The sequence below is a fragment of the Lytechinus variegatus genome, chromosome 18 (genome assembly GCF_018143015.1).
Source record: "Lytechinus variegatus isolate NC3 chromosome 18, Lvar_3.0, whole genome shotgun sequence".
Lineage (NCBI taxonomy): Eukaryota > Metazoa > Echinodermata > Echinoidea > Temnopleuroida > Toxopneustidae > Lytechinus > Lytechinus variegatus.
In genome coordinates, this window is record NC_054757.1 from 10,561,252 (window position 1) to 10,705,430 (window position 144,179).

At 35.9% G+C, this 144,179-nt stretch overlaps 4 protein-coding genes across 5 annotated transcripts in view; 1 reads left to right on the plus strand and 3 right to left on the minus strand.

The window, feature by feature from the left end:
* Positions 1 to 38,538: 38,538 nt before the first annotated feature.
* LOC121432018 lies at positions 38,539 to 50,205 on the minus strand. The gene is made up of 10 exons (XM_041629831.1): positions 50,039 to 50,205; positions 47,769 to 48,061; positions 46,598 to 46,872; positions 45,892 to 45,955; positions 44,881 to 45,153; positions 44,295 to 44,416; positions 42,884 to 43,028; positions 40,647 to 40,928; positions 39,593 to 39,850; positions 38,539 to 39,271 (listed from the first exon to the last, which is right to left on the minus strand). Exons 2-10 carry the CDS (start codon positions 47,977 to 47,979, stop codon positions 38,859 to 38,861), a joined length of 2,043 nt encoding a protein of 680 aa, XP_041485765.1. The 5' UTR covers positions 47,980 to 48,061; positions 50,039 to 50,205; the 3' UTR covers positions 38,539 to 38,858.
* A 7,834-nt stretch (positions 50,206 to 58,039) lies between these two features.
* On the minus strand, positions 58,040 to 75,026 carry LOC121432089. The gene is made up of 5 exons (XM_041629937.1): positions 74,321 to 75,026; positions 72,833 to 73,015; positions 66,385 to 66,557; positions 61,539 to 61,620; positions 58,040 to 59,109 (listed from the first exon to the last, which is right to left on the minus strand). Exons 1-5 carry the CDS (start codon positions 74,424 to 74,426, stop codon positions 58,250 to 58,252), a joined length of 1,404 nt encoding a protein of 467 aa, XP_041485871.1. The 5' UTR covers positions 74,427 to 75,026; the 3' UTR covers positions 58,040 to 58,249.
* Positions 75,027 to 87,213: 12,187 nt separating this feature from the next.
* On the plus strand, positions 87,214 to 102,015 carry LOC121431640 (caspase-6-like). The gene is made up of 6 exons (XM_041629238.1): positions 87,214 to 87,285; positions 89,771 to 90,106; positions 91,229 to 91,473; positions 92,406 to 92,581; positions 93,426 to 93,582; positions 95,091 to 102,015. Exons 2-6 carry the CDS (start codon positions 89,940 to 89,942, stop codon positions 95,324 to 95,326), a joined length of 981 nt encoding a protein of 326 aa, XP_041485172.1. The 5' UTR covers positions 87,214 to 87,285; positions 89,771 to 89,939; the 3' UTR covers positions 95,327 to 102,015.
* A 36,526-nt stretch (positions 102,016 to 138,541) lies between these two features.
* The window catches only part of LOC121431537, a 7,723-nt gene continuing 2,085 nt past the window's right edge, over positions 138,542 to 144,179 (minus strand). Inside the window, exons 1-2 of one of the 2 annotated variants that reach the window (XM_041629057.1) lie at positions 140,814 to 144,179; positions 138,542 to 140,666 (exon numbers count right to left, since the gene is read on the minus strand). The exon at positions 140,814 to 144,179 is cut by the window's right edge and continues 2,085 nt beyond it. In XM_041629057.1, coding sequence (XP_041484991.1) covers positions 139,770 to 140,666; positions 140,814 to 144,179 — 4,263 coding nt within the window. In that variant the 3' untranslated portion in view covers positions 138,542 to 139,769. The other variant, XM_041629056.1, reaches the window with a different exon arrangement.

The following is a 144,179-nucleotide window of genomic DNA, read 5'->3' on the forward strand; positions in this document are numbered from 1 at the left end:
AACAGAAAATTGGTGCACATGTACTTACGGACTTTGAATAAATCCAACATACTGAAGCCCCTCTGGATCCTTTGTTTGTAAGCAAAGATGATTTACATCATTAGCTTCATCACTAGTAGAAAATCCACGAGGATCTAAGTCTGCAGTTACTTTGTGCAAAGTCCATTGATTGCTGGTTTTTTGATGGCTGGAAGCTGCCTGCGGTTTCGATGTGTATATCAATAGATAAACCATTTTATCTAACGTTGCGAGGTGGGCGTGTCGTGGTTTCCATTCAAAAGGCTGAATATATTGCAAAGACAAAAGTTGAAAACCCTTGACAATCAGACATGAAAATGGAACATTCTAATAGTCAAGCAGAACCCCAACATGACCGTCAAGTTGGGTATGACTGCATTTTTTTTTTTTTTTTGCTGGAAGTTGTTGTATAGTGTGTCTACTCCAAGAATCCGACGGGTGCCACCTATAGCTATAGGCACCATTGGGCATTTCTTATTGACGTCATATGCCAGCCCACTTTCTCACGTTCCTCTTTAAATATGATTTGATTTTATATTTTACGGAATTTACATGTCATGTTTATTTTCAAATTAACTAAGCTCATGGGCGGAAATCTCTCCCAAAAGGTAGGGGGGACAAGGGTCTGGAAAATTTCACACAAAACAAAGGCTATTACCTAAAATTTAAGGTCATTTCGACGAAAAGATATTTGACAAGCCAAAAAAAAAAACAAGGTCATCTCGTTCGAAAACGCATGTTTTATTCACATTTTGAGTGATATATTTCTTAGCATCACTAAAGACCCAAAATAGTAGGGGGACATTTGATATTGTGTCCCCCCTACTATTTTCAGTAGGGGGGACACGTCCCCCCTGTCCCCCCTGGGATTTCCGCCCATGACTAAGCTTATGAAACATAAAATGCAAATATAATGAATCACTGGGCATTTAAATCATGCATAGGTCAATTTAAGCTCATTTAAGGTCATAAAAGGCCAAATTGCCTTACAATATATGTAAGACATAATTATAACGCGTAATAAACCATGCTTTAAATACAAACAAGTTAGGTATTATATGCATTTTTTGCAAAAGTTAAGTTTGAGATTGTGCATTGTGCATATTGTGCATATTTCTGACGTCATGAACCACACCAAGTTTCAGTTACATTCCTCCTAAATATGACTTTCTATTTATGTTTGAAATCACATTAAATAAAATGCAAAATAAAATCCACATAATATAAATTGCTACGCATTTAAGACGTGTCCATGGCAATTAAAGGTCATATAAGGTCATGAAAGGTCAAATTGGGTCACAAATGAAAGTAATATTACTTTAGCGTATGCTACAAATAATGTGGAATATATCGTATTTGGAGTACAAACAAGTTAGACATTATTTATGTAGGTCAATTTGGGGCTGAAAGTTATGTTGATGTGCAGATTAAGAATCTGACGAAGGCTACTTTGGCAAATTTTACGTTATAAACCACACCATCCTTTTTACCATACTACTGGGGGCAACCTTGATATAGTGTAAAAAATAAACATATCATGTTTGATATCAAATTAAATCTTATGGAAAATGGAATGCACATTTAAAGGTTAGACATAAATTAAGCACATGTGAAGGTGACTTTTAGTCATTTACACGCATGAAAGGTTAATGATTTTTACAGGACTTAAAACAAAACGTTAAGTTTTATCATTTTGTATCAAAACATTTCAGGGAATTCTAAGTATTCTACAGCAATTTAATATTTTACACCATGTCCTGTTATATTCCTCTCATAACTACCCTCTCTACCATACCTCTTCGACCAGATTCTCATAGGATCCCCATTCACCGACAATCTAAACCACATGCCTTTGCCAGATCTGTGTTACTTCTATTCACACTTGCAGTATGAACTATGAAATACACCATGGCGGATCCAGGGGGGGGGCACATGGGGCCCGTGCCCACCCCCCCCCCCCCTTGAGAAGCAAAATTAAAATTTGTAGTGTAAAAATGCCATTGAAACAGAGGTGTGCCCCCCCCCCCTCTTCTTTTGAAATTGAAGACCATTTTTTTTGCTTGTCAATTTTTTTTCGGGTACTAAATATCCTGAATTTGTGGTCGATTCCCCCCCCCCTTGGGAAAATCCTGGATCCGCCCCTAGAAATATATGATTTGACGGCTGACCAGCAACTACATTAATCCTTAAAAGAACAGGGTGACGCTGACTTGTATCAACAAGAAAGTTCTTTTAATTCCTCGGGAACAAGCACTGTGTCATGATACGGGTAGGCCCAATGTCCTGTTTCATGTACTATCAGCTATCTTCTGAAGATGTATTGCAGTAGAAGCATGTATAACTTTTCTCTGACGACACTGACATTTTGGTTGTACCAGTGTTATCATTTTGGGTTTACAAGTCTTTTGCATACTGATGATAAAGTAATTGACATCAAAGGTATGGCACTGAAGTTTGGAGAAAAGTGCTAGCTTTGCACAGATAAATCCTCATCAGGTTGTGATACCATGTTGTGTCAATTTGGCAAGTAAAGGGGAAGTTGTCCACTCTAAACTTGCTGCTCGAATATGATCTTAATCTATAGAGTCCGATGCTGAAGAAGTGGACTGGGTCAATTAAAGGAATAATATTTATACTTTTCATCTTTCTTAACTAATATAAAAATGTAATGGTCTCTCTAAAATTACTAAAATATTGTGAAGTATACTTCACAATATTTAGCAAGAAGACAGATGCTTTAAAGATCATGAGCCTACCCCAACTGACACGTCAGCATAAAAGCATGATTATCAAAGGTGCTCTTCCTCAGGAGCTTAATCTGGAGATCAACCGATCAGAATGAATCACCTGTAACTTGCCTCCCATGTATGGATAGGAATTATAAGTTAGGAGGGCACTCCTGTAGCTGTTCATAGCACAAGTCCCAAGGAATAATTATCAGAACTTGTCCCATGTGGATTTTAAATCGGAGCCACCATGCTATAGGGAAAGCATTTACCACTTATCGTGTATCGTATGTTAATATAATTATGTCATTCTGAATACAAGGAAAACTGAACATGCAGTTGAGACTAAAGGGGGGGGGGGGGTCAGTCTGGAAGATGAATGAGAGAACAAAATGTAGTGAAGTTAAGATGGTGTAAAATGTCAAAATTGTCTAATTGGATACTTGTCTAAAAATGTGAATTTGTTTTGTAGAAGTCATTTGCTTCCGTGGCCCCAACATGATTGATCTTAAACCGAAATATGTGTGTAATACATTATTTACTGTGTAGGACTCTGTCCTTGATTATGATTAATATGTTTTAAAGAAAACTAAAAAAAGCACTGTGCAGTTTTATTTCATGTAGGAAAATTGATGATATGATACTAAACTTATGTTACATGTTTTTATTAAAGTCTTGTTACATTGCCTGACATCATTTTGACCTACCATTAACATTATTGCACTTTATGTGATATTGTCATGTATTCTCTTGTAATTTTTATAAGTGCATTTTACTTGCCACAAGGTTAAATTAGTTACCAAACATGATGGCCCGAATTTACAAACAAGTGGAATGCCTCTGGCCGTCTCATCTGCATCACGCGATTCAACATAGCAGCAGTGCTGACTTTGAAAACTACTATAACTCGCACAAGATGTTCAGTGATACTTGGTTACTCTTATTTCCACGTTTTATGAACTAGACCAATACACTTACAGAGATAGGATGGTAATTCAACAAATACCCCCAATGTGGCCAAAGTTCATTGACCTCATATGACCTTTGACCTTGATCATGTGACCTGAAACTTGCACAGGATATTTAGTGATACTTGATTACTCTTATGTCCAAGTTTCAAAGGTCAGATCAATAAACTTGCAAAGTTATGATGGTAATTCAACAGATACCCCCATTATGGCCAAAGTTAATTGACCTTTGACCTTGGTCATGTGACCTAAAATGCGCACAGGATGTTCAGTGATACTTGATTACTCTTATGTCCAAGTTTTATGAACTAGACCAACATACTTTCAAAGTTATGATGGTAATTCAACAAATACCCCCCAATGGCCAAAGTTCATTGACCCTAAATGACCTTTGACCTTGATCATGTGACCTGAACTTGCACAGGATGTTCAGTGATACTTGATTACTATTATGTTTAAGTTTCATGAATGAGATCCAAAAACTTTAGAAGTTTTGATTGTAATTCAACAGATACCCCCAAATCGGCCAAAGTTCATTGACCCTAAATGACCTTTGACCTTGATCATGTGACCTAAAATGCGCACAGGATGTTCAGTATAGATACTTGATTACTCTTATGTCCAAGTTTTATGAACTAGACGAACATACTTTCAAAGTTATGATGGTAATTCAACAAATACCCCCCATTTGGCCAAAGTTCATTGACCCTAAATGACCTTTGACCTTGATCATGTGACCTGAACTTGCACAGGATGTTCAGTGATACTTGATTACTATTATGTTTAAGTTTCATGAATGAGACCCAAAAACTTTAGAAGTTTTGATTGTAATTCAACAAATAGCCCCTAATCGGCCAAAGTTCATTGACCCTAAATGACCTTTGACCTTGATCATGTGACGTGAAACTCATCCAGGATGTGTTGTGATACTTGATCAACCTTATGGCCAAGTTTCATGAACTAGGTCCATATACTTTCTAATGATGTCATTTCAAATACTTAACCTCAGGTTAAGATTTGATGTTGACGCCGCCGCCGTCGGAAAAGCGGCGCATATAGTCTCACTCTGCTATGCAGGTGAGACAAAAACCTAGTTCCCAGTTATTGTCTCACCTGCATAGCAAAGTGAGACTATAGGCGCCGCTTTTCCGACGGCGGCGGCGAAGGCGGCGTCAACATCAAATCTTAACCTGAGGTTAAGTATATGGACCTAGTACATGAAACTTGGCCATAAGGTTAATCAAGTATTACTGAACACCCTATTAGAATTTCATGTCACATGATTAAGGTCAAAGGTCATTTAGGGTCAATGAACTTAGACCATGTTGGAGGAATCAACTTCAAAATCTTAATCTGAGGTTAAGTTTATGAAATGACATAAAAACTTAGAAAGTATATGGACCTAGTACATGAAACTTGGACATAAGTTAATCAAGTATCACTGAACATCCTGCATGAGTTTTATGTCACATGACCAAGGTCAAAGGTCATTTAGGGTCAATGAACTTTGGCCGAATTGGGGGTATCTGTTGAATTCCTATCATAACTTTGAAAGTTTATGGATCTGATTCATGAAACTTGGACATAATAGTAATCAAGCATCACTGAACATTTTGTGCAAGTTTCAGGTCTCATGATTAAGGTCAAAGGTCATTTAGGGTCAATGAACTTTGGCCAAATTGGGGTATCTGTTGAATTACCATCATAACTTTGAAAGTTTATTGGTCTAGTTCATTAAACTTGGACATTAGAGTAATCAAGTATCACTGAACATCCTGTGCGCATTTCAGGTCACATGACCAAGGTCAAAGGTCAATGAACTTTTGAATTACCATCATAACTTTGAAAGTTTATGGATCTGATTCATGAAACTTGGACATAATAGTAATCAAGCATCACTAAACATTTTGTGCAAGTTTCAAGTCTCATGATTAAGGTTAAAGGTCATTTAGGGTCAATGAATTTTGGCCAAATTGGGGGTATCTGTTGAATTACCATCATAACTTTGAAAGTTTATTGGTCTAGTTCATTAAACTTGGACATTAGAGTATTCAAGTATAAATGAACATCCTGCGCGCATTTCAGGTCACATGACCAAGGTCAAAGGTCAATGAATTTTTGAATTACCATCATAACTTTGAAAGTTTATAGATCTGATTCATGAAACTTGGACATAATAGTAATCAAGCATCACTGAACATTTTGTGCAAGTTTCAGGTCTCATGATTAAGGTCAAATGTCATTTATGGTCAATGAACTTTGGCCAAATTGGGGGTATCTGTTGAATTACCATCATAACTTTGAAAGTTTATTGGTCTACTTCATTAAACTTTGACATTAGAGTAATCAAGTATCACTGAACATCCTGTGCGAGTTTCAGGTCACATGATCAAGGTCAAAGGTCATGTAAGGTCAATGAACATTGGCCATGTTTTTTTTGTTTAATAACCATCATTACTTTGTAAGTTCATTGGTCTAGTTCATAAAATGTGAACATAAGAGTAACCATTTATCACTGAACATCTTGTGCGAGTTAGAGTAGTTTTGAAATTCAGCACTGCTGCTTTATTGAACCGCATGATGCAGGTGAGACGGTCAGAGGCATTCCACTTGTTGGTGGTTTAAACCCCCTCCTGGTTTAAAGGAGACACTCGAAGAATCCAAAGTATTTTATAATGCCTTTTTGTGGTCATCATTGTAAAGGGGAAGTATTACTAATCAGATATATAACTTCACTTTTCAAAATAGTCATTAGAGTTTGCAGAAATCAGCTCTCAAAAATGATTTATTTTCATGCCATATTTCTGCCTTCCATCGGTCCTCTTGCGAGCTCCAGCTGAGTGACGTCACACAATGAGCGTGAGCATGCAGCTGAGCTGACAGCAGCCCATTGAAGACGATCTTTCCAATCAGCGTTTTTTTGCTCTTAGAATTGTTTATTCCTCACAAGATTGGTCTTGTTATATAGATAAAAGTTTGAATTTACTGAACAGTGAAATAAAGCGCACATTTAACGTATTTTGGTAACCGATATTTAGCTTAGAAAAAATGATTTTTTTTCAAGAAATATATTTGAATAAACAAAGCATATTTTCACTTAGAAATCACACTTGCGACAAATTGATATTATAATCAATATAAAGCATAGACATTCTTCGTCACGACTGAAAAAAAATTATGAAATTTCATTACGTAACAAAGTCAGGAACCACAAAATAACATGGCAATATCCATCGCGAAATGATTGAAATTGCAGTTGAATTGCCGAAACATGATTAGCCCACAGCGGCGAGCGGACTTTGTTTGATATATCTTAAAAGCACACCACAATGTAGGGAGTGGTCTGTGGCCAAACGTGATGGCCATCGTTTTGTCGTGTGCGAGGACCCTGGTTCAAAACTCGGATTATCTTGGTTTTTTTTTTATTCCTTCTCGTCCCTACCCAGCTTTTTTTTCTTGTGAAATCCCATTCAGACCTGTATTTATCAAATCTTATTTAATTGCTGCTTTTGATTTTCAAGTTCTTGATTAGATTCTACTCTTATTTGGGATGGGAGGGGTACAGGATGAGTTAAAAGTCAAGTCCACATCAACTAAAAATTATTTGAATAGAGTAATTTCCCTTGCTGTTTTTACTCAAAACAGTCACAAAACAATGATATGCAAATTAGTGTTGTCACATCACATTCGTTTCTAATTTTTTTGTGGCATTTTGTTTTTTAATTCTTTGCAGATTTGAGTATAGGAATTTCTTCATCCGAACACAATAGGTTACATTTACGGAACTGTAACTCTAAATGTTATTTGGAGGAATTAAAATCCCTCTGAAAATTTTTCAGAAAATAAATAGAAAATTAAATATCAAATCTACATGTCATGTAAATATATCAAACAACAAAATACAAAAGAACTTAGTGCGTGTGACATAACGGTTAGTGTAATTTGCACATCGACACAGATGAGCATATCATCGTTTTATAAATTATATAGGCAAAATTTCTCAATGTTAGAGTAGTAATTATATTAATTTGAATAAGTTTTTATGAAATTTCCTGCAATATCTTATTTTTCTTTAAATTCAAACGAATTTTTGATTGTGTGGACTTCTCCTTTACTCTTAATGTAGGGAATGCATAGCAATATTTATCCAGAAACAAAATTGTCTTAAAATATGCAAATCTGTAATTGGGCACATGTTCACTTTTCTTTCATCCAGGCCACTTCCTCACACCCACCAGGCTTACAGTCTTAGAACAAAACAAAATGATGAACCATCACACAACAGCACACAACATTCAGTGCTTCACAATAAATATTTCACTTCTGTTCATACATGTACATGCAATAAATATTGTGGAAAACAAATAAAAGGCGTACCCATATTCAAATACCGTTTAAAAGGACAAATATATTATACCTTTCGAGAAAAATCAGCACGTTAGATATCTGATAACAAAACACAAATATGGGGCACTGCAAGAAACTTATGTTCCATTGCAAATCAAGCGTAAGTCTTAAATTCAAATTCAAGCGTAATAAGGTTGAGTTGCAATAGCAGTTCAACTACATGTACATGTTTGTCTTTAATCAAAGGACTTACCCTTGATTTGGGACGTGTGATTGATTAGAAAATTTCTTGCAAAATGCCCTAATAACATTAAAATTGTTTTTTTCGTTTTAAGTTGTGTGTTCTTATTTTCGACAAGCTGTATTCCTGTCCAAGTAAATTTTTTTAGTTCTCTCCAAAACTGTGCTCAAAATCGTTTCCAAGATCGATAAAGATAAATTTTCTGTTGCATCATTATCAGTCCAAAACTTGCATCGTAGCTCCTGGAAAGAGTGAAAAAAAAATGGCTATATCCAAATCAGTAAGAAGACATGATGGAATCTCCCAGATTGAAGTAGCGAGCAGAGACCAGAAGTCACCAGAGTCAGCAAGTGTGCAGATCTGTGTGTAGAAGAGAGAAAAAATAAAGAAATAATTTAAATAATCAAATCAAAGTATGAATTTCATTATCTTGATGATTGACGACGTGCGGTGGCATGTAATTCCCGGTCAACAACAAATAATAGTAGGTTTAGACACCTGAAAAATTCCACTCAGAACACTGGTGCTCTACCTCAACGCTCAAGTGATGTTTGTGTAGGCCCCACTCTACTTACCACTTAGCGGTAGTGAATCACTTGAGGTACGGTACTCTGTGTCATTACAAAGAGTGCATTTATCTTCATTGTTTTATGTTGAAGGCACTACGCATTCATATGTAGAAGCACTCTAATCAGAAAGAAACACCAGACTCTAGTTTTGGCCAGGAATCAGCATGATCAGGGTAACCACTGCTGAAAATTTGTCTTGCTTCATGACATCGGCATTATGGTGATATAATTCTGTGTATCTGGATGTATACGATACAGGGCCCTCCTGAGCATAAACGCATTGGGTACTAGACCTGTGTATAATAAAAACTTAAACATTTGGCCTTATCGTGAAAACATTCGGCCTTATCGTGAAATTTGGTGTTTGTGCGCTCGTTGTGTACAAAGTCAATGGGAGTGGATCACCGCCGTTGACGAAATAAACGGCAGTGAATGGACTGGTGACAAAAACTACGATAATGCCAAACATTCCTCTGAAACAGCATATTTTCAGCCATGGTCCATGCCAGTGCTCCTAAATAATTTAATCGCCTGAGTCCTGACCAGTTTATTTAGAAATCTGACTGAAGTCTTTGTGAAGAAAAATCTGCTGGAATTGTGCAAAAACATTATTTCTAAAATAAAGACTTTTTAATTTTAATAGTAGTCATGCCAAAATGCATGATTCTAAAATTATATCAGATCTGTATCTGTCATCTGACCTGAATGCATCGTCAGAACAAGTACAGACTACAGTTTCCAAACATGCTTACCTTGACTTTTGACTGGATCAAACAGCGTAACCTGCATCGGCAGCAAGTGAATGGGACCGTACAGCTTGGAATCAGAGCAACACAACGAAGACTGTCGAGTGGACAAAATCGGTCTTTCCAGTTCATAATTCAATAAAAATTGACAAAGTAACACAGTTCTGGTTCTCTTATAGTCTGAAGATGTCGAAATCGGATATCACAACACATGAAGAAAACGGTAAATTCGAAGAAAAATAGAGACCAGGAAGGTGTATCAGTGTATTATGCACAGAGAGATAGTGTGTAGTCGATCATGTGACGTCATTATTCTCGACTGTTTTCGATCGCGTGAATGTCTGCCTGGGGGCGGCTGGGGGGCTGAGAAGGGTCTCTATTAATGTCATTTCTTGCATTTCCACAACATCTGTAAGACTTTTTAGTGACATATTTGTGTATAAAAAGACAAGACCTTTCCATTCATATATAATTTGTCTATAATCATCACTTTCGTGAATTTTCTTTGTGTGTATCCTTTAAACCCCGAGCTGGGATTTTCATTTGCGTTTCACGAAGGATGTTTAAACCCCGAGGGGGTTTAATTGTGTCATAAAACGTCATGAAACGTCATATTTTAGTCAGCTCTTAGATGTGGTTTAAACCATGGTTTAATTTCACGAGCATGCGCACTTGAGAATTTTGTGAAAAAATCTGTGAAGCAAAGATAATTTTTCTTGCGGTCTTGGACGTGTCAAGCGATCTTCATGTTCAGAAATTCGTAAGTATTCTTCTTTTAATTCGTAAAATAAATTACTGCTTTCCTTCTCTGGAATATTTTGATAAGATTTATGCAGTTATGTAAAATTGGTAGTGTTGTTTTTCATGATTGCAAACGGGGTTTTATTTCAAACCATGGACTAAAGAAACCATCGTTGGTGAAACAGAGAGGGGGTTTAAACCCCCTCGGGGTTTAAACCTTTGTGAATTCGGGCCGATAGGTTTATTCTACAGTGCGTATCAAAAAAAAGTTTACACTTTGAAAAAGCCATGGGAATTAAAAAATATACAACATGTGGGTAATTTTTTCACATATAATCTTGGGTTTGGGTCTCATCTATCTAATGAAAGTAAAAGTTTTGGCAGAATGTTACACTTGAGTGAGCACTGTCCATTTTTGTAAAGCTCGCAGAAATCTATTTGCGCAGAAATGCTCGTTTTCACGCTGTGTCAAAGGGAAAGGGCGAAATCAAACTTACCCTGCGAAACATTTCTCATACATTAGCCTTGCACTTTTAGTCGATTGAAATAAAACGCACACATTCCAGCATTTTGTAACAATTTTGCAACCAAAATTGAAATTTAAACACTGAGTAAGCATAACCTTTACCCTTTTGTGTGCCAGCTGGATCTGAGGACATAAAGTTCTGAATCTGAACAAGAGTTTATATCAGACATCTCCAGCTTTTTTCACTAAGTTTGTGTCATTAAAGTGGGTTTACATTTCATTTTTTATTTGATACTTGTTTCCTCCACACTTCCCAAGCTTGAAAATTATTAATAAAATGAAAATTAAGCCTTAGCCATTTCATGTAAATCACAGCTAAGTGTAAAGCAAATATCGTCAAGATGGCCTCGGTATGTGGGGGAGTGGGGTGGGCATAGGCGGCGGAAGCGGGGGGGACGTGTCCCCCCTAAATTTTAGGTGGGGGGACGGTCCCCCCCTAAAAAAAATTTTTGCTTAACTTTTTTTTTTTTTTTTTTTTTTTTGCTTGTCCAAAATTTTGGAACACTTGTCCAATTTTTTACATGTGTCCATTCCAAAATTTCAGGTAGACACCCCCAACATTGTTTTCCTTCCGCCGCCAATGGGGGTGGGGCGTAATGCACTCTTCGAAGTGTTTTGGGCAAGGGAACAAGTTAAAAAAGGGAAAAGATATCATCAAATCAATTTTAATAGCTAAATTCCACGTGTTCTTCATGATTAAGGTCTACTTTTATTCGCATAACTATTTCCAAGTTCTATACAAATCATTTTTCACTAACTTTTCAAAAGTAAGTGGTGCTCACTCAAGCGAAAATATTTTCCGACAGTTATATCGTGCTTTTATGGATCTGTACCAATGTTAACATGTGAAAAAACCTTCAGGATATTACACATATATAATTTTACAGGATTTTTTCTAAGTGTAAACTTTTTTTTTTGATACGCACTGTATGGGCCAAAAGTTTCGCATTCTGTCATAATTATAAATAGGCCATAATATATATGTAAAAAAGTGGGCGTGGTTTGTAAAGTCAGAAAAAAGAAATTGCCAAAGGGTGAGGAGGTAGAACCCGTCACATCCTTAATATACTCACCCTCAACCAAAAATGAGATATACTAGTACCACATTATATATTGCAATAATTACATTCGTGGCCCAGTTTGACCTTTTTTAACCATAAAATGACCTTTCATTGTCATGTAACAGTTTTAAATGCCTAGTGATTCATATATGTGTATTTTATTTTTAATTTGATTTAATTCGATATCAACATGAAATGTTTATTCCGCTAAATATGTTAGAGGAATTATGTCAGAAAGCTGGTGTTGTTTGTGTTGTTTATGACGTCACAAAAATATTCTTTTTTAAGATGCCAAAGTAGCCCCAGTCGGATTCCTCGGCTAAACATTTGCCAATAGATTCACATAATGTCCAACTTGTATATATTTAAAACATGATATGTTCCCCATCATATGTATTGCTTAATATATATGCAAGGCAATTTGAACTTTTATGAGGTTAAATGTTTTTTCCTGACCTAATTTACTGACCTGATTTAAATGTCCAGTCATCAACAAATTAACATTTTATTTTTCATTAGCTTTAATTTGATACCAAACATAAACATTTTTTATGTTTATTTTCTTAAAATATGAAATTCATGTTCAAAAGGTATGTGGAAAAGTGGGCGTGGCCTATGACGTCAATAAAAAAATTTGCCGATGGGGCAGGGTGCCCGTCGGATTCTTGGAGAAGACACCCCATACTACAACTTTCAGCAAAAAAATCGCAGTCATACCCAACTTGACGGTCATGCAATAATTTTTATCATAAAGCTGTTCGTAAAGTTACGCAAGACTTTATGCACGACTCGTGACCTTTTACTGTGTTACACTCTCCCTATGTAGCTCACTTTGCACCTAAGATCATGTTCCAGTCGTACGTAAAGTTGTGCGTAATTTACAGCTTTATACAGGAGTCTTATTTAGGCGTAATTGAACAAATAATAATGATAATGCGAGAGGAAATAAAAAGTATCATTTTGGGGAACGTTTATAGCTTCTCTGAACAAATAATGCAACCGAGAAGCCTCAACAGAAATATTTATACATGTATATACAGGGACGAATACACTCTTTTTGTTGTCTTGAAAATGATGTGTATAAAAGAGATACTCCAGCTAGGAAAATAATATGATTTTAACAGAGCAAATGCCTAGTTTTATCCATAGACGTTGGAATGGGGTACGGGAGAACACGCCCCCCCCCCCCTTTAAATTTCAGGCGAAGAGACAAGTCCCCCCCCCTAAAACAGAGGGAAAGCAAGAAAAAAAAAGAAAAAAAAACTATGTCGAATAACCAAAAAAGCAGCTTCACTAAGGAAATTTACACAGAAATTTAAAGGGGAATCCAGCCTTGGTCAAAAAATGTGTTGGAAAGGAATAAAAAACGGAATTATGAAAATTTGAAAGCAATTGGACAAGCAATAAGAAATGTATGGGTGCTTTAAAATTGAGATCCCTATAGACTAAGTAGGTTTCAAATTGGTAAGGGACAACGGTAAATTATGACAAGGGGCAAGTGTAGTGTCTTGCGATGTTTATATTTAGTGGACACATAATAAATCAGGTTCAATATATTCATATTTTAGCTTTCGCCGGATTTTTTTGAGAAATTGAAAACTATACATTTTTGGAAAGGTAGTTGTATAAGGATTCAGAATAACAATGTTTCGATTTGCACCCGTGACCAATATGGCCGCCATTTTGAATTTTTCAAAATGGCCGCCAAAGCAGGGTTTCTGACAATATCTCGGCTTCTAAGTAACCTAGAATCAAGATTTTGACACCTATACCATCATTTCTGAGGTTAAGGAATATATAACTATCAAAATAATAATTTTTATTCAAGAAAGAAAATGATTTCATATTTTTCTGTCCTTTTCGTTTTATCTTGTAAATTGATTTTTATTTAGATTTGAATTCACCGACTGAGGGCGCATTATTTTTTGTACAGTCATGGAAAGCACGTCGCTTGTCAGTTTAGACCTTGTTAATTTCCCTAATTTCGTGATACAAGCCCAATGACGTAAGTATTGTTTTTGTTTAATTTGAAGATTATTAGTTATATTCTCAGATAAGCCGAGTGGCATGCTGAAATATGGTGTAAGTTATTACGAATTAGTATTACCATTTATGTAGGCTGAATGTATTTGTTCTTATAAGAACGCCGTTTCCGTGTACATGCATGCATTATGCATTGTCTAATAGAAAGCGTACGTGGCGGTAGTTATGTTTGAATTTGGCGCCTTCGGGCACGTGATGTCTTCATTGTAATAAGCCATGCAAACATAAAGTAGTAAACAGATACGCATTTAAAGAAGTAGTTGATGTCTTTTATCATGAAAACAGTTTTACAGAAAAGGATGAATTTAGTGTACATTATATAATACTTGATATGTGACCTTGAAACTTGTCAAGGTCATTCTTAGTTATATAGTTATGTGTCATGACATGTCAATTTTAGCTTATACACGTATTGTTTATTTTGTTATTAGATTGCAGATTGAATCAGTCAGTCTCATCAACACTATAGTCTAGACTCGGTCTGATTCTTGGGTTTGTTTCGACGTATCACACGCCACAATACCTTTCAGTAAACTTGAAATCGTAAACAAGCTTACGTTTGGAAAGATCATCATAACTTAGAGAGGGTAAGGGTAATTACAGTATCACAGATCATCTTGAATGAGTTTCAAGGCACTTGATCAAGATCATAGGTCATTTAGGGTCAATACATTTTGACCATGTTGTGAGTTTACTATTCAATACTCACCCAAAGCTAAGATTTTGATTCTCAAGCTCGGCCGTTTATTTGATAATAAAGTTTATTGACTTAAAATTACCTTTGACCTTTACTTAGAAACATGCTTTTCTATTCATAAAATGTGTGATATACATTACCGATCTCATACATGTTTCATATTTACTGTTATCAAGTATTTTTTACACGTAAATAAACAGAATATACATTTTTATGCAAGTTAATTGATCTTAAATGACCTTTGACCTTGTACCTTTAACCTGAAATTATACTCATCTAATTTCTGATATCTTTTAACCCTTATATGCATTTTTATCCTGACTGATAATTTCAAAAATAATTACGTCTTCAAGATAGAATCCTAGCCTTATTTAAAACATGTCAATTGGTTTGACCCACGATTGGCCTTTGCCCTTTGCCTAGTAACCCGAAAGTCATTCATAAATTTGCTTATTTGATGATTATATTAAAACTTATCCTTGGTTAAGTTTTGTTTTGGTTAGTGACACCACAACATGGCAAATTGCATTAATTCGAAAGACCTTAATCATGTTACCTGAAACTCATGTAAGATGATCATTGATACTTTATTACCCAAATCCTCTATGGTTATGGTGAGATTTCAAACACTTAAGTTGAATTGATTAAGATTTCGAGTTGATACCCCGGCCAACATGGCCAAAGTTCATCGACCCTCAACCTATGACCTAATCATTTGACCTGAAATACTGATTAACAAAGTTGTGAATGAAACTTTGGTTTGACATTTCTCTAACTGAAGGGGTATGTATTGGTCACTAAATTTTCAACACTTAATTTGACCTCTAATGTCAGTTCTAGTCTGCAAAATTTGTAGAAAAAGACAAGAAATATTATGAAAATCGTTTTTCTCTCTTCGATAAAGTTTATTATTGTTATACCAATTGATTCCTTTTAATCGGAAATGGTGGTTAGGTGTCAAAATCAATATTCTAGGTCACTTGGAAGCCCGGGGGCCACTTACATTGACGAGTGGATACCATGCGCGACCAAAAAAAAAAAAGTAAAAGCTGTCTTTTTCACGATAGGGCACGTTATGTGATAAGGGTGTCAAAACACAAAAAATAATGAAGGGATATCTATTTCGCTAGGAAAATTACGTGTTTAGGGTCGAATTTGCGGGGATGATGAAGCAAAATTAAAAAGTTTTTTAAAGGATGTCCTTTTTGCCCCAACACTTCGTGTTTAGAGTCGATTTGCGCGAGGTGTAGAAGGTGGCCGGGGGTCGTACTACTAAGTAGACCAAATACGGTAAAGCCGACGACCGAAGGACCCGTAACAATAAAATATTCCTGTACTTGTTTGGGGTTCATTTTTCAGAGAATATTTGCCAAGAGTATCGTTTTGTTTCCAATACTTATTAAGGGTAGGGTTTCACACGCCAATACTTGTTAAGGGGTGCATTTTCAGAATATGGAAATTACATGTTTAGGGTGCTTTTCGAGACCCCACGGTCGCGCATGGTATCCACTTGTGAATGGAAGCGGCCCCCTGGGCTTAGAAGCCGAGATATTGTCGAAAACCATAGAGATGTATACTAATTACGCTATAAGTTTTATATCTATGTCGAAAACCCTGTTTTGGCGGCCATTTTGAAAAATCAAAGATGGTGGCCTATGGGTGCAAATTGAAACATTGTTATTCTGAATCCTTATTCAATTACCTTTCCTTTCCCAAAATGTATCATTTTCAATTTCTCCAAAATAAAATCCGGCGATTGCATAGCGAAACTGACTAATTGACAGAATCAGTCTGTGTTATGTAGTTTATTCACATGTGGTATTTAATCCGACATCATCGGTATCTCTCTTTGCTAAGTATACATCTTTCGCCACTAGAGGGCAGCAGAACACTTTCAAGATTGACTACGGTAAAGATACTTCATCCCTCGCTTTCTTTTGAACTTAGAAAACGTCATCAAAGAAATAAACATTAGCATTTGTATGGAAATGTAAACAATTTGCATATTCATTTCAATACCTTTCAGAGTTGAATTCAACTTCTTTTTTGGCATACAGCTATTTAAATGTAGTTTCATTAAATAAATGAATAACGCTAATGACATGTATCTGCGGAAATGGAATGAGTGACATTGTGTATAGTATGAATTACTATATGTATATTTTCAATATACATGTAGAGTTAGATAGTGCTAGTGTGAGGTTGTTTTCATGCAAAAAAGTTTATACACATATATCTCTAGTCAACAAAGAGTGTATTGTATAAGTTACAAATGGCCTACACATATTAAATATCAAAAGCATGAAACAACTTAAATTGAACCACATAAAATATTTGTGTAAACACTGACACTAATTTAGAATTGCAGTGATGTAACGAATGCGCTAATTTCGATTAAAAATACAACTCATGGTATTGACGTGTTACAGCTATACCCTGTTCGAACATTCTTTCATGAATATAATTGATCTGAAAAGCAACTTGTATTCATAACATTACAAATGTATATACTGGATGTATACAACATGTGTTTGTTTCTGATTTTCGGCTGGTAAATTGAAAATGAATGCCTGAAACATGTAACACATTTTTTTGAATACCCCACCATATTCTTCCCTCTCTTCTTCATGACAGAGAAGTAAATATGATGATACTTAATCTTCCTATCTCCTTTTTTTCTCTTTCTTTCCTATGTTTTGGGTTTTTTTTTATTATTATCACTAGAAAAAAAAGTCACCAAACAAATAATGAAAATGTGTCAAAAACAATATATCTCTGTTTGTGTAGGGTTTTTTCCACAAAAGAAAAAAAAGTCAAATGAAGAACCAACATTAATCCGGTCCCATCAACCAGCTGATATATATTAATCATAACCATGACACACTTATGCATCTGTTATGAATCTAAGAACGCATACAAGGGAAGTTATAAAAGAAATAAAATTTATGTCATTTATGTCTACACTCGGATATTCAATCGTGAAAACCAAAATAACACCAACAATAATTGAAACATGCAACGTTAAAGAAAAAATGCTTCTGGTTCATTATCATGCACACAGTCAATATCTGTCAATGTTGAGCTGAGGTTTCTTTTTCGTGTGCTGTTAAATGTTTTAGGTTCAGTCATGGGTGACGTCGCCCCTTAATTATGCACTGTTAGAAAGTTTAAAGAAGTACCTGCAGCATAGTCTCGAGAACACCTTTAATCTTACCAGATTGCGTAATCTTACATTATAAAATGTAAAATTACAGGAAATAGGTATTTAATGTATGGAACTTTACAGATTTCCCCTTTTTAAACAGACCTGATCTGTTAAATTGTAGAAAAAAATAATGTTTTATACATTTACAGAATGATTCTTAAATAAGACAAAGAACTGTAGCTGACAGACCAAAACGCGGCCAGGAGAAGTTCGCAACTCAAACACAGGGAGCTGCGTGTTTTGTGGCCGATCTAGGCATGATCGTGCCAAGTGCCCTGCTCGAGATGCAACATGTCACAAGTGCGGAAAATCTGGTCACTTTCGCTCAGTTTGCCGAAGTGGAGTAAGGAGGACCACGGTACATGAAGAAGAGGATTCTCTTGATGTGGAAACTGTTTTCTTGGGAGAAGGTCAAGACAACAAAAAGAATCATTGGAGTGCAGACGTTGATGTTGATAGAAACACAACGCATTTCAAACTGGACAGTGGTGCTGCGACCGGTGACTGTCAGATGAGCTCCAATGGTTTCATGGAAGAAAATTGAAACCTGCAAGCCGAAAGCTATGCGGACCAGGGAAAACAACACTAGATGTTCTGGAAAAGATGGAAGTAATTTTCCAACACAAAAGCAGAGAAGTGTCAGAAACTGTTTACATAGTCAGGAATCAAGATTGTTCATTGCTTAGCAAGAGAGCATGTGAAGAGCTGAATCTGTTGACAAAGGTGGAGACACTTGAACTGGACAAGGAAGGAAAGGTGGATTTCAGAGCTGATTTCCACAACTGTTCAGTGTACTGGGGAAACTAGAACAGGAGTATTATATTACACTGTCTCCAGGAGCAAAACCAGCATGTCTCTACACACCACGGAGGGTACCCCATCCCCTTTTGCCCAAAGTGAAGAAGGAAATTGACTCAATGTTAGAACAAGGGGTAATTTCTCCTGTCACTAAGCCTACCAAGTGGTGTCCTGGTGTGGTAACTGTTCCAAAACCTAGCGGGGAAATCAGGATTTGTGTTGATCTTACACAACTCAACAAAGCGGTCGAGCGTGAAGTCCATCCGATAGCATCAGTTTATTTATTTATTTAAAAATCTTTATACAGGATAAGCATGTTCAGATAATATATACACTGTTTTTCAACATGGTCCTGTAGACATAGTAAATATCTAACAATGTACAGAAAAGATGCATTAAACAATTCAAATTCAGACAGAGTAAATTATAGTAAAACAGAATTGAGTAACATAGGTATTAACAAACATGAATATATAAAAATAACAAAAGATATCATACATGTGCACTGGGTAATGAATACCAAACTGAAAGTTGAAAACACAAACCGGCATAAAGAGAGCGCCGGGAGAGAGTGTTACGAGAAGTATGTTTTCTTATATTTCCTTTTAAATGTATCAATTGAAGTTGCATTCTGGAGTTCCGAATCTAAATTATTCCATACATTTCCTCCTGCATATCTTAAGCTATTCTTAAAAAACTCAATGTTCGGTTTAGGTATAACTATACGTTGAGCGAATTGGCAAATCTTGTATTCATTGGATGCCTATCAAAAACCATATCAATAGAATTACATAAACGTATCGGAGCATATCCATAGACACAGTTATATATAATACATGCAAGGAAATAATTTCGTCTTTTTTCTAAAACCTGCCATTTCAACATGTTCAATCTCTTAATAATGTCAATACCATTATGAGTATAATCAAAATTCTTTTCAACTATTCTTGCTGCTCTTGTTTGTAATCTAAACAAAATTTTCCTATTACTGACAGAACAGTTCCCCCATACCGAACAAGAGTAATCCAGTATGGGTTGAATTGTACAATTATAAATTTTATTTAGAACATTCGTATTAGTGAAATTACTGACCTTTTTTCAAAGAAAATAACTTAAAATCTGAAGATTTACTTAGGTTCTTTACATGAAAATTCCACGAAAGATTCTCATCAATTTCGATTCCTAGATACCTAATATGTTTTACTTGTTTTATAATGCTATTATCCAGATGTATGTTTAATTCTTGAGAAGATTGTGTGTTTCGTTTTAATAACATACGTTTTGTCGACATTAACTTTTAATTCATTTCTCTTATACCACCTACTTAGGTTTTCAAGATCGGCCTGTAATTTGGAAGTAATGACTTCGGTACTTTTATCAGAAATATAAATAACAACATCAATCATCTGCATATTGCATGAGCATGATAATAAACATTCACTTAGGTCATTAATAAAAACAAGAAAAAGTAGGGGACCCAGGGCACTACCATGGGGAATTCCTACAGAAAGATTATTAAATTTAGACAATTTTCCATGACAATAAACAGTTTGTTTTCTACCTGATAAATAATTAGTAAACCATATCAACTCATTATTTTTAACACCATATCTTTCAATTTTTTCCAATAGGATATTATTATCAATACAGTCAAAACATTTAGATATGTCCAAAAAAACAAGTACCAACCATCTCACGTTCGTTGAAAGAATCATACCAATCATCTAATATCTTATGTAAACATGTAGTTGTCGAATGATTAGGTAAAAATGCATATTGGTCAATGTTTATGAAATTGTGTTCTTTAAGATAGGAAAGAAACTGACTTTGTACCTCTCTTTCAAGTAATTTCGCCAAATGGCATACAACAGATATTGGCCTGTAGTTAGTCATATCATCCAAATCCCCTTTACCTTTATAAATTGGAGTGGTTCGAGCGATCTTCGAGTCATCTGGTATAGATCCGCTAGACAGGCTTTCATTAAAGATTACCCTCAATGATGCACTTATAAAAGGAGCCGCTACACGTAATAGTTTGGTGATAGTTTAGTTGATGAAAGCCTTGCCAAACTAGGTAGAGGAACTATCTTTAAAAAACTGGATGCAAACTGCGAGTTTTGGCAGCTGCCTTTGAACGATGACTCAAAGCTCTTGACAACCTTCATCACGCCGTTTGGTAGGTTTTGCTTCAATAGCCTACCGTTTGGAATCACGTCTGCCCCTGTGATATTCCAACGCACGATGTCTGGTTTCCTGGGTTGGATGGAGTCATCTGCCACATGGATGATGTTTTTATTCATGGAGCTATATACGAAGGCAGAACATGACTCTCGAGTGAGGGCAGTATTGCAGCGATTTGTGAGGGCTGGACTGACGCTCAACAACAAGTGTGAATTCTCACAAGAGAAATTAAAGTTCCTTGGGCACATTGTGGAATCGACTGGAGCCATCCGAGAATTTCCACAACCGAGGACATTTACAGAACTTCAGAGGTTCATGGGTATGGTCAACCAAATTCCTGATGCTTCTGCTTCGGATCATATAAACGTTGGTTCGATCTGTTGGACTGCATTAAGGGATTGTGCGTTGTTCTTTTCAATCTCTCTTGCTTGTGCTTCTGATTGTTCAAGTATTACCTTCCCGTAATTACGATGCCACTCAACGTCTTGTCAGGTTCGCGGAGAGCTCTACGTCGCAGCCGTTGTGATACCTCTTGCTCAGGATCATGAGAGGAGCATGACTGCGCTAGACGATGTACTTCAGTTACGTAGGCTTTAAGAGATTGGCCCTTCGTTTGCACATGAGCGGAAGACATACCTCTCCATCTGAAGGTTGCGTTTGCGGGAGAAGTATTTTGTTGGGATTCCAATAGTCCCAGCATATTTCTTAGGATCATGGATACCTGAGGCAGTTGATGTTAAAGCGGGCCAGACTCGGCTCCCCAGCTGGCTTGGTTTCTCTGCGTAAAAATGTTGTGTACTCTTTCTCCATGCAGCATAGTGGAGAAGAAGCCTTGTTTGCGCTCATCGTGATATTGAGAGCAATCACCAAGTTCTCTAGACGGCATAACCACCTCTTCCATCTCGCTGAGACATCGGCGCAGTCGAGTTCTGGATCAAACGCCGGAAACAACGCGTATACCAACGCTTTCCATACTTCCAGTCACTGACGTGAAAATGCACAGGTTCCATGCACTCACGATCACCCGTTCACAATCCAGTTCATATTTATTTATTTATTTATTCAAATATATTTATTCAGGATGACAAGATCAGTTAAAAACTGTTTTACATCATGGTCCTGACATTAAAAACATAAATACATGTAAATCAATAATATATTATAGATGAGATGAAAATCAGAGTAATATCTAAAAGATTGTGTTTAAAATGATACAATGCAATACAAGAGCATTTACAATATGTTATACAAAGAAATAAAGTAAATGTAATTAAATTTAAATATTAAATACCCAAATAAGTACACGATTCATGGACGAAATGTATGAATTAATGATTATAGAACTATATAAAAATCGGTAAAACTCAGGCCAATAAAACATATTCACAAGTTGAACATTGATATGTAATAGGAATAAAAAAAAGTGGTATAATTTACATTAAAGTATGAGAATACATAACACATGTGTTCCATGTATTTATATGAAGCAAATTGAATTATAAAATATAAAAAAAAAGATAATACATAATAAATTGTAACGAATTACGACAAAGATATAGGTACTAAAAAAAGAAAACAATGTTTGAATCGAAGTGTATAGAAAAAAATAGTAGGTTAAAAGTACATGAAACTGCGGGTTTTGGGCTACAAATCCATTCCTTAATAATTAAAGCTCTCAGGTAATGTAGTACATATGAATTGCACATCAGGGTTTGGGAATTAATTTCTTGTATTTAAATTTAAAATTATCGAATGATGTTGCATTTTGGAGACTGGGTGGAAACTCGTTCCATACTTTAGCACCAGCATATTTAAATGATTGTTTGAATAATTCTAGCTTAGGTTTAGGTATTATTACATTTAAAGAATCTGCGTTTCTTGTGTTAAAACCATGGCGGTCACAATACATCTCAATTTCATTACATAATCTTCCAGGAGCTGTGCCATTAATGCATTTGTACATGAGTGTTGCAAGAAAGTAGTTGCATCTTTGTTCAATGTTTGGCCACGACAAGTCAGTCATTAACTTATTTCCATTGTATTTATCATAATCAAAGTTTTTCGTTACAATTCGTGCTGCTCTTTTTTGTATTCTCAACAATTTCTTTTTGTAAACCTCCGGGCAATTACCCCATACAGAACATGCGTAATCATAGCATGGTTGAATTGTGGATTTATACAATATATTCAATAAGTTAGAGTTAACAAATTTACTAAGTTTGGCAAGAATATGGACTTTGTATGCGACTGATTTACATAGAATATTAGTGTGAGCATTCCATTTCAACTTATCATCAATCATGAGTCCAAGATATTTTACGTTATCGACTTGCTCAATCTTGTGCCCTTCAGTATAAATGTTAAGTTCATTTAAGTATTTTGATTTTAATAGCATCACCTTAGTTTTATCTTTATTAATTCGAAGTCTGTTATTAACATACCATTTATTGATTTCAACCATGTTTGCCTGTAATTTTGCATTTGCATCACTATTATCTTTTCCACTAACATAAACAACCAAATCATCAGCGAATATATTACATGAACCATTTGTAACATATTCCGAAATATCATTAATAAAGATAAGGAGAAGGGTGGGGCCAAGGGCACTACCCTGGGGAATACCTATAGTAAGGTTCCTCATCTGTGATCGTTTACCTTGATGTTGTACAGTTTGCTTTCTATTAGCAATATAACTCTGAAACCATCCAAGCTGATTGCTACGTATTCCATATTTTTCTAATTTATAAATCAGTAAATCATAATCGATGCAATTAAAGCATTTGGAAATATCTAAGAAGCAAGCAGCTACCTTTTCACTCTCATTTATGGCTTCATAAAAATCTTCAAGTATACGATGTAGACTAGTAGAGGTAGAGTGATTAGGTAAAAAGGCCAACTGGTTGACATTGATCATGTCATGTTCATTTAAGTATTTCAATAGTTGGGATTGAACCTCTTTTTCGATGATCTTGGCAACATGGCTCACAACAGAAATAGGCCTGTAATTATTTTTATCTTTCTTTGATCCCTTGCCTTTATAAACCGGGGTTGTTCGTGCTATTTTCCAGTCGTCGGGTATTTCGCCAGAAGATAAACTTTTATTATAGATTAGGGTTAGAGAATCACATATGTATGGTGCTGCGATATTTAATAATTTTGTATCTAGGTCTAAAACATCATCCTTACTGCTTTTGTCAAGGTGAGTTAGATGTTTTAAAGTTTTGTTTATCTCAATATTTCTAAATTCAAAAGAATAAACACATTCAGGATGTTTCCATTCAAATTTTTTTTTCAGGTAAAGTGTTTGCTATCATTTGACCAATGTTTGCAAAATTATTGTTTATTTCATCACAGTCAACCTCACATGTGTTATTCTCATATTTATTGTTGCCTGTTAAAGCGTGTAACTCATTCCATAGTTTTTTTGGATCATTATTGTGTTCATGTGAAATATTATTGTAGTACTCTTTTTTCTTTTCCCTTATCATACAAGTAATTTTGTTTCTTATTCTCCGATATTCATTTAGAGTTTCTTGACATTTAGAAGTATCAAATTTACGTTTTAAATAATCTCTCCTATAAATTAGATTAACGATGTCTGGGGTTACCCAGGGATTAAATCACTTTTTCATTCTTGCTTCTTTCATTGGAGCAAATTCATTACTTATTTCTTATTTCATATGACAAAACGGCTCGGAATTACAGTTCATATGTAGCTAATAACAATATTAATGTGTTTTACGAGTGGATAAAATGTTTTATAAATTAAGGATGTACTTTTTGCCCAGTCAACACTGCGTGTTTAGAGTCCGATTTGCAGGAGATGTGGGATGTGGGGCCGTACTAAACCCAATGATGTAGGTAAAGTTAAAACCGACGACCGAAGTTCGTGACATATATCGCTGTACTTGTTAGGGGTTCAATTCAGAGAATACTTGCCAAGGGTATCGTTTTGCTTCCAATTATTACTTCTTAAGGGTAGGGTTTCACACGCCAATACTTGTTAGGGGTGCATTTTCAGAATATGGAAAATGCTTGTTTATGGTGCTTTTCGAGACCCCATGGTCGCGCATGGTATCCACTCGACATTGGAAGTGCCCCTCTCCCCCGGAGTGTCATACGGATGTCTACATTCACTGGACACATATTGACAGAATCAGTCTGTGTTACACGATTTATTCGTGTGGTAATGCAGTGGGGGTTTTTTATCCGATGTCATCGGTATCTCTCGTTGCTAAGCATATATCTCTCGCCACTAAAGGGCTGCAGAACATTTTCAAGATTGACTACATTCAAGATACTACAGTCATGTGGGTCGAAACTCAAGCAATGTCTAAGTTTCATGAACTAGATCCATAAACTTTTGAAGTTATGACGAAATTTCAAAAACTTAACCTTATTAGGTTAACATTTCGAAGTTGTCCCCCCCCCTCCCCCTATCCACTGACCCTAAATGATCTTTGACTTAAGTCATGTGACCTGAAACTAGGGCAGGATGTTTAGTAATAGTTGAATACCTTTATGTCCAAGTTTCATGAACTAAATCCATATACTTTCTAATTCATGATGACATTTAAGAAAAACTTAACCTTTGTTAAGATTTCATGTTAACGAAGCCGCCGTCGATCGCCGCCGCCGGCGGGAAAGCGGTGCCTATATTCTCGCTCTGCTATGCAGGCGAGACCAAAACTGCTTAGAGGAGAGATGTCTAAGTCAGGAAATGAGGAAACATGATTTAGATAAGATAAAATAAAATAAAGGAGAGAAAAAATTAGTGTTGGGGAAAAATTGTAACTTTTCCCCTCTCCTTTCATTTAAATTTATTTTGCCTTTCCTATTTTTATTCCTCAAATTCTTTTCTGATCTCCTGTTTTCCCCGTCCCTCTTTCCCCACCCTACTTCCACCATTTAGCCCCCCCCCCTGACAGGAACTTGCCTTTTTCTCCTCTTGAACATACAGCAGACCTTCCCAGAAGCATTTCCCTGCGCTGTGTATTTTCTCAGGCTTTGGGCGATTGTTCGAAGCCATGTCAATCCTTTATAAGGCAAAGCTGTTGGAAAATGCACGTTAAAATGACGTCACATAAGAGCCAATTTAACCTGAACCTTTTATCTTGGATTAAAATGTGCAAGACACTTTGGCATTTCTTGATAGACAGTAGTAATAACAACATGCAGCAATTACTATACCATACTAAGCTGTCTCACGTTGGAACGATTTCAAAATATGCTTACATCATTCTATCAAAACTTTACACATTACTTTCACTTATCTTCCCTCTAATTCAATATGTTTATTAATTTTGAATTTAGCAAAGTTGCAATATGCAATTTCCTTTTCAATTTTGACAATAGTTTTTAATTTTAGGAGTAACGTTCTTTCTATGATATGATTTTTTTTTATCATTTTGATTATTTCAAATCAGTGATAAAATGGGCGAGGAGTAACGCCGGTGATAGCAAAACGAAAGTATATAGGAGCCTGAATGGGGCATTTCAGTTTCAGTTTTTTAAAATCTAATTAAGAAAATAAAAACCCCGACCATAATTATTTGGCTTACATTCGTAATTCCAAAGGTTCGTTAATCCGAAAACGAAATAAGGTTCGTTTGTCCGAAACGAAATAGGGTTAGTTACAGTGTTGTAGTGCCTTGATGCTCGGCCTTGGCCTTAAGACGCCTTAAGGCCTATTTTTTCAAAGCCTTGGCCTTGAGAGAGCCTTGGCCTTGGCCTTGAGGATTTTGAGCCTTGAAATTTCAAGGCATTTTCAAGGCTTTTTCAAGGCATTTTGTATTTTGTACTTTTTTTTATTTTATATAAGACTAGACTAGTAATCATAAATGTTTCAATTGTTCTGTATATCTAATGACACTAAATACTACCAGTCAGCAGTAGCAGCAGCAGAAGCAGTAAGTGTACTTAGCAGTGCCATCAATTGCAATTATCATCACATAATTATGTAACAGAGAAGTGATGAAAATTAATATTATTTATTGGTAATATGATGTAATCATGACAAATAAGGATAATGACAATATCAATAATAATGATAATAATTATGATAAGGATTATAGTCAGTGGGGTAACTACAGGGGGGGGCATGGGGGCACGTGCCCCCCCCCATCGGCTGACTAAAAAAAGGAGGAAAAGAGGGAGAAAGGAAGAGAAACGTAGTGGGAAAGAAGACATTAATGTTCATTATAAAGTTATAATTATGTTATGTTACATTACATTACATTAGAAACATTTTTTCATATAAATGAAACATAATTTGCTCAGGGCATATGTATTCATTGTTCCTGGTGCTCCCATTGTCTGTTTACCGAGATATACATGTATAATCCTGTTATACTAAAACCTCCCGTTTACAAGTCAATATACACCAAACTACCAAATATATTTCCTCGCACTTCGAGTTATTCTTTTACATGTACAGTAGTATGCTTCTTTTTCATGAATACTTTAAGTGATTGTCCCATTTTAAGGTCTTAATATAAAACATTTCCTGTCCGTGCTTACGTTCGCAGTAGTGGATTGGTGAAAGATGTCTGCTCTCCATCAATTCCTAGAATGAGTCCTTAAAATGTCCCTTTTTCTGTTTTCTGATCTGAATATCAAAAATTTTCAGCTCGCGCTTCGCGCTCGCATCATTTGGTTAGTGAACTACGTAAGGTCTTCTTGAATTCCTACAAACAAGCCTTAAAATGCCCCTCTTCAGGTCTGAATTTCCTAAATTTTCAGCTCGCGCTTCGCGCTCGAAAGATTTGATTAGTAAGATGGGTATGTTAATCATGATTACAAGTGCTTTATGTGCATGTTTAGATGTGATTCTAACAAAATCAGCAAGCGCTTATTGGCACTCCCATTAGATGACTATGGTGAGATGTGTATAATCTTAATAGATAAAAGATTCCTAAAATATAGTCCTTAAAATCTTCCTGTTTGGGGTCAATATTTACAAAAATTTCAGTTCGCGCTTCGCGCTCGCATTATTTAGCGAGACAGGTACGTATCATGATTACAAAAGATTGATTGTAATGTCCCTTTTTAGGTTTGAATATCAAAAATTTTAAGCTCGCGCTTCGCGCTCGCATTATTTGACTAGTGAGATACATGTCCGTTTATTGGCACTGTCCTTATAAAAATATCTCTATTAGGTCAGTATACCTGGCAACTGGGCGCGCTTCGCGCGCTCACTAGGCAATTCCAAGTTTTTGCTGGTGCCCCCCCCCATGCCGTGACCCACGGTACGCCACTGATTATAGTGATTTTATGACAGGAATAATTCTGACAGATCTGACTGCAATTTTGACAACAATTTTCATACTTTAAAAATAGCTTACTCTAAAGAATGATAACAAGGTTGATTTCTATTCCATTAGGTTTTCCTTGCATTATTTTCTTTGACCAACAAGAATGTTTTTATATTCTGAAAAGATTCGGTAAACTTGAACACAAACTTCAATTTTGTCATTTCCAAATGGGCTATGGCATCAATGGCATGATGAGCCAAATATTTTGAGGGGCCAAGCATGGCATACAGAGCAAAATTTTAGGTTTCAAAATCAAAAATTTTGGATTGTACTTGCATAAATTATTGTTAAGTAATTAAGGTTCGCATTCAATTTACACCAAAAAAATGCTTAGAATGTCTAGTTTTTAGGTCGGAATATTACAAATTTTTGAGCTCGCACTTTGCGCTCGCATTATTTGATTGGTGAGTTATGTATCCTATTTATGAGTCACTAAATGCAGTCCAGAACAGCTTCCTTTTCTGGTCAGTAAAAATTTCAGCTTGTGTTCAACTTCTATCCGCCGTTTCATCTAAAGATTCAAGACACCATCATCAAGAACAAGAGAACTGTTTTGACCGACAACCGCGATTGCATGTAAGTGGCCACGAGAACTAACTTCCATTTCCCAACTAATCCCATCAACCCCTTTTTCCATTAAGATTTAGGCTTTAAGTGTAATATATATATTTTGATCTTGGTGATCGAGCTAGTGTTTGTAATTTTGGAAATGTGTTGTAATTAATGAGCAATAATGCACTTCTAGAGTTTGATTAAAAAGTACATGACACCGTAACTTTTAGTGTGTCCGAGCGCTTGTATTTATTTCGTATTTAATATTATTCACGTGGTCTTATGACTAACCCCCCCTTATCCGAGGTAGAACCTAAGCTGACAGACCATAAAACACTTGTTCATCCTCGGAACCCCCGAATCCACAGCCTTCGCCGTGGAAGACTGGGGAGTAGGCGGGTTAGATATGGAAAAAATTAGACAACAATTTATGCAAGCACAATCCAAATTTTTTTATTTTGAAACCTAAAATTTTGCTCTGTATGCCATGCTTGGCCCCTCAAAATATTTGGCTCATCATGCCATTGATGCCATAGCCCATTTGGAAATGACAAAATTGAAGTTTTGTGTTCAAGTTTACCGAATCTTTTCAGAATATCATTAAGACTTAAAACATTCTTGTTGGTCAAAAAAAATAATGCAAGGAAAACCTAATGGAATAGAAATCAACCTTGTTATCATTCTTTAGAGTAAGCTATTTTTAAAGTATGAAAATTGTTGTCAAAATTGCAGTCAGATCTGTCAGAATTATTCCTGTCATAAAATCACTATAATCAGTGGCGTACCGTGGGTCACGGCATGGGGGGGGCACCAGCAAAAACTTGGAATTGCCTAGTGAGCGCGCGAAGCGCGCCCAGTTGCCAGGTATACTGACCTAATAGAGATATTTTTATAAGGACAGTGCCAATAAACGGACATGTATCTCACTAGTCAAATAATGCGAGCGCGAAGCGCGAGCTTAAAATTTTTGATATTCAAACCTAAAAAGGGACATTACAATCAATCTTTTGTAATCATGATACGTACCTGTCTCGCTAAATAATGCGAGCGCGAAGCGCGAACTGAAATTTTTGTAAATATTGACCCCAAACAGGAAGATTTTAAGGACTATATTTTAGGAATCTTTTATCTATTAAGATTATACACATCTCACCATAGTCATCTAATGGGAGTGCCAATAAGCGCTTGCTGATTTTGTTAGAATCACATCTAAACATGCACATAAAGCACTTGTAATCATGATTAACATACCCATCTTACTAATCAAATCTTTCGAGCGCGAAGCGCGAGCTGAAAATTTAGGAAATTCAGACCTGAAGAGGGGCATTTTAAGGCTTGTTTGTAGGAATTCAAGAAGACCTTACGTAGTTCACTAACCAAATGATGCGAGCGCGAAGCGCGAGCTGAAAATTTTTGATATTCAGATCAGAAAACAGAAAAAGGGACATTTTAAGGACTCATTCTAGGAATTGATGGAGAGCAGACATCTTTCACCAATCCACTACTGCGAACGTAAGCACGGACAGGAAATGTTTTATATTAAGACCTTAAAATGGGACAATCACTTAAAGTATTCATGAAAAAGAAGCATACTATTGTACATGTAAAAGAATAACTCGAAGTGCGAGGAAATATATTTGGTAGTTTGGTGTATATTGACTTGAAAACGGGAGGTTTTAGTATAACAGGATTATACATGTATATCTCGGTAAACAGACAATGGGAGCACCAGGAACAATGAAGACATATGCCCTGAGCAAATTATGTTTCATTTATATGAAAAAAATGTTTCTAATGTAATGTAACATAACATAATTATAAAATTATAATGAACATTAATGTCTTCTTTCCCACTACGTTTCTCTTCCTTTCTCCCTCTTTTCCTCCTTTTTTTTAGTCAGCCGATGGGGGGGCCACGTGACCCCATGCCCCCCCTGTAGTTACGCCACTGACTATAATCCTTATCATAATTATTATCATTATTATTGATATTGTCATTATCCTTATTAGTCATGATTACATCATATTACCAATAAATAATATTAATTTTCATCACTTCTCTTTGTTACATAATTATGTGATGATAATTGCAATTGATGGCACTGCTAAGTACACTTACTGCTTCTGCTGCTGCTACTGCTGACTGGTAGTATTTAGTGTCATTAGATATACAGAACAATTGAAACTTTTATGATTACTTACATAAAATAAATAAAAGTACAAAATACAAAATGCCTTGAAAAAGCCATGAAAATGCCTTGAAATTTCAAGGCTCAAAATCCTCAAGGCCAAGGCCCTCCCAAGGCCAAGGCTTGAATGTTCAAGGCCAAGGCTTTGAAAAAATAGGCCTTAAGGCCAAGGCCGAGCATCAAGGCACTACAACACTGATGCCGCCTAAGCATTGTTGTCTAATTTTTTTTCCATATATTGTACAATTGAAATGCCTTGGCCTTGGACTTGAGGTTTTCAGGCCTTGGTCTTAGCCTTAGGTTTTCATGCCTTGGCCTCAGCCTTGGTTATTGAAGCCTTGGCCTTGGGTATTAAAGCCTTGGCCTTGGAGGTTTGAGCCTTGACTACAACACTGGTTAGTTAATCCGAAGGTTCGTTAGTCCGAAAACGAAATAGGGTTAGTAAATCCGAAGGTTCGTTAGTCCGAAAATGAAATAAGGTTCGTTAGTCCGAAAACGAAATAAGGTTAGTTAATCCGAAGGTTCGTCAGTCAGAAAATGAAATGAGGTTCGTTTTTCCGAAAATATTACTTTATTTCAGTAACAAAAACGGTGTTGTAATTCAAAAACAACGGGATATTATGCAATAATAGTTCCAACGGAGGATGTTACATGTGTATGTTGTGGCCAAATCATGTGTATTGCATCAAGAATTGGCGCTTGAATCAAGCATCTTAATTGTCATTTTCTTTTAGCAATTGCTGCCTGAGGGAATAAATTAATAATGATGGGGACTGTGTGTTGGTTATGGAAGCTTAAAAGTGCCACCGAGATGTTGAGATAATTATCTCGGGAAGTCGACATCTTGATAGCAAAATATAAGATGACGAGATCCTGGATCTCATCATGTTGACATCTTTTAGAAGAGATGATGAGATGACGAGATCCTGGATCTCATCATGTCAACATCTTTTAGAAGAGATGTTGAGATGACGAGATCCTGGATCTCATCATGTCAACATCTTTTAGAAGAGATGTTGAGATGACGAGATCCTGGATCTCATCATGTCGACATCTTTTAGAAGAGATGATGAGATGACAAGATCCTGGATCTCATCATGTCAACATCTTTTAGAACAGATGATGAGATGACAAGATCCCGGATCTCATCATGTCAACATCTTTTAGAAGAGATGATGAGATGACAAGATCCCGGATCTCATCATGTTGACATCTTGTAGAAAAGATGATGAGATGATGAGATGATCTTGTCATCTCAACATCCCTACTTAAGATGTTGACATGATGAGATCCAGGATCTTGTCATCTCATCATCTCTTCTACAAGATGTCAACATGATGAGATCCAGGATCTTGTCATCTCATCATCTCTTCCAAAAGATGTCAACATGATGAGATCCGGGATCTTGTCATCTCATCATCTCTTCTAAAAGATGTCAACATGATGAGATCCGGGATCTTGTCATCTCAACATCTCTTCTAAAAGATGTCAACATGATGAGATCCGGGATCTTGTCATCTCAACATCTCTTCTAAAAGATGTTGACATGATGAGATCCGGGATCTTGTCATCTCATCATCTCTTCTAAAAGATGTCGACATGATGAGATCCAGGATCTCGTCATCTTATCTTTTGCTATCAAGATGTCGACTTCCCGAGATAATTATCTCAACATCTCGGTGGCACTTTTAAGCTTCCATAGTTGGTCACATGTGAATAATCTCCAGAAAAGGGTTTTTCAGGGGAGGGGTGTCATTTTTTAGTTTCTGCTGGTTATGATAAAAAATAGAACTTCAGATTTGAATATTTTTCCAAACCTAAGCCTAAATATACAGTAGGGCCTACATCTTATAATAGAAATAATAAAAGTAATAATAATAACAATAATATTATAATAATCAGAAATCACTTCAAAATGGCTTTGCATACCTTAATTACTACAAAACACACAACGACAACCGATGATAATCTCATGGTGAATATATCACCAAAAGGCAAATTTTAACATGTAAGTGCCCCTTTTTGGCTTTGCCCCCAACGAAATTACGTTCCGCCGCGCCCCTTCCCATCCTCATAACAATTGAAAATGACACGGTGTTTCTACCCCACCCCTCCACCACGCTTGCCATTCCGGTTTTTCTGGCTTGGTCATAGATTATTTCATTTTCGGATTAATGAAGCTTATTTCATTTTCGAATTGATGAGCCTTCGGAATAACGCCACAAATGTTCGAATTAACGAACCCCTCTCGTTTTCGGATTAACGAACATCGAGGTATATACAACGTGTTTCGGAATTACAAACCTTCGGAATATTGACACTTCGGAATAACGAACCTTCGGGATTACGAAGTGTAACCAATATCCCCCTCTGTCACGACAAAGCAACACTTTTGAGGCCTCATCTCTGCATAAGTCGACTGACTTACTGTCATGCAACCGAGTGGTCCTATTTGTACATCAATCTCAGCATCAAAATGAAATCCTCCTTACAGTAGGTTTTTAATTATTTTCGCGACCCCAAACTGTGTCCCAATAGATAGTCTAATCCAAGCTAAAATTGCAGATAAAATATCCAATCAAGTTGAGTATCAAATTCAAACCAGAAACTATAAGCATCATTTCTCGCTATTCACAGTAATCGTTGTTGCCTTCTTCACTGTGTTTATATCATATTCGCAGTGCACGCCACGCCTACGTGTTGCCGGGATTTTTCCCTTTTTCCTTTACTATGTTGTAATACAATTTATAGAAATCACAAATGACAATAATATCATAATGTTCAGAAAACGAAAACGAACATATTAGTCTTATTGCAAAGCAAGTGCATTTTCACAAAAACTGAAATCTTTGCGCATTAATGTGGAGCGGTATTATTCAATGTGCATTAATAATATTTGAAGACTGGCTTAACCTTTCGCATGCATAAATTCACACTCTCCAATCTCATGTAGACCTTTATATAGTGGCATGAATTTTTTTTTTTTAATTTCATTTTCCATGTCGACCCTTCACCTTATTTCATTCACTCTTCTTCATCATCTTCTATTCTCTTGGCTTTCCCCTTCTTTTTCTTTTTTTTAAATGCCTCCCCCCCTTGTTTTTTTGCTCCGCCAATAGGGAGCCCCGGCCCCCTGGGCCCCCTGGATCTGCCTATGTAAATTTGACAAGCAAGAAAAAAAGGTTTCACTACAAAACGAAGCCCATTTTGATTCCAAGAAATTTGATAAGCCAAAAAAAAAGAGTTTCATCACAAGATGTTGGTCATTTTCCACACATTTCTCCTACGTGACCACGATGACACACCAACCAGAATTCCAGGGGTGCTGCCTATAGAAAATAATACACGCATGCACCACCCCTGGAAAAATCTTTGGGGTGCTTCAGCATCCCTAGCACCCCGCTTCCCAGGTCAATGAGAGGTACCCCTACCTCTCTGCATAAATATACACAACTTTCAGGCTCAGCGATTAAAGGACAAGTCTACCCCAAGAAAAACTTGATTCGAATCAAAAGAGAAAAATCAAACAAGCATAACACTGAAAATTTCATCAAAATTGGCTGAAAAATAAGAAAGTTATGACATTTTAAAGTTTCGTTTCATTTCACAAAACAGTTATATGCACATCCTGGTCGGGATGCAAATGAGGGGACTGATGACATCACCCACTCACTATTTCTTTTGTATTTTATTATATGAAATATAGAATATTTCTATTTTCTCCTCATTCTCATTGTCATGATAAGCAAAGTTTTTTTCCTCCCTGAAGATGTGGAATTACCATTGTTTTAACATATTGTGGTTCAACCAAGAGGGTCCTTATTGTCAAATCTGTGAAAATAGAAATATTGTATAATTCAAACAATAAAAAACAAAAGAAATAGTTAGTGAGTGACACCATCAACTCTCTCATTTGCATATCACTGAGTTGTGCATATAACTGTTTCGTGAAAAATAAGTGAAACTTTAAAATGTCATAACTTTCTTATTTTACATCCGATTTTGATGAATTTTATGTGTTATTCTTGTTTGATTTTTCTTTATTGATTCAAATCAACTTTCAACCTGGGGTGGACTTGTCCTTTAACTACTTGACTCTATAGAGTTTAGATTGTAATCACAGTTTCAGGACAATTTCCATTTATACAAGAGTGTTTCAAAGCTAATGTCTGTATGCTTTTCACTTGTTCAATTTTGTATAGGCCTACTGCTGGATTTCTGTAGGCTTCAAGGGATTTTCCAAAAATCTGCAATGGTGTTTGATTATTTGAGACCATTTTTTTCATGGCTCCCGAGTTGGCATCGGTTAGTAATGACATTCGAACTAGAAGTAGTAAAACTCTTCATCACCATTTACATTAAGCCTATTCAAGAAAAGATAATTACAATGATCACAATTGAAATAATGTAATAACAATACTACTGCACTGCTGATATTTTAACTACTAATAGTGATAGGAATAATCACAGTGATAAGTTAACAGAGGGGGTAACGAAATCAACGATATTTATATTGAGAATTATGGTCCGTCAAACACAACACTACAGGTACCAAACGGATTCCTAGTTTCATATTTTTAGCCCTTTTTAGTTTAACTGTCAAGCATGACAGACACAATGTAATGGAATGTATTCATCATTTTGATATCTAATCATGCTTTTGTCATGTAATCTGGGCTCCAGACGTTTACTACTTGCATTTTCTTTATCTCGGGATTTGGAATTATAATAATATTTTTTTTTACCCAAGGACAGGTATCTCGCTACTCTCCTCTCCAGCCACAATGTTCGGTATTGAGAATAATAGATGAACAATCAGTTTTGGGGGAGCTTTGTCCCTTAGAGAGGTTTCAGACGAGCACAGAATGCGTCATTAATGCTGAATGACGCTAAAATTATCTTTCGTTCACACGAGACACGACTAAGGAAAGTTCGCGAATTCGGTGGTTTTTCGTTTGGCACCGATAAGGACATAAAACGGGTCCTTCTCAGGTTAAAGAAGCACAGAACACGTTTGTGAGGGACAACTTTCTTGGGTATAAAGGGGCACTGATTCGAGAAAGGGCACTTTCTCACATATAAAACGGGTCCTTCTCAGGTGAAAGGGGCAAAGAAAACGTTCACGAGGGGGCATTTTCGGTAAAAATTGCCAATGATTCTAGAAATGGCACTTTCCAACACATAAAATTGGGGCCTTCTCAGGTGAGAGGGCCACAGAACACGATTGAGAAGGGGGCATTTTGTTTTCTTTTAAAAATGGCACTTGTGCGAGAAAGGGCATTTGGTAACACCTAAAACGGGTCCTCCTCAGATAAAAGGGGCACAGTACACGTTCGTGAGGGGGCATTTTCCTTGCGTAAAAAGGGCACTTTTCAGTGCTTCAAATAGTGGGGGCACTGTGCCCCCCCCCCCCGGTTCGCCGCCCATGTGAGCAAGATTTATTCAAGTCCTCTCGTGGCTGAATTCATATCCCTGCAAAATCTCGTGAATTGTGAGACTTTCTCAAAAAATGTTATCACTTTCGCCTCAAGTAAAATTGATTATTTTTGTACGATAGGAAATAATGAATGTTTCACTTTTATATTGGTAATTTCTATTGAATAAAATATTTTGATAAAATAAGTGAATTTCAGGCCTGAAAAGATGCTTCAAACGGATTTTTCTTATTCTGTTTTCTCTTGCAAATTGTGCTAAACTTTTTGTTTTGTGCCTCTTGATTTGTGGCAACTTTTAGATGCGTCAGCAGCCAGCTTTTCTCATCAAGATAAAAAAAAACGTGGTTTGGGTTGTGTGTGCGTGTCTATAGTGTGTGTGGATGTAAAGGTGGGTGTGTGCGCGGGCCCAGAGAATATTTTGCGTGTATGTGGGTGTTCCTGATTGTGAGGGTGTGTGGGTGTGTGTGTCATGCTGTATGATTATCAAGATCGCTTCCCTTCATTTTCCTCCTTCGAAACATTATCTTTCATAGCAAGTGCTGATATTTATATTGACATGGAAATTACGAAACGAAGTCCTGCCAAACTTTTTACAAAACCAAACAAATAGCGACACAAAATAAAAGGTCAATGATTTTGTGTTTTCGGTGTGTTAGTGTGCATTTATTGCCACAGCAATGGCCCAACATAAAATATGACGTAATGCAATTTATTGCACAAACAAACATAAATACTGACATGTCCATTGCATATTATAGAAGCACAGATAAAATATATTCAATAGCAAATATATTTACAAAATATGTTTTCACAGCATGAAAGAAAATATAGGCCTATGTAATCTCAAGGCTCCAGATTGGACGGAATCATAAATTTCTGTAAACATATAGCTGCCCATGCGTATGGGCCTCTTAGAGAGCTTTCCAAAAATGATTTAATCACAAATACGTAAATGAATGGAAATGATGACATAAATATGATCAACGTAACTGATAAACTACGTAAATGGTGGTTTGTTTGAAGGAAATAGAATGTACTGTGTAAATAAAACCTTAGGTGTTAAAACGAACACAAGTCGGTCGATGTTGTGAGCGGATCCTATCGAGCAGGTGTTAAACATACACCATGGAGTTTGAATATAACACCAACCAATGTGTTATAATAACACCAAAGGGTATTTAACTAATTCAAAAGATTAAACACCGGTGTAGAGTACTTGGTGTACTAGTCTCTCTCAACACTTGACATCTTAATTTTCACCAATTTGAAATCGATGAAATTAGAAGAGAGCAAAGGTATGCGGCAAAAACATGGCAGAAAGTTTAACCAACTAAAAAACATTATCATACAAACTGACGAACGCATACACATGGATTAATTTAACTCAAAACAATCATAACGTAAAACAATATTTTCCATAGATATATGATCAGGCGATTTCTTGGGGATTTTTTTTTTCAATTTTCAATCATACTTATGAATATTTACCTGTTATTCGTTTATTACAACTTCCGATACATTCAAAGCATTTACCGATTGATTGCATTGTGACACTTTGACGACATTCCTATATGTCTATCGGTGTGATGTATTTTCTTTCATTTTACTGATAATAATACTTTTATTGTATCAGCTGCGACAACCAGTTTATCACAAAAACTCAGCATGGCAACATTCTTTGGAAGACAAAATTCACACACAGTTTACATTATGGATGCGTATTCAGACATACACACTTCAAAAGCAGCAGCAAAAATTCTCGAAAAAATATATGTTTCATTCTTCAACAGCAAGAAATGTCTATATGCTTAAATTTGATAGCATTATGTTTTAAGCGTTTCAAGTTGAAAAAAAAACATTCCTCTTTTAACTCATTTTTTTAAAACATCATTGTATATTTCCACAGAATTCCACCATTTTGACTGAAAATGACGGCCGAAATCTTTTTTGTTTCTCACTCATGACCTATTTCTCTTTTGAATCATGGTAATACGTTATGAATCATCATAGAGCGTCAATGAATATACACTGTAAAAACTGCGGTGTTAAAACTGACACCAATTGGTGTTAATAGAGGACCACACCGTGAGGTGTTAAAATTACAACCTAGAGATTAAACATAACACCAAAGAGTGTAAATGTAACAAGAAAAGGTGTTGTAATAACACCTATAGGTGTAAAATTACCACCACCAATTTAACATTGGTGTAAAATAACTGGTGTGGTCCTCTATGTACACCGGTTAACACCACAGATTTTACTGTGTTCTACAACATAATCGGCGCCTCATAGATGCTTTATATTATTATTGTAATTATCATCATCATTGTTAGCATAATTATCATTACATTTATTAATGTTATTATTATTGGTATTACTATTATCATCGTCGTCGTCGTCGTCATTTATAACGAGACTTTTAATGTCCTTTTCGTAAAGGATAGGGCTAATGCCTCATACTTTTTGTTATCCATGTATGGTTGCTAAGCGACTTCATTCTCATTCTGCTTCTTCCTCGACCTCATGTCCCTCTTCCTCTTCTTCTGGATATTCGGACCCCACCCCTTCTATACCCCCGTAGGGCCCTTCGTCCAATCTTAGGGTCGTACAATAATACTGCGACCTCGACACATCGAGAAGAGTCAGCGCGGCGCTTTCGAACCCGCACGCGATGAGGCGATTGCAGAGCGCGCCCGTCGATGAAATTACCCGTCGATCGCGGCAGAGGACAAGGGCTCGGGAGAGCTGCTCCTGCGGGTCGCGGTATTCGCGTTTGATCTGGGCGACGGTCCGGTCATCGAGACCGTTGATGAGCTGGGATGGGATGTTCTGGACGATCGAAGGCCACTCGTGAGCTCGACTGACGTGAACCCACGAGCCGACATACCGTAGACAGAACTCACTCATTGCTCCTGGAAGTTAAATGGAGGAGAACAAGAGAGATACGGGTGAAAAGGGAACCTTGATAATTTATAATCACCAAACTTTTATCCAAGATCGTGACCGTTGTCCACATCAATGTCATTGAAAATTACCTTCATCATCATATTCACCACCACCTCTATAGGGATGATGCCATTACCAATTCGTCAGAGTCACGGCATTCATCACATCGGCCATCATTTCCGTAATCGTCATTATCACAGTCAATATTGTCATAATCGCCATTACAATCAATAACACCACCACCACCACCATCAACATCATCAGTGTCATCATCACTATCAATTTACCTTTTGAAATATCTACAGATCCCAAGCGATCGATGACGTCGACAGTGGATCCAAGCTCCGCCTTGTCGAGTGCGCTGATGAGCTCTGTGTGTGACGCGTACTTCCCTCGGGTTTCTTTCCAGCGCGAGAGCAGACGATAACCAAGAAGTGCAGATTCCTTTCCCGCGGGAATCTTCATTGGGGCCGTATCGACATGCAGTTCGTCAGCCAACGCTTGCATGCTATCGGTAGGGATGAGTGTTGCTATGTGCCGTAGACCTAAAGACGGAATTGATGATACAAATTATTAGCACGTTTCAAATGATACTTCTCTAAAAACACGACGACGTTCCAATGTTTTGTATCTAATCTTAACCGTTCTCACCTGACAAATTGAATTCGATGATTTTGTGTAGTATGGTTTTAATTTTAGAAAAAAAAAACATATCCGATATCGACGAATGCCTATTGGTATTTGCGTCGATCATCTTACGATCAACTACTCTACGATTAGACTGCGGGCTATATACGATTGGTATGATTTCATCATTTCCGCAAATTGAAAGTTTCCATGTGTTGACATACAGGGCTAAATAAAAATTAGAAAAAGGTATATGGCTACAGCAGAGGCCTTACAGGTATTGTGCAGATATCGTACGAAGCCCTTGCGCGCTGATCGTACAATACCCGTACATCGATCGTAAGATGACCCTGTGGTGATCGTATCACAATGCTTGTACATCGAACGATGTCCCACAATCATCTTAGGATGCCCCATTGCTGATCGAACGATACCCGTTCATTGTACAATGCCTATTTGCTGGTCGTAAGATACCTCTACCTCGTATGATGTCCCAGTGCTGAACTTACGATGCCCATAACCCATGCGATGCCCTTGGGCTGATCGTAAAATACCCGTATATTTGTACGATGCCCCTGCGCTGATATTACGATAGTATGATACCCGTACATTATTCTATGTTCCTAAAATTTGATAGATTGTGATAAAAATGAAGAAGACAGCAGAAAATTAAAAATACAGATTTAAAATGTATTTTACTATACTTATACTTACGTTTATCATCAATTAAGACCTCATCAAGGATGGCTGGGTTCTGTTCAAAACCTAGATCTTCCATGTGAGCCATCAGGTTCTCATAAGATGCCCTCGAGTCCTCATCACCGCCCTTCTCCTTCCACTTGACAAGGGCATTGAGCAGGTAGAGACGCTTGTTGAAATCGAGGCCGTACTCCCGCGTGATCTCCCGCTTTTCGTCGTCAGTGAGGCCGAAACGGTCGACGAGAGCGCAGATTTTCTCTCTGCTCATGTCTTTGGTGACTGTTCGTAGCATGACGACTAGGGGGATAGAAACACATGAAATGTTTATTGACGGTCCTTGGTACCGTTTCATAAAGAATTTGTTGTAACAAAAATAAACAATCTTTATAAACAAATCTTCTAGCAGCCAATCAGATTGAAAGATTTTAGTAGCTTTAAACTGTTATTTCATTTTATTTCAACAAGTTTTATGTCGCGGTTCCCTTGTACAGTTCATCATTTTTTCGTTTCTCTTCACTTGTTTGACTTCTTAGCTTTCATTTTCTATTCATTTTCCTCACTTTGTCTTCCAAATCAATCTTTATCCTTTGCTCTTCTCGATCATGACACCCCTCAAGTTTGCCATTGATTGTTATTTGCAGGGGCGCAAATCTCTCCCAAAAGGTAGGGGGACAAGGGTCTGGAAAATTTGACAAGCAAAAACATTTTAAGGTCATTTCGATGAAAATAAATTTTACAAGCAAAAAAGGTCACCTCGTCCCAAAACACACGTTTTTTTTCCCATTTTGAGTGATATATTTCTTTACATCACCAAAGACTAGAAATAGTCGGGGGACATTTGATATTGTGTCCCCCCCCCTATTTTGAGTAGGGGGGACACGTCCCCACTGGGATTTTCGCCCATGGTTATTTGAGTGCAGTTCCTACATTTCTTTTACTATACAATATACAGTGCGTATCAAAAAAAGTTTACACTTAGAAAAAATCCTGTAAAATTATACATTTGTAATATCCTGAAGATTTTCCCACATTTTATCATTGGTACAGATCCATTTAATCAAATGATGATATAACTGTCGAAAAATATTTCCGCTTGAGTGAGCACCACTTACTTTTGAAAAGCTGGTGAAAAATGATTTGCGCAGAACTTTGAAATAGTTATGCAAATAAAAGTAGCCCTTAATCATTAAGAACACGTGGAATTTATATAGAAAAATTGATTTGAAGATATCTTTAACCTTTTTTAACTTGTTTACTTTCCCGAAACCCTTCGAAGAGTGCATTGCGCCCCACCCCACTCCCCCATACACCGAGGCCATCGTGACAATATTTTCTTTACACTGAGCTGTGAATTACATGAAATAACTTAGGCTTGATTTTCATTGTGTTAATCATTTTCAAGCTTGGGAAAAGTGTGGAGAAACAAGTATTAAATGAAAAATGAAAATAATGTAAACCCACTTTAAAATGATAAAAACTTAGTGAAAAAATGCTGGAGATGTCTGATATTAACTTTTCTTCAGATTCAGTTATGTCCTCAGATCCAGCTGGCACAAAAAGTGTAAAGGTTGTGCTTACTAAGTGTTGAAATTTCAATTTGGGTGGAAAATTGTTACAAAATGGTTGAATGTATCTGTTTTATTTCAACTGACTGAAAGTGCAAGGGAAATGTATGAGAAATGTTTCGCAAGGTAAGTTTGATTTCGCCCTTTCCCCTTGACACAGCGTGAAAACAAGCATTTCTGCGCAAACAGATTTCTGCGAGCTTTACAAAAATGGACAGTGCTCACTCAAGTGTAACATTTTGTCAAAACTTTTAATTTCATTTGATAGATGAGACCCAAACCTAAGATTATATGTGAAAAAATTACCCACATGTTGTATGATTTTTAATTCCCAGAGCTTTTTCAAATTTTAAACTTTTTTTTGATACGCACTGTATATCTAACTCTATTTAATCAAATCATCGTTTGTATATTTTACATGTAAATTTTGACCCGGTTATCTTACATATCCTTCACATTCTTTTATTTTTGTTAAAACCTCCATCTCTTTCATTTTACTTGTAATTTGCGCCATGTAATAGAGCTCAATTAAAAACTTCAAAATTAACAACATCTCTGGGTTTATTTCGTCTCATTCAATCTGTCAATAATTTTGCTTATTCCTAAAATGTCTATACACACGCCACTATCCCATTTTATAGCCCCAACATCCATTTACCTTCTCCTTTTTGTCAAATGATTACTTACTATCTCTGACGTCGACTGACGTCATATCAGTGACCTCCTCGGCAACCTGTGGAAGGCTGATGTAGCGCAGTGCCCTCAAAAGTAAGGAATGGTTAGCTCGTCCTCGAAGCTTCTTATGTGTGTCTTCTCGCCATCGCCATATGATCTAGAACAAATTATTTTCGAAATTCGTGGTAGATAATTGAAGAGAGACAGATCTAAAAGGTTTATTCCATTCCTCGTCATTATGAAATTAGGCAATTCCATAAAATAATCAACCTTTTTGTACGTCCAGCCCTCCATTTTTCTCAAGTTTTACTTCACTTCATAAGCTGACCAAATCATGGTCATTAATTTTGAGAGTATTACAGACTGTCCAAAGATCAAGTAATCAGAGACAGGAAATTTCATGAAGGTCCCACATAATAGGGGATTGGAGGTACATATATTTTACGGATTTGCCAAATTGTTAAGATTATTTTAAAAGACCAAATACAGTTCGACCTCTCTTATCCGGCCTCCCCTTATCCGGATCTCTCTATTATCCGGACGCACACTTGCCGAGATTTTTTTTTTTTAAATCTAGTACAGGTACGTGAGGAAATGAGATTTCAATCTGAACTCAATCCTATACATAAACCCACTCTGATTACATATATTTCCCAACATAGTCACCCTACACCAAACATATTTTTCATGAAAATATCTCACCCAAATCACCAAAAGAACTTTAGGAATTATAATTTCCAGTAAATCAGGGTGCAGCGCAAACATTTCATCACGTTTCTCTTTTTGATTCGCGGGAAAATACGTCTTGCTAGCTAACTTTAGGCCTCAATACGGACAGCGCCATCTATCATGTTTGAGCCTACAGTCAGTGGAACAATGGCTGACATTGCGAAGCTGCGATACTCGCCGCGATGATCTAATTTTAAAACTTGGTTTGATCGAGTCATTCACTTTCTTTCGAAGTATGCTCGATGTATACCTCAGTCATTTTAGCAGGTAAATTATCCAAGAGTTTTGGCCATCGATCGATTTCATTTCAATAAAAAACACTGCCTATAATTTGCACAGGCTCTGCAGTGAATATTGTCTTTACCGTACGCCCACTACAATAGTGCAGTGTAGCTACCGCCGCCGGCCTGGGGAGGCAGCCGGCAGCGCAGCTGCGTGTATTTAATATTGGGTCTCCCAGATCCGGATAAATCCCTTATCCGGATTGGTGCTGGTCCCAACGTGTCCGGATAAGAGAGGTCGGACCTATCAGTGTATCTAATATGGCTTGACTTGCTACTTCATTTCCTCATATCATTTTCATTGTTCAACTATTCTTAGGGGGTCAATATATGCAAGTTGTCGTTCATTTTTCTTCTTCAATCATTAATGAGCATCCGCATAAACATAAGAAAAAACTTGATTGAAATCATACCTGGAATTTAAACTCGGCCATTTCGGTATAGAATTTTTCCTTGACCTCATCCAAGTTGACTTTCATAGCATCAGCAAGGGGTTGGCAGTCTCCAGGCAGATGTTTGGCTACTCTTCGAAGACCTAATCAGGAATAAGATGAATAAATATTACTTTTAATTTAAGAAAAACAATCTGTCAGGCAGACAGAGAAAAAATATCACCACAAAATTTCCAGACGTATCATGTGTCACTAACTATATATATGTCTTATCTTTATCTTATCCAATATTATCTTATTGTAATCTAAAACTTAGATTCTTTTATCCTGTTACTTTTCCCCATCTTCCCTTTTGTCATCATAAAACCTTGTATCATTTTTCTCATTAGATATATTTTACTGTCATCTCATCTAATAGTATCTTATCTTGCCTTATGGCGACTTTTTCATTTTATCTTAGCTTTTTCTTAGCTTAGCTTATCTTAATATGTTATCTCATATAGCGATATATTATCTTATCTCGACTTAGTCATACGTTACGCCTTGTCGACGCCTTTAAGGGGATACACCAAACGCTACGCCACCTTAAGCCACCATTCTAACTTACGTCCTTCCGTTAGTAGGTTCCTATTGAGTGTAGCTGCTGCTGATTTCATCTTGACGGCCTGGAAGGCTTCAATGAGCTTCCGAAAAGTGGCATTGTCCCCCTGCTCCCCCTTCCACTTGTCGAGGACACCGTACCGTTGTTCGTCGAAGTCGCGATGATGAGGGAGCATGCCGAGGTTGAGGACCTCGACTTCGCTTAGACCGAAGAGATGCATGCAGAGGGGGGTGACGAAATCCTTGGGGATGTTCTTAGAGATGGTGCGCAGAACGACATCTGAAAAGGAGAGTGAAAATCGTATAGATAGTGGAATAGTGGCGAACTCTTTATACTAAATATTTTTAATTTTTATGTTTCGGACCTGCCACAACCGGCTTTAAAGGGTACCCTAAACATTTTATGTAATGCTTGATGCAATTATGTTATATTTAATTTGCATGGTTGAATAAATTGAAATTGACCACAATATACCAGACTGCAATATACACAATAAATAGGTGATGGTGGTTGTTGCTTTTTTTGGATAAAGAGGAGGAGATGAACTGATGAAAAAGAGGAGAAAAGGAAGGGGTAGGTGAACAAGATGAAAAAGAGAAGTAGGTAATTAAAGGAAAAGGACAGGAGGAAGAGGGGAAGATAAATATGATCACCTTCAAAATAAAAGTATTCAAAAATAGTCAATGGGGCTTTTAAAGGGCAATAAGATATTCCTATTATATGATTATGGGAAAGAATGTTTTCGATCTTTAATATTTTAACAGGAGACAGAAAGTGATGTCGCGAACCGAGGCAATAAAGAATTCTAACTATATACGCAAGATGAAAAGTGATGGTGATAGTGGTAGCGATGATGACGAGATTATTGTGGTGTTGTGATTGTTATGGTGACGACGATGATAGTAATGACGACATCGATATTGATGACAACAGCGATAGTGAAGATGGAAAGATAATGATGTTGGTAATAAGAATGATTTTGATCAATCAATTAAGACATTATAGTGAGGTGTTTACCTTTCGTCAGACTATCGTCATCATAAGTTTCTTGGACGTCAGGGGGCGCTGGTACATCTCTGTCCTGGAAAGTCATAAAGTACAGTATCCCAAATGGATTAATATTAAATCAACAACCAAATAACCTGATCTATTTAGAAAATATTTATCTTATTTTCTCAACTGTTTCGTGAATATTAAATGCATAACCAAGCCACCATGTTATATTTGACGATTTGAATATTTATAATTACTTGTCTTATCAAAATATGCTTTGGTTAAATTCGGATACAAAGGTGTCCGAACATTGCTCCTCCATCATTATGCTCATAGATTGATATTTTGTTCTACCCCCCCCCCCGTCTGTCTCTCCCTCCCTCACCCACTCTATCTATATTTCTCTCCATCTCTCTCTCTCTCTCTTTATTCCTCAAACCCTCGTCTTCCTTATTATCTTTACTATACTTTCATCGTTCCACTTCACTCTCCTCTCCTCTACTACCATCCCCATCCTACCCCGTCCTCCTCTGTCCTCTATCTCCTCCCAAAAAAATTCTTCACCCCGTCTTACTGCCCTCCACCCAGTTCACCCAAATATTATGCCCCAAACTTCTTGCCAAAGAAATCGTCCCTTTATTTGTAATTTCATCAGATTTCACTTTGTCGTATTATCTCTGAAGAGTTAATGATTTCAATTTCCTTTTCCACTTTCTGACGATGAACTTACCTTAAAAAGAACCAATTTGCTTGACGATGCTATGTTACCAAGGACGCTCTCGAGGTTATTCATAATGAACTGGCGACCGCTTCCCTTATTGGTCGTTCCGGCGTTAAGCGTAACGCGGTGAAGCAGGACCTTACCGGCATACTCCGGTTGATATCTACCGCGGTAAACTCCGGTAATGAAGAAATCCTTGCGGTTGGGACGGTTGCGTATATACCGCACGAGGAAACGATCTTTCCGGTAGCTGTTGTCAGTGAAAGTGTTGACCTTGATGTCACCTTGAAAAGTAGATTGAACGGAAACAAATTTTAGCATTTAAGTAGTCTGGTGGTGAAGTTTTAGTACGCACAAGACTTTAATAAAGGAGGACATATTAATCATTCGCTGAAGAAAACTTATATAGCAGACATTCAATATCAAGTAATGGACAATGCTCACCTGTTAGAACATTTCAATATAGGCCTTATGAGGAAAAAAAGATAAAAAATTATATCATAAATGTGACATAAATTTGTAGATAAAATAACTTATCAATATTTATCGAATCATTTAGAGGATAAATGTAGACAGTGCTAATCATGTTTTTGTTTTGAGATTGTAGCGCAAGTATATAGTATATACTTGCGCTACAATCTCAAAACAAAAACATGACCCCTATATATACAAAAACAGCATTGGCTAATCGAGTGTTCCGTTACACAAGTGATAAATAAATGAATAAAAATAACAATAAACTTGAAAGTCATATGGTAATATATATATATTGTTTTAATGTCTTGTTAATATCTATATATTTTAAATCTGTATAAGTTGTGCCTTGGTCTATATGGAGGTGCACATCTTTCATTTGTTTTATTTTTGTTTGTTTCTTTTATAATCTGAAATTTGGGAATTTATTCGTTGATTGGTTTTACTGATAAGATTACACTTTTGTTCTTACAATCCCTGTAATTAATAATTAATCAGAAAATTGAGCACTTATGAAGCGCCAATAAGTTGTATTGTTATCATTATTATTGTTGTTATTATTATTATCATTATTTTCATTTGATAATGTTCTGTTGATTCAATAAAAAAAAGGAAAGTTATCTGTTATAATTATATGTAATATTTTCGTATATCCTCCTATTTGTATTGTTTGTTTAATTCAATTTCATGATGATGAAACTCTTACCAACAAGACGTATGTAGAAGGCCTCCCCCGTCATCGCACGTACGGGAGCGCTCCTATTCGACTCGCACATCGAATACCCATTCTCTTTCATCTGTTCGCACACCTTATCGCAGTCCTCGCCGTCCTTAACGAGATGGGCGACGATCTCGGTGGGGTCGTTGTCGCGCTGGTGCACGACGAACCGAATCATATCACGCTTGGGCTTCGGCATTGTTGACGTGATTACATACGGAGACGATGTCGATCAAATGATTTCAATTGTGAGACTGTTGTCGAAAATACAGACACATCACCTGGTAATGAAAGGATGATATGTTATAGTTAGGGATAAGGGGACATAATCATTATAGTTATGTTACCATCAGCCTATAACATTCTGCTCGTGGGTGCCTGACACTTGAGAATATTATACAGTATATAAACTCTAATTGAGTAACCAACAGTTTTACAGTTTCAGCCGAGGGCTACTTTTGACAAAAGAAAAGAAAGATAGATGTGAATGTCCTGGCAAGTTCTGTCTTGAGCATGTTGAAAATATATTTTAAATGCACTAGTACAATGAAATGAATTATTATTGCTATGCATTTATACGTTGTTGTATTACATTTTGAATAATTATTTCATTCGGTACTTGCAAATAAATGAAGTTATCAGTATTAAATTGAAATATGTGAAGAAACATGAACAAAGCACGTAATACTGATCATATGTGAATTTGTAGAACATTTTTCGTTTTGACAAGTATTAAAAGAAATGAATTCAAACGAAATAGAATAATGTGAATATGACTCTGAACAGAGAGCCATCTCGCATAATCATGTTTGGTATGAGAGGTGAGGGCGGCCGCCGCGAATATATCATTTTCTTCAATATATAATATATCCCTCCCAAATCCCCCCCCCCCAAAAAAAATGAGTATAGCAGAGGCATAGGGTTTCTGTGTTTGATAAACCATTTATTTTCTTAACGTTCAATGCACTGCAATGCTTCAAATTAAATTCTTCAGTAGTTTGTAAAGCTGATGTATCAATAAGGTCACAATAGAAGCTCTTCGTAACAATGGTCTCCAAATAAATACGTGGGTCTGTGATACAAATACGTTTTGCCAGTGGCTTTGTAAACTCTGGTAAACATCGATGGATTGCCTTGTTATGGTTTAGTTACGTGCCTTATAGTTTTCACTGAATCTAGTACCACTACTTCAGGACTTATTGGTCTCTGCACGTTCTAGGTGTATTGATTGTACATGATGAACGGTTTGCATGCAAGAATCATAAGCAAAAAAAAAGATTGTTTCGATGAAGACGAAATGTATACAACGGATGTTCAAAACCACTGTCATAACTTCAATTATAATATGTACTCAATGGGATCACTTTGACCAATCCTTTTTAAGAGTGTAATACAGAAATGTTTGATGGAACATGGAAGATTGGTGTACGGATCCCATGGATGCGATCTCCAACTGCATATGCTTTACTACTCACAGGCTTCATAACCATATCATGGTCACTTTAAATTTTTTTTTTTCACCACGTTTTGTATAAACCCGTCACTCTAACAAGAAGTTGTTTAAAACTAAATAAAAATATGTTTACAACTTTACACACCTTGTTCAAAACTTTAAGTTTTTAGTGTGATGGGTTTTAACAACGTGTTTACATGTTAGTTAAGCTTTATATTGCGTTTTCCTTTCAGAGTACGCATACCAAACTATTTTTCTCTTGGTCTTTGCCGGGGGTCTTTGATAAAAATGTTCTATTCATGAATAATATTTATCGATATCTAAGCAGTGAGCGAGGTTTAAACAGACCTACAAACAAGAAATTAAAAAAAAATCAGTTTATAATATTTGGTATTCAACCACCGTTCAAAATCTACATCTTGTAACTTAATGAACAATTACAATGGAAGTAATTGATACACAAAATAGTATTTAAATCATATTTATGGACGTTCTTTTTTACGCAAACTTCTAATCAAGATATACCACGAACGTGTTTAGTGATGGATGAAATCTATGTGGAAGTGGTGGAACGCAGTTTGAAGGCATAATCTGTTGCTATGTCTTGCAAGCCTGTTGTAAGCTTATACATCTGTGATATGTGAGTAAACAGGTCTGTTGCCAGATATATTAAGTAAACTTCGATCAAACACTAAACTTTTACTTTCACTCGTTCCCACTGACTGACCTTTCATCCTGCTAATTCATGTAAATCGTATTTTCAAGATCACTTCACTAAATACTTTTCTTCCCCTCAAACACTTACCCGTCAGAAGATATCTTCCCTTGATTTTCCCCTACTTCACGGAAAAGGAGAAGTATTCCAATCCAAATGGGGGGTAAAAGCCTCAATGTTTACCTCTTCCGTGCCGCTACCGGTTCAGCTCGACCCGTTGGTTGACAAGCTACTATAAAAATCGAAACGTGAATGTGTCTGGTGTGTGCGGGAGGCCCCGGTGCGATAGCGTGACCTGCTGCCTAGTTACCAACACGACCTTTTCATTCTGCATGGATCGAAGAATACCCCCTCACAATGCCCCCCCCCCCCCCCCTCCTCCTTCGGTCGTTGTCATCTTCGTCGTGTCAGGTTGCCTCATGTCTCCTCCCCTCTCTCTTCCATTTATTCTTTCTTTCTCACTCTCTTTTCGTCTCTTCTCTTCCCTTTCCCTTCTTTTCCTCTCACTCTCTCTTTTCCTCTCTTCTCTTTCTTTTCTTTCTTTCTCACTCTATCTTCCTCACTCTCTCTTTTCCTCTCTTCTCTTTCTCTTCTTTCTCTCTCACTCTATCTTCCTCACTCTCACTTTTCTTTTCTTCTCTTCTCTTTTCTTTCTCTTCTTTCTCTCTCACTCTATCTTTCTCACTCGCTCACCTTGCAACCTCTCTTCTCTCCATCCCTCTGAACGAATCACATTTATTTCTTCCCTATCCCCAAGCTTTTTATGTTTGATATTATGTTCGATATTTTCTCAAATATTTGCATCCTCTAAAGATCTCTAAATTCTCATTCTCTTCAGCTTTTCATCGTCAACCCTTTCCTTCTCTCCATCTCCTGACCATACATGCCAATTCACCCCTCTCCCCCTCTGTCTTCTTCTTCTGCTTCCTTCTCTCCTTCTCACTCGCTTTCATTGGTAGATTCGGCATTCAATTCATTCACAAATTGCCATCGATCGGTGCAAAAGATCTTTAGAACCGAAGGGTGAACAATCTTCTTAACATGGTGATAATAAAGACGAAATCGATTGTTGAAAGTCAACCAAGCATTGGTAGATATGAATGGAAAAGAAAAACACCTTCTCGACAAAGTACTACTGAAAAAAATCTGTCACCTTCCCCCTCCCCGTCTCCGATTCTACTACTCCTTTCCAAATTGCCAATTCGTCTACTGCCAACTCGTCTACTCACCAAAATCTATTTTCATTTAGTCTAATGCCACTCCGTCCATTAACATCTCGTCTAACAACCATTTGGTCCAATCATCACTTCGTCTTATAACCATTTCGTTTATGACCATTTGTCTCATAACCAGTTGGTCTATTATTTCATTTTCATTCATTTTTCACAATTACCACTTAGTCCAATTGGACCAAATGGTCTATAGACTAAATGGCTATTGGACCTACTGGTTATTAGACGAAATGGAAGTTAGACCATGTGGATAGTGGACAAACTGATAGGAGATCAAAAGATAGTAGACGAGTTGGCAATTGGCTTAAGACGAATTGGAAACTAACCCTTCGAAATCCATTGTTTTTTTCTATTTTTCCCTCGCCACCATACACCCAATTTTCTTGCAAAATAAAATATCCTTCCTGGCTTGCTCTGCTCCATTTTTTAAATTATTTCATCCCTTTTCCTTCCTCCTTCCCAATGTCCTCCTTTCCTTCTTCATCTCCTCTTTCTCTTTTTTTCTTCCTTTTCCACCTCTTCTCCTTCCTCTCCTCCTTCTTCGCCCTCATCATTTCCTCTCATCCTCTTACTTTTCTTTTAGATCTTACTTTTTCTTCATTATCTCCCTTCTCCCCTCCATTACTCCTCATCCCCTTTACTTTTACACCAACCAAAGAATCACAAAAACACACTGAACAAAAATTCATAAAACCACATTCATGTATATAAAAAGCGTCACCGCCTGATTGTAATTCTTCTCTACTGCCTCTGCTCAAAGCACATTAGTGTCAATAATAATAACAATGATACTATACCTTTTACAAATATTCTCCCACCTATTTCATCTAAATCCATTGCCTTTATAAATATGAAAGATTACTGTAACATGTCATACAGTTTCCCCAAAATACAATGACTATATTATATAATTTTATACATCTCTACAGGTGAATAATTACAAATCAATGATACATTGATAAGTGTGATATAGAATTCTCAGGCATCCTCATCTGATACATATCTAAAATGCATTAGAAATCAATGAACTGTTATTTTACCAGCTATGGACAAGTTACTGTTTGAAGCTGCTGTTCTAAAAGCACTTAATAGGATGGGTAGAGTTCACCTCCTCAATGCAAGAATATATTCAAATTTAACTCCTTGAATTCCCACATAATCAAATGCAATGAGCGAAAATATGATCGATGCTTAAGGCAATGACCCAACGATATACAGTGATACACATTGCAATACTTACAGGGATGATATATGTGCTATATATAATAAAAAACACTGAAGACATTATTCTCAACCATTTTTTCCTTCACTAAAGTATGACGTTGAATCGTTTTTGCTTTTTGTGATTGTCTTTTTCAGGATATAACCACAAGGATCTACAATTCGCAGGAAGAGTAGCTTAATTTTGTTTAAAGACACTTTGCATACTAAACACAGACGAAAATGCATATCACTATTGGAGAAAGTGTACTATATCCCACTATTACTACATGTACATATTAGCATTAAAATGTATGAAATATTAATAATTCATACAGTGTTATGAGAAAAATCCTTGATCCGATATATATTTGGTCACATCAAATATAACCAGGGTCAGAAACCAACAATTTGAGCACCAGAATGATGTATAGTAGGTGGACCTACATACATTAACATGCATTCTAAGACTGAGGTATAGTTCTAAAATGGTTTGAATTTGACTTACATAACTTCTAAATAAAAGATCTATTGTTTAAGATTTGTATCAGTTTTCCTTCCATAATTACATAATAATGTTTTTTATGTAAGCCATTCTAAGTCAGATGTAATTATTTAGAAACTGCAAGACACCATTTCATAATAAATAAGAAAAGTAAATCATTAAATGATCCAAAGCAACCATGGGCCAAAAGTAACATGTGAATTTGTGCGTCCCACAATGCATTTGCCACCAACCTTTATTACGTTGAAAGGCCCACTAGGTTGACAACTTTTTTAACAGTGAGAATTTAAAAAATAAGCGCATGTCAAACTGAATAATGTATTCCACACACCGAGAAAGAAAAGTGATGAATACTGTGGTATGAAACAGATAATATCCACACAAAAAAATGTTCATGGAAAGTTTCTTACAAAATACTCTTTTTCTAAGATTTTGTGTCAATATGATTAAAACACCCAAAATGAACCCATTATATCTCATTCTGTACCATGTAGAAAGATAAAACAATAAATCTTTCACAGAAGAAACACAATGTGCCTGAACCAATGGTTTGTACAAAATAAACAAAAACAATGACGAATCTAAAAACAGGTAAAAATCCTAAAATGATTAGAAACATGGTACAAGCAAACCAAGTAAAAAAACTGATGCCATTTCTGATCTAATGATGAAAATTACAATAAACTATGAAAGGTAATTTATGTTGAGCACATATCCACTTTGTTACATGGAGATGCTCAAGGCTCTCCTATTTCTATTAGGCTTGTGACTACAAATTTTACGACACAATTTGAACACAGGAATTTGATTAAAGTCGATGTGCTTTAAATAATTTCTCAACATCAACTCATTGTTCAATAAAAAAAATTATACGAAAAACAAATGTATCTCAAAAAAGCTGCTACATGTATGCTTCCCCTTCAAATGATGTTTTTTTTAAAGGTCAAGTCCACTTCAGAAAAATGTTGATTTGAATCAATAGAGAAAAATCAGACAAGCACAATGCTGAAAATTTCATCAAAATCGGATGTAAAATAAGAAAGTTATGATATTTCAAAGTTTCGCTTATTTTCAACAAAATAGTTATATGAACGAGCCAGTTACATCCAAATGAGAGAGTCGATGATGTCACTCACTCACTATTTCTTTTGTTTTTCATTGTTTGAATTATACAATAATTCAATTTTTACGAATTTGACAATTAGGACCTCCTGAAGCACAAAATGTTAAAATAATGGAATTCCATGTGTTTAGGGAGGAATGAAACTTCATTTTACATGACAATGACGAGAAAATCCAAATATTTCATATTTCATATAATAAAATACAAAAGAAATAGTGAGTGAGTGATGTCATCAACTCTCTCATTTGGATGTAACTGGCTCGTTCATATAACTATTTTGTTTAAAATAAGCAAAACTTTAAAATACAGTAACTTTCTTATTTTACATCCGATTTTGATGAAATTTTCAGTGTTGTGCTTGTTGAATTTTTCTCTTTTTATTCAAATCAAGTTTTTGTTGGGGTGGACTTGCCCTTTAAATAAATGTTAAGGATAAAAGGATGCACACATCATATGCAGTGGTGTTCAAAACTTAATGAACCCAAGAAGAAAATGAAGATATTTAAGGCATGGTCACATCGCCCGAGCGTTGTTGGAGCGGCCGTGGAGCGGTAGGGAAAGAGGGCCGAATTTGGCTCACAAAATTGGGAAAAAATCACAACTCAGTGACATGCAAATGAGACAGTCAATGATGTCCCTCACTCACTATTTCTTTCCTTTTTCATTGTTTGAATTATACAATATTTCACGACCAACTTGATTGAAACATATAGAATTAAACAATGCTAATTGCACATGTTCAGGGAAGAATTAATTGTCCATTCACATGACAACAGGGTGAAATTGTAATATTTCATATAACATACAAAAGAAATAGTGACGTATCAGTCTCCTCATTTGCATACCGACAAGGATGTGAATATAACTGTTTTGTGAAATTAAGCGAAACTTTAAAATGTCATAACTTTCTTATTTTACATCCAATTTTGATGAAATTTTCAGTGTCATGCTTGTTGGATTTTTCTCTTTTTATTCGAATCAACTTTTTGTTGTGGTGGACTTGCCCTTTAAAAAGACTCAAGGCATATCGATGCACTTTCCCTTTGTGCTGTAGTTAGTTTTTGACATTTGCATTAAAAAATCCATATTCATATGAGATCTACATAATTTACACACATGTACAGTTTGTACATGCAAACAAATGCTTCAAGGATTAAATCCCAGTATATACCCTATTCATGTACGCCAAGCTAAAAAAAAAGATCTAGAACCAATCACTTGTACTTATCCCATTGTATCAGGGATGCAAAGTTGTACCGGTTTATCGAACACTTTCTTTATCCCTTCACACATTTTATTTGTATGATTGATATCAATAAACACAAAATTCTACAATTTCATGCTGATATTACCAATACACATTCCTAAGCAAGACCACCCCCCCCCTTTCACACATGGTTTAAAGGAAACCAAAACCCAAGAAGAGAAGTAATCTTATTGGAAACAATAAAAAAAAAGTCTCATCAAAATCGGTTATGAAACAAGCAAGTTATGGGAGTTTGAAAACTCTTGTTGTCCTGTCTATGGGCATCCTCAAATTGGCAAACGTGCTTCAAAATGGTTGATTTTGTGGACAACTCTCCATTTGTTTTGTACACAAATTTTCAGATTTTCCTCATTATCTTTAAAATTGCATCTTGCCTCCTTCTGAGCACAACATATGTCATGGGAAAATATAATCCACACCATATATAAATATAATCCACACCTGGCTGCTATTGCTTCAAGCACCTCTGTGCTTATAATAGCTGGCCCCTGTATTTTACCGAACTATATCACATGCTTAGGTATGATTTAATTACCAGTCTTGTTTGTATTATTTACATTGTATCTTTTAAATTGTCACATTTAATTTGTATTCATTCAATTATGTGAACATATTAATCTATCATTGATTTCTGAATAAAATGCAGAAACTCCTGCAAAAAAAAAAATATGTCAAGGTCAGGAGGAGATAATATGAAATATGTAAAATAAAGGGGAAAATCTGAAAACATGTGTACAAAACAAATGGAGAGTTGTCCACAAAATCAGCCATTATGAAGCACGTTTGCCAATTTGAGGATCCACATAGTAAGTACAAGACTTTTTGACCGTCCATAACTTGCTTTTTTCATAACCGATTTTGATGAAACTTTTATTAAAATTGTTCCTCTCATTTTTCCCTTTCCAATAAGATTACTTCTCTTCTTGGGTTTTGGTTTCCTTTAATACATGTACTGCAGTATTACCACCGTACTTTGCAGGTATACATGTACAGGGGTCCAACAGTATTCAGTGATCTCCGTGTAAACAGCCTATGCTTGTTATCTAACAATAGCAGGACTATGTTAGAAAGTTTCTGATTTCATTAAAATTATTGCACACATAATCTGTGAGCACATACAGTATCAACTAAAAATCTGGGACATTTTACAACTTTTTGCTGAGATAAATGCAGTCAATAACTTTGCTTTGTGAAATTTCACAGTAATACAGTTATCGAAGTATTCTGTCTCAGACCTATCTAAGAATAAGCATCAAACAAAAAGAAGCAAATTCTATTAAATTTATTGACCCCTTAATTGAAAGGAGCAAATCTGCAACATTTGGTGGGGGGGGTGGAAAGCTGGCATATATGAATCGGGTAATAGTATAAACTATAAATGTAGTTTGGTTAATATAACCAACATTCTCTCTGCAAGAGCACATGAAGATAGTAAAAATAACCATCATATAAATACACAAAGCATAAATTACAGTGTGAGAATAAGACATCTTAATATTAAAAGTCCTCTCTGATAACAAGGGGATTGGTTAGGCGTGCTCTTTTCACAACAATTTACCAAGGCTGTTTCAAGCAGAGTGATGTTTACATCATATAATTAGTACATCAATTTGATCCCAAATTGAAATAATTTAGATATTATCTTTATACTGTATATCATAATGTAACGTTTGAGTACCAAATTTTCATCAACCCATGATGTTACCACATATTGCTGCATTTTACAACTACAACCCTTCTTCGCTTCTCACCAGAGATGGCGCTATATTTCCAGTGGTCCAGAAGAGAAATTAGGTGTTGTAAACAAACGGATTAAATGAGGCCATGCACATACATAATGCAACAATATCATAACCTTACATACATGGTGATAATTTCAAGCAAGAAATTGAGAAATCCCATCAGTAACTACATGTTTATCTCTGTATATCCACTTGATTGATTATAGGATTGAAATTTAAAGGACAAGTCCGAGAAAAATTCAACAAGCATAACACTGAAAATTTCATCAAAATCGGATGTAAAATAAGAAAGTTATGGCATTTCAAAGTTTCGCTTATTTTCAACAAAACAGTTATATGAACGAGCCAGTTACATCCAAATGAGAGAGTTGATGACATCACTCACTCACTATTTCTTTTGTATTTTATTATATGAAATATGAAATATTGTTATTTTCTAGTCATTGTCATGAATGGAGTTTCATTCCTCCCTGAACACGTGGAATTCCATTATTTTAACATTTTGTGTTTCAGGCAAAGAGGTCCTAATCGTCAAATTCGTAAAAGTTGAAATATTGTATAATTCAAACAATAAAAAACAAAAGACATAGTGAGTGAGTGACATCATCGACTCTCTCATTTTAGATGTAACTGGCTCGTTCATGTAACTATTTTGTTGAAAATAAGCGAAACTTTGAAATGTCATAACTTTCTTATTTTACATCCGATTTTGATGAAATTTTCAGCATTGTGCTTGTCTCATTTTTCTCTATTGATTCAAATCAACATTTTTCTGAGGTGGACTTGACCTTTATTTTTTATATCATGTGAGGGTTTTAATAAGGAAATTTTGATCTCAAACAGGTAGTGGTAACTTTTCATATTTTTGGTGACACTGAATTTCTTATGTATGTCACCTGTCCATTAGAAAAAAAAATTATAATAATAATAATAATTGGTATTTATATAGCGCTTTATCAATCTACGAATGTTCAAAGCACTTCACAATTATTATTACCCGGTCACTGGATTCATAGCATTCCAAGCAGCCTGTTAGGCGCAAACATGCTAAACCAACCACACTGACGGTTGTTTCCTACCGGTACCCAATTAGCACCCAAAATCATGACTTATAGGCCTGGAAAATGTTTCAAATGCGTATACACCTAATATATTCCTTTCATTCCTTGGCACTTCCGGATGAACATTTGAGCGTAAAAACACTGACACGCAAACAACATAGATCATCAACATCACCATATGTGACAGTTATGAAGTGTTTCAATGTATTGCTTCAGCATCTTCAAACCAAAGATATAATTCTCGTCTCGAGTCGTCGTTTCAATTGCATGAGCAAAGTCAATCATGCGAATCTCCACGTGATGCGGCGAGTGGTCGTTGGCCCCATCATGAGGCAAGTCAGAGTCCTTGCGAGAGGTTTCCCTCACATTGCTCTGGTCGGTCCTGTGGTTTGCATGTACTGGCATGCCGAGTTGGTGCGTGGAATGGTTTGGAGTTGGAACGTGGCAGCTGTGATGATTGTTTCGCGTACGCTCGTGTCCGTAGACCGTTCCTCCTAAAGAAGCAGAAGGTCCTAGGTTTTCTCGGACATGGTTCACACCAGCCTTAATCTCATGTCTATCAATGATTGTATTGTGCGTCACCTCTACTCCTACCCTATCATTAGCTTTAGAGCTACTCAATGGAACACTCGTCCTTGATTCACAACCCTCATCAACCGTTCTAATCCCATTCTCCCGCTGGTTCTTGTTCCCTCTGTTGAGTCCAGAACAATCATCTCCATCAACAATGCTATCATCACAATCCGATGATTTCTTTCTCTTCAAGGGATAAGTGTCCGGTTTCACTGAGAAGATATCATCAGCATGACCGTTGAACGCTCCATCGGAATGTTGGGAAAGGTTGATAGGTTTCTTGACGGCATCGTCACCTGGAGAGACAGCGCCCTCGTAGATAAAGAGCAAAGAGCTGGAGTAGAAGTGGTACCTGGCCTGGACCTGGAACCAGTCCAGGATCTGCTGCAGACGGACCAGGAAGGAGTACATCACGTCCGTTCGGATCGTCTCGTCCACGTTGAAGAATTTGGCCAAACCTGGAGAATTGTGACAAAGAAGTGTAAAGAGAATCAGTTGTTCCATCAGTTTACAGACATTGCTTGGGTGAGAATCGCAATATATTTTAATTTTACGTATGAAACACGTATGCCCCAGGGGAGAAATTCCATGTACACAGGTGCTTGGGGCAAATGCATCACTGAAATTCCAGCAGGACCCAATATAAACTGCAATACAATGTAGCAAAATTGGGCTGGCGAGATGAAAAGTAGGCCAAGAAAGAATTTTTCCCCCTGATAAGCACACTCTGGCCTATCATGTGCTTGCTTTACTTCACAAGCTCTGTGCCTGCCAAGAGAAGTGAGTGAATGTACATGTATCCAGACATATGCCATGCCTCACTTTATTATTGAAATCAATTGAAGGGTTGCAATCAATTTAAGCATTGCAATCAATTACACCATTGCAATCAATTTTATCTGTTCAAACAATTGCTATTGAAATCCATTCTTTGCAAAAACAATTGTGTTATTGCAACTAATGTTATTAATATGATCATTTTCTTCTTGCAATTTTCATCAGCACCATAAGGTTTTCCACTGAGAAATTCTCTTGTTTGTCTTTCAAACATTTTACATGTTATTTCCTGTAAATTTACAGCTATATGAAAGGATGTCAAACATTTTCTTGTCTTTTTTCTTTACCACGTATTCCTGATTTTTTGTTTAGTTATCTACCAGCAACTCTCTCAAATTGAAGACTTGGGAGTCAGCTTCTGACCTAGCAGCAATAAACATATTATATCAGTCTGTACATAAATATCTAATATGATATCTAAGGTATATGATGGTCAGAAGTGAGTAATTATCTCTTTGAATATCTTAAAGTATTTGGTAGGGTAGAATGAAATTGTCGACAGAATTTGAACTTTTTGATGAATTATGTAATTTCAAGGACTGTATGAAATTTGAACATTACATTTGAAGATTTGATAATGCTTTGCTTCTAGTGGACCCCATTATTTCCATATTTCTCTTTTAAATGTTTTTCTTTCCAATCCTTATATTTGTATCTGATTTACATTACTTTTTATTGATATATGTTTGAATGGAAATTGTTTACATCATTTGAATGGTGACATATTGTTCCAAACACACATTTTAAAAAGGCCCTTCAAAAAAAATGTGATGGCAAATCTAGTGATTGCAAATCAGAAAGTTTCAAACAAAGATCATATCCTAAAAATTTTCAACCCATTCCGTACTTGACAAATGAGAATATACCAAGAAGAAAGTACAAGGAGTTATTATTTTGGTTGAAAGAAGGGAATGATATCATCAGCCAACCTATTAATATTCATGGTGGCATGTATATAAATGTTTTCTCAAATAATTGCTAAACTTTATACTTATATAATATAAAATGTACTTCACACATCTGTTAATCAGATTTTGATTAATTTGCAGAATTATGCCTATTTAATTTTACTCTATTAATCCAAGTACTATTACTTTCAGCCTGGAGTACCCCTTTAAACATCAAATAACACACAGCTTTAACGGTGATCTAAAAATTATTGGCATGAAACTACATGTACATTCAATGATCTAGATTAATTGTAGACAGGATATGAACAACGATTGCAGGATATGCATCAAGGTAAAAGGGTTATTATGTTAAGACAGAGTCATTAATACTCTCATTGGCACACCATTTAGTGATCAAATGAAACGGAAAAACACTTCAGATCATTAATAAATGTGAATGGAGTTTCTGATATTATTTTATCTAAGCTAAAAGTCATCAGCTAGACTCACTAAAAATGGGGAAAAAATGTAACTTTTTCTTTTATTTCTTATTTTCATAATCTTTGCTTTCAGGAATCCAACTGTCTCTCACTCACCTCTCTCCAACTCTCCCTTTTTTACATTTATTTCTCTCTCTCTCTCTCTTCCATTCTTTCCCCCATCCTCTCTTTATTACTCTCTCTTCTCCTCTCTATCTTCCTTTTATCTCTCTATCAGGGCCCCGTCTTTAATACAAAGAGTTATCATTGATCCCATCAACCTGAACTATATGGAATCCATCAACGTCAGAGTTTTTACTGAAGGAAATTTGCACAATGTCCTTTTTATGCAAGCACACTGAATTTTCAAGAAAATGATGAATGTATGAATATACATCATATCTAGAAAATATTTTGAACAAACGTGTATTTCAGATGTTGGCGTTTCTGACTTTCCGTAGTTCCGTAGACTGGATCAATTGTGTTCTCTTTGTAAGACGCCCTGATTTCACTTACTCACAATTAACGGTAATTCTCTTTTGTTTTTCCTACAGTAAGTCTCCCCTTATCAATTTCTCTATTCCTTTCTTTCTATTCTCCCTTTTAAAAAAAAAATTAATGCTCTTCTTTTCACCACAATCTTTGCACTTTTCCTTCTGCATTACTTCCCTCCCTATTTACCTTCAATCATATTGTCAATGTTGAGTGTTTTTCCGTATGTCTTGTCATAGGTTGTGTACTTCTGGCTTCGAGGATGAAACACCTGTTAAAAAAAAGGAAAATAAATAGTTTTATTTTAGATTTCTTTCTTCCAGCCCGAGGATGTACACCTAAAACTTGGTTTGATCATGAGATCATATTAAATATAATGATTTTGTAGAGATCCTCTGTCATTGAGTCGGATATTTTACACATCACACACCGCAAATAAAGCGAAAAAATATGTCATGAACACAAAGCTAATACACAATGACCTGAAAGAGTATCGCCTCCCACATATTCTGATACAATTTTTAGATATAGGTGGCATATGTTTATGCTTGGGTTATCAGGAGGTATTTTTTGCTGTGATGTAAAATTTTATTGTGATGTTAAATTTTATTATCGCAGCAACGAAAGAATTTGGATGCCTGTGATGTCATAATCCTACACAAGTTAAAAACGACATTGGAAACCTATTTCTAATTAAAGGCCTGGTTCCACTGGCCGACGGACACAAAACGCATTCATGACGGATACAGCGGGCAAGCGAAATTTCAGGGTGGCTCCATCCGTTTTCATCCGCTCCAGATCATGGACGAAAATGGGTAAACAATGAAATCACAGTGGACAGATGCCTGATTGATACTGAGCGTATGAAAAACCTATGACAAAAACTATGAAAAAGAGTACACTATGGATACACAACATTTTCCAACGGATGGCAAGATTCCTTATCATATTACCTTCTCTCTACATCCGTGAGTGCAGTGGGACCAAGCCTTAAATTTACTTGAGTTGATACTAAAGAGTTTATAATAAACAAGTCTCATGATGATAATAATTGAAAGGTATTTTGCAATTTTTTTCTGTAATTTTTTAAGGATAATGACCTCATTGACACCTGGATTCGCTCATTAAACTCCTCTATATTGCAGCAAAGAATACCAACTGATCACTCAGGCACAAGCCAATACTATGATATCAAATTGCTTTGGGGCGGTAGGTAACAGGATAGTGATTATAGTTCCTACGTGTTTATTAAATATTTTGTCATTTCATCAGTGATTTGTGAGGTGTAAAGTGTTTTCTGACTCATGTGATATACATAACAAAAACAAACCTCTCAAAATTGATATTTCGCATAACATCATGAGATCCCTCATTTGCATACTAACCACAATGTGCACTAAAAAGTTTTGAAAAATAGGCAAAACTCTAAATGAGAATCTTTTTTTAATATCTCTAATTTCAATTACTTTTGCTCCATTACCATTATATTGGAGCATTGTGGCCCAGTGGATTAGTCTATGGACTTTGAAACACATGGTCGTGGGTTCAAATCCCAGCCATGGTGTAGTTTCCTCCAGCAAGAAATTAATCCACATTGTGCTGCACTCAACCCTGGTGAGGTGAATGGGTACATAGCAGGAATTTATTCCTTGAAATGCTGTGCACGTAAAAGCTGCTTGAGCTACAGTCAGGGTAATGATATCAAAGTTCTTTGGAAGCGCATAGAGTTGTTATTCACAATGTGTTATGCGCTATACAAGAACTGACTATTATTATTATCATCATCATTTTATTTCTTTGTAGATCTGTTAAAGGTCAAGTCCACCAGAGAAAAGGGTTGATCTGAATCAATGAAGAAAAATAAGAAGCATACCGGTAATGCTGAAAATTTCATCAAAATCGGATATAAAATAAGAAAGTTACATGTATGACATTTTAAATTTTTCAACAAAATAGCTATGCACAATTTAGTCACATGCAAATGAGTGATCGATGATGTCCCTCACTCACTATTTCTTTTGTTTTTTTATTATTTGAATTAAACATTATTTCAATTTTTGTAGATTTTGACAATAAGGACCAACTTGACTGAACCATAGAATCTTAAGCAATGGTAATTCAAATTGTTCAGGGAGAAATAAAACTTTTTTTCACAGGACAATGAGGAGAAAATAAGAATATTTCATATAATAAAATACAAAAATAATAGTGAGTGAGTGAGTGAGTCATCACTTCCCTCATTTGCATACCGACTGGGATGTGCATATAACTGTTTTGTGTCATAACTTTATTTTACATCTGATTTTGATGAAATTTTCAGTGTTATGCTTGTTGGATTTTTCTCTTTTTATTCAAATCAAGTTTTTGTTGGGGTAGACCTGTCTTTTAAAGGACAAGTCCACCCCAACAAAAACTTGATTTGAATAAAAAGAGAAAAATTCAACAAGCATAACACTGAAAATTTCATCAAAATCGGATGTAAAATAAGAAAGTAATGACATTTTAAAGTTTTGCTTATATAGTTCTGTGAACGAGCCAGTTACATCCAAATGAGAGAGTCGATGATGTCACTCACTCACTATTACATGTACTTTTGTTTTTTGTTTGAAATATGAAATATTTTTATTTTCACGTCATTGTCATGTGAAATGAAGTTTCATTCCTCCCTGAACACGTGGAATTCCATTATTTTAACATTTTGTGCTTCAGGCAAGGAGGTCCTTATCATCAAATTCGTAAAAATTGAAATATTGTATAATTCAAACAATAAATAACAAAAGAAATAGTGAGTGAGTGACATCATCGACTCTCTCATTTGGATGTAACTGGCTCGTTCATATAACTATTTTGTTGAAAATAAGCGAAACTTTGAAATGTCATAACTTTCTTATTTTACATCCGATTTGGATGAAATCTTCAGCATTGTGCTTGTCTGAGTTTTCTCTATTGATTAAAATCAACATTTTTCTGAGGTGGACTTGACCTTTAAAGATAAAGACATATATTGGGGTTGACTTGGCATTTATTCAATTGAAGATACAACGGAACAAGGCATAAATGGAAGAAGACATGTTGACCTTAAAATATTGAAGTGAAATATTAGAATCTACATAAAAACTTTAGAATAACATGTTGAATATGATTGAGGATGTACACCCCCAAGTAAATATGCGTGTTTGTAGGGTAAGCTTTACAATTACATTTGGCTACTCTAAAAAAGGCAAACAATAGAGTAAAAATAACCAACAACAGGTACAGCTATTTCTATTTCTATGAATCATTCTTGCATCCCATTTGTTCCATTTTATTTCCTCAAGGTCAATCCCTCAAAACAGTTCTGAACATAAACTCTACTTTGGCATTCTTGTCGTTCCAAAGTACAAAAGTACTGGTAGTGTTCAAGAAGCTGTTTGTTAGTTATGAGCGACTTGGGGTGTGTTCAATGTCGAGGTTTCAAAATTTAAACAGCAACATGAATCATGATTGAAAACTCGATTACAAAACTCAGAACACAAACACGATCAGCGGTGGACTGTTCAGTATCGAAAAAAGGAAGCTGTTTATATGTTAATTGTCTTTAAATGGATGGTCCAGGTTAAAGATATTTATATCTCAATAAATAGGGTAAAATTCACAAAGCAAAATGCTGAAAATTTAATCAAAATCGGATGACAAATAACGAAGTTATTGAATTTTAAAGATTTGCATTATTCCGGTGAAACAGTTCTAGCCTAGGCATGTGTATATGAATATTCATTAGGTGGGCTGATGATGTCATCACCACTTGTTCTTTTGTGTTTTATTACATGAAATAAGGTTTATTCAAAAATTTTCTACTAAGAACTAAAACAATTGGATAGACAACTGATTAAGTGCAACAGTTATTTATTGCCGCAACTTATTTCATCATAATGGAGATACATCATACACATGTATGAAATAATGAAAAATTTAGGATTTCATGTAATAACATATTAAGAAAAAGGAAAGTGTGGATGTGACATCATTAGTCCATCCAATGAATATTCATGAAGGTGTGCATATAACTGTTTTCACAAAATATTGATAAGCTTTAAGATTCAATAACTTAATTATTTGTTATCGAATTTTGATGAAATTTTCAGCATTTTGCTCTGTGAATTTTACTCTATTTATTTAGATATAAATATTTTCAGCCCGAACCATCCCCTTAAATTTCTCGTTTTCGTTAGTGCAGCTTTATTGCGCATTTTGAGCCATCACGAGAAAGGTCAATTTGGCACCTGCTTGTGTATATGCTTCCACTGCGAGAGCAAATTTAAAAACGTATCTCTTTAGACGTTAAATCATGATTTAAAAGATGTTTACTTTTACGACCAGGAATAGAGGACATTGAACACAACTTTCGCTTCTCATTATATCTGCGTTTTTAATGACGTTTTCAATCATGATTCATGATGCCATTAAATTTGGAAACTGACATTGAACACACCCCAAAAGAACAAGTGGTGATCCTTTCTTAGGTGCTAAAGTAACATCAATGAAAAATTGGTGTAGGCCTATATATCTTTCACCACAAGAAGGGATCACCAGTCGGTCCTAAAGTTGTTTGTAACTTACAAACATCTTAATAATGAAACACCCACCAGGTTGGGTGTTTCATACAGTAACGCATGACTTTACGAACGACTCACTGGAGCATAAAGTCAAGTACATAGGGATTTATCATGTATAGTAGTGCAAGAGAGTGTCACAGGATGTGAATTAAATCATTGTAACTTACAAAAAAACTTATCCATCCACCCTAATATAAAACAAATATTATTTCATAGAAATGAACAGGAAACACTGGGCCAATGGGTACTTATAATTTACTCTTTGGGCATTCTGACTTTAGGCCAGTTATGAATTTTTCAATTTTCCATCTATAGGTACATGTAAATGGGGGTTCTCCAGAACTAGTGTTTTAAAATTTGAATGCCTTGAATGTACTGTACGATTCCCCTAAGTTGGGAAGTATGAAGGCCGCTAGTGACAAACTTGTTAACTAACTTACCCTCATTCCCAGGACTTGAAAGCCGAGTTTCTCCATATCAGGGTACTTTCTCCTAGACATCTGCATTTTGGTGCTATCCCCTCCCTCTGCGTAGCCAATACGTCCGATCTTGATATCCATGATGCATGGATGCTTGTAGCCTATTGTCATGTCCCGAAGCTTGATAAATTCAACTACAAACAGAAATGTATGTAAGCATAAAAAGGATGATAGATAGGCCTTGGGCTAAGACTTGTTTGGATAGTTTGTTTTCCCAATCCTGAGGCAAATTTTAGGGGGTATTTTGGCAATTCCAAGCAAAAGTGGACATTTTCCAAAAATTTATATTGGCTTTATTTCAAATCAGGATCAAATTTTTCGATCAAAAGGGGAACACAATTACCCACAATATTTTTTTTCTCACGCATCTCCTTATAGGAGAATCCAAACCATACAAGAAATTTTATACATGGGACTACATACATTGTTTTTTTTACTTAATTTCAATTTAACAGATAACTATTGCTTGTTCTGTAAAATTTTCTTTTGGATAATCTGAACTTCTGAAGGTCATCATTTCACAACTTATCAAACAAAAATTCTGAAATATAAGTTCATTTTACGTTGCCCATGAATGGATATTTCTGATGCCACTTCGTAACCGGGTACGGATTTACGTTTTAAGTCATAATGTAATTAATGAAATAATGCACCAATATTTCAATGTAATGCAGCATATGAAAGCTAGAACAACATAGAATCCAATCAATAAATCAAATTTATGATAGCAATTCAAAATTCACAGAGTTTGAGCAATATGTTTTCTCCATAAATATGCATGTCCATTTTGCATCACTCCATAGTCATGTTTATGAATATTCATATCTTATTAATTCAGTTGATCAACATAACAAATGTTACTATTTTGATAAGTGGGTTTCAGCAACTACTGTCAGGTACCATTTCTTTGCAAATTACTATTCAGATATCTTTGTTTGAATGCAAAAAAAATTGATTCTGAATGTCACTCAGTAACCATGGAACTGCCAATTTTAAATAACTTTAAAAAAATTATAAAAAATGTGATTTGCTCTTTGACTTTGTGTACCGATATTCATTTTTTTTTTAAAATCATTAAAAAATTGAGCTTTTTTTTTTGGGGGGGTGGGCAGTGTGCCTGTTACAGTACATGTATGTACAAGCAAAATATAACTTCAAAATTTCCTCCATGTAGTAATGAGAAATTGTTGTTAGGATCGATCTACATGTGTAGCAACGTAAAATACGTGTAGAGGACAAAAGCCTATTCAAATCAAAATACACAAACAGCTGACAGCTGGCCATTCAAAAAAAAACAATGATGTAGTTTTACAAAAATACTTTTTAAATTTCATAATATTCAAGGTCACTGCCACATCAATGGCCACTGGTACTGAATTTTTCACAAGTCGACCCATAACTTGCACAGACTGATACATGTTTCCTCAAATCTACATGTAGCATGATGAGTATTTCAACACTTCAATAATTTATGACCAAGGGGTCATACACTTTTGACTGAATGGGATCCCTATGAATCAAGAATTCCATAACTTTCCATGTTTTACCAGGACCTGTACGGACCCTGAACCTACTGTATAATCCTTGCCAAGTTTGAATTGCACCAACAAATTCTACTCTTGTTGAAGTAGCTGTTAACATGTACATATAAATCAAAATTAAAGTCTGAAAGAGAATACTGAACCGTACTGTCTGTACATGTAAAAAATTTAAGTGAGCCCATTCTACCAGCAAAATAACAGTTATCAAAGGACTTGCTTCCACTACAAAACATAAGGCCATCCAAACAGCAGCTGTACATGAAGGTCAAGTACTTTTAACAACTTGACTGTTCTTTGGTCAGTTGGTACATGTACATGTAAATGACTGATTGTCATCATACATACTGTATTTATTCTCTACTCATTTTTTTCTTTAAAAAAAGGAATAAATTGAAAAGAGAATCTTGATATTTCATTTCAACAATAAACATGTAACAGTAAGATAGGTGACCCCTGTGACCTTTAAACTCATAACCCCAGGATCTACTTTAAATAATTGTTCCTTCATTCTGTACATGTTATGTGAAACAAGTTTGAAGTTGATCGCTTAAATAATTAGTTAGTTAACTTACTCTCAAGAACAAGTTATTCTGCTCATTTTACCTGTATGGTTTGCCCATGAGTATTTTGTCCTCTTTTGTGCCATTCTTCAACTAAAATGCTTTTCACACTGCATTTCTTTAACCCCATACTATCCTTTTTTCAATTCACACTGTCTTTCTTAACCCCATACGATTTGCTTAGCCGGGGTTTACGCCTTAATCCCGGACTATCACACAGCTCATGAATATTGATGATTTTACCATACAGAGCGCGATTAACGTGCAATTTCGACTTTTGTGATTGACTAATGCTTAGCCCCACTTTTCCTTTAATAGCCCTGTTTCGTTTCACACTGCATCTCTTAGCACTGCAATTGTGGCGCTAGCACCACAATAATCCGCCTAACCCTGCTTTTTTTTGCAGGGCCAGATAGTACTGGACTATTAACCGTGCTAGCCCACTTTGCTAAAACGTAGTGTGAAAACGAAGTGGGCTAAGCTTAACCCCGGGAAATTGGTGGAGCTAATGGCATGGTCACACCGCCCGAGCGTTGTTGGAGCGGTCGTGGAGCGGAGAGAAAAAAATCATCACCACTCGCTACTGTTCACCATTTTTTATTTCGATTGTTTTTTTTCATGTTTTCGATTTTTTTCCCCAATTTTGAAGGCGAAATTCGACCCTCTTTCCGTACCGCTCCATGACCGCTCCAACGACGTTCGGGCGGTGTGACCAGGCCTTAAAACCCCCCTTAGCCCCATCAATTTCCCCTGGTTAAGGAAAAAAGTGCAGTGTGAAAAGCATAGGGGCCTATATCAGCACTTCAAGTAGAGGAAATTTATGCTTAGCTGTCATTGCCAGATTCACCTGCATGTACATGTAACACCTATGATGACCTCTGTGATCTATAACTTTCGACTTTCATACATGTACCTCTACAAAACTGATTAATTCCTGCTACATGATTGATTACTCGGTCACATTTGCTTTACGGGGGCAGTACGGCGAGTTGAAAACAGCCGTTTCATTCATTTTATACAAAGCACCTAAATGTACATGTAGCTGGTACAAAAAAAATGTTACATACCGTACATATAACGGCTGTTTTCGACTCGCTACACGGCCGCTGTAGACCGAGATATAAAGTTGATCTATCAAACAATTAAAGTTACCATAAGAAAGAAAAACGGGACAGGAGAATGGGAGAGCAGATGGTTGGGTAACCATCTACATGTACATGTATAGTGGCAGGTGGAGGCACAAAAATTGAGACATGTTGAAACACAAAATAACATACTACCGTATTCATGTGAGCCTAACATACATTATGTGCATATACATGTACTGACATCAATCATATCAACATTTATACTCGGATAGCATTTCCTGTCATTAATAATACCGGCTGCAGCCATTTGGAAAGCAGAATATTGCGCAACACAATATTTTTGTCTGGCAAATTTGTCCTCTCAGTCATAGCAGGAAATGAATGATATGATATCAAGCCAAGAGTTAAAAGATTGAACAGCAAATGCATTGCCCCCTTGTAATGCATTGTATTATGTCAGAACCTTAAAGGACAAGTCCACCCGAACAACATGTTGATTTGAAAAAAGGAGAAAAATCCAACAGGCAAAACACTGAAAATTTCATCAAAATCGGATGTAAAATAAAAAAGTTATGACATTTTAAAGTTTCGTTTAATTTCACACAACAGTTATATGCACATCCTGGTCGGTATGCAAATTGGCAGACTGATGATGTCATCCACTTACTATTTCTTTTGTATTTTATTATATGAAATATTCTAATTTTCTCCTCCTTGTCAAGTGAAACAAAGTTTTATTTCTCCCTGAAAATGTGGAATTACCATTAATTTAAAATTTTATGGTTAAATCAAGTTGATCCTTATTGTCAAATCTGTAAAAAATGAAATATTGTATAATTCAAACAATAAAAAACAAAAGAAATAGTGAGGGATGGACATCATTGACTCTCTCATTTGCATATCGCTGAGTTGTGCATTGAACTGTTTTGTGAAAAATAAGCGAAATTTAAAAATGTTTCTTTCTTATTTTACATCCGATTTTGATGAAATTTGCAGCATTATTTTTGTTTGATTTTTCTCTATCGATTCAAATCAACAATTTTCTGGCGTGGACTTGACCTTTAAAAGGATGGTCCAGGCTGGAAATATTTATTTCTCAATAAATAAGAGTAAAATTCACAGATAAAAATTTTGAAAATTTGATTCAAATTGGATAACAAATAACAAAGTTATTTAATTTTAAATATTTGCATTATTCTGGTGAAATGGTTCTGGGCATGTCTTTATGAATATTCATTGGGTGGGCTAATGATGTCATATCCCCACTTGTTCTTTTATATTTCATTATATGAAATTAGTATTATTCAAAAAATTTCTACCAAAAAACTAAAACAATTGGATTGACAGATGATTAAGTGCATTAGTTATTTATTGCCGCAACTTATTTCATCATAATTGAGACACATCATTTACACATTGTATGAAAAAATGGAACATTTATGATTTCATGTAAGAAAAAGGAAAGTGGGGATGTGACATCATCAGCCCACCTATGAATATTCATGACGATGTGCATATAACTGTTTTCACAAATTATTGATAAAGTTTGAAATTCAATAACTTATTTGTTATCCAATTTTGATAAAATTTTCAGCATTTTGCTCTGTGAATTTTACTCTATTTAAATAGATATAAATATTTTCGCCCCGACCATCCCTTTAAGTTTATTTACAGTATATACAGTGTATATTTTATTTCTAAAACAAGGTGGTTTCACAAACCATGAGTCTTGCCTGATTTCTGCAATCAAATGCAATATGATCTTTTGAACCCTACATACATGTGTAGATGACCTTTGACCTTATCATTCAAGTGTGATTGTAACTGTTGCATAAATAAAGAAATGAAAGCTAGCAAGAACAAAAAACATTAAAAAGATGGACATGACTTCATATCATTTGACCTTTTGACTCCTATATGGCCATTGACCCCATCATCCATATGGACACATATTAGTTACCCAATACATGTACCAAATGTGAACATACATGTACATGTACTTGGTACAGAAATGAGAAATGAGAACAAATTGAACAAAAACTTTAACCTTTTTTACATAATAATAGACTAACAGAAAAAATTATCACTGTAGGTCTACCACATGTAGATGTCTCTGCTGAACTTTGTTCAGATCCGACAACTTTGTTCAGGTAAGACAAGAAAACTTTATAAAGTACTCAAGGCTGACTCCAGGAGAACGCTTCATCAACATTTTGCCCTGGAACAAGTTGTTGGATCTGACCACTTTCCTTGATTTCGATTGGCTGAGGATAAAAGATACTTCATCTGATTGAAACATCCAACAAAATCATGTCCAAAAAGTTGGTAAAGCCTTATAGAGGTACAGGTAATTGCATTTTACTGGACTATTTATTAATTTCACTCTTCTATAATTACATACCAGGTAGGCAGGTACACTGTCAGCCTTTTTGGCCTTTCAATATTGAGGATATTGTCTCTTTGTGATGACAGTGCCATGTCATTCCAATTTACCAAAACTGTTGTGATAGCTTATTGTTTGATTGATTCTTTATGAAAACTGGATTTTACAATTCATCTCAAAGATTTACTACATATGTACATATGCATGTCTCTCTCTGTAATGATTTTTTTTTTCAATATCTAAAATTAACAATCTTTAAATAATTCAGAAAAGTACTGCATTGTTGCTCCATTTTGTTGTCCCATTCCATGCTTGCGATGCAGCTTGATAGAAGAAAAAAAACTACTTAGAATTTCAAATGTCTACATGTACATGTAGCTCAAAATCTTGTGACCCTTGCCTGCATTGTAGCATGACTGTTTACTTTGTAATCAATTGAAATGTCAAACATATTTACTCTTTTTCATTTATCCTCTGAAAAGACAATCTAATAATCCAAGACCACAAGAGGATGGTATTTGGATACCCTTATTCAAGGCATTTATCTACACATGCCACTCTCCACCCAGGTGACCAAGTAGCAATTCCTTGAATGCTTGAGCATCAGATTCAGTAGCCATGCTAAAGCCGAGGTGCATGCAGCACTCAGAAACATTTGTATTTATTTAAAGTGCTGTATGTTGCATATTATCATTATTGTTATTTTAATTATATGTGGGAATTTAAGACTTGAAAACATGTTCAATACACTAATTTAATTTCCCCCTTTTATAAAATTAATTACTCCTTACCCAATGAAATGAAATGGATAACAGAAAAAGATGTTTATCATTTTACCTGAAGGATCGTGTGCAGAGGCAACTGTTCCTCGAAACGGGCAAACAAGGCTTCGGGCATCTCGAAGGATCGGATCAGCTTGCTCTTCATCAAATATTGTCTTGTAAAATCTCTTTTCTCTTTCTCCTCTGTTGTTGGTCTGTAGAAGCTTCAAGATCGACCCACTGCTGTCTTGCAGCAGACCTATGTGAAAGAATAATAATAATGTAATGAAAATGATTAATCGTTATAATAGCAGCAACAATCAAGATTGAATAACTAATAGGCTTTTTACACAGGATTTTCTTAACCCCGGACTATCGCTAACCCCGTACTATCCTTAACCCCGTACTATTTATTTTCCTTTTCACACATGCCAAATTGTTTTTGCTAACCCCGGATAAGGAATGCTTGCTTTTTACACACGAAACTCGCTAACCCCGGACTATTGGTAGCTCATGAATATTCACGAGCGCACTGAGGGGTCATTTGGGTCATATCCAAAATCGCTGACTTCTGGCGCGCGCTTTTTTTTTCATCGCAGTGATCGCTGTTCATGAATATTCATTATACTTACCTCTGATTGGACAACAGGGCCGGCTCTGTTGCGGGGCATGAATGGGAGCGCTTAGCCCACTTTCGTTTTACACATGCGATCTTAACCCCGTACTATTGCTCTTAGCACCGCAATTGGTGGGATAACCCTGCTTTTTTGCAGGGCCAAATAATCCCGTACTATAGGTGGGGTTAGCCCACTTTGCAAAAACGCTGTGTAAAACGAAAGTGGGCTAAGCTTAACCCCGTACTTATATTACGTATTTATATCTGTGTAATAAATTGCCATTTAGCCCCACCAATAGTACGGGGTTAAGGAAATTTTAGCCTGTCTAAAAAGGGTAATAAATAACTTCAACTGTAAATGGTAAGATTAACAAAAAATAATAAAAACACTCACATCAACAATAAAACAGGTAGGGGGCTAGGCCCGTGTACAAGAAAATCATAATAATGATAATAAAAATGAGAACCATATTGATCATTATGCCAGTGAAATAAATACAAAGCAGTTCTTTATCTTTAAGCCTTTAACACCAAGTGTTTTAAAGACTACTAAAAAGAGTGAAATAGCTATAGGCCCACAATGAAAAGACAATGAAAGACAAGAATATGATAGTATACTAGTGGTACTAATGATAAAATCTCTGAAAATAAAATATCTCATCTGAGTTACATATTATAAAAACAAAAGAATTAATCTAAACTTGATTTAGAAATTAGAATCACAAATTTGTTGAATATATAGGAGCAAAACTTTCAAACTGATTTCCGATTAACTTACAACAAAGTAGATCCCTAGATCTGATAATAGATATATACTATAAAGATTATGTAAAGAAAATGTTAAGTTACACCAATGAACTTTAGTAGCTCTTTTCCTGAACCTGTTCCCAAACAATGCTGAAATTACTGCTACGCTAGATATCGGATGCAAGATTTAATTCAACTTACCTGCCCGAGTTTTACTTTTGCCGTAGATATGTCCTGCCACTTGGTGACTTAAAAGCTGGCATCCTTTTGGAATTGGAGGTGGGGTTTCATCTCCTTCACACGACATATTTTAATTGCTACGTTCAACTTAAACCCTGCCAATGGCAATGCAAATTTGCTGCTGGCTGATATTAAGTCTGAGATTTAATTTCGAATTTGAGTCTTTGACTTGAGTTTGAGGTGAAAAAAATGGCAAAGACTCTTTGCTTTGCTCTTTGCTACGTGCATAGCTCAGCCAAATGGGCGTTTATCCAGACCAGGCTCGGTCCGCTGGGCTCGTCCACGTCCAGGAGGTGGTGCCGGAGGCCGAGGAGTAGCGGGAGCGGAGCTCGACCGGAGCAGAGGGCATTTTCCACTTCACTGGCATGACTCTGAATCTGATCTTGCTGGCTCAATTAATATAATTTTGAGTATGAACCATACACAGTTAATGCATGCCTTGGTTATTATTCAGTGCACCCTTTCCAAGTCAAACTAAGTTAGGGATTTAAAACGTTCGTTGTTGTTGTCATCACGGCGGTTAGAATTTGAGAAACAAAACAGGCACTGGCTGGCTGGATCGATGGCTGGGTCTGAGAACTCGCTCGGCGCAGAAGGATACAATTTCAGTTAGATTTTCATATACATAGCGCGATAAATACAAAAATAAGTACCTTTAGTACAAATTCATTCCACTGATCTCTCCCCTACCTGGATGGGAACAATAACGCTGATTGGCCTATTCCGTGTTGAAGCACCGGAAGTTGGTACCTCCGCACGCCGAGTTCCCCCAAAAAGCCAAAATCGGAGTAGAGTCTGGTACACGGCAATAGTGTCAATTCTTAATTATACTTACCAAATCAACTCTTATAACAGCACTTTTCAATGTGAATTTATACCTGATATAAAGTTTAACATGTCGTCCTGTGCCACGTATAATTGCACTTATTGTGACGACCGTGGAAACAGAGAAAATGGGATTACTTTTCACAGATAAGACAAGCTGATGAACTGCATAGTTGTAGACTTTATGTAGTCCCATGTGCTCAAATACATGTGTGGTAATTCTAAATTACCAGAGCAGGTTTCCAAAACTTTAAAACTCCGGGGGGGGGGTTATCGATTGTTGTGATTTCTCTGGAAGCGTGATGAATTCAAACCATGATTCAAATATCCAGTTTATTAATATTCACAAATGTCACCAAGTTTTATGAGTTTATCAATCATGTTTGGACAGAAGAATATCACGACTGAGACACGAAAATAGCATGTATTGTGAAACTTAAGTTAAGACTGAAAATTTGCCGTTTCGGAGGAGTTAAACAAAAATATTTTTTGCAAAGCATAGATCCTGACCGAAATAGACTGATTTTTGGGACAAGGACTGGATCTACAAGGTATTTTGAAAATTATTTATCATTTATTTGTAAAAGGACAATAAAATTTACAAGCTATAGGTACATGTACGGTATAGGACTAGGACTTTAGGGGGCTTATGTAACTTGTGGCATGTGAATTTGTGATATTTCTCTGTCAACAATAGATCAAATTATTTTTTCCAAGAACTCTTTTTTTTAAGTACGTAAAAAAGACATTAAGCTACAGAGACGGATTTACAGACTTCAGAAATTTCACAGAACTTATTTTGAGATGCCGAATGTCTTCAAAGAAAAAAGGGCTCGGTGGAGCAATTAAAAAGGGGGGGGGGTTATCAACCAGAAATTTAGGGGGTGACGCAATGAAAATAATCTGACAAGCAAAAAAAGGTTATCAATCCATATTTAGGAAGGGATGCAAAACAAAAGAAATAATCTGACAAGTATCAAAGGGTTATCAACCAGAATTTCAGGGCGGACCACAACGATTTTAGGGGGGGGGTCCACCTGAATTTAGGGGGATGCAGGAAAAAATTGACAAGCAGAAAGAACAAAAAAAGTTGTCAACATAAATTTTGGGGGGTCTGTCCCCCACCTAAAATTTAGGGGACCAGGACCCCCCCCCCCCCCCCGCTTCCGCTGCCTACAGTGTATATGAACAAACTGGGTAAAGGATAATTGAAGAGGGTCGATCGATGTGACAGAAGGAAAGAGAGAGAGAGAAGGTCAAGTACACCTCAGAAAAATGTTGATTTGAATCAATAGAGAAAAATCAGACAGCACAATGCTAGAAATTTTCATTAAAATCGGATGTAAAATAAAAAGTTATGACATTTCAAAGTTTCGCTTATTTAAAAAAAAATAGTGATATGAACGAGCCAGTTACATCCAAATGAGAGAGTCAATGATTTTACTAACTATTTCTTTTGTGTTTTATAGTTTGAATTATACAATATTTCAATTTTTACGAATTTGACGTTTTGGACCTCCTTGCCGGAAGCAAAAAATGTTAAAATAATGGAATACCAACCGAGATGTGCATATCACTGTTTTGTGAAATGAAGCGAAACTTTAAAATGCCATAACTTTCATATTACATCCGATTTTGATGAAATTTTCAGGGTAATATGCTTGTTGAATTTTTTTCTTTTTATTCAAATCAAGTTTTTGTTGGGTGGACTTGTTCTTTAAAGGGCGAGTCCATCTCATGAAATGATTATTTGAAGAGAGAAAAACACACAATAATGCTCAAAATTTAATCAAAATCAGAAATAAAATATGAAAGTTATATTTTTAAAGTTTCACTTAAGCGATGAATTTTTCGGTGTTACACTTGTTTGTTTTTTTTTTGGGGGGGGTGGGGTGGGGTAGACTTAAATTAAAGGGGGGTTCAAGACCAGTGTTATAAGCATTCATAACCTAGAAAATCCTAGCCATATCGATCCGAAGATGGTTATTTGGAAAACCTCCAAAATATACCCTACACAAGTCAAGGATTTCATCCATTCTTCCGTAGGTGAGAAAAACACCAACCCCTTCAAAATTATGTTTCCGAATTGTATACTGGGAAAGTACCATGGTTTCAAGAAAATTGCGAATTCTGGCACCTTAAATATATGAAGTTTTGTATAAAAAGCAATGAGTGCTTCAGTGTGCAGACATCTAGCATATCGCTCACAATGCACATGCTAATGGGGCGATCGCGTTCCTTTTGGGGGAACTGGTATGGCGGACAATAGAACTCGCGGGCTTCAAACAAAGGACCCTCCCCGCATATCCAGTTAGGGGAGAGATCAGTGATTCATTCCCGCTATTCTCGAGCTATTGCGCTATAAGATCTCAACGCGCTTACCATTATTCTGCGTGCGTCGCGTGAAATGAACATAGCTACAATTAATTAACTTGTACTAGTATTATGGTGTTTTCTAGATTATTTTCTTTCCAATACAATAATGATGGGGGAAGGTTAGTGATTAATTTTCCAATGATGATATGTTTGGAGAAGACCCAAATGGCTTCAGGAGTGCTTATTCGTTTATGGATCACATATTTTCACTGCATGCTATTCTTGGTATCTAAACAGGGGGAAGAATTTTTACTGCTTTAATTTGTAGAAGAAGGCCTAGTTTATTTATCTTCCCGCTAATGCCCACAAATAATCATAAAATAATTACGGCAAGTCGAATAAGGATTATAAGGAAGATCAAAAGAAGACACATATCCTGCAATGTACGTATACAAAATTGCTATGTCTATCCATCACCATTTCTGCACTTCATGACACTCCTTCCAGTTGCTCACTTTATTCATCATCCCAGTTTCTGTCATGAGCTGCCAAAGGGATTACTACATCGGACTACATCAAGTATCAAGTATGTCCTCAGTCAGAGATCTAGTATTATCTGGCCTTTATCTGTTCACTTTCTTCTTCATTTTTCCACCTTTTTTTTATTAATGTTTCATTTTTATAAGTATTTTTTGTCTGTCGCCGCAAATTGCTAACTCTTTAGTACAGATTACGTTGTGAGTCGGCATCACAGAATCCTATGGGAGTCCGTACTATAATCATTACGGTTAATTTGAGTTTCGTGGAATTTGTGGTAAAATGTCAGAAAGTTATAAGTTTAATTTGTTTATATGGCAGTCAAAATCTTGTGCTTCATATTAAGATAAACCAAGGAGAAAAACCGTTTTATATTCTTCAGTATTCGCATTATCCCTTAACTTTGAATCTTTCTTGAAGTAATTATTCTGGGTTCTCTTTCAGCTTCTTTTCCAGAAGATTTTTTTAATTATTATTTAAAGGGGAATGAAACCTTTGGAATAAGTAGGCTTGTATCGAAACAGAAAAATCAAAGAATAAAACAAAGAAAGTTTGAGAAAAATCGGACAAATAATGAGAAAGCCTTTTGTTATGAGCATTTGAATATTGCAATCACTATATTTTTCAATTCAATTCTTTTATTTCATTTCCATTCAAAACATAATACAAAGTAATATAAAACAATACAAATCAAATACAATTTTACAGAAGGGCATTCTTACTTGGAAAAAAAACCCAGTATAATATAGAGCATAAATGGATATGGAGATCCTCCCTTTGGCATTGTCACATGTGAACAACTTTCCCTTTGATGGACCATAAAATGCCCCCAAAATTGTTCTTTTTCATTTTTTTCTTATGGTGCTGATACAAACTCTTTTTCCATAATGTATTCTTTAAAAATATGTATTACATGACCCAGGGGCGGATCCATGATTTTGAAATAGGGGGGGCGCCAGCGGCGAGGGAGCGAAGCGACCGAGCGGGGGGAGGGTGTGGGAGGGGGGGATACCCCCAAGGGCGCCGGAAGCGGGGGGGCAGGGGGGGCACTTGCCCCCCCAAATAAAATTTTGGGGGGGCAAAACGAGATTTTGCCCCCCCAACGTGCCCCCCTGAAAGATGAAAAATGATAAATTATTTAAGGACAAAAGTAAATGAAGGCACTTTTCTGCCTGAAAATTGTCATTTCCATTGTCAAAAATGAAAAAAATTTGCCCCTAACGGGGCAAATACATTATCATAGTAAGCCTCGCGTCTTTTGACGAACAGTTCCTCTGTGAAACATAGCTTTGATAAACCCCCTTTTCCATCTTATTACAGTGTGATAACGTTTAACCTTTTAATGAATACATTTCAGACTAAAAGCGAATGGCAAATTGATAGTGGTCCACCAATGATTAGGTTTATAATTCTATGATGCTGGCTGTGTCGTCTAACAAACGCGCGGTCGCCCAAAAATGCTAAGACCGGACCCGATATCACTAACGCACGTGAACACTTGTTACTCGAGCAAGATATGGAATCTATGTCATAGCTGTCAAGCCCAGAAACCATAACATCTCGAGAAACTTGTTTCAATTATTTCATTTTCAACTAAATATAAATTGAGTTAATACAGTGATAACAAGAGAGCGGTGTTGGTTCAGTCGGTAACGCGTCTGCCCGTCGAAGTCGAACCAAAGATCGTAGGTTCGAGTCCACCCTGGGCGGATGACTGAAGTCAGTGCGTTGTGTGTAAACGTCAGTCTCCCATGTTTCATAGATGCAGGCTATGTTACAATGGAAAACACTCCGTCCCTCGGATAGGACGTTAAATGGAGGCCCCTTGTAGAGGAGAGTCACCACCTTTGCACTACAGTATTCGTATAAGAGTAGGGGAAACCACGGTGTCGAGGTCCACCTGCCCCCCCCCCCCCAATCAGTTATATCGGGAGGAGAGACCTGTGGATCATAGTGATTCAGTTCGCTTTTCGCCTCCCAGGCACAGGTGACGCCAAACAAATAATAATAACAATTCAGTGCCCTAAAGAAAATACCAAGGTCATTTCAACTCAATATAGACATGTTATCAGAAAATTACACTCAGAATAATCATGTGTAGAGGATTATTATTTATAATTTGTAAAAATGGTGAATCCCACTCGAAAGCAACTTAGAGATAATGTTTAGACATGAAAAAAATAAAATCATCTGTGAAAGTGTCTTCCTGACCGGACTCATATTATCCGAGATATGAATAAAAATGTAAAGAATGTAAAAGAAAAAAATAAGCGTTACAGTACTGCTCTACTATAAAAAAAAATCTTAAGATATTTTCACAGCCCCGTATTTTCCTCTATTCCTTTTCATTGGCATGATTGGAAGGCGTTTTGTCTGATACTATTTCAGCTCATATGTATTTTAGATTCCAAAGCTTCTTCCCATTACCTGATACTAATCAGATTGAGATGGCAGCTATGTTCTCTGGTTCATCCCAGCTTTTGTTATTCATGGACGTTTGCAAAAATAAAAAAAAAAACAGGAGTGGGTGGGGCTGCAAGACCTAAATTTTCGAAGAAACGTAAGAGCGAGGGGATTTGTGATGGGGGAGCTTTTGCATTTTCTAGAATAAAATTGAAGGATTTCGTGCACACTTTTGGTGAATTTTGTGAATTTTGCCCTCTCGATCGGCGGCCCCCGGCTGCGTACGGTCATCTTTGTCATCTCAAAGTCTTTAAAAGGCCTATATTACATTGGTTTGAAACAATTTCGTTTGCAATAAGGCTCGTAATTTGCTGGAACTGCGACCCTGGTCATGAAGAAGCACCAGGCTGGGTCAGAAGGGAGGAAACAGAAGGAGCAAAAAGAACTCCAAGACTGTTTAATTCTCAAGAAATTTTATTTTTGAATGCACTTAGAAACGCAACTTTTATACTCCGTTTTTACACAAAATCCTTACCGTGGGGGGGGGGGGGGGGGGTCCCATAGCCTCTCCCGCTCGATCGCTTCGGTATCTCACGCTGTCAAAAATATTGTGCCCCCTTCGGGATTTTGCCCCCCCAAAACTGAAAGTGTTCCGGCGCGCCTGGATACCCCCCTCCCACGGCAAGGACTTTTTAAAAAATCATGTCCAAAAGTCGTATTTTGAGAGCACCTTTAGAAGAAAAATGCACACTTAAATCACTGTAACTTCATGACTAAAAGACACTGACTCATTTAGGAGCTGGTTTCCAGTCACACACCGTATAAGCGGTCATTCAAAACATACATTTGGCAAAGGCTCTTCACTTGCTTGCACGAAAGTATTTTTATTCTCCCCCCCCCCAACCCCCACCCCCCCCGTCACATAAAATCTCCGCTCCTTACGCTGACATATAGCTGCCTATACACAGCAAACGCGGAGTGGGGTCGACTGGTGATTGAGAATATACAATTTTGCTCCTTGATAATTCGTTGGAATGATTGCTTCGGCGAAACTTAGTTGGGGGCAGGGGCGGATCCAGCCTTCGCCAATAGGGGGGCCCGGAATTTTTTCTTTCAGCCATATTTTCCCCGATCGGCCACTCGAATATGATATTTGCCGGGATTTTTGGTATCTTTAAAGGGGTAGTCATATTAGTCACTTCTTAGCTTTATTCTTATGAATAAACATAAATATATAATACCATAATCATTATTTATATAATGCGAGCGCGAAGCGCGAGCTATTTTTGGGGGGGAATCTTATTTACTTTTTTCTAAAAGTTTTGAACATTCTGGGCAATCCTGAAAAAAGATGTGTATGCAAGTGAATAATTATTACGAACGTGAAGCGCGAGCAAAAATGAACTGATGGAAAAGGTACTGTTAAGGACTTGCTTGCAGTTAGCCATGAAGACGTTACATATTTTTAAAAATCAAATAATGCGAGCGCGAAGCGCGAGCTGAAATTTTTTGACATTTTTACCTAAGGAATGGAAATTCTAAGCACTTTTTGTAACTTAACAGAATAGGTATATAACTAAACGATTGGTGCGAGCGCGAAGCGTGAGCAAAAAAATTCGTGATTTAGACCTACTGAACGAGACACTCTATTCAAGTTTTGTAAATCATGAAAAGGATGAGGAAGTGGGGATCTTCCTTACATTAATAATGCGAGCGCAGAGCGCGAGCGGAAAATTTTTATATACGTTTTGAGCTGATCGAAAACGTATTTGTTATGGACTGCTTGAACTTAGCCATGAAGACGTTACATATTTCAACATTCAAATATTGCGAGCGCGAAGCGCGAGCTGAAATTTTTGACATTTCTACCTGAATAATGGAAATTTCAAGCACTTTTTGTAATCGTGGAAAGGATGAGACAAAAACTGAACATTATTGATGCGAGCGCGAAGCGCGAGCGGAAAAATTCTGGACACTCTATTCATGTTTTGTAAATCATGAAAAGGTTAAGCTATTGGAAATTTTCATACATTAATAATGCGAGCACAAAGCGCGAGCAGACAATTTTTTATATTGTTATCTGAAACTGGATAATTATTTAAATGGAGAACAAGGTGCGTATCTGAATAAACGTGTGTTTGAGATATCGACCTAGAATTTGGGTATTCTAAATACCTTTTTTTACCATGAAAATCAATAAAGCGAGCGCAAAGCGCGAGCTAAAAATATATAATATTCAGATCTGAAAAGGGGTCACTTTAAGCTCTGTATTGCAAGCACTTTGTGGAAAAATTGTGAGGTGAAGAAGGATCACAGTTAAAACAGAGCTGATATTTTCAATTATTGTTACTTTGAGTTTTGACATAGGACCGGGATGTTCTATAAGGACATTATGTCATCATAAGAAAATGATGACTATCTTCCTATTTCTCTTCCTAAGCATGAGAGCGCAAAATCTATTAATATTATGGCCTGAAAATTGGACATTTAAGCACTTTTGTAATTATGCATAAGATGCACGAGTTTAAAATCTATCAATGCGAGCGCAAATCGCGAGCAGAAATTTATGATTGTCATCAAATGGTGATTTTAAGTAGTTTGTTTTAGAATTAATATTGAGATATACATAACTCACTAATCAAAATGCAAGCGTGCAGCGCTAGCTGATACGTTTTGACAATCTGACCTAAATAGGGATATTTTGAGAACTTCATGGAATACAGGAAAATAATAGGTACCTGACAAATCAAATTTTGCGAGCGCGCAGCGCAAGCAGAAATTGTTAATATTCAGACCATAAAACAGAATTTTTTACACTTTTAAAAAATCAATTTGTGAATAAAACAAAATAATGAAAGTTCAATTTCCCAGCTGAAATATGTTTTGTATATTGACTTCAGAATTTGATATTTTAAGGTCCATATTGAGCAAGATATCACCTAAAAGGCAATGCGAGCGCAAAGCGCGAGCGAAAATTTTATATCCCGACATGAAAGATTTAAAAAAAAAAATTTCCAAGTCTTAATTCCCCTTATCTTATTTTATTCACTCATCTTCCTCCTCTTATGCTTGCCTTCCTTCTTTTCTCCTCTCTTTTCCTTTTTTCATTTTTCCTTCCTTTTCCCCTTTTTTTCTTTTTTTTGCTCCGCCAATAGGGGGGGCCCGGGCCCCTCGGGCCCCCCCCCTGGATCCGCCTATGGTTGGGGCGCCCTGGATAATATGCCTCTGAATCTACCAGAAAGTGTAAAAGTTAGTTTACATTAAATACAAATATGTCTGACCTATACATTTCAGTGAAAACGTACATGACCAAGGCAGAATGATAATGCTGCGCACGTGGCGCCCGATACAGGGCTTCATCTTTGAGTATAGGAATAACGCATTCCGCGGAGTTGTTTAGCGAATATGCAGTGCACGAGAGGTTTCTTCTGAGCATGCGCACTCCACACGAGCCGGAGGCGAGTGTGGAGTGTGCATGCGAAGAAGAAACCTCGAGTGCACTGCATATCGCTGAAAAACGACGGGTAAAATGCGTTATTCCTTTTATAAGATGGCTAAGTAATTTCGATCGCAATTTTAAGCACCTTATATAAGAAAGAAATAATGAAATAGATCTAAATCAAATATCAAAAATTTTGAAATTGCACTTACCGTGGGTTATACAATTTGGGTGCGCGAAATTTGCACGGGCGTGCAGGGATATACACTTTTCGCGAATGATCACGTGGTACGCTTTGACCAATCAGCAAGCTGCAAATTATTTAGCCATCTTATAATGAAGAATAATCTCGGGGATAGACATCATTCGCATCGTTGACACTTTCTCTCGCGATCTGTTACTTACAATTTACATGTATTTGCCATAAAGACGGACAAACGCATGTTACAAAAAACACAAAATTTCGGGAAAAAATGATATCCAATCCAACAACTTCACACTAGTCACTGCACTGCAACTCCCGATTACAATGGTGCAACTTTCCAACCAATCGACTTGCGCGCCCTGGAATTCCGGAATTTACATATTGCAATACAGTATGACAGAGGTGCATTTGTGCGAACACAAAGGCCATGAGCGTAAGTTAAAATATAGTTTTGACTAGATCTAGCCCTTGAAATTGACTACATTGTACCAATCCAGTAAATATAACCATCAAAAAAAAAAAAAAATCCGGCGAAAATAGGGGGGGGGGGCGCGCGCCCGGGGCGCCCCCCTCTGGATCCGCCACTGTGACCTCCTATAATATTATATAGAAATAATACATAATCTACTGAAAGATGTGATAAAAGAGGCAGTTTAAAGGGGAATCCAGCCTTGGCCATAAAATGTTGTGTTGGGAAGGAGAAAAATAAATTAAACAGAATGGTGAAAGTTTGAAAGAAATTGGACAAGCAATAAGAAAGTTATAGCTGCTTTAAAATTGAGATCACTAATACTATGTAGATTTAAAATTGGCAACTGGGTAAGTAAATTATGACAAGGGCAAGGACAACTTTCCCATAGGTCATGTACTTTATTATCAGGGATTTGTGGTTTTCTCCTAAGTACCCATTCCCCTGGGGCAGTAATCTAAATATAACCCGTGTAGTATATTGTTTTATGTCCTCATGAAAGAAAAATATAATTTGAAATAAAACTTTTGGGAAAAATGACATTTTAGCCATAATATGTATTGGAGTACATGGAAGAGTAGTCCTTGCCTTTCATCACTATGACATCCCATATGCGGCCAATTTGAAGTCTCCATGGGTATAGTGATTACCAATATTTACAACTTTTAAAAATTCATATCTTTCTTTTTGTTTGTCCAATATTGTTCAAACTTTCACCTATCAACTTGTCTGATTTTTCTTTTCCTTATAAAAACAAGTTTTTATTTGGGTTGGATTCCCCTTTAAGTGAAATATACTAAAGTAATGGGGAGAGTTGTTCACAATCTTTGTCGCATTGCCAATTTGAGGATCTCCATAACCTTTTCATCATTTGACCGATTTTTCTCAAACTTTCGTTGATCTGTTTTTATACATTCAAGCTATCTTGTTCCAATGGTTTCATTCTCATTTAAGTTATTTTTTTAGTTTCATAGGCGGCGAAGCGGGGGGAGACACGAACGTCCCCTCGCCCTAAATTTCAGGTGAAGGGAACAGGCCCCCCCCCAAAAAAAGGAAACACATCTAGGTCAGAATATAAAATTTAACAAAAAAAGGCTCCTCACTTTCAAAAAAGGGTGGAACAGTTGTGTTTCAATTAACAGCATTTTACATTACAAATTTTAATTCTGCCTCTCAAGGGGGGGGGCTTGAGCCGCCCCCCCCCCCCCCTTCCCCGTGGATCGGCCAGTGATCACCATCATCAATGTTTCATTTTTATCATTATTTTATTGTTCATTATCGTTACTGCTATTAATACCATCATTGTTACTATTAAACTTGAAGATGTTATCTTTACGTATAGTCTATTTTCATGTTTTTTTTATTTTTTATTGTACTCTGCAAAACCTGAGAGCGATCTTGCGAGTTTCAATAACTATCAACTATCCAGTCGACTTCAAAACAGTATAGCAACATTCATGTCAGCACATGGAGAAGCAGAAAAACAGAGGTGTAGTAGGAAAATGCACAGTAAACCCTATATCCAAAAAAGAAAAAAAAATATACTTCCAAGGCTATTCTTGCAAGTGAGATGATCAGTCAAATATGAGACAATACAAAAAGGAAGCACCCCCCGACCCTTTTCCGTGTTTGTGCCATAATAATTTGAATAACTTCTTTTTTGGCAACCAGGAAGGTGCAGGGGTGGCGGAGGTGGGGCAAGATCACCCAAGCCCCCCTCCATCTGCACACCACTGCCTTTTTACCCCACTCACATGAAACTTAAGGCAAGTACTTTTAGAATTTAAAATATTGTTATTCTTATTATAAAGAAAAACATTTTAACACGTAAAACGGGTCCTTCTCAAGTGAAAGGGGTACAGAAAACGTTTGTGAGGGGTACTTTTCTTAGTTAAAAAGGGCACCGATTCGAGAAAAGAACTTACAAGAAGGCAAGGGGCACTTGCTCACACATAAAATGGGCCCTTCTCAGGTGAAAGGGGGACGTCTAGAACACGTTCGTGACAGGGCACTGATACGAGAAAGGGCGCCTGTTATAAAAGGCATAAAACGAACCATTGTCATGTATGAAAGGGGCACAGAACACTTTCGTGAGGGGCATTTTTCTTGCATAAAAGAGGGCACCTTTTCAGTGCTTCAAAAAAAATGGGGGGGAGGCACTGTAGGCTCCCGACCCCCAACTTTTCACGACCAAGAAAAAACAAAGAGAAAGGAAATACGGTATAATGAAAGAGAGATGGGTGAGATATGATATTTTTATTTTGATATGATGTAAAAATCTATCACAAAAATGGGATTTTCGTTATGAAAAAATGTCAAAATCTTATAAATTTTACGTAAGACGACATATCTAGGGATCTAGCCGCTTCAAAGTATTTTGCTCATTATACCACAGTAAATAAATCATGTCTGTTTTCTTTCTTCTAAGATAGTGCCCTTTCGAAAAAAACAATGTGCACCTTTTTTCCCTGTGCTCCTCCCCCTTACACTTTCAAATTCGCCCCTCGGAAGGTGTAGCTCGGTGGACCTTCGCCGGAAAAGTATTACATACTTAATTTTTTTTTTAGCATAATAAAACTGTATGTTTTTTTTCAATTTCATTTTAAACTTCAGAAGTACCATCAATACCTAGAAATTTGGATAAACATATTTTCTTCCTTCTACTTTCAGTTTTACGATGACGAATTTCGGAAAAATTTGACTAATCACTGCGGGGTATTGCAAGAATTTAGGTAATTAATTATTATGAGTTGATGATCTATAAATTCACAATAATAACTCGTACATTTATCAATGGAATGATTAAAATTTGAATTCAATTTCGGTCTTCACAGACAGACAGTTTACAGTTGGACTTGGAGCTGAAGAAGGACTTAGAATTCCTGGATTAGTCCCACTCATATATCTCTGTGTTTGCACCTAGCTTAATTGAGTGACTATCCGAGTCTGACTCTGAGACTTGTCTTGAGACGAGCGACTGACGGCCTCACTCACTGAGCAATCATTCGATGAGCAAGGTTTTGATATAACCTTCTTCTCTGTTTCTATTATTACCTGTGTGGTGAAATATGGATGGCAATGTAATGTTTGGCATATTTTCTCTTGTTGCAATGTTGAACATGTTGAAGCTTGTTCTTTTCTACCAGGCCTAGTAGTAGACACTCATTCAATGAACAAGGTTATGATATAACCTTGTTCTCAGTAAGTTATATCTCCATGTGTGGCAAAATAAGGGTGGCAATGTTTGGCTTATTTTCTCTTTTTCTTTGGGGCAAATGTTTGATTTTTTATACACTGACAGTTTCCAGTACCTATAGTATTATTCATACAAATCTTGGCTCTTATTTAAATTTGATTCTTTAAATCATTTTTCTTCATTAAAAATAGAGATCAAAAAATGAAATGAAAATTTTCTTGCCATATTATTTTCCACCAATAGAGGGCGTACACAAAAATATGCCCAAAATTCACGTTTTTGAGCGCTCTCGTGAATACTTTCCAAAACTTTTCCCCAAGAATGAAAATAATTTTGCTACTAGACTCTATATGGAAATTAGTAATTTTGGTCACAAAAGTGATATTTTAATGATTTTTTAAAGTGTGTGCTCTGTACAACATTGGCATACCAGTCCTACCTGTAGATTCCCCACAGGCAGGGTGGTAGCAGTGAACAAGTGCTAGTAGACTGCCAAATGCACCTTGATTTAATATTATCAGTTTCCATTAACTTGATAATCAGCAGTAGACCTACACACTAGCTATTCATCGTCTTGGCTTTTAAGAAAGTAAATTGAATTATTTTAATTTTTACTTATTTATGGTCTTATGGATACTTCTGAAGTCTGAACCCAGTGTAACTAAGTAAGAAAGACTCTGTCAGCTCCAAAATATTTCTGTCTCCTAGACTTTAGCCTAGGTTGGCTGTAGCTGTTGGCCGGATCATGTCCTGGTGCCGGGTTAGCCTCAAGCTTGTACTTCACTGGTTCACATCTCCAATACTTATCCAGTCCATTCTCGAAGCTGTGGACACTGGGTGCATAAACTAATTCTACTTTTAAAACAGAAATTGAAAAATTACAATTTTCTTTTTTCGTGACATTATGTAAATTCTATACCGTACAAAGTGAATGGAGTTGGAATGAAACCAATGCAATGCCTTTGTTTGACTGAGTAAAGCGCTGCTTTAGTGTACGAAGTGAACAAAGGTTCTCTATTTCATGATACTGGCAATGACCATGTTTTTTGTATTGTATATTAATGGTGTTTTGTTGTACGTGATGCATGACGATCTACATGTAGTAGATTTAATAGTATTCACTTTTTGATTCTGTTGAAAATTAGAATCTACTGCTCTACAAAAATAAAATCAATGAAATCTCTGTACTTCCCCCTTTCACTTTTCATTAAGTGCATGCTAACAACGACAGCGCACATCAATGTTTGTCAAATAAATTAAAAATGGGAATTTTCAACACAAATTCCAAGAAGATGGTTGCTCTGTAATTTGTATTAACTGGTAATTCCAATTATTCGTATTTGATTTTACTATTTAAGCTAACAGTTACATATTTACGATTGATTTTTCCATCTTCCCAAAGAGACAAAGAAACTAAGTTTGAGATAAAAGTGTTTACAATTTCTATTTGGTTCTTGAGTGGTAAAAATACATGTCCACAATTTAATTTAATTTGCAACAACATGATGGTAGACTATGTGCAATACGATCTGAGGAATCGAGTGAGACCATTGAAAAAAAATAAAAATGAAAAATAAAACAATATGATTATTGAGATTCATTTGTCAATTCACTTGTTAAAAACATATTTTTCCTAAATTTAGGCCTCTTTGGACATCCCATGAAATCAATGACAATTTGATCAATATGATGTCCATTGGTTCAGCAAAGCTTCCAATTAGTACTGATTTTCATTATTTAATACTGAAAAGTGAGAAGAATACTGATAGTTTCATGTAAAATACTGATTTCGAAAGTTTCAGCTGTATGTGTGGTCCTATGGTATTTTTTTAAATACTGATTTCATCACCGAAATACTGATTTTCAGCTCAAAAATACTGAAATGTTCCTTTTCAGGTTGGCAGCTCTGGTTCAGTGTGAAAAAAAAATGAATGTAGCAAAATAAGCAAGCCATCGCCCATCGTCCACCAGTTCTTCAACATTCAACAATATTCTTCTGTTTTCTCTGTCAATTTATACAGGAATACTGAGAAACATTATAAGGATTGGATAATACCCATTTCTGATATAGGTTCATTAGATTTCTTCCGAATCGGAACTACTGTAGAACTTGGTCATTGAACTAGATCTCCTGAACAAGAAATCGTTCATCGAACCGGAATACATTCATTGAGCTAGAACTCATCATCAATGGATAAACCAGAGGTCGATCAAGCCATTGCGTCACCTCCTGAGGAGACGGATGGTATAGAAGCAGATGCCAGGGGGTCACATAGATCACCCTTCGCTCTCCTCCATGACAACGCCAGCAGGACCAGAGAAAGAGCTTCAAAGGAAGAAACCTTTAGATTCCCAGGGTATGGTTCAAGATCCTTTATTTTTAGGGGTATTTTTGACTGAATCGTGCTCTATCTTTAAAAACAATTTACAAAGCATCTTAAAATATCTCCAGCAACAAAAGTTTGATACATGTATATTGTAGTGCTTAGAATTATTAAAAGATGCATCTTTAGCAGAGTGAAAATAATATATGTGAGGGGCAAGGGCAAAGGGCAATTCTCCCCCACATTGTTTAAGATACATGTAAGAATTGATTGGAGTTGCTGCTATGTTTCCTCATATCTTTTTGGGGTTGGTGATATCGGCATACTCTCTTTTCTCACAGTTTTATTATTTCACAGCATTTGGATACGATGTAACATAATTTAATGACGTTATAGCAGTCCACTTTGATCTCAAAGAAATTCTTTCCAAATCATTGTTCAATGCATAAAGTCCTAGTTTATGTCATTATTATGCCATTCCAGAAAAAGCATATATGGTCCAATATTAACGTTTACTTAGCCTGGAATCCAGCTTTATGTATTAAAGTTACAACCCCTGTGTCTCCTCTTATGGATAAAAATAAGTAAGCTTGATCCTTTGTCATAAATGAATTTTTAAAAATCAAATGTGACCTACATGTACCACCCCAAAATCACCAATAAGTCGCCAGGTAAGGTTCTTTGTAAAAAGCCAAAATAATGATTTAGTCTCCAAAAAGCAAAAATTTCAAAAAATAGCTCATCTGAAAGAGCAATTCTTCTTCATACTGTGACAATTTGAAGTTGTGAAGTTAAATACGAGAAAAGATACAAGAGTTTCTAGGACACTACTTTTTCAGACTGCTTGGAAGTTTCACTGAGATTACATATATGCATACCTCATGCTTGAGTGAACCCAAACTTCAAACCTTGTTTTATCCTTATTTTTTGAGCTCTTGCTGAATTTCCTTTGCATTCATTCAAGCACTTGTAATGGTTATTGTTGGTCAATTTTAACATATTATATATCACTCTAAAGCCTAGGAAGTGAATTTTCAAGCTCAATAAAAATCTCAATATTCATTTTGATCGACTTATTGTTGGTTTCGGGTGGCAGGTCACAAATGTACACACACACATACCCAAGTATTTATATTTTTGTTTTTACATAAACAGTTTTCTGGACTCGTTGACAAATGAAGACACAACTCGCCTACTCTACTACAATATGAACCACAAGGAGCGTGGCATGGCCGTTATCTTTAATCATGAAAACTTTGACTGGCGTACTGGAATGAATCAGAGAGTAGGAACTAACCATGATGTGGACAATCTCAAGCTCCATCTAGGACGACTAGGATTTCAGGTCTTGGTCTTCCAAGATGCATCGGCTACAGAGCTTCGGAGGAATCTTGAACTAGGTAAGATTATCTTCATGTTTTGTTGGAAATATAAGGGGTCAAAGATTTTTATTTGAAGCTTTACTTGTTGTGAAACTTATCTATAATTGGTATCAGGAACCTGCCAAGACTGTTAACAATAATTGTTTTTTATTCTCGTATCCACTATTTCAAAGCAATAAAAAAATTGATACTTCCACTCTAGATCTTAACCCAAGGATTTTTTTTTAAATTAAAGGGTTTCAAGCAGAGCGTCTGAAGACTCAAATGAATTACTCTACAGTAGTGGCATTAGTAGTAGTTGTTAGATCAACTATATTTTAATTGGTATGTTAGAGCTGCCAATTAGTAGATTTTTATCCGTTTTAGTAGGATCTTTAAAGAGAAAGTGACACAAAATAAGATTTTTTTTCCATAGAAATAGCATTTGAAGAATGATGATGTTTGGTATATATTTTTTTATTTTAAAGAAAAGTTTCAGGTTTGAAAATAGGATAAAAAGGAATGAAGAGGAGGATTTTTCGACAATTAAGTTTGGCAGCTCTGTTCTTTTGCAGTTTTTACTGGAAAAGATTTGACACCCCGTTTGTCATATTGATGCAGTATTTTGCACAGACAAAACATTAAGCATGTAAATGCCATCATAAATAATGGTAGAGAACTTGCACAGTAACAGATCAGCTAAAAAAATAAATAAATAAGCAAAAACAAATTTCATAAATAAAAGAACTAAGGGAGTGAACATGTTACATTTACATCGTCACTTCCCTCATATGTATACTGCTTGTAAATACTTGTTTTAACACGTATAACCTCTGATATATTTTTTTATGAAGTTTTCAGCACCATTATTTGAATTTAATGTATTTATATAATGAATAGATTTGAAAAGGTTATGAATACTCTAGTCACTAAGTGTGTTATAAACGGAATATTACTTTTCTGATAAATAGCGGCTAAAGCGGATCACACCGATAGGGACTGTTTTATGTGCGTCTTCTTAACCCATGGAGATGACGGTATCATATACGCAAGGGACTCAACATTGGAATTACAAGAGCTTTTTGAGTTCTTCAGAGGAGAAAAATGCCCAACTCTTATAGGAAAGCCGAAGTTATTCTTAATACAGGTATGCTTTATATTGAATGATTCATGGTTTAATCTAGTAATACAAGTTGGCCATTCAATTTGAATGGATTGTTAGATGAACAATCAAATATAATTATTGTGCTTGTGGAAAAGAATAGAAAGAAAAGTGGGTGATAGTGAGGAAAAAGGTAGATTGAAATACACATAGTCTTGTAGAGAAGAAATGTATTAAGGAGGATGGTCACGACAGAAAGAATGGAGAGATGGACAAACCTCCCAGTGCAGAAAGCAGTGACCCGTTCTTGGTGACTTTAATATTTGATGATGTTGATGGTGATCATGATGATGGTGGTGGTGATGATGATGATGATGATGATGATGATAATGGAGATGATGATGAGGATGAGGATGATGGTGATGTTGATGATGATGATGATGATGATGATGGTGATGTTGATGATGGTGGTGATGATGATGATGATGATGGAGATGATGATGAGGATGATGATGATGATGATGGAGATGATGATAAGGAAGATGAGGATGATGATGATGATGATGATGATATGTTGATGATGATATGTTGATGATGATGATATGTTGATTTGTTGATGATGATGAGGAGGAGGATGGTGATGATGATGGTGGTGATGATGATGCTGGTGGTGGTGGTAGTGAGGATGGTGTTGGTCATGATGATGATGATTGGTCATGATATCGGTAATGATGATGATGGCTATGAAGGTGATAGCGGTGCCAATGATGAAGACGATGATTTTTTTTTTATGTAGAATATACAACTTCTGGCTTTTTTATGTAGAATATACTCCTTCTTACTACATTGTTTTAATTAAAAATGCCCATTATTATTCATTTTTCTGTAGGCATGTAGAGGAGAGAGACACGAGATAGGTGTAGAGCCCCCTGATGTAACAGATTCTGCTGCACCAGAGGAAGAATGGGTAACAGTAACAGATAGCGGCACCAGACCCACTATCCCTGCAGCAGCAGATATGCTCTTATCTTACTCGGTCGTACAAGGTAATCAATTGATTCTCCCTAAAGAGCAACCTGAATTCCTATTTGCATCATCAGGCATTTGAATGACTGTTCCCTTTCTCTCTTTATCTCTCTCTCTCTTTCCCCCTCTCTCTTAGTTTTCTTAAAAGCACATTGAGCATTTTTACTGAAGTTGAAGCGGTACTATGAAAATATAGTTGGTTATTATTTATTATGTTTTCTTGCCATTGCTGCTAAGGACGTTATTTCATTTCAGGGCTCCGTCTTACAAAGAGTTACCATTGATCCAATCAATATCACCTGTATGGAAATCCATCTATGCCAAATTGTTTTCTATAGGAATTTTACACGATCTCCTTAGTAAACAAAGCAAATCACACTGCATCTTCAAGAGAACAATGACTGTTTGAATATACATCCTATCTAGAAAATATTTTGGACAAATTTGCATTTTAGATTTGACGTTGCTGGCCATCCATAGTTGTGGTTGATTGAATCGATCGTAACTCATTTTAAGACAGAGCCCAGAGCTTGATAAAGTTAATTTCCTTTCATGGTATATATGTCATTATTTAAATCATTGATTAGGATCTTTATAGGTATATAAGTAAATATGGTTTTGAAGATCATATCGTGGGTAGATATTTTTCGAACCTCGTCCTCTAATAATGTGCGGTTCAGTTTAAGCTGCAGCAAAAAAAGCTTGTATTAAACAGTTGACATTGTGAGAACTGAGAACTTTACACTTGAGTTTATTCTTAAATTTTTAAAGGAAGATGAAGCCACAGAGAGAAAATAAAGTTTGATTAATCAATAAAAGGATAGGGAAGTGCTGTTTTAAAGAAAAAATGTAATCAGTTGGTTGAGAAACAACAAAGTTATGATGATGATAAAAGTTAAACCTTAAACTTAAAGGACAAGTCCACCCCAACAAAAAGTTGATTTGAGAAAATGGAGAAAAATCTGACAAGCAAAACACTGAAAATTTCATCAAAATCAGATGTAAAATAAAGTTATGACATCTTAAAGTTTCTCACGAAACAGTTATATGTACATCCTGGTCGGTATTCAAATTGGCAGACTGATGACGTCATCCACTCACTATTTCTTTTGTATTTTAGTATATGAAATATTCTAATTTTCTCCTCCTTGTCAAGTGAAACAAAGTTATTTTCTACCTGAACATGTGGAATTACCATTGTTTTAATAGTTTATGGTTAAGTTAAGTGGGTCCTTATTGTCAAATGTGTAAAAATTGAAATATTGTATTATTCAAGGAAAAAATAATAGTGAGTGATTCTCATCATCGACTCTCTCATTTGCATACCGCTGAGTTGTACATGATTTAACTGTTTTGTGAAAAATAAAGCGAAACTTAAAAATGTCATAACTTTCATATTTTACTTCCGATTTCGATGAAATTTGCAGCGTTATGTTTGTTTGATTTTTCTCTATCAATTCAAATCAACAATTTTCCGGGGTGGACTGGACCTTTAAAAACCTTTTTATAATTTTTCATGATTCTTTAGGTTACTACTCGCATCGAGACACAGCATACGGCTCGTGGTACATCCAAGCCCTCGCCAAGGTGCTGGCCCTTCACGGTACAACCATGGAATTCACCGAGATCCTCACTCTAGTCAATCAACTCATCTCGCAACGTGCCGTGGAACGCTGCTTAGACCAACGCATGATAGGCAAGAAACAGATGCCTTGCTACATGTCGATGCTGACGAGGAAACTGATATTCCATCCCAAGAAATGATGCTTGCAATCCCTTGTATGGTAGTGTAGCATCAGTGATATTCGCAAGCACTAGAAACTGTGCAATTCTTTTATAAACATGTTCCCCATATTGTCAAAGAATGGTTGTTGAGTTGTGACCGTTTTATTGTTTTTTGCAAAATTAGATTTCTAAGTTCTAGGAAGAAGCTAATATTATTATCAACCAACTGTAGGCCCATATAAGACCCCTTACATGTATATTCCTAGTTATTACCTAAATGTGCACCATTTGCCAATGAGATTGCTTGATGACTATTATGTTATTTATTTTTGTTGATATTCATCATTAGCATTTGTAGTCTGGTGGTTGTGACTCATGCCTTTTAAAGAGAGGGTCAGGGGTTCAAAACCTAGCCATAGTGTCATTCAGAAGGATATTTATTCACATTGTGCTGCACTCAACCCAGGTGAGGTAAATGGGTAGCTGTTAGGAATATTCATTCCTGATATGTCTGTATCTTGGAGGGTATTGCAGTGGGGCTACAGCCAGGCTAATGATGATGATAATAGTAATTATAATTAATGAAAATAATAATAATGAAAACATTACTACTCTGAGGGAATATCAAACAAACCACATTTTTGCTCAAATACCCAATCAGAGTTAATGGGTCAGATGAATGAAAAGTAGCAATTGCTTCAAGCATAAGTAAAAGCTAGTCAAGCAAAAGATCATGCTTCAGCAATTGCTTTATTTCATATGCAAATACCAATGCTAGTGCTTGAATCCTTTTCTTGCCTTCAGAAAGCAATTGCTAGCTGTTTGATCAATAGCGACATCACGCTGGTGCAAACAAGACTCACAGAAAAGGCGGGACTCGAACACAAAGGTGTGGCAGTGCAAATTACCAATATTTTCCTATAAGATCTTTTCCTCAGACGTGGTGTCAAACAAACTTGTTTCTTTTAGATAAATTTATATATGTTGCATTTGGTTTGCACTTATTAGGAAGAAAACAAGGACATGTAGGTTACGATACACTTTAGGGCTCTCTTGCAAGTGTTTTAACATGATTTCAAAAACGCGAATACCCTTATTAAGCAAACGATCAAGCTACAATGACAGAGCTTTAAAAACCCAAGCAAGTGCTTAAATGCACAAGCGAAATGCTCGCTTTATGCATACGTTTTCTATTCGTAGCTTAACCATCAAGGAAATGCTAGCAGTCGGTTAGCGATTGCTTGAACTTACTAGCAAAAGCTTTTGTTTGCTACTTTTTATGCATCTGACACATTGTAGCCATGCTAAAGTTAGAGTATTAGTATGCAGCACTTACAAACATTGTACTTAGTGCTATATTTTGCATATTTGAATATTGTTATTATTCAATATTAATTTTACATATGCTTTTCCCTATTTTTTTTTATTTATTAAGTGAATTTGAATTCTAAAGACATCTACTGAATCTTAGAAAAAGGCGATACAGCTTCAGGTAGAATTGGTTCAATAGACATGTAGTACTGCACTGTTACTGAAATCAGTAAAAAAAAATATTTCAAATTGTTACTGCTTGTGAAAATTTCGAAATGCCTGTAAAGTTACTTCCATTTATAGATTGTTGAAATGAAAAGTGATTACAAGTAAGGCATCAAATCTGTGCAATTTATATCTTTAAAAATGTAATATCAAATTTTCATTCATATCATTCTTACCATTTCATTTTTTTATGAATTTAATGAAATTCTTTTCCTTTCCTGCCTAATTTTCACGATTTTGTATTTCTTCTTTTTTGTTAAGGTATGTGGAAATTTAGACAATTGTCAATACCATGAGTATTCACTCTCTTATATTTATTTCATTATGAAGAGGTTCGTGTGATGCTGGTGATTGTATTAAAATCACAAAATATTTGTCAAAAATAACTACTTAATCTCTTGCAAGAAAATGCTGTAAAACTCAAGTGTTGTTTTGTTATGATTTCACCATCCAGGGTATGAGTATGAGTAGCCATTATCATTATAAGTAATGAAGTATTAGCAGTATTTTGATTTGCAATGCAAGCCACTGCCTTTTAGTTCTGTATTTATCCTTAGTAGTGGGCGCATCGTGGTCTAGTTGTTCTGACTCTTGCCTTTCAAACAGAGGGTTGTGGGTTCGAATCCTAGCCATGACATATTTTCCTTCAGCAAGAAATTTATCCACACTGCTCCAATCAACCCTGGTGAGGTAAATGGGTATCGGCAGGAAATTATTCCTCAAATAGCTGTGTGCACCTGAATCAGTAGCCTAGCTTAGCCGGGCAATAATAATAGCAGGGCCCGCTTGGAGAACAGTTTTCGGAACTGAAGTGGCTACCCTGGGTAAATATGCTGTTATTATTATTAGTAGTAGTAGTAGTATAAAAGGAACTTTCATATAGAAGGGTCGAGGCATAATCAATTGTCCAACCAAGTAGTGTCATGGATGATCGTGATGTTTCAGCTGCAATTTGCTCATCCTTATCAATCACAGTTTGAATTTATTTAGATCAATTGCAGCTCTTTGTAAGACGGGTCTCAGGAGATCTTTGTCTTTCTCCTTAAAAAGCATATTTTTAATTGCTTCCCCAAAGCTTTAAATTCATAACCCAGTTTTCTCAAGTCCAGTTTAACTTAGATCATGGTCTCTCTCTCTCTGTTAAAATTATGGGAAGCCAAAAACGCCCAAATGTCTTAATTTTATTTACATTATATGATCTCATGATTTCATCTTCAAGATAGGCTGTAGAGCTCCTTGAAGATTATAGCAGATGATGATGATGATGATGTTTACTGTGGTCTTTCCTCATTCTTTAATTGTGGAGACAACTGTCATCAGTCCCAGACAGTTAGGAATGGTTTTAGTCTCAAATGAGCTGATTAATTGAAGCTCTGCTGTCAGAGAATTGTGTCAAAATTGACTGTCCATAGTTAATCCACAACTTAAGACCAGAATTTAAATTAAACTCGAGTTCTGAATACGGACCATCTTGTTTTAGTACAATAGGTTATGGCAAGCCACTCTGTCCAGTGTTAACAAAACTGCAGAGAACCTACAGTCCCGTACACAGCTGGATATGCAGATGGGATCACGCAATGTTTTGTGTTGTGTTTGTGCTTTCTAGATATCAGCAGTTGCAAGCTTGAGAACCAAAATAATGCTCTTGTGATTAATATGCACTTGGTTCTGAATGTGTTTAGAGAAAATCCAAAAATCAGCAAAATATACAGTTTTGCTCAAAAGTTTTCAAATCCCAACATATGCACTCCTTCTTGTTGAATGTAAACAACAACAGTACAGTGTTGTTCGGCATGCCCAGAGAGGCAAACTTTATTGAATGTAATATTTTATCACCTGACTTCACAATTAATTGTCTTAAACATGACAGAACTTGAACACATTGAAATATGTTCATTTTCTGGTGGGGTTCACTAGTTTTTGAGCACCACTTTACATCATGTACAGGTTTTTGTATTGATATAGGGCTATTTCTGTGCTGTGGCTTTCATTTTGATTCTAAATATAATTTCTTCATTGCCATGTCATCTTTTGTCTTCTCCTTGTTGTGTTAAGAATGTGTGTTTAAGATTTATTTATCTGTTTAGCTTGCTCTTGTATTCAAAGTTAATATATTATTTTTTCACTGTGAATGAGAATATTTTTTGCTTCCCTAAGTTTTCATAGCATCCAGTAATTTGTATTGTAAAGGTTTCTTGTGTTTAATTCAATGAATGGTCCAAATTACATCCCTGGAAATTTTTTATTCACTTTTCATGTGAATGAATGCATAATTCAAATGAAAATTGAGTAGTGTAAGATTGCCCTCTCCTTAAAGTTTCATTTTCAAACCTTGATTTATTCCGCCAAATGCAGTTAAAATCATGTATTATGTAATTATAGTAGTCTTTCCTAAGTTGATAGGCACCAATGTCTAACTACTCAATAATTTTTTGATGTACTTTTGTAACATAGTGGTATTTCAGACTCATACAATTAATTGCCAAAGGGAATGTAAATTGTAAATGCTATAATGTTTTAAAAGAGCAACACCGGTCAGTGTTCTAATAGGACAACATTCTAAGAGACACCATGAACAAAACGCCTTATAGTGTTAATACAACAGATGGAATGTGCTATGATACACCAATGGTGTATCTAACACCCATGAATTGATTGGTGTGGTTCTCTGTAGAAACTGATGGTGTAGGTTTTAACACCACTGTTACATTGCAGTGGGAGAAATTAAGGTGCTAAAAAACCTTCATGGAATATTGTCTTTAGATCTAATTAAGTTTACATATTACTTTTTTTTAATGTTCATCAAGGGGTAAGCTGCATCTACCACTGAGACCAAGCCTGATTGAATTTAAAATATGGCAAGCTATTCCTGCCAAAATTTTCTTTAACACTGTTATCTTAGGTGTGTGGAAATTTTCTTCCTAAAAATTATGGTTTTGACATTTTTTATCAACAGTTGTTGGAATTTCTTACAAGTGTGTTTTTTTTATGGTATGGATAGCCTGGCGTACTGAAGTCAATTGTTAATCACCCATAACATTTGCTCGTTTTGCCCCCCCCCCCCCCATTTTTTAGTGGCTACATGTATTTGTTTGGTCTGCCAGTTGATCATAATTATTTCAACTCATAATTTAAGTGTTCTCTCAGTTCTCCCAGCTTTATTCATCTCAAGTTATTCCGCATCTATAGAGATTGATCGGGTGAAGTGAAATGTTTTACATAAAATGCAGAAAATTGCAAACAAGTTGTGTTTAATTGTGACATCTGTTTCATATATATGATTGAATGAGTCGCTTATTAATTAAATCTCATCCAATTACATTAATCATGGTTGCGTTTTTTATAGAAAATGTAGGGTGTGTTCAATGTTGATTTTCAAATTTAAACAGCAACATGAATCATGATTGAAAACTCAATTACAAAACACAGAACACACACACAATCAGCAGTGCACTGTTAAGTATCAAAAATATAAAGCTGATTATTTGTCAGTCTTTAAATTTCTAGTTTTTGTTAGCACAGCTTTATTGCCCAGTTTGACTCATCACAAGAAAGATCAATTCTGGCACCTGCTTGTATAGGCTTCCACTGTGAGAGCAAATTTAAAGACGTTTCAAAACACAATCATGTTCAATGTCGCTTTCTCGATGCTGAAGGTCGTAAAATATGAGCTGATCACGTTTACAAACGCGTCTTTTTTTACGTTAAAATTTCCTCTGAATCATGATTTGAAAGATGTTTATTTTTACGACCAGGAATGGTGGACATACAACACACCCTTTGTTTCGGATTATATCAGTGTTTTGTAATCACGTTTTCTATCATGATTCATGTTTTCATTAAAATTTGGAAGCCAACATTGAACACACCCTTAGATAGTGAAAAATTGATGCAAAGATATTTGTGACTTTTCGAGTTTGCAACACATAAATTCATTTTTAAGAAATGGATTCTTTCAATTAATAAGTGGTGCTTTGTGCATTTACTCTCTGAAAATATTTTATATTACCTATGTTTCTCTTTCATGACAGGTATGGTACTCTGCTAAAATTTTATTTGTAAATAAGTAGTTGAGTTAGTAGGCTAGTTTGCCAATATATATCATTTATGCTACTGCTTGCTTTATTTTTAGACTGTTTAATTAGAATTATCTCAGGTATGAATACAGTAGTATAATGATGGGTCACTTTGTCATTCCTGACTGACAACAAACTGTCTACCCTTCTACCTTTAATTCAATCTGCAAATGTACATCTGTTGTATCTTGGTGAAATAGTACAATTCACCAGCAAATTTACCTTTTTTATTTTTTTATTCAGATATCAAAAGTCATAGTTAGTCAGATCATGTTCATTGTGAAGCAATGACTACTGAATTACTTTAAGATGTACTGTACAAGTGATATATTATTCAATGATAAGAGTATATGTTTCATGTTTCCAGTACTTGTACTATCATACAAATGACGCAATTAGTATTTGTGTATATGACGTGGCATGATTGATATTTAGGTCACAAATGAACTGGAAAGGTGATATATTAAATAATTGAATAATTTAATGGGAAAGGTACCATAATATAGGGTCCTCCTTTATTTTGTTCTCTCTTTTGCCATCCCTCTCCCCATTTCTCCATTTCTCAAGCCCCACTTTTGTCTCTTTGCCACTCTCTCTCTCCCTCTCTCCTCCTCTCCTTCCCTCTTAGCTCTCCTTTATTTGCCTTGTGTATTTCCATTACATAATTCCAAGTACTTAACAGGTATATAGATTAGGTAAAACCAAGTCAATTTTACATTTATTCATCAGTGCATGCTTCATAAAATAAGAATTATTTATTTATAAATGTATACTAGTATTTTCATCTGAATCTAGTTGTGTAAGTGAATTCTATACATTAGCCCTGTGTGTGTTTTTAATATATTTATTTGAAGTGATTTTGTGCATTACCCTATGATTAAAAAGTAATAGAAAAGTTTCTTTTGGTGGCCAAAAGCTTAGCCACATGCAGGGTGTGTGTGTTTTTTTTTGGGGGGGGGGCTTGAAGGAGGACAAGTAAATTGTAGAATCATGGAGATATCCGATCTCCATGGTAACATTCCTGAAGTTGGAAATGTGTATGCAACCTGGCATTACTTGTTCTTTAATATCTCTATGATATTCATCATCATTGGTTAGGATTAGAATCATATTTTGGGGCGATAGTAAAAAGTTCAGCACACTACAGTATTAGCCTTTGGGGAAAATAGATAAATATGGTTCTTCTAAGTTGTATTTTCTTATTCATTAATTATTGTTTTCCGTTCCTGGTTTTACTTACCAAGAGTAATCTCTTAAGTCTGTTACTGCTTTTCAAAAGAGCTTGCAAAAATTAAAATTAGATTATAGCATAGGTAAATGATGAAAATTACAATTAATAGTTAAGGAAGAGATAGAGTGTAAGCTAATTGTTTTTCTTTCTAAATATAGTTGTCAGTTTATTTAATCAGAATCGATAATGATTATGTTTTTATGTTCTATTGTTTGGCCAAAATTTATAGCATATTTCGTAAGATGGAATCATTAGAATTTTTTATCTCAGTGAATGGTCTGTATGTAAGTTCATAATAAATGATTACTGTTTTACAAATAATGGAGTGTTTATTTGTTTAAAAACATCCCAGCCTTGGAGAGGTAGAGGAAATGATGGGAAGGTTGCGGGGGGGAGGAAAAAGATGAGAGGAAGGAGGAGAAGAGGATGAAGAAGAGGAGAAAGGAATCAAGAAGAAGAACAAAGTAAATTTTTCCAGGGGATGTGCAAACCAATGCAAACAAATTTTATAAGAAACTAAAAAGCGAGTAAGCAAAGCGATCGAGCGTGTCATGAGGGCGCTTTTCCATTTTCCAAAGTGAAATTGAAGGGTTTTGTGCACGACTTCTTGGTAAAATTTAAATATAAAAAAATAGGAAACAATGTAAGGTTTCAAAATTTATGGGGGAACTGCTCTCTGTCCCCGCCCCCCCCCCTTCCTCTGTGCAATACCATTGGAGGAAGAGCAAATAAAGAGATTCAAGAGGAAGAAGAAGATGATTTTATAAAAGGTACGGAGAGAATGTAATTTAAAGAGAAAATAGAATTCCCATATAAAATTAATGGTATTTTGATTTGAAATACAAATTAGCATTTTCTTATCTTTCTTTTTATCATCGTGATAATTTCTCAACTTGATATATGCAAAATAAAATAATGGCAAGCCAATGTTGTCACCATGTAAACAATTTAGTCCAAAGTCATGAGCATTACAGTAACACACCGAGTTCAGAGTGAAAATTACATGCATTCAAGATTGAGCTGAAGAAGAGGAGGAAGAAAAGAAGGAGGAAGAAGGAGAACGCAGTAAATTTGTCCAGGGAGATGTGCAAACCAATGCAAACCAATTTTATAAGAAACTAAAAAGTGAGTAAGCAAAGCGATCGAGCATGTCATGAGGGCACTTTTCCATTTTCCAAAGTGAAATTGAAGGATTTTATGCACGACTTCTTGGTAAAATTTAAATTAAAAAAATAGGAAACAATGTAAGTTTTCAAAATTTATGGGGGAACTGCTCTCTGTCCCCGCCCCCCCCCCCCCTTCCTCTGTGCAATACCATTGGAGGAAGAGCAAATAAAGAGATTCAAGAGGAAGAAGAAGATGATTTTATAAAAGGTACGGAGAGAATGTAATTTAAAGAGAAAATAGAATTCCCATATAAAATTAATGGTATTTTGATTTGAAATACAAATTAGCATTTTCTTATCTTTCTTTTTATCATCGTGATAATTTCTCAACTTAATACATGCAAAAATAAAATAATGGCAAGCCAATGTTGTCACCATCCAAAGTCATGAGCATTACAGTAACACACCGAGTTTAGAGTGAAAATTACATGCATTCAAGATTGAGCTGAAGAAGAGGAAGAAGAAAAGAAGGAGGAAGGAGGAGAACGCAGTAAATTTGTCCAGGGAGATGAGCAAGCCAATGCAAACAAATTTTATAAGAAACTAAATAGTGAGTAAGCAAAGCGATCGAGCGTGTCATGAGGGCGCTTTTCCATTTCTAGAGTAAAATTGAAGGGTTTTGTGCACTTCTTGGTAAAATTTGAATTAAAAAAATAGGAAATAATGTAAGTTTTCAAAACTTATGGGGGAACTGCCCTCTGTGTACAACCATTGTAGGAAGAGCAAATAAAGAGATTCAAAAGGAAGAAGAAGATGATTTTATAAAAGGTACGGAGAGAATATAATTTAAAGAGAAAAATACACTTCCCAAATAAAATTGATGGTATTTTTATTTTGAAATACAAACTTTGCTAACCAAATTAGTATTTTGTTATCTTTCTTTTTTATCATCGTGACCATTTCTCAACTTAATACATACAAAATAAGATAATGGCAAGCCAATGTTATAAACTAGGATTGGATGTATATCCCGCCGGATCATATATAAACCATGTAAAGAATTCAATACAAAGTCATTAGCATTACAGTAACACACCGAGTTCAGAGTGAAACTTACATTCATTCAAGATTGAGCTTGGGGCCTTGTTGCTTCATTTGAAAAGCACAATTTTCTATATAATCGGGCCCCCACTTTTTTTTCTTTTCTCTGCTGTGTTCTATTCCAGTTTTCGTTTGAAATAATCCAAATCATAAATGCATCAAAATGGGGGCGGGGAGGGAAGCTGGATGGAGAAAAGGAGGATGAACGAGAATTCCCTTTTTTTTTCTTTTTAATGTAATAGGTGCCTTGAAATCAACTAATAGTATCACTAAAAGCACAAGTTCTACCAAGTCTAAGCATTTTTACTGCGATCTCAATTAGTCTGCAGGCACAGACCCTGATTGAAACCTTGATCAACAAGTGTATCTCCACGCAAAGACTAGCACATACAAAACTGAGGGGGCCTTCATTGTTGTTGTTGTTGTTGTTTTAGCTTATACGGCGCGTGTCATTCAGTAGTGAATATTTGCGCCAGCATAATTTGCGGTAATTTTATTTATAAATTTTTCTGTACTTAAATCAATTCAGTAAAAGTCAGGTACGGCGCTGCATTATTCGCGCAATTTTGGAGATTCACAACAGACTGTCATCACAAATCACTTAACCACTTCAGATGTATTTTCTGGCCAAGCCCGGATCGGTACATTGATCAGGTTTCTCAGCTACTGCATGATGCGCATGCGTAGCCTTAGGCCCCCCCAATACCAGTCAAGGCTGTGTGATGTCTGTTGACGAAATGATCTCCTTCAACCGAGTTTCAAAATAGCTCTATGTTAATACAAATGGTTAGGTTCGAGACAAAACAAACGTTCTGAGTCTTGTGCAGTTATCGTGCATTGGGTTAATTTTCAAATCTCATAGCTTGTTCAATATATCAAATATTTACAAATTAATAAGATCATACGGAAGACATATATGTAATGCATTCATATCTAACACGTATATAATTATATATATATATTTTTCCAACATGGGTTTATAAGACTCAACAAACACATCAATATTCATATATGAATGGAACTAATACAACGTTCAATTATTTCAATTAACAATAATGACTCGAATATACTATGTGAATCTTTGGGTCCTTCTTACGAAGGATACCAAAGCTTTTTGATGCGAGTACTCTGCTGAATTGAGAAGTCTCTTTATATCCAATTCGCTTTCATTTATTTCAAGTAAGAGCCTTTCCCTTTCTTGTGAGTATTCTGGACATTTTGTGAGATAGTGGAGAGTTGTTTCCGGCACAGCACAGAATGAGCATAGACCTGTTTCATGATTGTTGACAAGCCGTCTATTCTCGTTAAGATCAATATTGTTCATTCGGAGACAATGTAAAATAGATGTGCTATATCTCTGGTTTAGAACACATTTGAAAGTTTTCGAAACTGATTTTTGAATGTCCTTCAAAGGTGATAGTGTTTCATCCCATTTTTTTGCCATATTTGTGTGAAGTACGTTTTAAGAATGCAGTTTGATTCATGCTTACTAATTTTGTTATTTACATCAATTTGGCTGTGCCGTAAACCTTGTTTGGCTGCGATATCCACCACCTCATTGTTCCTGATAACACAATGACCTGGGATCCATTCAAAATACACTGTTATTCCTTTATTATACAATTGTGTATACATTAACAAAATTTCATTCACAAAGTTAGTTTCTTTTTTAGTTTTGATTGCCTCTAGTGCGCTGAGTGAATCACAAAATACGACCGCTCCTGTATAAAGGCCAGGTAACTGGTTCAACCAATTTAATGCTAGTATAATCGCTGCAAGCTCTGATCTATAAGACGATGTATTATCTTGGAGTCTCATTGAATGTATATATTTGTAATAGGGTACGTGAAATGCTGCTGCTGCTTTTCCTGTTTCAGGAGACTTCGAACCATCAGTGAAGATTTGTAAGAAGTTAGACCACTTCTTGTGTATTAATTCAAGACTTGTTTGTTTCTGGAATGTTAAATTGTCACTTTTCGATATATAATCAGATATCTCCGTGGATATTATTGGTGACCGGTAATGCCAATAAGGTATAAAAGTATATGAGTACATATATTCAATTTCATATTGGAGAGGTTGGGGTAATTTCGATATTCTTTCCCCGAACGGCTTCCTCGTGTTCTTGTCAGAGTAAAACTGAAACTGCCAACAGTCTTGAAGATCTTGTTTCAATGGATGATTTAGTATACTATCTATGCGTTTCTTGAGTCTTACGCTCAGCATTTCACGTCGTATATCTAGGGGCATTTCTCCAAGTTCTACTTGAAGAGTTCGAAGGGAAGTGCCCCTTTTTGCTCCCGCGCATATGGCGAGTGCCTGATATTGGCAGGAGTTAAGAATATTTTTAACATTTGTGGTTGCAGAGTCATAAGCCTCACATGAATAATCCATGAGTGACCGAATAATTGCCCGGTATACGTGGAGTAGTTCTCCAACATTACCACAGAAATTGGCATAAGATAAGCATTTCAAAATGTTAATTCTCTTTTTACATCTTTGAACTACTTCATGTATGTGGGGTCTCCATGTTAGCCTAGAGTCGAAAATAGTACCAAGATATTTGTACTCCTTCCTTGGCGTTAGGAGGTTGTCCCCCAAATATATCTCGAGACATGGATCATATCGAGGGGAATGAGAAAAAAGTACGGGAACCGTCTTTTCACAAGAAATTATCATTCCCCAAGAGAGAAACCAATCATAAAGTATATTTAGATATTCCTGGATTTCTTTGGTACCCTCTCTTATATCATTGGCAGATTTCCATATTACACAATCATCGGCATAAAGGATATTGTGGATGGTTGGTGAAATTGGAATATCGTGCACCATAATATTAAATAATTCAGGACTTAGGCTACTGCCTTGAGGAATTCCATTATTGGTTTCCATAATGTTAGAAAGATGATCCCCTACTCGAACTTGAATAGTGCGATGTGTCAATAGATTTTTTAAGAAAAGTAGAATGTTTCCTGTAAGACCTAATTTACTTAATTTGACTAGGAGTCCCTTTGTCCATAGGGAGTCAAATGCTTTCTTTATGTCTATAAAGATTGCTAATGTTTTAACGCCAGTTTTCAAATTCTTTTGAATTTCATTCTCAAGATGAACAATGTTATCAATTGTTCCTCGACCTTTGCGGAATCCATTCTGTATAGGAGATAGTAAAACGTGTTTTTCAAGGTACATTTGAAGTCGTTTTTTTACCATACTTTCCATAATTTTGATGAAACAAGACGTGAGTGCAATGGGTCGATAAGAATCTGTTTTGGATGGGTTTTTGTCATGCTTTAACATGGGAATAAGTATGGAGTGCTTGCATGGCACTGGTATTGTACCGGTTTCCCAGATCCCATTTATAACATATAACATCATATGTTTAAGGGACTCCGGCAGGTGCTCGTACACTTGATAACCTATTCCATCTTCTCCTGGAGTTGAGGGTTTCTTACTTTGTAGGATACTTTCTAACTCTATCATCTGAAATTGTTCGTTGATTGCTAGAGGCATGTTACCTGTGTTCTCGAAAGGAAGATTTTCAAACTGCCTATTGATCTCTTTATCCGAACTGTCAGCATTGGTAGTTTCTCCAACTTGTACAAAAGATCGAGCAAAAGCGTTGGCTTTGTCTGTATCACTGAGAAGCGTTTCTCCATTCTCTAAGAACAATACAGGCATGTTACGCCTTGTTGGATTAGGCACACCTTTCAATCTTTTAACAAAACGCCAAATTTGACCAAGTGGAGTGAAGCGACTCAATTTAGAGCAGTATAACTGCCAATACTGACGTTTGGCAAGTCGAATTTCTTTTTGAGCTTCAGCTTTCTTTTGCTTATAACTAATCAGGTTCTCAGTTGATAGACATTTTCTTAATTTATTTTTCGCTTTATTCCTTTCTTTGATTTTTAAGGAACATTTCTTTGTCCACCATGGGACTGGATTGCGATGCGCCCTTTTCTTAATGGGTGCCGATTCATTTAGAGACATTGCTAAAATGTCCATAAATCTTTCATAAAGAATATTAACATCAATAGTATTATTCATATAATATTGTTTATAGTTTTTCTCTCATATATTACTAAAATTATTCCAGTTCATGCCTTTCAGGGACCATTTGTATTTAGTCTCTCTGTCTTCGTCTTGTTTCGAGATCTGTTTACCGGTATATATTTCTGTTATAACTGGAAAGTGATCACTTCCAAATTTATTAGGAAGGGTGTACCAATGACAGTTCGTAGCTAAGGAAGTGGAGATGATAGATAGATCTAAACATGAGGTTTTTCCTGTTACAGGATTCAATCTTGTACCTGAACCATCATTAAGAACCATCAAATCATGATGCATAAGGAAGTCTTCTATCAAGAGCCCATTATTATCTGTTGTATCGCTTCCCCAAAGTGTATTGTGGGAGTTAAAGTCCCCTAATAATAACAATTTCGTAGTGTCCTTAACATGGCGCAATAAAGTATTTAGAATGTTTTCGTCTATTCTCTTACAAGGATTATAATAATTGACAACGGATAAAGTAAAATTATGCATATATAAATTTATCAATTGCATTTCTATATCTGCATGTATTGTAGGATAATCGTAGTGAACAGAGTCGTGAACATATAATGCACATCCACCACCTCGCTGCTTATCTCTATTTCTAGCGAAGCAGCTATAATTCGGGATGTGGAGTATATGTTCCTCTGAAAACCACGTTTCTTGAATGCAGATGAGGTGGAAAGGTGTATTCTTATTACATTCTAAATACTTTATTAACTCATCACCGTGTCCAATCATACTTTGTGCATTCCATTGTAGGACTAAAAGTGCAGTCATGAATGAATTAATTAGCTCGCTCTTGATGAATTGGTAGCCATAAGTTTTTCAACAGAAGACTCAATGAGAGTTACAACTTCGGCTTCTGAATGTTCTTTGAAGAAAATCATAAACAATTTTACAAAGAAAGTAATTAGATCTTCATTGGATGCTGACATCAAGAAATTCTCTTTTACCAGGGGGGTTGGCATATATCTATTAGTTTCAACCTGTTTCACTTTATTTTCTACTAGGGTTGGGCCAGGGAGATCCACTTGTGCAGATTCATGAATTGAAGTTGAATCATGAATTTCAGCCTCGATTGTTATCTCATTCGGTCGACTTTCCTTGCTTCCAATGTCTTTTTGAGCATTTTTGGAGTTAGGCTTGACAGCCTGTGCATAGGAGGGCGCGCTATCATTATTAGCAAGATTTTTGTCATTTTGCATCCCATTGTATTTTTTGAGCGCCTGTGCATAGTTCATTTTATTGACAACCTTAATCTTTAAGATTTCTTTTGCCTTAATTGCTTCTTCACATCCTCTAAAGGCGGCTGAGTGGTTACCTCCACAATTAACGCAGTTTCGCTCTTCCTTGCGATTGCATTCCTCAAATGGATGTTCACCTCCACACCGAACGCATCTAAGTTTTTGGCGACAATTAGCTATTGTATGTCCAAATCGTTGACATTGGAAGCAACGGATAAGTCGGGGGATGTATTGTTTTACTTCTTTTTTCTGGTAGCACAAGGCAATCTCTTTTGGTAGAGTTTTCACCTTTTCGAAGGAAATGATTAAGCTGCGAGTAGGGTAATTTGTTTCTTTGTTGTTTGCACCATTAGGCCTATTATTTCCCTTTCTCATAATTCTCTTTACATTTACTACATGTTGTGATTTCAACTCAGCGAGTAATTCTTCCTCTGACATTTCCGTGGGGATGTCAGAGATAACACCTTTTAGCGTGATTGTTCTATCAATGGCTTTAACCGGTATGTTACCAATATCCTCAATGTCATGTAGTAACTTATACTGTCTAGTATTTACACACTTGATAAGAATGCCTGACCTAAAGAAGTTCATGTTTGCAGGTGCTGATCCAGAACAATTATGGATTGCATTCGCAACTGTCCGCATATTAACATTTCTCAGTGACCTTTCTTTGGCAATGGGCATAATTAATACCGTCATATTATTATGGTTGGAGGAGGCAGTTGGAGTTTGAAAAACTGATTGGTCATTTCCATCCGAGGACGAGTCCCCTCGACATGGTGATAAATTCTCTATGTTCTGGCTACTGCCTTCTCTCACTTTTCTCTTTTTTCTTCTTACTGTTTTGTTATTAACGACAGACCAATTATCTCCCCCACTATTTTGACCAATGTGATCGGAATCCATCATCAATGACGACGTGTCGGTCATAATGACCACGCGCCGATATTTGGCGGGAAAATCAAATTTGTGTTAGTTGTGCATGAAAGTTGCAAGACCCAGAAAGTTTGCTTACCGAGACCTTTGACAAATCCAAATAGTATTCCAATGTATGTATCTATCAGACAGGCACGTATGTCCAGTTAATAAATCCAGAAAATCCTAAATAAATCCGAGATATAGATTGAAAAATCAAGGGAAGCCCGCAGCCATGACCTGCCTCCTCCGCCGTCAATCCGCCGTGTTGAAACTTCATTACATGAGGCATGAGTAGGCTGCAATTCAGACCCTTAATTCGGGTGAAGGGTTTGCACGCAGACTAGTCGCAAATCGAGATCGAGCAGAACGCTAACAGCCTTGCCATGTTGTGGTGTGCACCTGTTACCCACTGATCAGTGCTGTTACCCAGCGCTTTCCTATGCACTGCGCAGGCACCTTCCCGAGAAGACTTGTGAGTGGTCGCTCTGCTGCATACGCTCTGCTCTCATTGGTCAGAACTTTCATCACGCCCATTCGCATTTCTGAATGTCTCCCTCTTTTGGCAGAAATGAGGAAGAATAAAACAAAACTTCAGGGTTCAAAAAGCCACTGGCCGAATTTACTGTTCAGGTCCATGGTTCAATGAACTGAAAATGAACTGGTCACGTCACAGTTTTCCAAATCCAAACATGTGATTTGAATTCGTAATATCTCTACCATCTTCATACAGCGAATTGCATCCTGTAGAAAAGGCACTGTATACGTAAATTAATGATTCTCATCCCATCCAAAACTTGTTTCCCATCCATTTTATCTCTGAGGCTTCAATAATCTATCGTTTAAGCTCTTGGTGATATATATCCCTTGTTCGTTTTTCATGACTGTTGAGATACATGTACACGTTAAAACAAAGAGGGAGTAGAGGCTGAGCCATTCATAATATTAAAGGGGTCACTGTCACAAGAAAGGTCTTCAAGAAAAATAATTTCAGTGGCGTAATGAGCCAAAACTTTTTAGAGGGTAAACATGGTGCTGCATGGGGAATTTTTTATATTAAAAAACAACTTACAAGCGAGTGAGAAAATGTTTACTCCACTTCAATATGAAAATCTTATTTTGTGATATAGTTTGACATATCTTCATAAAATAATATCACATTTCTCCCCCTTTTCCTTTCCCCTTTCTTTTTCTTGGCGTGGAATCTGTTGGGGTCCACGTCCCACCCCCCCCCCTCAATGCTGTCTGACAGTGATACATACATAATTTTCGGAATAATTAAAAGGGGTAAAATTTACTTGGGGGTGGGTGGGGTGGTTGAGGAAAACCAGAATCAGAAAGAAGGAAGGAAGGAAGGGAGATAGGGAGGTAGAAAGGAAGGGAGAGAGACAGAAAGAAAGAAAGAAAGAAAGAAAGAAAGAGGAGACCATCGTAAATTGAATGCAAAGGGGATGGTGCAGATCAAGAGATGTAACATTGAGAACGAAAGAAAAAGAAGGGGAAAGGGAAATAAAAAATATAATAAATGAAAAGAGAGAGGGGTGAAGGACATGTGACTAGAAAGAAGGTTTTGAAGAGATGGGAGAGAAAGATACAGAATGGAAGAAAAGAGAATGGAAAATGAGAGGAGAGAGACGAATAGAGACGTACCCGACAGAAAGAGACTGAGGTGGCAAGGCGGGGCTATATTTGAACATGTTATTATGTCAACTCAGAACACTATTTTCCACAACATTCCAGGAAACAATGTTTCCTCATTTTCAGTGTGTTTTTCGTCAACGAGAATAGGAAACCGTGAAAAGAGGGATTATCGTTTTTGCGGAAGCCAGACTCTATATCCATGAACTTCAACCACTGACCAGAAAAACAATTTGCAAATCATGAATTGATCAGAACTTGATCATATTTATAATTTGCGCTAATTTGCTTAGGCTTATGATATAAAAGTACACATATTCTGCTATACAAGAACTGAAGAAAAAAATCACAACCAAAGCAGTAAAGAATATGCCCACAAATTATTGAATGAGTAATAAGTCAAATTAAAAATATAAAACAAGGTTGTTGCTGTTTTAGATGAGGAAAAGAAAGGCGAAGAGAGGGATTGCATTTTAATACGTATCTTTAATTATATGATCTATTAAATGAGAGGACGGGAATACTAGGCCTATGGAAACAATAATAGAAAATTGCATAATTTTGAATGGAAAATCAATTATTCAGGCCTACTATTCCTCGATTCCTTGGTCGATTCAGACACACAAAATTAAGTACGATTAATGTCATGTATGTATGCCTGGATATCTGTCAATTTTCTAGTTTGTAATACATGTAATATATACATAGGGATAAAATTGGAAATATCCATGTATAATTTTGTTTGTTTAACGTTTACTATGAATCAATCAAAACAAATCAATAAGTTTATCTGACTTAAAAAGAAAAGAATTATATAGGATTGAAATACCAAAGACTAAAGAGGATATTGTTCTTGTAATGTCGGTATATAGCCGCCCCTGAGTACTTGGGATCGTGAGAAATTAATGAATAATATGGCATGACTCAAGCGAACCACCAAGTTGTTTACCCCGACCCAACAAAAGCCTCTCTTTTTCAGGAGTTGTTTTCGTCAAAAAAAAAATCGGAGCGCGAGAGGCTTGCTATTGTGGTGCGATTATGGCGTACGGTTCAATGAGTTATGGTTAGTGCAAATAGTAAGATGGCCGACACACGGAGCACCCTTCTGGAGTGCTCCGTAAAAATCCGGCAAGGGAGAAAGGTAAGAGTTTGAAATCATCTTCTTGGATTGTTCTAAGTGATCATTACGATTGGATCTAACACTTCTTCATTTTTCTTTCCTTTCAGTGGAAAACAAGATGGTGTGTGATGTCGAGACAAAGTCCAGTTTCGGGTAAGTCCGCTTCTTTTTCCTCTCTCCTCAGGTGCTCGACTTGTTTTTCTGGTACCGGCCTTTTCAAATCTGGTCTATTATATTCATGTTTGGTACCATTCGACGATCCAATGTATATATGTATGTCATTTTTACATTACATAAGAAGACCGAACGATGTAACGTACTTTTAGTGAGACTTCATAATTTGAACCAGGCATTTGAAAGAGTTTGGGTCTACAAAACCCTGTTGATATCGGTCCAGCTGCCCGGTGAAACATCGGTACATGTTGGTGGAATTAAGCGGAGGCGCTGTTCACCTAAAAAGTTATTAGTGGTAGACATACCATTTTGGCGTCTTGCCATCAAATTTTCATTGACGTCGGTGTCCATGATGTGTGTAGTATAGACAGAAATGAAGAGTCAAATTTCTTTCTTTTGAAAATCAGAATGATTAGTTTGTGCTCAGTAGACCATCTACTTTGTAAATATTTTGATTGAACATATTGATTAATTGATTTTTAAATTATGAGTGTAAAGGTACATTTACGTCACATGACTAGACAATTGATTTTTCTGGAAACAATTAGGATACATGATCCTGATTCTTGATTAAGTCAGTGTTTACAGCAAGCAGTATTATTAACTAATTAATTTATTAATTGGTTAATGTCAGTTTGGGACATACAAACAAGTGTTTCATAAGAATTGCTTTTTGTTTGTTATAGCCTATAGTTTAAATTCTAAAACAATTCTATCAAAAAACAGGTTTTTTTAAGCGGTATACATGTGTATTTTGCATAATAGTTTGATTCATGTCATGTAGTTGAAGAAATAGTGAGTGGTGTGTATATAATTTCATTGAAATTTTCACTTTGTATTTTGTCAATAAAAGATTTGGGTAAACAAATTAGAGGCCTATTCACATTAATAAATGTTCAAAGTGGAATCTCTTAGGTATTTTCTTCATCAAGTATTATTGTTATACTTAGGATCTAACAAATCCACATTTAGATAGAGGGGAAAAAACTTTTTTTTTAATTGTTGAAAGCTGTCCAAGATTACAACACATTTTTGCAAATATTTATTCCCCCTTTTGAATTGTACATGTATTTTATGTCTATACTTCTTTGTATTGAATTTCTGGTAAAGGGAGATTTTTCATGATCAACCAATTATATAATTATCCCTCAATATGCCACAATCCTTTGATTTTTTTAGACCCTATTTTTAAATGTACATTGTTATAAGAATAATGTTTAAAAAAAATAAAGGTAAACTTTTATTGCGAATGAATTCAAAGTATTTGATAAAAAACATGTAATCACAATCAATAGAAATGTACAATAATAGGTTAAAAAAGACAGCAGAAAACATAACAAAAGTACAATTTAACACCCCAAAAAAATTGCAGCGTATTTGATTGATTGGAAAATTGTGTATGAGAAAGCCAAGGTATAACTTGTATAAAATACACCAAAAGAGATTAATAACCAAAGAATTGAAAAAAAAACTAGTAATGACATTAAATGACAAAAAATAGACACAAATAGGGCACGAGTGGTAAAGAGGAGTACTAATACGAAATAAAAAGATGAATATTATTGTTTTTTAAAGAATTATTATGTTGGAGGTTGAATGAGGTTAGGTCAAAATAATTCCATAAAAAAGGGCCAGTGTAACATTTATATAGCACTTACATCAATCCAATTTTTCTAAGTGCTCCATACTACTACCCCAGCTTAAGCACATCGTCCTTTCTTTGTATTAAATGCTGTATGTCTTCCTTTCCATAAAATGAACCACAGAAAATAAGATAGGACAAAAGAAGGAATACAAAAGGAAATCCTTGTGAGGGATGAGTGTTAATTATCACTAAGATAGCATTGCAAAGTTTTTCAACAATCATCTGTTATTTAAAGGACAAGTCCACCCCAACAAAAACTTGATTTGAATGAAAAGAGAAAAATTCAACAAGCATAACACTGAACATTTCATCAAAATCGGATGTAAAATAGGAAAGTTATGACAATTCAAAATTTCGCTTCATTTCACAAAAACAGAACGAGCCAGCTACATCCAAATGAGAGAGTCGATGATGTCATTCACTCACTATTTCTTTTGTTTTTTATTGGTTTGAAATATGAAATATTTTGATTTTCTCATCATTGTCATGTGAAATGAGGTTTCATTCCTCCCTGAACACGTGGAATTCCATTATTTTAACATTTTGTGCTTCAGGCAAAGAGGTCCTAATCGTCAAATTCGTAAAAATTGAAATATTGTATAATTCAAACAATAAAAAACAAAAGAAATAGTGAGTGACATCATCGACTCTCTCATTTGGATGTAACTGGCTCGTTCATATAACTTTTTTGTTAAAAATAAGCAAAACTTTGAAATGTCATAACTTTCTTATTTTACATCCAATTTTGATGAAATCTTCAGCATTGCTCTTGTCTGATTTTTATCTATTGATTCAAATCAACATTTTTCTGAGGTGGACTTGACCTTTAACTGTTGATGTCGATTTCATCGGGAATGCAAAAACAGTGTGTTGATATAGCACGAAACTTGTAGCAGACTTGTATAGGAAAACTCCCAATAATGAATAAGTGTCAAAACTAACACCAGTTTCAATCAATCTGATATTGTTTTAATACTGACTGGTGTTGTCCAAATACATATCTGGTGTTAAGTCCCTAGCCGTACTGGTTTTGTTTCAACCCTTTAGTGTTTTTCTATATATGCTTATATACAGATATCCGGCAGGTGTTAATTAACACTGGCATTGTTGTAATGTAATAGTCCAGGAATCATTTGACCTTAAATGCCTGCCCCATGAGGCATATGATTTATTCAACAAACCAAACAATTCATTTACAAAGATAAAGTGTATGTTTGATCCACATATTTGTGGTAATATAAAACTCAATATTATGGACGTTTTTAATAAACCAAGGATGACAATGACAACAAATGCTCTACTACTAACCAGGTTTAACCTCGAGTTGGCGTCAGCATGTACAGATTTGACTTTTGTACACACTTTTGATACCGTGAGACGTTTGTTTGCTTTCTAACTCATATGGGTATATTTACTTGTATACATCATACACTTGATGAATGTTAGATTTTTGAAGGTCAAAGGTACTAGTATATCTTGCAGTACAAATTTGTAGGAGTAATGCGTAGATAATGACAGAATGTTCTATGTATGAATTTACTTAGAATATAACAACAAGAAGACAAAAATAGAAGTAGACAAAGCAGGCCTGGACAAAGTATATGTTTGAAATTGAAATGCAGTACTTATTACCCTGTTTAAAAACCATATTTTTATGTGTTGTGAGTGACAGAAAAGTAAATGTTTTGAATAAGTGTGACCAGTTTTTTAAATTGGTCTACATGTATTTGAGTCAATAAATTTGAGAAAAATGTATATATGACGAAAAAGTTTTTAGATAAAAGTTCATCTGAACTTCCTCCCAATTGAATGTTAAAATGTATTTTTTTTTTTTTTACTGAAGATGATCCTTTGGATGCTTTGCATGGATAATTCATATGTCTCGTAAGAGGGGGTTGCATTTTAGGTCAAAAACAATAAGTCTTGCAATATATTTCAAGTTTGGAATTTGCATTTGTCGTTTGCCTCGTGGAAACAGGTAGCATAGATTGAATTGTTGTGTTAAAAACTTATCTATCAATTACAAATTTGTAATTGAAATTCAGAATTGGTAGTATCTTGGAGCACTATGAATTGGAAATCAATCAATAATATTCCAGCTCAAGAACTGAAATATATCCAGAATTTGATTGCAAGTAAGTTTGACTTCTAAATATATTAGTTTGAGATTTTCAAACTAATTTTTACTTTGGGATTGCTCCCTCATTTTCTAATCAGAGAGAACCCTAAAAGGGATATGGATTTAATTTCAGAAAGTTAAAGATAAATGCCAGTTGTGGTAATGATCTCAAATGATTTTTTTACAAAATCTAATATAATGACCACCCAAGTGTCTGTTTGTATAAATAAAAAAATATGTGCCAAAGGATTCTGAAAGAAATTGTGTAATTGCTGAGAAATAAGCAAAATAAGCGCGGATCCGGTCACTTTCGTTGTTTTTTTATTCCAGCAATAATAATACACTGTCCCATGTGTACCTATCTGTGTTGGCGACCTTCAGTGTGATCATTTTCAGCTTAGATTTAATGATTTAACAACATTCAGTTAATGTAACTGTACCAGATCTAGATCCACGATGATATAGTAATACTTAACCTTGGTTTTACAGACTTTCTCACGAAATCAGTGTTTTACTGCAACTACTTTCATTGAGCTTTAATATAAACCTGCTACAAGAGCACTCTGCCGATGGGTTAAGATGATATAAAAAAAAATCATTAACCCATATTTCTTTTATTATAATGCTCTTCTTCTTTGAGTGTGGAGAGTTTATATCAGGGATGTGAGAGTTCAGATTTTTAGCTGATTTCAGATCTTTTTTTTTTTATTTCAGCTTAATATCAGCTTATTTTTTGCTTTCCTCTGTATACATGTACAAAGTATGGGAGCTCTTTCTATTTCAGACTTTTTCAACACTGTTCAGCTTTTTTCAGATCTTTTTATTTATGACCACTCACACCCCTGGTTCATATTCAAGCCTGGTGTGCTTGCACTTCTCATTTATGGTGAACAATCATGTATAGTAAACGTTACTTTGCTCATGCAGCCCCTATTTTATGGAACAAACTCCCAAATTCCCTGAATATAATCAGTTTGATTAACAGATTCAAAACAGCCCTTAAAACCTTCTTGTTTAAATTGTTCCTAACATCAACAAAGTGAACTCTTCAACACATCTCTCTCCCTCTCTATTTTTTTATATCTTGAAGTACATAGAGACATATTTGTTATGTGCTATACTAAAAAACTGACTAGGCCTATTATTATTATTATTTTGCAAGACATTCATCTTCATTTGCCTCTCTCCACCCAGGTTTTGAAGTGTGTCTAGGGAGTATTGATTGTTGGGAGAGGAATAAAGCTAATTATGTAAATGAATCGATGGAAGATTTAGAGTTGGGTGTTGTCTTTATTTGTTGGGGGGGGGGGGGCTGGTAACTTCCTCTGGCATTGTATTAAAATCATGGGCTGGAGTCATATTTCTTTGAATACAAATGGTGTTGGAAGAATGAGTGTACATATTACATAGTGTGACATGCAACATTAAATGTACCTCTTTGTCTTTTAAGTTGGCAGATATTGATCTTGTAACAAATTAATTAGATTAGTATTTTTTTTAACAAATGATGAAGGAGTACATGTTTAGGGACAGTGATTTTGTGTTAACTGGTAAATCAAAACAGAAAATTTGTTTTGGTATTATACTTTTCATGTGAAAATTCATTTCACTGAGTACCTTTGCAAAAATGGGAGTCTTATTTACGCTGTGTACATTGTCTATGACAGATTGATATTTCCATTTTAGATGAAGTTTGGAACCAAAATGACTGGTTTTCAGAAATGAAAAAGACAATTTTTTCAACAACAACAAGCATAACACTCTCTCCATGATATCAGAAGAAGATATTTCACATTTAAAAGGAAGATATACTTAAGGAAGATTTGAAGTTATTAGGTAAACTGTGCCAAATGTTTGACCACTTTGAAATCATCACTGTACTGGTATTGCAGTGTCTGGATTTCTAGTTACTGAGGTGATAACTAGAGCTAGTTTGCCTTGCTTCTTTCTATGTAACCCCCCATTATGACCCATCTCCAGCATGCGACATTGTGCCATTCATGTTTCCCCACTTATTACTCATTCCCTTTGAAGGTTGTATTAATGTCTGGATTATTTATGCTTCCATGCCTACAAATATTAACGTGTGATCTACTAGCACCATACAAGAACATGAACTCAAATATTATTCCAGCCGAATGCGCAATTGGCAAACGAAACAGGTCGTTCTTACTTTCTTGTATGCCACTGTAAAGGAGTGATAATTTTGTAGGGCGGTGTTTCTTTCATTCATTCCATAGAGGTGCCAATGTGTTTGAACATACAAAACACACAAGACCTGTGGTTTTGTTGCAGCGTTCACCGTTGTGTGGGGTGCCTATGGTTTTCAATCGGGGAGAGGTGAGCCGAGACGAAATTAAAAAAGGAAGAGAGGGAACAAATAGAAAATAGCTGGAGCAAATGAGAGAAAGGAGACTGGAAAAGGGAGAAAAATCCAAGTTTAAGAAGCATTTTGGGGCTATAATCCTTTTTTGGGGTAAAGCAGTGGAGATAGAATGTAGTGAGAAAAGGGAAGAGAGTTCATAAAGAGAACATATGTAAGAGAAATGACGGGATGCATATTAAAAATAATCAGATTAAATGACATAAATTGTGGCCTATTGTTTAAATACAGACTTGGATGATCACCCAAGACACCCATATCATGCCATAGCTGCAAAACTCATCTCTTAAATCAAATTCCCTTCGCAATAAGTGTAATGATTTGTTGAGAAGAAACTGAACAACAGGAAATATATTGAATATAATCATATTACAAATTATAAAAATCCAAAATAAGGATCACCAATTTAGTGATTTTTGTTAAAAAGTATGAAAATTGAGAGGAGCGTGGAAAGAGAAAAATAACTGATTTTTTTTGTGGGGTCATGCAGAGAGAGCAAAAACCTCCCTGTTTGCTAAAGAGCAATCCATTGCTTTCAACAAAAAGCCTCTCTTTTGTAATGAAGTGTATATGCCGTGGGCATAGCATTTCAAGTTATTGTTGGGGGAACAGGGAGACTTGGCAACAAAAAAGATCCTGTCTTTTTTAGACTCTCCACGCTCCTCACCCCTATTCTCTTTACAAATAAAAAAACCAGTGTGGTATGTAGCAGAAAGTAAGTTTTATACAGACATGTATGCCATGAGACATGCCTTCACTTTTAGCATCTAAGTCCCTTTTTACCTCCATGCTATTGGGCTGATGCGGAGTGATTCTTAAAGCCTGTCTAAAGTTTTGATTAAGGGTCAGTAATGTGATTTCTACTGGAGCATCATTGAGCATTACAATGTGACAAAAGTGTAGTAGTCATTGAATGCATTTTTTACCTGTTTGAATTCAAATTTGGCATTTTTCTGGTCATTAGGATTTACATTCAAATCTAACGCCCTTACTGGTTAATGTTTTTATTATTCATACATGTATTTAAAATAGCTATTTGAGCACTTGCTTTACATATTTAGTAATTGGATATTAGAAAGCTACTGAAAAGTGTAATATCCTGAAATTTTCTGCCCATTCTGTGCTTGAGAATATAAATGAGACAAAACTATTAGATATTTTGTTTTTATTAGGCACCCGATCAAATGAAATTCTGATTTAAATCATAAATTTATCCAATAAAAGAAATGTCTTGTTTATATCCGTCACATCACAGCATAATGAAATTGTATATTGACAATTTGATATCAAGTTTTGGGGGGACTTACCAAAACTAACCATGGGATTTAACTGCGTGAGCACTCTGTGTAAACTGCACCATGCAAGATGTCCAATTCTCTTTGAAGCCAATCAAAAGCTTTGGTAAATAGTCAAACTAAATGTTCCTATAATTATAGAATCATAAAGTACATATTTGTTTCATGAATATCACCTCAGATCTTTTTTAAACACGTAAATAAATTATTCTGACTGTATGGGGGCTCAGTCTCATCTCATTTCAATTCACAAAACTCTTGAAATCATGGAGATTCATCGGGTGAGGATAAATTTGTCAAAGCATTTCCAGTCATTGTTAAACTGTAAAGTAATCAGAACAAATCCATCTAGTATAGCATTATGCATCAAGAATATTACATTCTACACCAGTTTCAAATTCAAGGTGTTAGTCCAAATCCCTTTAGTGTTATTAGAACACATTAAGTTTATTATTTTAACACTATTGGGTGTTACAACACCATGGTGTGGTGTTCTCAGAACACAATCTGTTTTTCTTAACACCATAGTTCTTTTTACAGAGTATTGAACAAAAGGCTTCAATGGGACTAAGTCTTGACTCCAAAGACAGAAATGGCGTGATATACTTTTCCTGCATGAGGTCAGGGGTCGTAGAGTCATAGTTCCACATCTAATGTAGATCTGGAGCCCGTAACAAAGCTTTGCATTGATCGTGGAACATTTTTCTATTATTGATTGTATTGACCACAATGTGCAATCAATTTTGAAAATCAGGCATACGATTAATCATGAACCTTTGTGTTATGGGACCCTGTTTAGGTTCACCATCTGAAAATAACTTGAACCAAACTGGAGTGGGCGCAATAAGCATGAATTAGGGGAAAACACTCTGTAAAATTCAGGCAAATCAATTGTCATCTTTAGATTCAGATTTAGGTAATTTCTTACCTTCATGTAGTTCAAACAATTCACGCATTGGGAACAATAAAATGTATATCTGAAGTAGCTAGCACTTTTCTCATGTTTTAGTAGTGAAAAACCTATATTTTATCATTTCAAAATAGTTTGTAATGCTGTGAATTCCAAATTGATCATAGATATGGTTTTGGGAGATTAGTGCCACTTTTGGCTACCCATAGTTAGACCTCAGCTGGAGGGTAAAGTACTGATTCTTTTATTGCCAACTCATCACATGGTCTACCTTCATTTAGTCTAATGCCATTCCATCCATCATCATTTCATCTAACAAGCATTTGGTCCAATAACCATTTGGTCCAATAATCACCTTGTCTAATCACCAGTTGGTCTAGCAATTGAGTCTTGGATCTCTTGTTGGAATGCTCCCCAGGGAGTGGAGAAGGTGCATACACCGTATGCGGGCATGGAAGGATCTGATGACCGGGGTAATAATATGTCTGTAAAGCGCTTAGAGACGTCGTTCCGATGTATTAAGCGCTATATAAATGTGGAATATTATATATTATTATTATCATTGGTCAAATAACCATTTTCTGTTTTGCCCAGTTAACACTTATCCTACTAGACCAAACGATTTATGTACTTTAATGGCTATTGGACCAGCTGGTTATTACACAAAATGGTGAGTGGACAAAGTGGCAAGTAGACCATGTGGTGAGTGGACGAATTGATGATCTATAGACCAAATGATAGTGGATGAGTTGGTAATTCGACGAATTGGCATTAGACCAATGGGAAATAAACCGACCTGAGTTCAGAATGTGCCACAGGGTTTATACCCCTTACATAAACCCAATTATGCAGCTAATAGCAGCATAATTTGGTCGTAAAATTGGAGGAAGACCAGAGTTATCCGCATTATTTTGATGCTGCTATTATCCGCATAATAGCAGCATCGGGACAAGATTTTGAGTTTATGAACGCATTTCCAAATAATGCGGATAATTGCCATGGTGCGGTCACAAGGTCACCCTTTTCCAACCCAACTGCATCGGAGGGGGCGTGTCCAGTTGTCATGGCGATTATCCGCCTTTTTCAGGACGGGCGCTCTTAAAAATAATGCGGCTTATTTTCGGAGTTTATGAACGCAATTTTTATTGAATTATCTGCATTACTCTTAGGCGGCTAATTGGAGGATAGGTTTATGAAAAGGGTATTAGAGACCTTTGCTCTACCTGTTGGCCCATATGTCTCTGATACACAAATTAATTTGAATTGTACACTCATAATATGAATTCTTTTTGAGTGCTTTAGTAGTCACTCATGGGGGTGAAAATGCATGCTTGAAATATTAAATAAATTTAACCTGTTTTATTGAAATTTAAGCATCTTTTGTCACTGAAGGGGGTGTATCTACACATACAATGTACGAGGGACACAATTGTAAAGGAGAATCCCTCAACTATTCAACAGGTAAAAGCAGTGTCAGTTTTTTCAGCCCATTAACTTTGATTAGGGTTCCCAGAGAGACTGATATGCACTGTCTCCTCTCCGTTCAGAATCCCACACTCTGCAGAATTGATTTTAAAGTGATTTTAAAATCTTGGTTTGAAAAAATGAATGGTTGAATTTTGATTGTCCTGTGGTACCACAACAAAAGGTTTCAGTTCAACCTCCTCTTTTCCTGTATTGATCTCCCCCTTTATTTTACTGCATACATTCGTAATTCTGAGGTTTCTATTTCCGAACGTTCGTAATTCCAAAGGTTTGTTAGTCCGAAAACGAAATGAGGTTCGTATTTCCGAAGGTTCGGTAGTCTGAAAACGAAGTGAGGTTCGTAATTCCAAAGGTTCATAAATCCGAAAACGAAATGAGGTTCATAATTCCGAAGGTTCGTTAGTCCGAAAACAAAATGATTAACAAACCTTATTTCGTTTTTGGACTAACGAACCTTCGGAACATCTAACCTTATTTCGTGTTCGGAATAGCGAACCTTCAGAATGACGAACCTTTGGAATAACGCAACAAATGTCTGGATTAACAAACCCTTTGAGTGCTTTAGTAGTCACTCATGGGGGTGAAAATGCATGCTTGAAATATTAAATAAATTTAACCTGTTTTATTGAAATTTAAGCGTCTTTTGTGACCGAAGGGGGTGTATCTACACATACAATGTATGAGGGATACAATTGTAAAGGAGAATCCCTCAACTATTTAACAGGTAAATGTATGGGTAATTTACGTGTTTCGGAATTACGAAGTGTAACCTTATTTTACAGAATCTTACATCTTGTGTAAGCATTTGTGAGCCTGCATGCTCTTGATTGAAATGAAGAAAAAAATTGGGAACTTATGTAGGCTACATTAGGCTCACATGGATTCTTCTTGTTCAAAGTCAATTTAACACACAAACAATGTTGCAAAGCTCCTGAAGTCTTACTAGTCTGTAAAAAATAAAACAATGCAAATATTTAAAAAAATAATTATTTTCTGACAATGTTGGCATGTGATATTTAGCTTGTGTCAGAGTCCTTTTACTAAGAGCAACTTCATAGGACTTTTTTCATCCATGACTTAATAGTTTTCTACTTTTTTTGTAGATATCTTGTATGATTTAACATCAAATTTGCTTTGGTGTGTTGAATATAATTGTTTGGCACAATGTAAGTCTGGGCATGCTGCTTTTTCATGGAACCTGTGGTTTCATAATGTCACTCACTGTTATGTAATAGGCCTATTTTTCAGTTGCAAAGTGATTTACAACTGTACTATTGAAATCTTCTCATCCAGCTGGCAGAAAACCCTTGAAATCATTGCAAATTTGCCACATATTCAATAAACAATAAATTAGTTCATTCAATCTTGATTTTGTGACCACCTGTCCTTGAAGACTATATCATTATCTCCTGAATATTACAATGGAGGTGATGCTCATGATAATTCAGAAGAATCAGGCCTATGAAAAGATTAAAGGGGAAGTTCACCCTGAAGAAAACTTTGTTGTAAAAATAGCAGAAAAAATAGTAAGAAATATTGGTGAAGGTTTGAGGAAAATCCGTTAAAGAGTACGAAAGTTATTACAGTTCAGTTTTGGATTTGTGACGTCATAAACGAGCAGCTGCCCCATGTGTTATGTAATATAAAATTCTTGAAATTCAATTTTTTTATGGTTCCTGATGCCTTAATTTTGTTTTGTCAGGGTGAACTTCCCCTTTAATGACATATTTTGGCTAAAAACACTAGGTCTAAGCTTGGACTTCAAATTCTTTGTCTAACACACTAGGTCTAAACACATTTGGTCTAAAACCCTAGGTCTATCACACTAACTATAAACACATTTGGTCTAAAACTGTATAGGTCTAATGCATTAGGTCTAAAATATTTGGTCTAACTCTAAAAAACTTGGACTAAATCTTGAGTAATACTTGATCCAAAAGCAAATGGTCTAATAATGCATGAAGTCGTGTGCAAAAAGAGTGGTATTAAAACGAAACCACCAGATTTCGTAATGGACCGCTCCAAGCATTTTACACCATGGTGTTAGCTTAACACAAGTGTGTTGTGTTCAATCCCCATAGTGTATTCTTAACACCAGAGGTGATTCCTTTCAGAACACCAACTGATGTTCTTAACATTATATTTTTAACAGTATGCATACAGCCATTTTGGTGTTTGACTAACCATTGATTTTATATCTAGACGGACCAGGGTGGTGTTTCACAAAGATTTAAGTATGACTTATAGTCGCACTTAAATACCGAGTTGCGTACGGTATGAAAGGCTTGACCGCATTGGTCAGATCGTGTCGTGAGGACGCGCACTAATGCGTATCTATCAATAAGATCGCGAGTTGCATAACATGTATGCGTCGGCATTTAAGTGCGACTTAAGTCATGCTTAAATCTTTGTGAAACACCCCCCAAGAGCTCGCCTCCATACACACCTTTTCTTTTGCCGCTTGACAGGCTTGGGCAGTCTGTATGGGCAGGTTTCCTTTTTCATGTATTTCTGATATTACAGTTACACAATTTAGTTTATTTATTTATGGGTTACCTGAAGGCTTAGACTGATTTGTGTAACTTGCAAACTTAGCATCAATCTTGTAAGTGTTACAAACCTTTTGACTATGGAAGACATGGATGAAAATAGAATGTTGGATTAGCTGTTGACTCATCTGTAAAGAATTGGAAGGTCATCGCGGTGTTTTTGTTTGTCCAAGATGACCCTAATGCTCCTCTTAATACTAAATTGGCATGTGAATTTAAAATTAAATCTTGCTTGATATGTCACGTCATCACATTGTTTCTAAATTAAATTTGAACTTTATTGGCTATGATTATTGCCTTGAAGTCACATCTGAGCCATGGACATGATAAGGCCTATCCTTTTTTTCTAACTGTCTCTTAATTCATGTGCAATTAATTCTAGATTATTTATATAGATATTATACATTGTATGTATTATTCATATACTTGGTAAATTTATTATTGTTAATGATTGATTTATAAATTGATTGTTTAATTAATTGTTCATTTTATTATGAATCTATTTATATGATAATTTCAAGTATGCATAAAATATGCAGATTCTGAAGTCTTGATAACTGCTAATTTGAAAAAGAATGAACAATTCATTACGTTATTAAATTTATTAATTCATATTCGTATTGTCAAACATTCAACTTTGAACAGTTTAATCAAATCTATATGCATTAATTATGATCATAAAATTTAGAAAGTTTGACCCATACAACTCAGAAATCAACACACATAACTCTGGCAACACCAGTGATGTTATAATGCTTTATATTGTTTTATTTTATTTTTGTAATATGCTTGTTTAACTAAGTTTTGAATGAAAAAAATGAATGGAAAAACAAATAATGAGATAGATTCAAATGATGGCTGGCAGGGAAACTGAAAACTTGTTTTATAAAGGATAAATGATTGGAATAGGTGCCATCCTTTTTTTTCTTCAAGAAATGACTGTTTTCTTGAAGGCATTCACCAAAATAAAAGCCTTTCTTCTCACTGATGAGATGCTTATTCATACCAAACTTATATGATCTCACTGTGTAAACCTTTGAAGGGTTAAACTCCGCTTCATGGCTACAAAAGTTTTTCTTTCGTTTTCCATTCACTCTTGTCTCACATGAGTTCTTTCTGCTGCTAAGATCCATACAAAATAAAAGCATGATAGTCTCGAAATTCAGTCCTTGTGATGACATATGATATCCCCTTTTCATATAATTATATATATGTTCAATTCAAGTTTATTCAACCATGAAAATGTGTATATACAAATCATACATAATTATGCAAACAAAATATGGCTAGGACCATAAAAAGCAAACTGCTTGTAGATAATGGCCCCCAAAACAATATCATTGACATAATTTACAATCAGAAACAGAAAACTAAGAAAACACAAATTTTATATATTTTGAATCATGAATATTTTGCATGAATGTAAGGTATTAAATATAGAGAAAATACGAATATTTGGAGTTTCCTTAAAGAGACTAGTATACATTTTGTTTTGTGATGAACTACATGTATTGCTTACAAAATACTAGGCCTGTGTACTTCCTTGTATTTTGGGAATATTAATGATAATTTTTTTGGGGAAAAATCTAATGACAAAATATTCACACTGGAGTCCATGGTGCTGATAAAACAGTTGGGAATTTAGATGATGTACAGTATTTGTTATTGCCTGTTGGTAGACATGAACTTTCCTCTTTTTTCAGAATGAAACCAAAATATTCAGCATAAAAAAAGAAGAGGAGAATGTGAAAAGATCAATTAATTTGATCAAATTCTAGTTATTTATTATAAACTGTCTGGATATGATTGCATCTGGTCTACCATGGATATGATTCAAAAGTTTTTTTTACTTGTATGACATTAGGAAAGTGATTACAATACTGTTACTGTTGATGTACTAAAAAGAACCTTCATGTTTGATTTGCGCGGCCTGAAAGAAAAATTAAAAATTCAATGAAAAAATATTGATAATAATAATACTCATTTCTATATGTTGCAAGTTACAATTAGTGCTCTGAAATGGTAGAATGAGAAAGAAAGAAAGAAAAGAAGATAATCATGTAATTGGAACCTATTGATGGAATATAATAAAAATTGAAAATAAACCCTTACCATGAGATGAAAAATATATTCAAAAAGTAATTTGAGAGGTAATATTGGTATTTCTTTATAAAACCTGAACCATGTTTTAATGTGTAATCTAATCATCATTGCTGCCATTACCATAGTAGGTTTTTGTTTTGTTTTGTTTTTAAACAAATTGACTAAATGCATTAATGCAAGCATAATTCGAAACTCAATCAGCATGAAATTTTTACTCTGGACATAAAACAATTTCATTGCTATACATTGCAAATAGTTTTACCGTGACTAAAACTTACCAAATACCATGTTCTCTCCATTCCAAAGTTTAGATGTAAAATGAGTGTAAACAAAACACTAACTTTTTTACTAAAATTGCTGATGTGTTGTATCATTGGACAGGTGGATTACCCCCAAGTCCATATGACAAAGGAATGCCTCGATTTCAGGGCATTGTTCAAAACGAAAGTGGATTTCAAGTTGATGGTTGTGAACAATAATGTTCTACCATACACCAGTGGTGCTTACTATAGAAAAATTACAAAATGCATATTCTAAACTATGATTCATAATGACACGTACATATGAGTATGCATGTGTTCACTTAAAGTTTCAACTTTAATTTCAGAATATTTTATTTTATCTGTGAAAGCCTAATTTTTCAACAGCTTCATTGTGATAATTAGTAATGAATATTGAAGGAATTTGAACAATTGGTTGTCAGGTGTTGGTATGGTTTGGTTTATTTTCTTTGAAAAGATATTTATAAGAAGAAAGAATAGTTTATACATAATCATTTTGAAGAACTTTGTAAATTGAATTTGTATGTGGTATATTATGTCTTGAAATAGAGTATTACTTTTAAGTAAGTTCAAATCAGGATTTATATTCTGATAATTTTGCACAATCTTAAGTACTTCTCTGTCAAGGTTTTTTTTTAATCACTTTACTTGATCCCTTTTAAATGTTGATTATGAACTTTAAATAAAAAAATATCAATTTATTATTTTGGTAATTCTCATGTGCAAGGCACTGGTTTAGATTATCATGATATAACCTTAGATTTTAATTTAATTAATTATGACCATGATCTTGGCTTTATCAAGACATTCACAGAATTATGGAGAAGATTAATAGTGAGAAAGACAGGAAAAGGGGGAAGAAAGGTCTGTATTCTGTAACATTAAACAATTCAATGAAGTGGTAGATTGATATTACTAAAGAGAAAGACTTCCACACCATTTACACATCAACCAGAGCAAGGGAGAATGAATGAAAGAGAGAGAGGGTAGAATAAAAGCGGTTTGTAACGCCAAAACTAGCGAAGCGGCCAGAGTGGTGCCTTACGAGTGACCCAACTTCCCTGTTTACTAGCAGTCTTTTGTTATCCTCCTCTCCTGCTATTGTTATAAGGGACTAGTGCATTCCAAGCATATATGTAGTCAGTGGAGTTGTTTGTCAGCATTGCCTGGCCGTGGTACCACTATTGTGTCCCCTGCCTCAACCGTCTTGGCTATTTTAAGAGCCTTCCCCGTGATTACAGGTGTATTATGGTGGTGGTGGTGGTCGGTGGAGCGAGCGAGTGATTGAAGATGCACTGATTTGGGTCTGCCAGTCAGTCATGTGGGCAAAGACGATGGCCACTTGATGATCATGTGCTGTGGGTTAAATGATATTCCTGAATGTTTTTAAGCTGTAAAATTCAATTTCTTTCTTCATTTCAAAAACATAGGTTAACCTTACAAAAGTTTTATTAAACAATCCTCAACTTTGACGTGTTATTTACTTACACATAATATTGTTCATCTGGATAAAAAAACACCCAGGAAGGAGAAAACAAATAATTGTACAGACACTTTCAAGATTTGTGTCTGAAAAGTCACTAATAACATTAATGCAACACATGTTTATAGATATGGAATGAAATTGGGATGGTATTTCTGGTCAGTTTATTTTTCACCCTTTTCATGCACCAAATGATGATTTTGGGCTGTAATTCATTATTTTTTTCAGACTACATTTTTACAACATATCACAGACACAGGTGATAAATGCAACCTTGCAGCTCATTTTTTTTAAAGTCAAATCAATGTTAACCAGTAATTTTAAGCTTCAACGTTTTATTAATAAAATTTGAATCAGTATTTGAGATAAATATGTAAGAATATTTTCAAAGAATTCATGGTATCGCATTTGTGGAGTGAGACAGGAAAAGTTTACCAGTGGATCAAAGATCAGCATTTAATCCCTTTTTTTTTCTTTAGTGATGTGACTAAGCATGTTTTGGGAAGATTACTTTGCAACCAAGGAGTATTTAACTTCAATCTAAACAAGTGCAATGAAAGAAAAATTTGTATATCCTCGGATGTACAGTATACAACTAATATTTTCCTGTTGTATCAATACACGGAGCTTTACAAAGAGATGAAAAATGTAATACAATGTTTTGTATTACATTTGTATTTTGGGTCTTTTTTTCACGAACACAAGCTATTTTTACTCCTTTTCCTTCATGTTATTTGGTTTTGTTTGCAATTGATGTTAAAAATATGCATTTGTATTGCAGGAGGGAAGGAAAAATGTATGAAATTGCTTTATGTACGTTTTTTTTTTATAATATCAAAGAATCTGAATGAGTCAGCCATTTTTCACTTTTATTTTCAGAAACCTTATCTTGTCAGGTGCAGGTATAGGGGTGTATTCATCAGGTGCATTATTTGAGAGAGTTTGGCTAACCCGGTTTCAATGGGTTACCAAAATGGCGCAATTTCTTTTGAATTGCATGGGCTTGCCTAACATAACATTATGTGCCATGTTGGTTACCCATTGGAACCAGGTTGGCCCAACTCTCTTTATCAATGGCTCTGGTATCCATCTTTTTTTTTATTTGAGTGAAAGTTTTTAATGTAAAACAACATATTTTCTCCATTATATTCTCTATAGAAGTGTAGAAATAAGTAAAACAAATCCATAACTCATAAATCGCTTCTTCTTTGAAAATCTTATTAATGTATTAGACTACTTATGGTACATTTATTAGTTTTCAATTCATATGAAATGTGCAAAAGCTTTGAATGTAAAAGCAAACACATTTTCTCAATCATATCCTTCTTGTATATGAGTAAACAATTTGGCCTATTTCATAAAAAGAATTCCTCAAACCTTATTAGTTTGATGTATAATATGTCTAGACATTAAATTATTTTTCATATATGTGTGTGAATACTTGAATGCTAAAATAAACACATTTTCCCCATCATATCACCCTTATAAGTGGGCAAATATTGATGTTATTTGACAAAGAATGTGGTGAATAATTTGACACATTTTGATCAACAAAGACATAACTGAGATGCAGTGAAGTAGAGCCTCATTCTTAATTGTAAAATTAATTGACAAGATATTTTCAAAATGTGTAATAGAGTGGGTGATAAACAACAGTGCATATCTCCTTGTTTCTTGTAAAGTATTTCAAACTTGTATAGAATTATCTTTGACAATCAATTCTTAAACTAGTACAAAATTGATGCATTTTAACTCCCTGAATACAGGTAAATACATGTAATTTTTGTATAAAAAAGAAAAATGAATTAAGAAAATGATTAAATACCAAAATTACAACAATGTAAAGTTTCTAAAGTTTCTAAAAAAGGCAAACAAATGTGTACATTAGGATGTATCAAGTCAACTTTGGGATAGAAAATAATTTTCTACTCCTGCCATTTTATATTTGGCTCCCTTTTTAATGTTTGGAATACCTACTTTCCATGTGTATTTTAATGAATGGAATTTACATGAAAAAGTGGGCTTATGATGCTGCTTTCTCGATTGGATATTACTCTTTCACTATAAAATAAATGCAAAACTTAATATCTTAAAATAATTGAATTTTTAATATTTTGCTGGTGTAATTTTAATTTATACTCTTAAAATGATAAGCAATCTTATGGAGATCAAGGGAATTCTCTTTCACCTAAAATACACGCAATTGAATTGAAGAAAAATTAGAAAAAATGCCAAAATTGGACCTTTTTAAAGGTCAAGTCCACCTCAGAAAAATGTTCATTTGAATCAATAGAGAAAAATCAGACGAGCACAATGCTGAAAATTTCATCAAAATCGGATGTAAAATAAGAAAGTTATGACATTTCAAAGTTTCACTTATTTTTAACAAAATAGTTATATGAACGAGCCAGTTACATCCAAATGAGAGAGTCGATGATGTCTCTCACTCACTATTTCTTTTGTTTTTTACTGTTTGAATTATACAATATTTCAATTTTGACGAATTTGACGATTAGGACCTCCTTGCCTGAAGCACAAAATGTTAAAATGATGGAATTCCACGTGTTCAGGGAGGAATTAAACTTCATTTCACATGACAATGACGAGAAAATCAAAATATTTCATATAATGAAATACAAAAGAAATAGTGAGTGAGTGATGTCAACAGTTCCCTCATTTGCATACCGACCGAGATGTGCATATAACTGTTTTGTGAAATGAAGCGAAACTTTAAAATGTCATAACTTTCTTATTTTACATCTGATTTTGATGAAATTGTCAGTGTTATGCTTGTTGATTTTTTCTCTTTTTATTCAAATCAAGTTTTTGTTGGGGTGGACTTGTCCTTTTAAAAGGTTTGGCAACAATGAGGCCATGAGATTACAGTTCAACTACAACACAAAGACTATTGACTCTAAATCTTGTGAAACATACCATTTCTAGGTCTGATATACCTGTTTAATCTTGTAGGCAGTTCAGATTAGTTATTTGGGAAACAGTAATGGTTCAGTTCACACAACAAACTATCAACTTCATTTTAAAATAATTGTGGTTTAAGTTTTGAAATGAGCATGTATTTTGAAATTGCTTCAATACTAATGGTTATGAAAACTTTGATTTTATAAGCAGTTTTTGAGATTATCTTATGTGAATATAAAATACCGGTAGACCTGGGAGAGTTTCACAAAGATTTAAGTGTGATTTAGAGTTGCACTTTACTTTCAGTTGTGTGTGTTAATTAACTCATTGCTTAATAGGTGCAATAGCTCAGTCGGTAGAGCGGGGTTTCGGATTCTGGTGACAGGGCTTCCCGTAATTTGCTTTCACACTGTCAAAATACATGTACCTGCGACCTTGGAAAAGTTCTCGTAATTTGGCAAGTACCTTCTACTTTTTTAGTGGGTATTTTCTTTCAGGGAGATTTCATGTTATTTGCTTTCACACTGCAAAAATTACCTGGTATTTTTTTATTCTGATTGGGGTGAATTTACCCATCAGAAAATACCTGGAACTGACAAATTTCGAGGCAGTCTGAAACCACCTCGACAGCTAAAATGAAGCCGACCATAGTATCTGACCACAGCTGCCCCTGTCTTAATTCCTTGAATGCATATTAAGTCAATGTTATGATGAGGAGTTTTAGCTTAAAATAAGGTGATTAGGTTTAGATTAAGGAGTGTGGTAGGATTTCATGTTTCACTTAACTCTTTGTTCATCTAGAATTTCCATGAAAGTAACTTCTACTATTAAAAAACAATTATTAGATATAAATAATGCTTCCTCGGCTTCTCGTTCAAGACTTTGTTATTGTTCCTTCAATGAATATATAATGATATGACATTTAATTTTCAAATGACACTTAACAATAAACATATATATCAATGCCTGGGGATTACCAAGAAAGACATGAAAAACTATTAAATAATAAGACATTCAGCCACGTGAACATAGCTTCTAATATGAAGGGATGATATGTCGTGAAGATTTCAGAAATCTTTGCTCATACATGTACATTCTTCATCGATTTTTCAATGTATACTACTGCACTCGTAATCTTGAAATATTTTCTTTATTTTATTGTGACTACTGGCTAGTATAGTGCAACCTCACTGGGATATGCAGTATATGGTCAGTGTGTCACAAAGTTATGTAGGATGTTCAAGAATTGTTACTTTGAAAGCTAAAGTTGAAATGCTTAATCATCATTGTAACTAAATATATAGTAGTTGCTTCTGACTTGGTATTATAAATTAACACCTGGGTGGAGAGTGGCAGAATATGAAGTTCTGCCAAATGATTCTGAGTGCAGCTAAATTGACACTCAATTCAAACCATGAGATCCACTGTCCAGCGACTTGCTAACTAGACTCCACGACAGCTGTTGCTAACTTTTTTCGACCACCAACCTTGACAAATCTGGTTGGATACATGCACGGGTCTCTTTCCACCTGAGCAATTTATTCTAGGAATCTACCCATACTGTGAAAATATATTTTAGGGCTCTCTTGTACATGCATATAATTATCAACAGGTCTGTAGATCTGTTTGCATTATTAAGTCAGTGTCTTTAAATTACCCCCAATAAAACGGTTATACCCGGCTGGTATCACTAACAACAACACAAAAACATCGCCCCCTAATGGTCTTCAAGTATTTATGTCGGCTACCTGTGAACCTTGTATTTGCTTTGTGACACTCGAGGATAAGTACCACCAAATTGGCAATAGTATCGGAAAGTTTGAATTAAGTTCAAAAAGACTTGAAGTAGTTCCCTTTGAGACAAATTTTGTGATTCCTCTTCGAAGAATTTTCTGTAGTGAAGAGGGGCTTATAAAATGTGGCTAATAGTTATACTACAAAATAGTTGATTTCCATTCCCTTTTATTATTCATGTTTTCCTCCATCATGCTCCTTAAGCTCCTGTATGCAATATACATTTTTAATAATTCACTTATTTCATTATGTCTTTGTCACACTATTTTAGCGACAGAGATGAACTTTGAAATTACAGATTTTAGAGTTGAAAACAAGGATCCCCTGCATATATTCGGCAAATATACCAAACTATACTTAGTACTGTGTAAACACAGAATGAATTCTCATAATATTGACTATTCAGAACAACAAGCTCTGTTCATACAGAATTATACAAATATTAAGTGATTAAATGATGATCGTTACTCTAACATCATATGACCAAAGAGTAAGGTTGATTTATTTGATTTTAGGTAAAGAAATGGTTGAGAATGAGATACATGATTTACTCATAAAGATGTAAATATTTTGAAGTGTCAGTGTGTATCACTATCATATGATCAATATGTCCCATTGTGAGTATATCACCCAAATTATAAAAAAAAAGTTGTATAAAGCTGTTTGCCTGTTGTGATGTTTATAACACTTATAAAGTTACTGTTATAGGGTTGTTATTTAAGAATTTTGCTTTATAATATGCAGTCACATGTAGCTCTCTTGGAAAAGGGCAAATAGTTAAGGAGAATGTGACAATGGTTCAAAATAGACTATATTTTAAATATAGAATATTCCACATTTGGTTCATTTGTTTTTCACCATAATATCCATTAAAGGGGGAGTGAAATGTGTGTAGTCTCTCATTGACTGTGTGTTATAAATATGTAGTCTTGAAATATACGTTTTCAGATCTAATACTACTACAGAGAATAAATTGACCTATAATTGTATATGTATAGAGAAACTAAAATGTTTTGAGAGGAAACATAATTCTTTTGATACATGTACTTGGTAACATTATTATTGCGGTGTATTGAGTAGTTAAAATTAGAATGTTATCATTACTAGAGTACCCTAGCATTATGGGTTAGGAAACTGGCCAGGTATGAGTAGTTGAGGACTCGAGATGGTGTAATTGGTTCGTATCTGATTTAGAGTAAATAAAATAATGTTATGGTCATATGAAAAGCTACATAACAGTTGACAAACACAAAAAAAAATGATCAAAATGTAATCATTTAATATTTGTTTAAACAATGCCTCTGGCCAATATTCACTTTTCTTAATTCTTGAAAAAAAAAAAATCGATTTTTTAAGATCTTGCTTTAAGTCGATTAAGTGACATTTCAGTAGCATACAGCAGAAGCTTGCAACTAGTTTTATAGAATAGGACTCTAGTAGGTGGAAAGTGATTTAAATCAAAACATGTTAATATCATACTAAGATTGTTATTTTAACTTTTGTGGTATCTATTCTTCAGAAGAATATCTTCTCTGTTTTTATTTTTATCTTTTTTGCATTGTCATTCTTTTTAGAAATGACAGTTACTTTTCTTCTTTTATGTTTCGTGCGTGACTTTCCTTCCCTTTTTGTCTCACCTGCGAAGCAAAGTGAGACTATAGGCGCCGCTTTTCCGACGGCGGCGGCGTCAACATCAAATCTTAACCTGAGGTTAAGTTTTTTAAATGACGTCATAACTTAGAAAGTATATGGACCTAGTTAATAAAACTTGGCCATAAGGTTAATCAAGTATTACTGAACATCCTATTAGAGTTTCATGTCACATGACCAAGGTCAAAGGTCATTTAGGGTCAATGAACTTAGACCATGTTGGAGGAATCAACATCGAAATCTTAACCTGAGGTTAAGTTTTTGAAATGTCATCATAACTTAGAAAATATATGGACCTAGTTCATGAAACTTGGACATAAGGTTAATCAAGTATCACTGAACATCCTGCATGAGTTTCACGTCACATGACCAAGGTCAAAGGTCATTTAGGGTCAATGAACTTTGGCCGAATTGGGGATATCTGTTGAATTCCCATCATAACTTTGAAAGTTTATGGATCTGATTCATGAAACTTGGACATAATAGTAATCAAGCATCACTGAACATTTTGTGCAAGTTTCAGGTCTCATGATTAAGGTCAAAGGTCATTTAGGGTCAATGAACTTTGGCCGAATCGGGGGTATCTGTTGAATTACCATCATAACTTTGAAAGTTTATTGGTCTAGTTCATTAAACTTGGACATTAGAGTAATTAATTATCACTGAACGTTCTGTGCGCGTTTCAGGTCACATGACCAAGATCAAAGGTCAATGAACTTTGGCCGAATTGGGTGTATCTGTTGAATTACCATCATAACTTTAAAAGTTTATGGATCTGATTCATGAAACTTGTACATAAGAGTAATCAAGTATCACTGAACATTCTGTGCGAGTTTCAGGTCACATGATCAAGGTCAAAGGTCATGTAAGGTCAATGAACTTTGGCCATGTTGGGGTTTTTTGTTGAATAACCATCATATCTCTGTAAGTTTATTGGTCTAGTTCATAAAAAGTGGACATAAGAGTAACCATGTATCACTGATCATCTTGTGCGAGTTAGAGTAGTATTCAAAGTCAGCACTGCTGCTATATTGAACCGCGTGATGCAGGTGAGACGGCCAGAGGCATTCCACTTGTTTCATTTTAATCTTTCTCCCCCCCCCTGCTCTCTCTCTTTTTTCCCAAATTTAATTGTGAGAACTTCAGAAAAAATGGAAAACCAAAAGGCTGTGAAATGTATGCCTGTTTAGATTTTTAAAAGATAAAACATTTTCAACTTTATATTGTTAATACATGTAAATTTACTTATCTCACATCAGTAGCACTTTCTCTATTTTAATTGTGACCCCCACCTTTCTCTCTCTCTCTCTCCAGTCCACTTTGACACATGTATAGTTTACATCATTATTGTATACCAAGTACCAAGAAACGCTCATAAATACAAAACTGAACGCACCAATCCTTCACAAAGCGCGTGCAGCAGTGCCAGGTCCTAGCAAGCTGCCTAGACCCCGTTATCGTCTTCCCCTCCCGATGTGTCAATACACTCTCTGACTGAACATGATCAGCGAAGCAGACTTTGTACATGTTTTTTTCCTTGCTCTTCTCCACTCTACAAACACCATAAACAATCCTGAGAATAATCCTTTTATTTGCTTGTTTTTCTAGTCCCAGTCAAAAACAAGTTATTGTGCCCTCTAAATAGCTCGCTCTCTCGCGCGCTGGGTGAAAAACAAGGCTCCAGTGGTCGTTCGATTGGTCTGCTGTTTTTTTTCTTTCTCTTTTGCGGATAGAAGTATATCATTTATCACCAGGATCTGTTTGCATTAGGCAGACTAGTACCAGTTTTAATTGATATGGGTCCATTCTTAAACCAGACTCCTTGTTTTCCTGACATTGTTTGTGTCCTAAATAAAAGAAAATAAAATCCAATGACCTTTCCTCTACTAGAAGATTACTTCAACTTAGTTTCAAAATCATGATATTTTTGTTAACCCTTGCCTTCTCTTTCGCTACTTAGTTACACTGCTGTACACATTGAAAATAGTCTCAATGACTATGAGGATAACAATAGCTGGCTTTCTCTATATAATTATATTTTCTGTATTTTTTTTAAATTCTTTAATGGTTCATTGTTTCTGTTTGATGGTCTACCAGATATATATTGATGTTTAATTGCCTACAGAAATATCTGATGTGTTATGGTTCGTTGAGGACAGTAGTAATTTTTAGCGTTTTTTATTTATATTTTTTTCCATCATGAATCATTTTTAGATGTCCATTTCAAGAAAATACCAAAAAAGAGCAGAGCTTGTGCAATCAAAGTGAATGTGATGTCAGTGTTGAAATTTTCCAAATCAACTTTCATTTTGTTCAAGTACAGTATTCGTGAACGCAACCCTGAGATGGTTATGAAGTGCTTTTATCGATCACGAGCCATCAGTATCAATTATGTTTTTGAAGTTGTATCAAAGGAAACAAGACGCATCACATCAGGGATTAATAGGTGTGGCTGCCGCCCTTTATCCTCGATAAACGGACGGAGTTTCGGCTAACAAATACTCTCACTCCAAAAGAAATGTATTCACAGACTTTAGTGTGGCTTATGTGGAACTTTATTCCGTCATCCCACGGTCCAAAATCCGAGATAAAATACAATTGGAGGCTATAAGACAAGTACACTTGGTTGCAATCAATACGAGAAATATCTTGACGTTAACTGGAGTTCTCTCTTCTGTGTCTTTACTATGAACTGAAGTTTCTTGGCTTTTTGCATCTCTATTTAAAGGTTCTGAACTTATGGCCAAGCCAGACTGCTCATTAGACAGTCTAATTAAAGTTACAAGGAAGCTGGTACTGCCCAGCGCTCTACACAGAACAAAACAATGAACTTGACCATTCCTATACAAATTATAACAATAAAGGGTGTACCTAAGGTTTGCTCTATAGAATTAGCTTTCTGTACCTATACTTTAGCACATAACCTAACCTATGGGATTTCATGTAGAAAGAGATTAAGAAAATGCTAGAGTGCAAAATGAGAAATCTAGTGGAATATGAATTTAAACATATATATCAAAAATATTTACAGCATTAAAATTGCATAGAACTCACTGCACACTGCTGCAGTGACATGGCTCCTTTAACTGATCCTGCTATCAGTTACCAAAATAGTACAAAAGGAATTGATTCAGAATACTAATACTTCAAATTATTATAGACTCAAATATTTAAATACTCGCTACAGTATAAACAGTAATGTAAGAACAACAACCCAAAATAGGAATCATGATATTCCGATCCCATTGTGTAATTTATCTGTAAAACTAAAACAAATGTAAATAGCTCAATCACCTGATTATGTGATCATCTTAGCATAACAATACTAGATTCAAGTGTCGAAATGTACTACTTAGTACATATATATTATGTCAAGCACATCAAATACATTGACCATAGAAAAATATGTTAATGATACCAATGTAATGAAATGGATTTCAATCTAAATCAATATTACTCAGTGATCTTACTGTTACAAATTACACCTCAAGTAATTTAAACATTCCAAAAATCACTCTATACATAATGACTGCAAGAAAAATATAGGAAAGAGAATGCTGATAGAGAGAAAGAGAGAGAGTGAAAAGGCTGAGGGAGAAGAAGAGAGAATGAGGATACTAGGGAAAGAGTTTGACAGATTCAGAGAAAGAGAAATTAAACATTTACAATAAGACATCACTTCTTATTTTCTTCTTGGCTGGCTCCTTGATCGGGAATCCTCTGGTCTTCCGATTGCATCCTTCCTTGTGATGTTTCTTCAGTAGGAATTAGCACCACCAGCTTATGTATCGGTCTTTCAAGGATAGTTGGCTGACCTTTCCTTCGTCCATCTTCGTCTAAACACTTGTTTGCCATCATCAGTTGGACTTTGCGTACGTGACCATCTTTGCTAGGAAGGACTTTCTCTACTCGACCAAGGGGCCAATTACCTCGAAATTCTCCTTCTTCTTTGACGATGACCACATCTCCTGCCCTGACGCTTCGCTTTGGTGTAACCCACTTCTGTCTGGTTTGGAGTTCAGCCAAGAACTCTTTTCTCCATCTCAGCCAGAATTCATTGGAGAGATGCTGAACTCGTCTCCACCATTTGCGACAATAGGAATCTGCCGTTTGGAACTTTCCAGGAGGTGGTAGCACGATTTTAGGTTTCATAGTCAACAGATGATTTGGTGTTAGAGGCTCAGGAGCATCTGGAGAACAAAGGTTTTTCGTCGAAAGAGGTCTAGAGTTGACTATTGATTCAACCTCTGTTAAGAATGTTCTGAAAGACTCATCGTCGAGCTGGTTTCCTGAGCTGATTAGAAGGGGCTCTAGAGCACGACGAACAGTAGCAATCTGTCTTTCCCATACTCCCCCCATGTGAGAAGAATGGGGAGTATTCATGTTGAATGGAATCCAGTCGACTTTGTTTCCTTGAAGATACTCTTTGACCTTTTCCTCATCAAGTTCCTGGATTGCCTGACGAAGCTCATTTCTTGCTCCTACGAAGGCTGTGCCGCGATCCGAACGTATCTGACGCACCGGGCCTCGTCGACTGAGAAATCTTCTCAAGCAATTGATGAAGGAGCTACTTGATAGGCTGTTAGCTGATTCAAGGTGGATTGCCCGGGATGCCATGCAGGTGAATAATACACCATACCTCTTTACTTCACTACGCCTCTCCTTGATGGTGAACGGTCCAAAATAGTCCACTGCGCAGTAAGTGAAGGGTGCAGCAGGTGTCAATCTATCCTCTGGAAGCTCAGCCATCTTTTGCTGCTGGAGACTCCCTCTCATCTTCTTGCAGAATATACACTTGGAGATGTAACTGGACACAGCGGACGATCCTCCAATTACCCAATAGCCAGACTGCCTCAGATGATTGTGTGACATGCCACGACCCATGTGATTTATTTGCTCATGATGATGACGAATTAAGAGACTTGTCATGTGACCCTGTCGTGGAATGATGATCGGGTGTTTCAGCTCACGGGAAACATTCGCCCTGTTGATTCGACCACCTACTCGTATAATCCCTTCGCAATCAATGAAGGGGTCAAGCCGATACAAAGAACTTGTTGCCTTGATTCGCTGGTTTCTTGTCTTTGCTTTTTCCCGATCACTTTCCTTGTCGACACTCAGACTCTGTAGAATTGCCTTTTCTGCAGCGAAGAACTTTCTCTGCAGACAGCGTATGATTTCCATCTCTGCTTCTTGGAGGTCTGCCACGCTGAAGTTTACCTTTGGCAAGGGTCTCGCAACTGTTTGAATAGGGATCCTCTTAGTTCGTTGTGCCTGCAGATTTCGTTTGTATCTCAGACATAAGGCCATCACTCTCCTTGCACGTTTCCAGCTTGAGATGTGATGTAGGCGGTCAACATCGAAATCACTCCCAGTCTCTCCCCTAGTAGAGAGTGTACTTACTCTCCTTACTTCGGGGTCCGATTGCTCTAGAACTGGCTGCTCAGTTTGGATTGGTGGCTGGAACTGTCCACTTACATGTAGGAAGGTGGGTCCTTCTAACCAGCGACTACTATGTAAGAGCTCTGATGCTGTTAGTCCCCGTGAAGCATCGTCGGCAGGATTGCAGCTTGTATCAACATAATACCAGTCTGATGGATTGGTTCTGTTACGAATCTCTTGCACTCTGTTTGATACATACACATGGAAACGTCTTGCTTCGTTGTTGATGTAACCCAAGACGATTTTACTATCAGTCCAGAAGAATTCACGGATCTCCTTGTATCTCAGTTCTTTGCGAAGGAATCCACTCATCTTCGCAGAGATTGTTGCAGCTACAAGCTCTAGTCTTGGTATAGTGACGGCTTTCAGGGGTGTTACTCTGGATTTGGCTAACACCAACGAGCATGATACTTCTCCAGATCCATTGACAAGTCTTATGTACGAGCACTGCCCGTAACCATCTTGGCTGGCATCTGAGAAATGATGGAGCTCGGCATGCTTCACTTCACCAAAGTTAGGGGGCTTGAAACATCGCTGTACCTTGAACTTTTCAAGCTCACCGATTTCCTGTCTCCACTTCTCCCACTGCGCTCTGATTACCTCTGGAATCGGGCTGTCCCAGTCTAGTTTGCCTCGACAAAGCTCCTGAAGGATTTGTTTACCACGCAAGGTAACAGGACTGACGTAACCATTCGGATCGTAGATGGAGCTTACAGTAGATAGGATCCCCCTTCTGGTGAGTGGTTTGTCATGTAGTTCAAGTCTGAATTGTAGAGAGTCACTCTCTACACACCACACAACGCCTAGAGCCCTCTCAAGTGGTAATGGGTCTTCCGCCAGATTAAGTTCTGCTACGCCTTTGGCTCGGTCTTCGATTGGGAAACTCTCTAAGACTTCCTTCTTGTTGGACATTATTTTATGAAGGTGTAGTCCTGCCTTCGAACAAATGTTCTGAGCTGCTTTCATGAGAGACACCGCCTCTTCTACTGAAGACACAGATTTCAGTCCATCATCAACATAGAACTCGTTGCGAATGTAGTTAGCTGCTGCTTCTCCAAATTCTTCCTCGCCGTCATTCGCAGCTCTCTTCAGACCAAAATTTGCACAGCTGGGAGAGCTTGCTGCTCCGAAGAGGTGGACCATCATCCTGTATTCAATCACTTGTTTGGTAGAGTCACCATCTTCCCACCAGAGGAAGCGAAGCATGTCTCGGTCTTCTGCTGGCACATAGAATTGATGGAACATGCTTTTGATGTCGGCCATGACTGCTACATCTTCTTGTCTGAACCGGCATAGCACTCCTAGCAGACCATTCGTCATATCAGGACCTTGGAGAAGATTATCATTTAGTGAGATTCCCTGATATTTTGCAGAACAGTCAAACACCACCCTGATCTTGCCTGGTTTCTTTGGATGGTAGACGCCTGTATGTGGGACATAGTTAACTCTGCCTTCGGTGTACTCTGTCGGGGCCTTCTCAGCACAGGAATTAATGACTTCTTTCATAAAGTCCTTGTAGTCAGCTAGAAACTGAGGGCTCTTCCTGAATCGAGCATTCAGTTGATTCCATCTCTTCACAGCAAGATGACGATTATTAGGCACTTGGACCTGATCGGACTTGAAGGGTAGAGGCATTTCATAATGCCCATCTTGACGCTTTGTAATTCCCTTCTCCAAGATATCAAGAAACCTCACATCCTGTACCGATAGTGGTGGACGACCTTCGTTCTCCTCTTTGAAGTCTGCTTCCAATGCTTGGATGATCCTTTCAGGGCAGATTATTTCCTTTACCTTGGTCTGGAAACTGAAGTTGGGATACGAGTTGACTGAGATCTTGTTACATGTTGCAGACTTGAGTTCTCCAGGAGTTTTACACACTCTCCCAACCACTCCCCATCCAAGCAGTGATCTCTGGGCATATGGGTCATCTTCATTTCCAGTTATGATTTCACGAGGTCTAACTGCTCTTGTGCAATCATTACCGATAAGTAACGACACTTCAACATCTTTTCTGTATGGCATCATTTTACTTGCTATGCTGTTTAGATGGTCCCACTGCTTGACTACCTCTGGCTTAGGGATCTGGGAGCGGGATGCAGGTACCGAATCCCTGGAGAAAGTGATTGGCAGCTGGATGACATTCTCCTTGTTGAAGTCCAGTACCTCAAGACCTTTAATCCTTTCACTTTCTATCTTCCCTGTCTGGTGCACTGTTGTAAGGAGAAGATTCGTTTTCTCCCCTTTAACATCTAGCTTCTTGCAGAGGCGTTTGGAGACAAAACTCACGTTCGACTGGTCATCAAGAATGGCATATTCTAATGTCTCCTCTGATGGTCGATCCACGTGCCTTACCCAAACTGGAACGATCATGCTGTGATCCCTCCCATCTTGGTCAGGCATTAGACATACAGATGTGCAATTTGATGTTCCTTCCTGCAGTTCAGCTTTGCCGTCTGGTTTGGTTTGGTCATAGTGGAGGCATGTGAGATGCATTTTCCCACAAAGTTTGCATGACTTTCTCTGATGACAATGTTTCACAAAGTGATTGTCTGTTCCTCCACACCCAAGACATATCATTTTCTTCCTGAAGAAAGCCTTTCTCACCTGGACAGAGTTTTTTGCGAAACGATCACAATCTTCAAT

Bases quoted from the DNA above. Each gene is read 5' to 3' on its own strand.
- LOC121431640 (XM_041629238.1), top strand. From the start codon at position 89,940: ATGGATAAACCAGAGGTCGATCAAGCCATTGCGTCACCTCCTGAGGAG. The intron at 91,474-92,405 runs GTAAGATTATCT...TCTGATAAATAG, and splicing joins TCGGAGGAATCTTGAACTAG to CGGCTAAAGCGGATCACACC. The intron at 92,582-93,425 runs GTATGCTTTATA...ATTTTTCTGTAG, and splicing joins CGAAGTTATTCTTAATACAG to GCATGTAGAGGAGAGAGACA.
- LOC121432018 (XM_041629831.1), bottom strand. From the start codon at position 47,979: ATGCCGAAGCCCAAGCGTGATATGATTCGGTTCGTCGTGCACCAGCGC. The intron at 45,956-46,597 runs GTAAGTTCATCG...ATGACTTTCCAG, and splicing joins GCAAATTGGTTCTTTTTAAG to GACAGAGATGTACCAGCGCC. The intron at 39,272-39,592 runs GTAAATTGATAG...TTTAACTTCCAG, and splicing joins ATCTGTAGATATTTCAAAAG to GAGCAATGAGTGAGTTCTGT.
- LOC121432089 (XM_041629937.1), bottom strand. From the start codon at position 74,426: ATGTCGTGTGAAGGAGATGAAACCCCACCTCCAATTCCAAAAGGATGC. The intron at 73,016-74,320 runs GTAAGTTGAATT...TCTTTCACATAG, and splicing joins CAAAAGTAAAACTCGGGCAG to GTCTGCTGCAAGACAGCAGT. The intron at 66,558-72,832 runs GTAAAATGATAA...TTCTGTTTGTAG, and splicing joins CTCTGCACACGATCCTTCAG to TTGAATTTATCAAGCTTCGG.